The 144,179-nt window shown below is 37.5% G+C and overlaps 3 protein-coding genes across 7 annotated transcripts; 2 read left to right on the top strand and 1 right to left on the bottom strand.

The window, feature by feature from the left end:
- Positions 1-50,753: 50,753 nt before the first annotated feature.
- On the top strand, positions 50,754-69,525 carry ALKAL2 (ALK and LTK ligand 2). 3 transcript variants are annotated; one of them, XM_080587334.1, is made up of 6 exons: positions 50,754-50,908; positions 51,475-51,809; positions 54,308-54,361; positions 54,470-54,550; positions 57,038-57,103; positions 65,235-69,525. In XM_080587334.1, the coding sequence occupies exons 1-5, from the start codon at positions 50,904-50,906 to the stop codon at positions 57,100-57,102; spliced, it is 540 nt and encodes a 179-aa protein (XP_080443460.1). In that variant the 5' UTR covers positions 50,754-50,903; the 3' UTR covers position 57,103; positions 65,235-69,525. The 3 variants fall into 3 exon arrangements, with proteins under 3 accessions (XP_080443460.1, XP_080443461.1, XP_080443462.1); XM_080587335.1 differs by lacking the exon at positions 50,754-50,908 and adding an exon at positions 50,920-51,121; XM_080587336.1 differs by lacking the exon at positions 50,754-50,908 and adding an exon at positions 51,137-51,290.
- On the bottom strand, positions 68,321-84,767 carry ACP1 (acid phosphatase 1). Of its 2 annotated transcripts, none has more exons than XM_080587337.1 (6): positions 84,522-84,767; positions 77,389-77,462; positions 77,164-77,277; positions 73,171-73,232; positions 70,553-70,658; positions 68,321-69,659 (listed from the first exon to the last, which is right to left on the bottom strand). In XM_080587337.1, exons 1-6 carry the CDS (start codon positions 84,562-84,564, stop codon positions 69,582-69,584), a joined length of 477 nt encoding a protein of 158 aa, XP_080443463.1. In that variant the 5' UTR covers positions 84,565-84,767; the 3' UTR covers positions 68,321-69,581. The 2 variants fall into 2 exon arrangements, with proteins under 2 accessions (XP_080443463.1, XP_080443464.1); XM_080587338.1 differs by lacking the exon at positions 77,164-77,277 and adding an exon at positions 76,995-77,108 and having other exon boundaries at positions 84,522-84,766.
- Positions 84,768-128,512, top strand: SH3YL1 (SH3 and SYLF domain containing 1). 2 transcript variants are annotated; one of them, XM_080587332.1, is made up of 10 exons: positions 84,768-84,910; positions 94,871-94,981; positions 95,971-96,084; positions 96,577-96,641; positions 99,321-99,433; positions 104,455-104,583; positions 105,525-105,687; positions 106,435-106,507; positions 107,216-107,272; positions 127,919-128,512. In XM_080587332.1, coding segments are annotated over exons 1-10 (1,026 nt in total). In that variant the 5' UTR covers positions 84,768-84,909; the 3' UTR covers positions 128,119-128,512. The 2 variants fall into 2 exon arrangements, with proteins under 2 accessions (XP_080443458.1, XP_080443459.1); XM_080587333.1 differs by having other exon boundaries at positions 84,771-84,910; positions 105,525-105,675.
- Positions 128,513-144,179: the final 15,667 nt, after the last annotated feature.

Here is a 144,179-nt window from a genome sequence, read left to right as displayed (position 1 = left end):
TGATTTTAACCTCTGTGTTAACAAAATATTTGGACTGACAAAGAAGAGGTTGTTCATTGCAAATTATGTCTTCCATGTGATTTCTCTTCCTGGTTCATCTGTAAATTGCAGAGTACTCATTCATTTTTGACCCATGAATATGAATGGAGCAATAATCCTTAAACACAACACATTTGTTCTTTCTCATTTCTTTCAGATGTGTCTAAAAGCTAGAGGAAAATCTACTTAGTTTCATTGTTTAATGTCAGAGAATGTCTAATGAAAGCTGGAACAGGACCAGACCTTCAGCCATTTTAAATTGGAAATGCAGAATCCGTTCTGAAGTTTTGGGTTATTTGTTGGTTCATATCCCTGTTGAGGATCTGAACCATAATCTCTAATTTAAATAAATGTGCTATTATCATCTGATAGTCACAGCAAAAGAGTAAGAAATTGAAAGATCATCTGCCCAAGCTTACACTGAGCCATAGTTCACACGATGTGTGATAATAGAAATGTACATGACAGCTTTCCATCAAAGAAGATTGTTTGTCCAGGTCAAAAACATAACTCTGGTTGGTTTCAGTGGTAGAAGACCATATCATAGTTGTATAAATCTAAGGCATAATGAATGTTCTTCTGTTTCTGTTTGACTTCCTAGGAGACCTTAGTTTACAGATGATTTGAAACAGATGAATCAAAAAGAAAAACAACTATACCACCAACAGTTAAAGTTTGGGAAGGACATGAGATTTTTGTCCATATGTTCTTCAGGAGGTAAGGCAAGATTATTGGACTGACCAATTAGCAAATTTGTTCTAATTGGTGTATAGCTTAAATTTTTACCATTACTTATCTTCATTTGGTAGCATTACTTCTAGTTTGAGGATTATTTTTCGTAGAATCATAGAATATAGAGTTGGAAGAGACCCACAATATTCATCAAGTCCAACCCCTTCCTCCACACAGGACCACCCAAAAATCAGACCATCTGTCTGAGAGCATTTTCCAAAATCTTCTTGAACTCCATCATGCTCGGTGCTGTGACCACTGCCCTGTTCCAATGCCTGACCACCCTCTTGGTGAAGAACCTTTTCCTCACATCCAGCCTGACCCTCCCCTGTCCCAGCTCCATGTTGTTCCTTCGGGTCCTGTCGCTGTCCCCAGAGAGCAGAGCTCAGCACCTGCCCCTTTGCTCCCCTCATGAGGAAGCTGCAAGCCACCATGAGGCCTCCCTTCAGTCTGCTCTGCTCTGGGTTGAACAATCCAACTGACCTCAGCTGCCCCTCATATGTCTTCTCCTCTAGACCATTCACCATCTTTGTAGCCCTTCTTTGGACATTAACTGTATCAAAAGCTTTACTGAAATCCAAAAAGACTATATCAACTGGCTTCCCTTGGTCAACTAAAAGGGTGACCTTGTCATACAAGGAAATTAAGTTTGTTAAGCAGGACCTTCCCCTTGTGAACCTGTGTTGGCTGTGACCTATGACCACATTGTCCTTCAGGTGTTTTTCAATAACTCATAGTATAATTTTCTCCATAATTTTGCTAGACACTGAAGTGAGGCTGACAGGTCTGTAATTACCAGGGTCTTCTTCCTTGTCCGTCTTGAAAATTGGAACAACATTTGCCAGCTTCCAGTTGACTGATACCTCTCCAGATTCCCAAGACCCTTGAAAAATAATCAAGAGAGGTCTCACGACATCAGCCAGCTCTCTGAGTACCCTGGGATGAGTCCTGTCAGGCCCCATAGACATATATGCATTCAGCTGGAGCATTAAATCCCACACAAGTTCAGGGTTGCCTGGTAATTTATGATTACAGCAGTTTTCAGTTTGTGAATAAAATTAAATAGGGTGAGGCAAGAGCAATCAAGAAAAGTTTAAAGAAATTATTTCTTTAAAAGTTCAGAATTTATACATTTTGCCATTTTGTAATGCTCAAATTCAAAGCATATTTTCCCAAAGATACATCATAAACTTTTATATAGAAATGCATTAAGAAATTATTTTCAAATCTTCAGAAAGATCCCACTCTTGAAAAATAATGGAGCTGTTCATGGAAGTTGTAGAAAGAAAAACAAGACTAACATAAATGAAATATTATGCTTGATTTTTGCCCAAAAATATGTTGAAAAACATTTTATTTAAAATATTTAAAATTAGAAAAGTCAGGAAATGCTAACAGGGTTCATAAAGTTTAATTAAGTTTTAGAAAGTCAAAGGATCTGCTTGCTAAGGAAAAGGTATTTTGCATGAAAGCTGTACAACACCAGAGTAACTCAGGTTTCAGTCCTGCACACCTGGATCTGTCAGTATTCAGCACAGGGCATAACAGACAAATCACGTCTTCATCAGTTATGTATGACTTTGGTTTATTAGAAACATAGTTTTGCGTCCATTCCAGCTGAAAACTGACAATGAAGAAGGACAAGGTCCATCAAGAGAGGAACATGTGAATGCCATCCTAGATGAGAGCTTCTCATCCATATGATCATACAAAGCTGAATCTTTTTTGAGTTAATAAAAGGGTCGTTTCTACTGGACAGCAAACAGTATCTATTCCCAGACTGCTGATAATCCCTATGAACCTGGCTACTATGCTCTTGCTCTTTTTCTGCAGGGTACTGATGTGCCACATTTCCAAGGATTTTAATTTATTTTCCTCCCTATTAAATAAGAATAGAGAACTGGTGGGAATATTAATGGGCAGACAATGGCTACAAAGCATATCTAGCATATTTGGAGTTATATCTCTTCTATCAGATCGATCCAGGACTCCTGATTAAGTGACTCAGAATGTGGATGAGACTGGAAATTTACGACACCTATCTAACAAGGAATCATCTGTACAAAACATCAACTGAAATAATTGACAGAAACATTTGTTCTTGTCACACGAACCACTTTGCATATAAGCCTGTAAATATCCTCTTTACATGTAAGTCTGTGAAAGTCTTCTTAGGCTGGGGCATGCCATCTCTTCAGCTCCTGGTGGATGATGGTTTACCAACAGATTCTGAAGCACAATTTCTACCAGGTAGACAAAACCACATTTTTTTAACTGTGTAAAGTGATTTTTTTTTAACTTTAATCCACATTTAAACACTTAAATTAAATTTAATATTTATGGCTAATAAGATTTTCTGCAGTTAGCTAATTTAATAGGATTGTAAGAATGGATTTTGTGTCCCACAACTTTAGCTGTCAGAAAGTTAGGTGCCTTTTCTAATCAAGTCAGGAGGGACTGGGACATCTCCCACATGAGGAAAGGCAGAGACAGCTAGGACTTTTCAGCCTAGAGATGAGATGGCTCAGGGGGCATATTTTTAGTGTATGCAAGTACCTGAAGCAAGGACACAAAGAAGACCAAGACAAGTTGATCTCAAGGGCGTTCAGGAACACAACCACTGGAAATTCATCCTGAATATCAGGAAACACTTTTTTACTGTGTAGGTGACAGCACTGAAACAGGTTGCCCAGAGAGTTTTTGCGAGGTCCCCACCTTGGATATCTTCAGAAGCTAACTGGACATGGTCCTGGGCAACCTGGCTGTAGGTGTTCCTGCTTCAGCAGGGGGGTTGGACCAGATGGCATCCAGAAGTCCCTTCCAACCTCAGCCATTCTGTGATTCTGTGAAGTCCTCAAGTTAATACATATACTTTGTGAAGAGAGACAGGCATCTAGAGCAGGTGATCAATCCAACCCATGTTAGGCATCGGTTTCAGTGGTCCTTGGAGGCACTGTTTTCTCTACATTGATTACACTGAGAGCATAGATGACTGGTTTAGTTTTATTGCCTGACTAAGGGGAGGTGAGACAAGCCTAACATACCTGCTTGGACATTTCCCCAAGCTCACCTGTGCCTTTAAGTGCCTAAATACCTTTGAAAATCCTCAGCTGTGGAAACCTGAAAGGACCTCTAACTTCTTGAGCTATGATAGCTAATTTTTCACTTTATTTTAACAAATTGATTGCATTTAAGAGCATTAAATTTGTAAAATAAACAGTAAGTACTGTGGTAAGCAGGACATATAAGATCAATTCTTCTAAAAGTATTAACACACTGTCTTTGTATACATTTTTTTTTTATTCCAGTTCCCATGCAAATGCAGCTTAACCTAAATCACAAATGGAGAATTATCGTCATTAAGTATTTGTCATCACTATATCAAAATTAAACAAGCCTCTAGACAAAATAAATGTCAGTAACCCACACCCACTCCACCAAACCCCACCTTGAATAAAACTATTCTGTTGAAGAACACACCATAGTATTTAAAATCAATTCGTATGGGAGAGGACTGTTAAATCTAATTGGGCTGTCATATCTTTTAGCTGTCTTAGCATTGTCTTCTTAAATGATAGAAGGCTAAATTAAAAAAAAAAAAAAAGTGTAAGTATTTTAACAGACCAGGACTTTAAGGAAGCTCTCAAATACCTAACTGTGCTGTTAAAATTATTGAAAGACAAGTACAAGCATTTCAATTTGTAATCTTGACTTTGAAGATTATTTTGATTTACTACATGAGTTAAAGCTGTAGTTTATATTGACTTGTACCTCGCTATGTACCTTTATCTCTATTTTCTATCTTACCTAAACAGATATGCAGATCTTGCATGTTAAAATTTTTGTTATTTGGTTGATTGCACAGTTCTTACCTATTTTTACAAATAACGTGTTACAGAATAAAAAATGTGGAAGCCTGGTCTAAATTTTCAAGATCAGCTAGTGATTTAGGATCTTTGAACCAGATGGGGATCAAGCAAATGACATTTTATGGAAGCAAGAGCTAGCTTTCACCTGGTGAATTGGTGAATGCTTTCTGGAAAATAACCTAAAAAATCGATACAAGAACTGAGTCATTCAAATGATGCATCATTCAAATGATGCACTAGTGAGTTCTGAAATGCAACTGAACTAACCTTTTCTGTTCTTTATTCTTATTCTGAATTGCTGTGCAGTTAAAATTTACCTTACTGATAGTGCTGACAACATCAGGATACAGGTAGAACAGCAGTAGGGTTCGTCTTTGTGTTGAAGAAACCAATAGTAAAAATTAGAGATCAGTACAGGTCCAATCCAATCTCCAAACTGACCTTAAGGATGGAATTTTTGTAAGGGCAAGAAACAAAAATGGAGCAAGGACCAGGTAGAGCAGGCAAAGTATTGTTGAAGAAAGCATTTTTTTTTTTCATTGTAGTATATGGTCAAAACAAAAAATGTTTACAAAAAGCAACTCTATTTTATTCTTTGGATTTTTTTTTCTGTATAGTTTTGAAATTGCTTTGCATAAAGAAGAATCTTCTCTATTTGATATCCCTTCCAGATTTTAAATGTAAGCAAATTAGACTAATTTTTTTTTTAAAGCACAAAAAAAAATGACATATGAAGATTAGAGAAACAAGACATTTCAACTGACAGGATACTGATTTTTCTTGGATAAATATTAAATGGAAATTTCAGGAGTTGGTTGTAATTTGCAAAGACAATATTTTTTATTTTCCCAGCATGAAAAAAAAAATATTTCCTGCCTATCACCAGGGGCAGAAAAAATTGTGGTACCATATCATCACAGAAAACATGGACAGCAGAGCTATATCAGTCCTTTGGGGCCACACAGAAAGTGCTGTACTTCTGAACACTAGATGGAATGTAAATTCATCTAACCTTGGAAGTTTTTCCCTGCTATTCTCTTAAATTGGTTTTGCAGGAGGAATGGTTGAGGGCTGTGACTCCTCCCCATTTCTAGACCCATTGAGATTTGCATCCCAAAGAAATATGCAAATAAAAATCCACGTAGATTGCATTTGTTTCCAACCCTTCAGAGATACAATTTGAGGAACAATGTTAGTTCCAGGTCTGCACTTAACATTAGACTTCTTATATTTAATCAACTAAGACAGCTAAGTTATCTAATCATCCAGCACCTTCATTCTCAGTGATGATAAGGAACAGGTGCCTTCAGTAATTCAATCCATTTTAGAACATGGATCTAAGATACAGGTGAATTACTTTCTGGAAATACCTATCATTTCTGCTCTTCATTGAGTGGAGCTCCTCATTTAAGCAGCTAAAATTAGGAGATGTAGATCTTGGCCACTCTACACCTTAAATAGTGCTACGGATATGCTTTAAAGTCCTGCTGCTAGAAAGATATATGCTACCCTACTGAACAAGTACCAGTTTTGCTGTTCCATTTGCACACATTTATATTGCTTTTCCTTGTGGTCAATAAAATCATAGTTTAAAATTGTCTTGAGTCTTCAAATTTGGTAAGTTTATGCTTTATACTGAGCATTACCAACATGTGCTACTCTGAAATCCAATACTGTCAATAAGTAACAGTAAGAGGATAGGACAAAATACTGAATAAAAGCATGCTACTTTACTGGCTGAGATAACCAGCAAGTAATCATAACAGCTTCTTTAGATAGGAATCAAAGATAATTAGTTGACAGCTATGTCTAACATGTTCATACCAAATTGTGTTGGATTGCTTTTTATAAGTTTAATGTTAGTGAAATTAGGTACATGGTTGGAAAAAAAAAGTAACTCAAAATCAGTTTTCAAGGTTTCTCCTTACAACCTCAAAACTTGATCCAAAGGGTCTTCTAAATATTTAAAAGGGAAAAAAATCACTGACTTTGAGCAAGTCTAATGAACCTACTGACTCCATAAGATTTTTCATGATTCTCTGGTCTGTTCTGATTTATATCTATTTTTATCTAGTCATAGCAGCTTATAGATTATGATAATTGGGCAAGTGGTGAGAACACATTTAATTTACAGTATCATTTCTGATAAAGAACCTCATCAAAAATAAACCTCTAAATGTGGGCAAGTGACATTTTGTCAGTTGTTTAATCAGACTGTGTCAAATAATTCGAAGTTGAAACAAGAAAGTTTTTCACTAATATCTTCTGCAGCCTACTACAAATAATAATCAATAACAATATTTGCAGTTCTGAACAAACTGTGCAGATGACTCAAATTTGTTTAAGCATTTTAACAATTTTGCAGCTGGACTGAAAAAAAATAATCTTTGCTTAACTTCTTCATTATCAGGATGGATAATTGTTGAGTGTGGTGATCCTTTAAAATCAGTCAGCAATGCTTGAAATCTTGACTCTCCAACTTTTTCTACAATTCTAACTTGCTAGGGTTCCTAACTGTAGCTGGGAACTACCCCAACCACATAACCACATAACTTGTAAACTTTTTTTTTTTTCTGAAAGCAATGGGAAAGATTGTTTTCTTTCCTTCATTTTATATCTACTCTTTTAAAATTACTGAGGCAAACAATTCAAAAAAGGACCTTTTCTAGATGTATTCTTTGTTAACTTGTTAACAAAGCATTAACGAGTTAGTTTCCTTTAAACTGCTTGCTTTCAGAGTCCAAGAATCAAAAGCAGCTATGATTCCCTGCTACATTTTCTTGCATATCTGTAGCTAGCAGATTTTCCTGAATTTGCATGTTTGCTTTACCTAAAGATTTTTAAGCAGGTAATTCACTCAAATTGTAGTCCAGATTTGATTTACCTCAGGTGTTAATATTGTTGTCTGCTAAATTTGGAGAACTTTCTATTAAGAGATTTCTGTTCCTTATGTAGATATTTAGAGATGAAAATCAAGTCACTCTTTCACCTTTTCTTTGTGCGAGTGTTTTGCTGTCCCATTGCAGCATAGGTCAGAAACAATTGAACAAGGTTTACATTAGTTAACATGAGATTATTCTTCCGCCGTGTCAGCTGATTTTGCTGTACAGACATCTGTTTTGTAGACTTACATTGTCCATGACTTTTTCCAAATCTCTTGTTGACAACACAATATGAGAGTCACTGTAAGATTTTAGAGGAAATGAGCATTTTACTTTCTATCCTAAAATTATGAAATTTAGGGCCACAAAACCAATTTCTGTAAATACACATTTTACTTTCAGAGTTTCCTTTTTCATTGTTCCATTTACAAAATCATTTTTCATGCTCAGAACTCCTCACCCCTCACCCCCCCCCCCCCCCCAAACACACACATACACACAGTTTTGGGTCTAAGTTTGATCCAACAGTTAACCAAAATCAGTTGAAAAATTAAGCTCATCTTTAAAGATTTTTAGGCCAAAAATAAAAGCGAACATATATTTACAGTATGATACTAAGTTACAGCTTTGATTATGAGTACAGAAGCAATTCATTTAACCTAACAACCCATGTCTAAAAAGTTAGATGTCTAACAGTCATTTTTTTATAAGTAATGGAGTATAAGAGGCATCTTCACAAAATGATTCATAGCATCATAAAATAGGTGTCCAAGATGAGTTAGTTACCTGAGTCACCCTATGTAAGTATGTCCTCTCCACTGACGATAATAATTACCCTAGATTTAGAAGGATAGATCTTAGGTATTTCAGGAGTGATTCAAGTGTCTATACAGAGATTGAAATTATTATCTGAGGTATCCTCATGGAGCCAACAGAGGTGACACAGAAGTTAAGACACCCACATCCTTTTCCAGCAGCATATGGAAACCAGAGTATACTCCTATTAACATAGCACCAGATGTTTAGGCAACTGAATTTTAGTCCTTCATTGAGGTGAGGTGAAGTTAACATTATTACATGATATGTTACATATGATTAGGTAGTGTTATTTTTATAGGTTTTATCTAGCTATTTTAAAATTTTCTCAAATCAGAATTCTGAATGATACATCAACGTATTTTCTAGTGTGCATTGAAACATTGCAACATTTCAAATATTTATCTTCTACCAGCAAACGTAGACTACAGAAATGAACATATGGTTCAATAAATGGCTTACTCATACCATACTCATAATGATGGTATTCTTCTTAAAAAAATAAGGTATATAATAATAACATTAAAGAGTTTCAAAGTTCAAGTAAAACATTTACTTAACTGTTAGAGGGTCAGTGAAGTTTTCTGCACAAATGGACTGAATTTTGAAAATTGTCCATTGGTAAAAATAGTTAATGTATATATATAATATTAATATCACACAATATAATAATATGACAATATATTAATTGACAATATATTAATATGCAACATTAAGTATATGAAATATATCCATATACTTTGTTATTAATATCATATCGTAATAATATTAAATGTGACACTTATCTGTAATATTTGGAATTGCACTTCATTTTCTTTTTTTGTGCATTTAATATTATATATTTATATAATTGCAAATGTAATTTATATGCAAATATATATTTAAACATATATTTAATAATCACAGTTGTGATTTGTGTAGGATATATTTCAAGATGACCATTCTGATGCTTCTGGACCAAAGTATTAAGGTAGTTTCCTCCATGTTATATTTTGAAATTTCAGTCTTTTCTTAAAACATATTTTCCAGTGAGCTTGATATGCTGTCTTCCTCTGCTTCAAGTTTCAAAGCCAATTAAAAACAAACAAACAAACAAAAAAAAACATTCATTAGGTTTTGTCTTACTGATGTATTCAAAAGGCCAAGGTAAGTGATGGGATGGACGTTGCCTATAGATGGTTTCTTCAAATCACCCTCTAGATAAACTAAATGAAGTTTCTCTTCTGAGTCTTTCTTTCTTCATAATGTACATTATAGTAGTCATGTTAAGGGAAACTATCTTTCAAGTTAGCTCTTGTGAATACCTAGTTTTAGACCTACATTATCATTCATTGTTTATGCTACCATTTTTTACCTTGTGAATTTTCTTTTTCTAGTGTGGTTCTTCTTTGCTCCTAGTGAAAGATAGAGCTCATAAAATACTTATCTTTCAGCTTGGTTTTCTGTCAAATTCTTTTCCAAGTCCTGAAATATATAAATCCACAGAGGTTGTCACATTTCTAGTACATCAAAACAACAGCTTAGAACTGTTGAAGTTTTCAATGGAATTCACTCTCAGCATGATTCTTTCCATCACTACTGAGATGGTAATAACATAGAAAAAAAAATGTAAGTACATAAGTAAACAAATTTAATATATATATCACAAATCATCTAATAAAATATTCAATCACAGTGGCATTCATATACTTCCTAAATCAAACATTTGTGTGAGGTTTTAATCTTCCATGTCAACATACTGTTAGCACCCAAGAATTACTTTCCTTTGTACAGTTTGACCTGAAGTCAAAAAAATGGGAAATCTCAAAGGTGCTCAAAGAAACATGACTCCTGACTTTCTGGGAGAGTAAATTGACAAGATGCATAAAGACCATGAGCATAGAAGGTGTATTTAGATGCAGGTTGGTGTGCCAAACCAACCATCGAGTCTGGAAGTGCAAAGGAATGCAAATTAGAGTAGCTTTATTACGTGGATGAGAGTGAGGGCATATTTCCTCAAGCTTAGTGCTACACAAATGTAGTTGTCCTTTATCTGCTGTGTTGTGCTCTGCAGATTTGCCAGTCTCTGAGTCTCTGCAACACATGCTAGTTCAATTTAAGACATGTATATTCAAACATTAGAATCTCAAAGCTCTGCTTTATCTAGCCGATAGCTAATCTCTTGAGGCATGTACATTTTTTTAATCAACTCCTCTTGGATTACATGTCTGGAGCAGTGAAGCAAGAACTGAAATAAATCATCTTATGGTTCAGTTAAATTGTCTAATCACTGGGATAATGGATCAATTTTTCCTTTTCCTCCTTTTCTGGTCAATAAATACTAATTATATAATACCAAGTAGAAAAGCTTGGCATTTCCTCCTCTAACACTCCTGCCAACAAGAAGGAACTTAACTGGCCATGTTTCTGTCTCTTCCCACACAGGGAAGACCTGCTCTGGTTTAGGCACTTGAATCCAGGAGGGGAATGAAAAACAACACTAACTCAGTATTATTGCTCAAAGTCAGATTGAGTTAATATAACTTGATGGGTCAGAGTAAATCTATTGCGCTTTACATCCAGGAGTACCCAAACGTGTGTGCATAACTAGCCTGTCTCAAATGTGATTAAAGTGTATTAGAAACTTAATAAAACTTAAGATACATTGAAACTTAAGATAATACAATTGTCATGCAATAATGATGGATTAAGAATATGTACATGGCAGGGCACAGCAGATCAGTTGACAAAGCAGGTCTTCATTGTTGATTCTCTTCACCTCATACCTCATCTTGATGGAATTCAGTTCAGAATTAAGACACTTCAAATGCAAGTCTCTACAGATGGATGACTGTAGGTGTGCTGTTTCTTAAACTTTCATTATTGTCAATGGGCTGTCGTTCAACATAGTCAATAGAACTAAAAGAGTGATTCAGCTCACCATAAAATAAATAACTGGTCATGTAATCTGGAACTGAGTTGTTGAATACCATTACTAATTAACAAGAGGTGAACCACCCACACGAGGTAATTATTTGTACTGTCTGACTACAGGAAGAGTATAGACTAACAGATCAGCCCAGAAGTGTAATTCTTGTACGCCTGGAAGTAGGTGAGATCAATCTAAATGATTTTATTGCAAGCTTTTATCTTTGTCTCCCTCTCATACTCATTCTGTGGCCACTATTTCTGCAAATTTCTCTAATATATTGTGAATTCTCTGCTAACATTTCAATCATTAACAATGATTGAAAAAAGAACACATGGGGACTTACCCTGATTAAGTTTTTCTGAAGTTTCTGTAGACATTTTACAGGAAGATAAAGATAAATAGGTCTTGGTTTCTCATTGGAGAAATAGTCAGAATAAGCGCTGTTATCCTAAAGACTGTATTTTTGGTTACTCATGACAGTAAGACAAGGAGGGGAAAAAAAAAAAAAAAAAAAGCAAAATGACTGGTAATAATGAATCACAGCTGAGAAGGGGAATGCACCAAATCATCCTCTTGGCTGTATTGATTACAGTGTACAGACAGCTCAATCTCTGATGTAATGGGAAGTACTGTCCATGGCACTTCCCCAAGGACTAAGGGGCTTTATGTTATTATATGAATGTCTTCTAAATGAGGATGAGGATTAATTTTCAGAACTCTGAAACAAAAGCTAAAAATAAGTTTTGTTCTCTCACTCTGTGGGATTTATTACATAATAACTCCCACCACTTTCTTCTCCAAATTGCAGCAAATTGGTCCTGATTTTTTGACAGTTGCCGTTATCTCATGCAACCCCCAGATTAACTCTTATTTTATTTTGTATTGTTTTCTAAATTAAAATAGCAAATTATACAAACTCAAGTCCCCCCAAAGTGCTCTGTTGAAAAATGTACCATGAGAGTTGGGAAAAATATGAACTCTTGCTCCTTTTCTTAAATTCTGACATAGAGACCTGAAGTCAATAGATTTTGTTTTCAAGGGATATAACATTGTGTTTTTACTGTTGAAAAGTGAATGATTAATTTAAATACGGTACAGCTTTAGGTCTAGCCAAATATTAGCAAGCATAAATCATTTCCACTGAGAAATTATGAGTGTCCTCAACATCCTCAGCAAAGATAGTGTTCAAATATATGTATACCATGTATAGCAACTTCATGCTCACGTTCACAATCTCCATCTCCTGTCTTCCTCTATCTTCTTAATTTTTATATAATTCAGGGGGATTTGATTTAATATGATCTGTAGAGATCACTGATTCTCCTAGCAAAATGCTTCAAGCAGTACCTTTTTTTTTTCCTTTTTCTTTGTTTTGTTGGCTAAGCACTACTAAAATCTGATTTATCCATTCAAAAGTAGGCTGTTAAATTTTAGATTCATACTTAATATTGTCAATGAAAGATATTTTTATGCTTGCATACATAAAGATCAATGGAAACAAAACCAAAACAAAGTTACATCTGTATGCAAAAGGAGAGAACTACCAAAATTAAACATTTATTTCAGTTCAATTCATTGTGTTATTCAGAAATTTGATCATGTTTCTTTAGACAGAAACAAGAAGTTTTTGCTCTTTGTTTAACGTTTTTGGTATGTGTCTGGTTAGAGAGACTGATAGAGGAGCCTTACACACAGTACATTAGATATGCAGAGTAGTTGGCATTTTGGTAGATACAGATAGTGTTAAAATAAGATACCAACAAAGCTACATTACCCTGAATCTTTCATGAATAGCATGTGAGATTTCTCTTTTGGTATTACAGTAGATACAGTTCAAATTCATTCAACAAGCAATGAGAGACTGATGTTTCTATGACCCCACAGGAATCATGATAAAGTTACAGAATTGTGTATGGAATTACATATTTATCTTATGAAAGCATTCCTTTAAGACAGAAGTTTTATCTTCATGGGTATCTTCCTGTTTAAGGAGACTCACAAACTAAAATGAGTGGTCTTTGGAGAACAGATCAAGACCACACTATGCAATCCCACATGGACTTCTGGTCATGCATGAGCTACTTCATGACTGACAGGCTTTTCTTTCTTCATGTATTATGCATATAAAAGATCATGTAGGGTGACTTCAAACAATAGATAAAATTAATTCAGAAGTTAGAAATTACATATCTATGATTTTCTGTATGTATGGCACTGTCATGAGACCAGGCTAAACCATGTTTTGCTTGGGCACGGAATTTACATTCACATTAAAAAAATCTATCATATTAAAAGTGTACAAATAAGAAAATATATTAAAATCATGCACTGGAAAACATCCAAGAGGTATCATTTAAACTTTTAAATAGTGCCTGTACTGCCAATATGCATATATATCATACAGGACAGATAGAAAGCAACACTTTTGTCCAACAAGTGTTTAAAAATCTTCTAACACAATCCACCTTGAAATCTAGCACTGTAGACAACACATACTTGCAGCAGCTTGCAACTTTCTCCCCACATTGCAAGGAAGCTGCCCCTTCTATAAACTTTCTTAAAGACAGATACAGTAAAGAAAGGGATTTTACAGGGATGAGTTTAGATTAATTTCACCTTCACTTGAATGTCATAGCAATCACATGCTGCTAGTTAGGAACTTTCTCTTCTGAATCTGAATAAGGGCACCCTGGGAGAACAGACTCAGCTAAGTATCTCTACCCTGCTACAAATGATCATGCTACTGCAGTATATTGGCCTTGCCTATTCACTCATATAGGTTTTTCAGTGTTTTAGCTACAATTATCTTTCACCCTCAAATTCCTGAAAGCTCTATTTTCAGTCCTTGATCTAAGAAGTAGGCAACAGTTTTAATAATTCTTCTAAACTTCTGTTTACTATTCAGGTCTTGCACTTCAGAAACCCCCCAACTAAGAAAACAAGAGACAAATGTTTTAAATTTCTCAAGAAAATAACTTCCACATGGACTGTGTTGTAGTTCTTTCTGCCAGTTATTTCAGCTAACCCACAATATTAACCTTCATAGAAATGAAATATTTCAACTTCCAGTGCCAGATTGTCCTGACCATAGGACTTGTAAGAGAATGAGCTAAGCCTGTAGGAGAGAAAGGGGAAAGAACAAGCATATGACCAGACTGTTTTGGAACTACAGATTCAGTCATCATGCTGTTGGATATGTAGAAGTTAAAGGGACTCCTGAGATATGGCAGTAGCAGATAAAATGTGAGATAGAGGCGAGAACACACAACAGTAACAGTAGGGGTAGTCAAAGGATGGAGGGTGACCAAGCAAACACCACATGCCAGAACTTTTCCAGATGTTTTGGTGGATGAAAAGCTTGACACAAGCCAGCAGTGTGTGCCTGCAGCCCAGAAGGCCAACTGTATCCTGGGCTACATCAATAGAGGCATGGCCAGCAGGTCGAGGGAGGTGATGTTTGCCCTTGTTAGGCCCCACTTGGAGTGCTGCATTCAGGTCTAGGGCCTCCAGCACAAGAAAGATGTGTTAGAGTGTGTCCAGAGGAGGACCAAAAAGATGATCAGACGCTGGATATAGTGGATGGCATCCCCGCCTGTGGCAGGAGGGGGTTGGAACTAAGTGATATTTAAGGTCCCTGCCAACCCAAGCCATTCTGTGATTCTGCGGTTTATGATTCTAAGATATGACTCACCAAAGAGTCTCGTATTCCCAGCTTGTCCCATCATCTTTCAAACTGTATCTGAACAACACTGTGAATATCAAAAATCATTCCTATTAGGGCATCCCCAGACTGCTTACTGGCATAACAGCTTCAAAGGCCACCACTATATACAGGCCAGTGTCTCTGGGTCCAGACAACCTGACAGTATCTAGTTTCATTCCAACCTTAGTCCAACCATTTTGATGTCAAGCTACCTTATCAGGAGGAACACCTAACACTCTGTCCCCCAGAGTGTTATCCCCATGTGTATGTCTTTCCCTTTACATGGTTATACATGGCTCTTGCTGTTGATACATCTTGCTGTCTGAATATCAGTACCAGGCATCAGAAACATTCTCTGGAATCAGGTGCCAAATTAGAAAGGCAGGAAAAGATCTGTCCTAAATTAAAACACTACACTTGTCTGGACTGTGCAGAAACACATACAACATAGCTGGCATGTGTGACTGCCTACCTAGGGAGATGTTCATTTGGTTTTGATGAAAAGGATTTCAAAAGATCATGAAGTAAACATTAATTATATTGAATTAGGGACTGCTTACTTATGAACAGAACTAAGAAATTGTAATACATGTTTTTATTGTAGAAGTTCTACTGGAAAGAGGTATGTTCAAAGTTTTGTCCACAATTCATCTAAGATAAATTAATACAATATCTGTTATTTAATCAAATTAAACATCACCAGTAAAACCAGGCATACTGGCAAAAATGACTGTATACACCTACAACACATCTTCACCAGCTCCTACACGTGAAAATAGAAATATGTGGGCAGCATTACATAATTAATTCTGTAGTTACTGCTCAGATTTCAGTAGTAATCTATAAAGATTTATGAACAGTAGCTGACCATCTTGTGCAGTAATGAACAATAACGTGCATTTCCTTTTCTATGAACCTCATAAACCTGTGAAATCTTTATGTATATCATCAGTTTGATAGATTGAGATTTGGCTAGAGAATCATTGTCTCCACAGAATCATTGTCTCAAGAATGGTGATGTTCTGTCAGCAGGACACACCATTTACATTTAATACCTTAAGATAAACAAGAGTCATTGTCCTGCCCTTATCTAGTGAGCCAGTAGATATCAATGTGGAAGGCTATGAAGTTGGAAGGATATTATTTCTCCTTTGCAAATCCATGACGAATATCCCAATCACCTTTCTGACCATCATATGTTTGGAAATGTTTCCGGGAGGGTTTTCTGCATCCCCTTCTGAGGTACTGAAGTGAGGCTGACTGTCCTGTAATTCTGCAGATCCTCCCTCTTGCCCTTCTTGAAGATGGGGATGACATTTGCTTTTCTCCAGTCCCAGTCACCACATCCTTTTAAAGATAGTTGAAGATGGCTTCACAAGGACACCAGCTAGCTCCCTCAGCATGCATGCCACATCCTGTCAGGTCCTGTGAAATTGTACTTGTCCAATTTTTCAGATGTTCATTAACCTGATCCTTCACAGGTGTGTCTTCTTGTCCTGAGGGGCCTGAAAATGCTGAAGAGCAGTCATATCATTGAAGACCAATCAGAAAAAATAATTGTGTACCTTGGCTCATCAACCATGTCCTTTGCCATGAGAGCCCTGCCCCATTCATCAGTGGCCCATACCTTCCCTAGCCTTTGTTTTGCTTTCGATATACCCTTAGAAGCCCTTCTTGTTGCCCTTCAGGTCCCCTACCAAATTCAACTCCAGATTAGTTTTTCTAACCCCATTCTTGCATGCTTCAGTGATGTTACTGTATTCTGTCTGGGTGATCTGTCCCTTCTCCCACTTCCTTCATGCCTCTCTTTTATGTTTGAGTTTACTGGGGAGTTCCTTGTGCATCCATGCAGGCCTCTGGCCACCTTTGCTTCTCTTCCCATTTGCCATTACTGACCATTCTTGAGCTTGGAAGACAAGACCTTTAAAAGTCAACCGGATCTCCAAGACCATGTTCTATGGTATTCTTCCAGGGAGAAGCCTGAGCAGGCCAAAGGCTGCTGTCCTGGAGTCCTGCACTGTGAGTCCTGCTTTTTTCCTTTCTCCCTCCTTTCAGGAACCTAATCTTCACCATCTCATGGTCATTGTCACTGAGCTTCACATTCCCCACCAATTCTTCTTAGTTTGTAAGAATCAGGTCCAGTAGATTGGACCTCTCCTTTTGGACTCTTTAGTCTCTTCTGGAAGAATGTTGTCATCAGTGCACTCCAGAAATCTTCTGTGTTGCTTCTGCTCAGCTGTGTTGCTCTCGCAACAGATACTGGGGTGATTAAAGTCCCTCACGAGGTACAGTGCCTGTGAACGTGAAGCTTCCTTCAGTTGTATGAAGAAGACCTCATACACTTTTTCTCCCAGATAAAGTGATCTGTAGCAGCTTAGTTCTTGTTGTGTTTCAAGTATGTAACATAAAGGCTATATTACATTAATTGATTTTTTTTTTCTGAGATAGCATTCTGCATCAAGTAACCATGAAGAAGTTAAGTTCTAAATATTCACTGGAACTACAATTCACTTTTAACACCTAATCACAGGTACAGAGGTGGTTTGAAGATTTTACTACAACTGTGCTGTTCGTTTAAAGGTTAATACTGAGAAAATTCTTGAAGTTTGAGTTTGAATCATAATCACCTGTGCAAAACTGCAATTTTGACAACATAGAATTTCTACCCTGACATTTTTATGGAAGCTTTAATTTAGTGCTGGGGACAAATTTGGAAAAAAAAAAATTGCTAATATTTTCAGTGGTGCCCAGTGACAGGACAAGAGGCAATGGGCATGAACTGGAACACAAGAAGTTCCATCTGAACAGCAGGCAGCACTTCTGTGCTGTGCAGGTGACAGAAAGCTGGCACAGGATGTCCAGAGTTTCTGTGGAGTCTCCTCCTTGGAGATCTTCAAAAGCCACCTGGACATGGTCCTGGACAACCTGCTCTGGGTGGTCCTGCTTGAGCAGGGGGCTGTACCAGATGCCTCCAGAGGTCCTGCCAACCTCAGCCACTCTGTTTGTTCAGTCATTCTGTGAAATATCTCCTCAATGGTATTCATATGATTGCTTTAGCAGCTATCATATTGGAAGAGCTACTATAGCCAGGTTTCAAGACTTTAGAACTCCTTTGAACTCTAGAAATAAATGGGATATTTTTGTATGTATTAATAGGTCCCAGAAAATTACAGAATGCTAACAAATGCCAGAACATTTTTTCTTTAGCATCTCCTTTTCTAGGAAGAAACTTTTCAATGGTTGGTTCAGATGCTGTCATTTTCAACAACATACAAAACAGTTTAATGTAATTATATTTTTGTTGTGACAGGAAATTTTAGCTTGGGCAAATAATGGGCCTTTTAATTTCATCACATGGAAAAACAAATTAATATCTAACTTATGCAAAGAGTTTTGATAAGTAACTATGGTTGAGTTCTTTGAATGAATTTTAGGTGCTTATTTTCACTGAAATAGTCTGTTAGCTGAATAGCTTTGATCATGTGGTCTTCGTGACACCATTTTTAATTGCCTAATTTTGCAGATCATAAAAGAATGCAGAGATCAAATGAAAAATCCTTTGTAGTTAAATAAATAAATAAATAAATAAAAGTTTGAATATCAACATTGGCAAAAACAAGATATTTAATTAATTCAGAAAATTATTTATTAAAAAAAAAAGAGTTCAGGAAAAACATTTTAGTTCACAGAATGTCATTAATGAAATTGTTTTGAATCATTATTAGTTAAAATAGCCTTGTTCAGTATTTCCACATTACAAATTAAGATACACTGGCTTTGGTTCCCAGTGGGTATTCTTTTACTCTGCCATTTTGATCTCTAGGCTATCATTGTTTGGCCACACAAGGCTTCTGCTACTCACGTTTTTATACAGGGAAGCACTGATAAAATGAAATATATTTCTGAACGTCATAATTAATCAGAAACTGCCATGGAAAATTCCAGATACCTCTGCAATTACAATAAATACCAGTTGTTGTACTGTTATGAGACCAGAAAAGCTTATGAAAGGGCTAGTTTTTCACACAAGCCTCCAGTGAAACGTATTCTTGTAGTTTTCCAATTCTCAAATATTTGTTCATACCTTTCAGATTATTTTTTGTTGTTGTTCATTATCCTGGGTTATAGAAATAAAATTTGTCTATCATTGCTTGACCCTGAAGTTTCATACTAAAGGTTTTTAAATGATGAATAACATATAAAATAAACAAATATATATATTTTTTTATATATACATATAATTCCACCATTGTAAGCCCATGAGTTTGTTCATTCATGAATTAGTCATTTATGATTGAAGAGCAACATGATTTTAAAACTGAAAGGCACATGTGGAGGAAAACTCACTGTATAAAAAAAATTCAAATCGCCTGGTGTTCATTTGTCATTTTTTCCCTAATACTACCTGCTAAGTAGATAAAAATCACTCTGGATCAAGCACAAATCACACTCTTCCTGAAATCAGTAATGTCTTTTCTACCTCCTGAAATTAGCTTTACTTCTCCTGTTCTCAAACCAAGCTGATCTCTCTTCTAGTACAGTTTAAATAACTTTTTCCAATCTCATTCCCTGCCCTTTATGTATCATATAGCACACTGCCATCAGAAAGAGATCTCAGTATCCAGACACTAGATGCCACCTGCCATTGAAACCCCAGACATCTGCCCTTTGCATTATTGTAATTATGTATGATGTCCTTTGACTATTTGAGGTTATAATTCCTAGAGATTTATTTCAAAATTATTATTAATAGTAATAATAATAATAATAAAGCTCTGATGTGTTTGAATAGGCAGAATAACTAGTCACTATACACCTCTGTTACAATATTCCTCAGATCTGTTTTGTAGTCCATGACAGAGCCTGGAAAGGCTGATCTCTTAGTTCAGTTACTATGCTACCATCATCACTACCTCTCCACTGCTACACTTACCACCCTTCTCTGTCCACCTTTTGCAGCAAACTCATCTGTTTTCATGTCTTGAAGAACCTGGGGGTCTAGACAAAGTTCTTAGCATGACAGGGAAAGGAAACTGGTGTTTCCTTCCCATTTTCTCAATTTCACTCTTTTTAAATTTGATCATGCCACAGGTTGCAGCATGGTTATGTGATTGTTCACCCAGGTACATTGAACAGATGTCTCTCACCATACATTTTCAGTTCTTAATTAAAACTCAAACACCAAATGTATTGGAATGCTTACAGTGCCTCAAATTCTTACATAACTTATTACCAATGAGGATTAGCTTACCCGGCCAGCTACCTTCACTTGCTAGCAGATGCTGGCAGAACACTTTTTCCCTGGGGAAGTTTCTCTCCATCTGCAGTTCTAAATAGCTTTGGGCTCCTTTTTTTGATTTGTTTGTCAACAAAGATCAAAATTAAAATAAAAAAAAATTGTTCAAGGTTTCAAGCTTGTATCATTGTAGGCAAAAGAGGAAGTTATTAAGACTCCCTCCTCCAAGCAGGACAAAATCATTGGGCAATAGAAATGTGCGCACATATCCTTACTGTCTCTCATACTGTAGGTTCTTTATTATTGTCCAGTGAGTGACCTTTAATGAACAAATCTGTACTGGGTCAGGCTAAGATGAGGTTAACTTTCTTCACAGCAGCACATCTGGTGCTGTACTTTACATTTATGGATGAAACATTGCTCGCAGGGTGTCAAGGCTTTCTCTTCCTCTAAGTAATTTGGAGGTTAAAACAACAAGCTGGAAGGGGACACAACCAGGACCAATGACACAAACTGGCCAAAAAGATATTCTATGCCATATGAGGTCAGCATGCTCAGCAGTACAAGCTATGGGGGAAAAAAAGAAGGAAGGGGGGTTATTTGGAGGTAGGGCATTTGCCAAGTAACCATTAGACATGATGGAGCTTTGCTTTCCTGGAAATGGCTAATTTGCCTGCTGAAGGGAAGTAGTGAATGAATTCATTATTTTGCTTTGATTTCACATCTATCTTTTGCTTTACCTATTAAGCTGCCTTTACCTCTATACTGCCTTTTTCTGTGTGGGTGATGGAGCACTGGTACAGGTTGCCCAGAGAGGCTGAGGGGTTTCCCTCTCTGGAGTTATTCAAAAGCCACCTGGACATGGTCCTTGGCAAGTGGCTCCAGGTGTCCCTGCTTGAGCAGGGGTTGGACCAAATGCCTTCAAAGGTCCCTTCCAATCTCAACTATTCTGCAGTTCTGTGATTCTGTGATCCCAGCCCACAAGTTTTCTCACTTTTACCCTTCCAATTCTCTTCCCCACCCTGTTGAGAGGGAGGGAGTGAATAGACATGTTGTGCTTAGCTGCATTCTGGGGCTAACCCACAACAAACCTTTAGCTTGGACACTCTTATGTCAGGCTCCTATGTAACACATCGATGACTCTTGTCCCTTCCTTACTTTCAGTCTTCTTGAAGGACAAACACCAGCATCATGTGTTCTGTGTTGGACTCTGAGCTAGGGTTACATGTTAAGTGTGGAATTTTCCTATTGTGGAGCACAAGACAGCCATCTCCAGCAGATTGATCAGGTAGTCAAGATAGGACAAGTAAGAAAATTACTGGGAAACTGTTGTTCCTTATACCTTTTACCTCCCTGCCACTTTCTCATTTAGTGGCATTATAGGATTATGAATTTCATGATGAGCTCTTTTTTTTTTTTTTTTTCTTTCCTTCCAGATAAACATCAAGGTAAATTTACAGTTCTGGCATCAGCTATAACATTTAAATGTATATACTACAATATATTATACATTGTATATACTTAATAATTATACATTGTATATAATATATTATACATGTATAATATATTATACATTGTAACGGTGATCACAGATTCTGTGTTTATAACATTTTATCTGAAAGTTAATACAATTGAACAGATTGAAAATATATTGTGCCCTTCACTGTCTGATTTCTACAATAAAATGATACATTAACCAAGCTACATACTGTTTTTTTGCACTGTTTCTGCACGGTTTTATATTTTCTGTATCATTGTCAGCTAAGCAGCCTTTACAGTGTCATTATTTACGCTCGTGCAATATCTTCAGTGGCAGCACCTGAGAGCAGATGTCAGGCAGGATAAATCTAGCCTCGTTACAAAAGCCACTAGTCTATGATACACATATAAAAGAAGCTGTTCTTAGGAAGGCTGTCAGGTCCTTGCCCTTCTGGAGTCTGAAAACCATGTGGCGCCCAGTGGAGTCAATGGAAAGCTTTTCATTAACTTCAGTGAGCTTTGGATTAGTACTTCAAGTTTCTGTAGTAGCCCTGATCAGCCACTGTACAAATATTAATAAGATGAGTTGAACAATGCCCTTAGAAGCTAAAAAGACAGAAGATATTTTTTCATCCGTTCATTTATGATAAGGGTGAAGGGCCATGATGGAGGAATGTAAAGAGATACCACACAGTGTCTCAGGATGGGAAATGAAAATGCTCATTAAACTCTTTAAAAATCCAGAGGGATTTAGATGGGTGAGTTTCTATTGGCTCCCTAATAATTCCTCTCAAGGATAAATCCATAAGAGGAATTAGAGAGGAGATAATGGCTGAGGTTGATATATATTTGCTGAAACTTCTTTCCTGTCTGTCAGAACCATGCCTATAGGCTTTTAAGCATTTCATTGCCACTCCTTAAGTGGAAAACCACCAATGAATACTTAAAAGTAGCTTGAATATCAATCACAGATGATCACTTTAAAGTCTAAAATAAAATTATTTTCTTGCAATGCTAACACATTTCCACAGCAAATTATGGATAGCAAAGAAGAAAATGGGTTCAAAAAGTAGTTGGACATCTTTTTTTTTGGGGGGGGGGGGGGGGGAAGAAAGGTCTGCCTAGCAGTATTATAAATAATGGTGTGGATAAATAATGAAGTTTCTGTCACACACAGTCCTGAGATGAAATACTTATGAAGCATCGGTCTGTACCTTTTCACTTTTAATACTATTTCCTAAGCGCCCACTATTAACTACTAGCATAGATAGTGTCTTAGGTAAGCTAGTTGTTGGGTTTTCAGTGTGACCTCAGAACTGTCTGCTAGTCTAGGTACTAGGCCAGATAGCTCATTTGGATTGTGATTGTCAGGTAGGGAGAGACAAAATAAGGAAAGTAGAACTGAGACATATAAAAACATGAACAAATCAGTTGCATATTGGATTAAGGTGTTTTATATGGACATACACAGTACATGTTACTCATGTGCAAAAGAAAAAAAATACAGGAAAAAAATAACTAAAATAATAAAACTTAACCAGAATCTACATTAGGTTTAAGGTAAATAGTCTCACACGTCTATATTTGGTAAGGTTTTATCCATCATGTTGTCATTTTCCAAGATATATGTTTTGGATAATATAGATTGTATGTATCTTGGAGGAATTACAAATTGCCATGTCCCTCCTCCCATGAGAAAAGCCTGGAACACAAGATAATATTTTCTGTCAAAAAAAATATAAAAATGTCATGGCAGTTATTAACTTTGTGAACCCTCAAATCATTTCCTAGTACAAAAAGAAAGAACACTTGAGAAAATACAAAAACATTCAGAATATTATTATAACATAAAGTACTGTTGATACAAAAATACTTCATGTTTGTTTGTCTGGACACTCTAAAATATTTTTTCCAATAAATTGTATATTTTACAGTATACTATACAAACAGTAAGCAATTGGAAAAATCTCTTTTAAATTTTTGAGTAGGTGAAATCATACATTGCATTTCTGAACATGATATGATCAAGAAATCTTAATTTAACACAAGAATGACTGGGTGAAATTTACGTCCTGCCTTTATTACATTTAATATCAGAACGGATTGATTCTAGCATCCTTTTTTTGCTCTAACATCTATTGATTGATTAAATTTCACATTTTAGCTTTGGATGGAATACGATAGATTTCACAGATGAAAATGAATTGGAAATTTAAACATGTGGAGTCTGGCGTAACCTACTGAAAATCAGTAAAGCTGCATGAGGAATTTAAGAGCACTATTTTAGTTCCAAGTAGTCCCTTGATTCCTTGACAACTTATCAGCAATGAAATTCCTACTAAAGGGAAAACTCTCACTTCAGTGCAGCCAGAATCCCACTGTATCTGTTGCATTTAGTTGTGCAATTGTCCATGTATTTCCTTGTTTGCAAAATGGTCCTACTTCTCTTGTGTTCCCCTGCTGTGTCTGCTATGTGGGAAATTTTATTTCGATCTGCATCTTGCAAAAAAAACTAGAGTTGAATTCATCTTCAAGACAAGAAGTTGGATTGACCTTCGCTGGCTGCTAGATGCCCACCCAGCTGCTCTCTCACTCCTCTCCTCAACAGAATGGCATGAGAAAATAGGATGGAAAAGTTCATGGGTCAAGATAAGAACAGGGAGTTACTTACCAATTACCATTATAGGCAACACAGACTTGATCTGGGGAAAAGCTTTATTTACTGACAATTTAAAATAGAGTAGGATGATGAGAAACAAAGACAAAAACTAAAATACCTTCCTCCCTTTCCCCCCTTTTCACAGGTTCAATTTCACTACTCAGTTCAGAACGTCTCTACCTCCTACCCCCAGCCTCAAGTGGTGCAGGGGGATGGGGATTACCATCAGTTCCTAACAGCTCCTTCAGCTTTACTTACTCCAGCATGAGGTCACTCCCACAGGACACAGTCCTTCAGGATAAGCATGGTCCAGCACGGTCTCTTCACAGGCTACAGTTTCCTTCAGGGATTTCCTACTGCTTTGGTGTTGGGTCCTCCACAGGCTGCAGTGTGGATAGCTGCTCCAGCATAGTCCTCTCCATGGCCTGCAGGGAAGTACTTGCTTCATTGTGGTCTCCTCCACAGGAATCTCTCCTATGGCACCTGGAGCACTTCCTCCCATTCCTTCTTCTATGACTTTGGTGTTACCAGGGATGTTTCTCATTCTCTTGTTTTTCCCTTCTCCTCTGCCTGTGCAGTGTTTTGCCTTCTCTTAAATATATTTTCGTAGGTACCACCTGCTTTACTGCTAGGATCAGCTGTAAATATGCATTCAAGGGTTGTGTTTCTTTTAAACATCCTAATGGTTTTCTGTCACTATGGATAAAGTGTACCTACAACTCACTGGTGCCCAGAAAAGTGGGGCTCTTAAAATAAATAAATAAATACTACCATGATTTTTTAACCACACTACTTGCTCTTTGATGGGCTCTCAGATCCAGGATATTGTCAAAAAACTGTCAAGGCTTGTCCAGCCATCAGACCATTACCTCCAGTTCCTCCAATGTTGTGGCCATCATGGTCACAATAAATTTGGACTAGGAAGGCCTAGAGTGTTTCAAGCTTGACTACATGGCTCTTGGGGCAATGATCAAGAACATGGGGACCCAGGGTTTTTTTTCTTTAACCCTGCTGATGTGGAGAAGAGCACAAGGAAGAGTAGATGGATCCCATGGGTAAACAACTGTTTGCACAGCTGGTATTGGCAACAGAGATTATTGTTAGTAAAGGACATGGGTGCAGAACAAGGTAATTTCCTCTGATCTGATGCAGAGGCTTACGCTTTTACCTCCATTTGACATAAGTTTTTTTTATATCACACTGAAAAATAAAGAATGTTATGATTGCAATTTGGTATGGGCAAATCATGTCATCTAATATTTGATTAATTTTGTCTAGGGTATCATGGAGAAAATAACAACCCTATAAATGACAAATGTGTGCTCTCAACAAAGTGTTAAGCCAGAGAAAGTGATTAAATCTTTAACTCAGAAACCATCATTCAGGCAGCAGTCTTGAGAAAGACAAATTAATGAATCTTAATTCTGATTCAGTCCCATTATTTGCCTCTACTTACATAAGGTGGAGGAGACATTTGAGCACTACATGAGATTCTATACTCTTTCTTTTATTTTGTATTTTGGAGGTATAATAACAAAACTGTATAGGAAGCTTCAGCAGTGAGCTCAGAATATTCTTGTAGTGGAAATGGACTGGGTAGGAAGAACAAAAGGTCCTCCTAGAGTTAAGCTTTAGCATGCATTACATTAAGGATATGACTTAAACCTGGGGTTCTTAATTTCTTTTTCCTGGTAGAAGTGTTCAAGTCCAGGTTAGATGGGACTTTAAGCAACCTGGTCTAGTAAAAGCAGTTAGAACTAGATGATATTTAAGGTCCTTTCCAACCCAAACCATTCTGTGACTCTGTGAAGTTCAGCATGTCTTCTTTTCAAATCCATTATAACTTGGCCTCTAAACCACCCATTAAAAGAAAACACTCAATCTGATGATTCAGATATACTTTATAACATTGTCTAATCTATGATGCTGTTGCTTTAAAGAGACCTAAATGATGAAGTGGTGCTAAACTGAACAGTTGCAAACTCTTACAGTCTGATCTAGATTCTTTTGTTCTCTGTTTTTCTGAATTACTTCTCTGTGGCTATTGCAAAGGATGAGCTGTATGAGTGCTGTTAAGTAGGGCAGAAAACAGACAGAGAATAGAAAAGAACAGATGTCCTTAGAGAGATCATCCTTTCCAACTTAAAAGGACTATATCTGATATAAATGAAAGACGGTTTAAATCACAAGAGTCTTTATTCAGATTTAAACCGGAATCATAGAATCATAGAATCACAGAATATCCCGACTTGGAAGGGACCCATGAGGATCATCAAGTCCAACTCCTGGCACCGCACAGGTCTGCCCAAAAGTTTAGACCGTGTGACTAAGTGCACAGTCCAATCGCTTCTTAAATTCAGACAGGCTTGGTGCAGTGGCTACTTCACTGGGGAGCCTGTTCCAGTGTGCAACCACCCTCTCAGTGAAGAACCTCTTCCTGATGTCCAGCCTAAATTTCCCCTGCCTCAGCTTAACACCGTTCCCGTGGGTCCTATCAATGGTGATAACGGAGAATAGGTCACCTGCCTCTCCACTCCCCCTCGCGAGGAAGTTGTAGATTGCGATGAGGTCCTCCCTCAGCCTCCTCTTCTCCAGGCTGAACAGGCCCAGTGACCTCAGCCGCTCCTCATATGTCTTCCCCTCTAGGCCCTTAAATGAAACAACCCTATCCCATTTACACAGTCAAATATGTCTAGAAGTGTACACCTCTGACAAAGTTCATTCTTTAAGATAGAGCTCACATCTGTAAAAAAATAGGTTTTTCCCAGATTAGGTCTGTATTTTGAGGCAGCTCTTCTTTAATGAAGTTCATGTTTTATATAGCTCCTGGACTTCCATTCTACTTTATTTATTTATTTATTTATTTATTTGTTTATTTATTTTGACACATGCAGTCTTGGATTCCATACTTTAATGCAATATTGTACACATAGATATGATTGCTAGTACTTCCATCCTGCCTTCAATTTCCAAAACATAGTCCGAAGAAAAACTCTGGAAAGTTCAAACATGGCAGAAGCTTTTACAGTTGTGCTTTGCCTTTTATGTTACATTTCAATTTCTCTATAAATACTTTTATTTCATAACTGAAGTTATTTTAGCCTTTGACAAGTAAACTTTTCCACTGATTACTCTATCTCATTTAATAATAATAATAAAAAAATGAAAATAAATTGTTCAAATACTATTATATTCTAGTTGGAAATATGGCAGTAATAGTTGTTTATCTTCATGGGCAATATATAATAAGCCAAAATAAGCCAAATTCAATGAATATTCAATAGAGGCTCAGAGAATTATATAATGATCTGTAATTGTGAAAATAAATTAAAATACTTTCATAAGCAGGCACTTACAAACCAGTATGGAGAAACCCATTCCAACAAGATAAGAGGTCAAAATTTCTTGTCATCCATATTTGCAGTCTGACATATTCCAAAGCTGAGTAGGTCTACCCAGTCACAACAGTTTATACTTTAACTAGAACATAGTGACTTTAATTGTAATAGTTCTAATGAAGCTACATCATGATAATGTAGCCCTGTAAACGGCTGTAATGCAGCCCTATCCCTTCTCCAAACATGCTGAGTTTTCTGCAAGCAGTCGTGTCTCTAAAACCAGTAACAAAATCCTTTCTTATCAGAAATTGATTCAGAATCACAAAACCACAGAATCGCAGAATGGCTGAGGTTGGAAGAAACCTTTGGAGACCATCTGGTCCAATGCCTCTGCTCAAATAAAGCCACCCAGAGCAGGTTCTCCAGGACCACGTCCAGGTGGCTTTTGAATTTCTCAAGGAGGAGATTCCACAACCTCTCTGGGAAACCTGTGCCAGTGCTCTGTCACCCACACAGCACAGAAGTGCTGCCTGATGTTCAGAAGGAAATTCCTGTGCTCCAGTTTGTGCCCATTGCCTCTTGTCCTGTCACTGGGCACCACTGAAAAGAGCCTAGCTCCATCTTCTCTGCACCTTCCCTTCAGGTATTTATATACACTGATGAAGATTCCCCCGAGCCTTCTCTTCTCCAAGCTGCAGACTCCCAGCTCTCTCTGCCTTTACTCATAAGAAAAATGCTCCAGTACCCTAACAATCCTTGTGACCCTTTGCTGGACTCTCTCTCTTATGTCTCTTGTACTGGAGAGCCCAGAACTGGACACAGTCTTAGTAAGGTAACTTGACAAACTTCTTGCATGAGAGCTAAGCTTGGTCAAATGAATTCCCCTTAGGTATAAAAGAATAGATTATTTACAAAGTCACTGTAGTTTAGCTATATCTCTGAGCCTTTAATATAACAGACTTATGACCTTTTTATGATGAAATTTGCTTTCAAACATTATTTTCCAGAACATTTTAGCTTCAACAGCTCACAAAGAATACAGTAGACACCAGTCCCCTGTGGTGTGCCGCTAGAGCACACCAGATGGAGAAGGAAAGGCAGCATTAGAGAGTTCTCATCACTTCCCTTTGGTCCTTGAAATAAATACAAGTTAAAGGGCAGGATCTTCCCTGTTACCTTCTTTGATGGCTCTAGCTTAATTAATCGCTGTTTCATTTAAATAACAATTCAGAGATGATTTTCCACGTTATGACCCAAAATTAAGCAAAAGATTTGAGATGGGGAAAAGAGTTTTGTCAAGAGAGGAGTCATCTGGCAATATAAGATTACCCTACTATTTCTACCTGTAACCTGAAATAGCAGAGGTAATTTTTCTGGAATATTTTGGAAGCATAGATAACCAAATTGCAAATAAAAAAATCCTGAGATGTTAAATAATTTATGGTTCACACATCTCTATTTTGTCTTTTTGCTCCTGTTAAAAAGTCTAGAGACAAATAAAAGAGTTTATTTAAATAAACTGCAGCTAAAAACCATTACTAATTGCAAAATTAGTTCACATACTGTGAGGGATTTGGAGAAGCAGTCCAGATATATTCTTGCATTTTGAATTGCCAAGGGGCTTCTGCCATGCTTTTTTCATACTAAATAAAGAAAAACTCCTGTTAGCCTTATGGAGTCCTGATCCCTGTAACACATTCAACAGATGTCTTCTATTAGGAAGAAAATGCCTGTAGGGTGTAAGTACTGCCTAGTCAGACTTTAAAAATGAACATATAAGGGATGCAGATACATGTCACATTGATCTCTCCTTTTTATGATGGAACTTCAGTGAGAATTTACACATGAATAAGGGAAACAAACCTGAAAAAAAAAATCTTTCAGAAGACAATAGACATTAAAGGAAGTAAATACATCAGTAAGTAATCCTTTGCACACTTTATTTTAAATTATTTATTTATTTATTTATTTATTTATTTTTATTGTCATAGTTAGGTTAGATCCTATTAAAGTTACATGTTGCAACTAACTTCTAGGCCCCTGAAACTTAAACTCAGATCTGGTCTCTCAACAGTAGTTGCGATGCTGAACACCTCAGAAGAGGACCCAAAATAAATAACACGGAAGAGACCAGCTCAAAGCAGCTGTTAGAAAAATTATTAGGAGAAAAGCATGTCTTTGAACATCGCCATTGCCTAAATTGTCCCTAACGTGATTATTTCCATGCTGTCAAAGAGCTAAGAGGGATTTCATGTCTTTCATAGAATCATAGAATCATAAAATGGTTTTGTTTCAGAGAAATACTAAGAATGCAATCATTCCATCTTTTCTTAATTAGTGCACAAACGTGCATACACGTTGAAACACCCTCTGTGAAGCACGGGTAGACCTCACTTTGTTCTTTAGTCTGAAGGGGACCCACACAGACATGCAAACACACACCTTAGACTGACTCAAGTAGTTCACTAAGAGTTCTTTCTCAGCACAACTTCTGAAGAGATGCAAAACGCTTGGTCAACACCAGCCAAATCATCCTGTAAAATAATATTTTCACATTTATTTATTTATTTATTTATTTATTCCATGGAGTTCATGATCACTCCCTGGGCTGTATATGGTATTCAGGTCCTCTGATATTGGGAAGGAGGCTGTAGCTATGTGCTGCTATGTAGAGGGGAAGAAGGATTGGATTAGGCTTGGCTGAGCTTGGCACAAAATTGTACACACTTGCACAGGCTTTGTTTAGACAGGGGACTTTGTAAGGGCTCAGCACCAATCCCAGCCACGTGGTGGAACAGATTTGTGATCAGAGTTCTTTATGCTTCATCTATATGGATTAAGCATGTGCCAAATGGGCAAAGTTTAAGGAAAAGGAAGGCTGCTTGTTAGTTTAGCATTTAGGGAGTTAAATTCTGCCTTTCCTAAATGAAAACATACAATGATGTGAAAAAAGTTGTATACACAAAAAAAAAAAAAAAAAAAAAAGGTTTGTTGTCATGTTACTGACTGCAAAAATGATTAAAATAAAAATCGGGAGAGACATTGACTATATAGAGATAGGGCAGTTGGTGGAGATAATACAGTTTACAAGGGAAGACTATGACAATAGTTGTTGCTGTTCTTAATAGAGAGCTTTTTACATTTAGACTGCAGTAGTGTTAATAACTTCATCTCATTTGAATACAATTGAAAAAAGTATTTGTTGAAATAAATGCAGGATAAATATTCATAAGATGTATTTCTATGCTTTTGTTTCTAAAGAACTTTTAAGGCTAAGGCTTTGATAGGAAAAGGTTTATTTATTAAGTTTAACAGGGCTGTATGTTTTACTAAGTGATCTCAAAAAAAGAGACTGTACATCAGTAACAGCCGAAAAGACCCCAACTATAACTGAACCTTATCACACTCAGAGGCAAAAAGAAATAAAGAAGCACCCTTTGTGTCTTAGGAGGGCTAAAGCAAGCAAGCAAGTCAACATTTTAAGCATAAGATACATTGATAACACAAATTAAGATCTCAGAATCTAAAGCTCTAGCTCTCAATTATGCAAACGTCAATGTCGTGATTTTTCTTTTTCCAAACAGACAGATAATAAATCCAAAACAGTTTTTAATTACACAGTATAGGGAAATGAAGGAAGTATTTTAAAACTTGATATTTTTGCATAGAACAAAATATACATATATATATATACTTTACCATATAAGGTGAAAGATAATGTTTTATATTGACATTTTTTCAAGTAAAAATTTAGACTGAGTTTCTATAGAAAAAAAAAAAAAGAAAAAAAAGGAAACAGAAAAAAAAAAAAAAGAACTTGATTTTGACCACGAATCCCAAGATCGGTGTAATATTTTATTATGATAAAGGAAAAGAACATTGAGCATTTTTTAGTAAGCATACGTTCTGGGTTAGAAAATCTCCTGGATATGTTATGTCATTTAAGAACTCACTCATGAATAGAAAACACAATGAAGCATCTGTGAAAAGCCAGAAACAAAACTCTGATATGGAAAACATAATATGGTTTGAATTAAGATTGGAGTATTGATTTTTTATTCTGAAGGTGGAGAGCAGCCCTGCTGATATGGTGAATTGGTCATGCAAAGTCTATTGTTTAATGTACGTGAGAAGTTTTGGCAAAATTTATTTTGGACCATGAAATATTTTATGACAATCCTCATATTGTTATGAAAAACAGATTCATGTATTTAGTAATAAAGATATGTATATAATATAAGGATGTACATAAAAAATATCCCCTGCTTCATGCATGGCATGGTCCGTAGCTGTAGAAGACAAAAAAGATTTGGGAGGCAGTTTATCTTTGGAAAGCAGGAACTGAATTTTTCACTTCATTATGCATGATTTGAAGGCCTGAGAGGGTATGATTAGCACAGTCAAACAGGTTAGAATGAATAAAGAGAAGCACCTAACCAACAAGTCTCTTATTAAAGTTTGGTTAATATGTTATTTCAGTTTGAGGGAGCTGGGATTGTTCAGCCTGGATAAGAGGAGGCTCAGGGGCGACCTTATCGCACTCCACAGGTACATTAAAGGAGGCTGTAGCGAGGTGGGGGTTGGTCTATTCTCCCACATGCCTGGTGACAGGACGAGGGGGAATGGGCTAAAGTTATGCCAGGAGAGGTTTAGGTTGGATATTAGAAAGAACTTCTTTACTGAAAGGGTTGTTAGGCATTGGAATAGGCTGCCCAGGGAAGTGGTTGAGTCACCATCCCTGAATGTCTTTAAAAGACGTTTAGATGTAGAGCTTAGTGATATGGTTTAGTGGAGGACTTGTTAGTGTTAGGTCAGAGGTTGGACTCGGTGATCTTGGAGGTCTCTTCCAACCTAGATGATTCTGTGATCTGTGATCAGGAACTACTAGAGATGTGGGCTGTTTGTAAAAAAAAAAAAAAAAAAAAAAAATGGAAGAAGAAAAAAAGAAAAAAAAGAATATATAACCTACTTTTACCAGCAACCAATGTCCACATCAATATCAGATATTAGACTTTCCAAAACTATCCTTCATCTTCATACTGATATATTCTGATATATTCTTCATCCTGAACTATATTGTGATCAGCTTAGTTCTAGAGGTCCTGAGTTACAGTTCCTGATCTATAATACAAGCATATGTGTTGCTATAAGTAAGGATCTATAACTTAAGCCTGCCTCAGATTTACTGAAAACCCACTCACCTTTATTGATAAAATCCTACCCTAACCCTGTGATATTTGTATTTTCAGATCCACTATAAACAGATTTTTGGCATCTTCTGTTCCATTCTCTAACCAAGACACCAGTCCTTCCTCTAGCATTAAAAACAATTTTCCTCTAAATGACAGGATTTGTTTTAGTCCATACAGGATGCAGCAATTAGCTTTTGTCAGTCACTTATTAACTGTTATGCTGCCTTACAATCATTACGGTGTCCATCCTAGATTTATGAGAAGCATTTTCAAATAAAATATAAAACCATTTACCCAGGCAAATGGTGTGGGAATTAGGGTTTTTCAAATTTCAAATATTTCTCTCAGCTTTGCTTTACGGGTCCATAAACTCCTCAGCAGAGCCACTTGGCCCTGTATACCCTTCTTGGTCTAGCAACAAACTCAATTTCTTCATGTGTTTCTCTTACCTTTAACTTATTTCTATTCCTAACCCTCATTAGAACAGTAAATCCTCAATGCAACCACCATAGCTAAAGACTCAAAAGAAGTATTTTTTTTCCTAACAACATTCAATCTCATTCTGCCTCTGCAAAATACATGTTAAAAGACTTCAGTCCCTGCTGTTCTTAATATTGGTATATATAAGATAAAATTAGCTCAGACTTTACCTTTTCAATAGAGCTATGGTCCCTTTCCTTGCAGAACTAACCTTAACTTCTCATTCAGATGAAAAACAGCTACAATTCTAGTTCTACAGACCTGGCAGGAAAGATAAAGCCATTATCCCACTCTATAGTCTCTGTTATCATAATCTGTTATCATAATCCTGATTTATTTTTATTTTTTTTTTGTTCTGGTAACAGTAGTCTCATCCATAGGAAGAAGTCTCTAATGAGCATCATTTGGAGATAGTTCTGTGGCTATTTCAGCATGCTAGTATGCAGTTAAGATAAGGGAAAAGGTTGGGATTAAGCCAAAATGAGAATTTACTGCATTATATTGTCAAGGTATGCTAACTGGCAAACTGGGATTTGAGCTGGACCTGGCAAGGACTAGTACCTTACAGTTGAGTCCTGGGTTATCGTATGCTGTTAATAAGTCTGAAGGCAAAATCTGTATTGGTAATACTGTTGGGGAGATGAGATGAGGAAAAATTGGTGCAATAGCTGTATTTTGTATTATTCTTACTTCTGTTCCATCCCCCTCCCCCCAATTTTGTGATTAAGTTTAAGAATAGAAGTGATTTATTTCTTAAGGTTATTGCTGGACATGCAGAAATTGGATGAAAGTTGGGTCTGGAATACCTGTATCCTCTTTCTCCTGAACCTGAAATCAAAGTATATATCTACTTTTAACCAGAAACAAGTACAAAGTGTTTGTCCTGGTGGTTTCAACCCCCATCTTAGCTCTGCATGACTTGCAGGATGCCTGCAAAATCAAATTCTTCAGTACCTATTCTGCCAGCATTAACTGCATCACTGTTCCTAATCTTTGCTCTCAATTTGCATCTATTAGTCATAACTGCCACAGAAGAAACCATGACTCCCCCACTCCTGTTTGCACCAGCTTTTATTCCAATAACATGCGCCTTTATTCCAGTACTGTGTTATTAGCTACCCAGTCTCACTTTATAATGCTATAAAACTGGTGGGCACTAATATCCAACCTAAGGATTTAGGGAGGAATGAAATATCCTGGCCATAGCTAAGTGCCTAGGATTTTGAAAAAGGTGTGAGGTGACAGTGTAAGATAAGGTAGAAACTTAACTTCTACTGAGTTCTACAAGACCAGTAAAAGCAAAGCTTGAACCAACAGAGGTGGATATGTTCAATGAACTTATTCCCAGTTTGTAATTCACATCTATTGAATTCTCAGGATCACTGACTTATTGAAAATTATAAGCTTGCAGTTTTAGTAAAGGTTTCGCCAACCAGCATAACAGACATAAATTCAGGATGAGATGGGTGTTGTATTTGATACAGGTAAATGTTTTACAGCTGTTTCTCTAGCCACTGCAGGTACCATTCAGTATAGTAAAGATGGTTTTGGGCTGAATGTGAGTGTTCAACACAGGCAGTTTGAAAAGCTAGCTTTATTTGTAGATCTTACAAGGTCCACTGAATAGGAAAAGTATTAGGAAGATGTAGTGAGACAAAGTTTTGTGCTAAATACTGGTTGCCTGCTTATGCTTATCATTATGGTTAAAATAATATAGGATAACAGCAAGGACTCAAGAACAGTTAACTGTTACATTCTTATAACATTTCAACAGAGTGAACTATGTTTCTGCTACAGGTCCCTGTTAAGAAGTTTAACATTTGATTTCTACGCAGTACAATTTCCAAAACCTAAATCTTCTGCTGGATGCTAGAAAGAACAAAGATCAAGACAAATATCTTTACAGAAGTTAACCAGAAGTAGGCTATTGTGTTTTGAATGAAGAAGAACTAGAGCTGGATTCAGGCTCAGATTGTAAAAGAAGAGTGAAGAGTTGAATAATAAGTATGTTTCTTGAGCATAGCAATTCCTCAGGGCCTTCACAACTGCCTTCCATGAATTGTTTATTCAATATGATTGATGGTATAGGATTAACATACAACAACAACAACAAAGTCCTTTGCATTTTCTTTTTATTTTTTATTAGTTCATATATATATATATTATATTATTATATATATTATACTGTCATTTATCATGTCACTAAAGACTTTTCTTTTGACAAATGGCTGCTTCTGGGACTTGGTAGAGTGTTCTTGCAAGATATTATCGAGGAGCAGAAAAAGTGGGCTGCTCTGCAGAAGAAGGCAAGCTGGGAGGAAAGCAGATGGAGTAGTAGCTTGACTGAAAGGACAGACAGTCCCACAGTACCCAAGAGCAGAAAAAGTCTTCTGGCAGTAACTAGAATCAACCAATAGTCCAGTGATCACTGAACAAGTTCAATGCGATAAGGTAGTTCTGAGGTCAAGCAAGAAAATCAAGTCAGCATGATACACAACCAAGCACACAGCCAGACACAGGCAAACCTATGCTCAGAAAAGGACCAGGGGCAAGGGCCTGAACTGAAATTCAGCTCCTGAGCCAGCTGAGGTCTCCGTCATAGCTTCTCACAGTGATCTCACACAACTCTCTTCACAGCAATGAACCCAGATTACGTGGCTGCACTATATCAGAACTGGCCTTCACCACAGCTGGTCGAACACCTCAGAGAAAGAAAGACTGCACAGGCATTGGTGCTCTCAGGATCCTGACAACAAGGCTGGGAAACACATATCAAATGTTTTCACAATAAACTCCTACGATTAAGAGCTGATTTAACGTACAGTAAAAGGAAAGAGGCACCTTAGAAAGCAGATTAGCCTCTCAGTTCATTTCCCATGGGAGTTAGTTACCCTTACAATATTATTCCCTGTTAAAGTTGTTGTAGACCATGCAAGAGACAAGCCCCAGGTCAGCCTTCTGATACTTCAGTAAGGACATTAAAATGGTTCAACACCCACAAAAGACAATCATGGCATCAGATATACCACAGTCAATACAGAGTCTCATCTCTGTCACACTTTATAACTAATGTCTTTGAGCTATTCTATGGACTATGTAACTCGTTAATGTTGTTAGCACCCATCTTCTGCTATTCTTTTACTGTGTGCTGCAGGCTTTCTCTGTTCAGAAGCTGTGCAATCACATGTATAGAAGTGCTCAAATAAATGTATGTCCTTAGCACAAAAACATGTCTGAAAGCTTTCCAAGCAGCTGCATATCTTGCCCTAATATCCTGAAAACACTATCTTTATATCTGTTAGTGTGTCTGAGTCCTGAAAATCAGGAGACTAAAAATCATCAAGGACTTGCTAAATATAATAGATCCAGACCATGTATATTATAGCCATCCTTCACAACATGCCACAGAGTCCTACAAAGATCAACAACTTCACTAATAACTTGCTTTCTGTTAAAGAAGTAAAATATGGTATTGGTTCAGGGATGCTTGGGATTCTTGGGAGATGCTCCCACTGTTGCTGGTGGTGTGCTGCTAACCCCATGTTTCTTTCTCTGAATCTGTGTTTTCTACTGCACTGTAGAGCATGCCATGATTTCTTTCTCTGAATCTGTATTTTCTACTGGCCTCATCCTTGCTGCACACATTCTCCATCACAGGTGAACTGGCTTCGCCTACAGCCTTTGCAGGACTGTTGGTATCACTCCTTTAAGCTACTCTTGATTGCAATTTCAAAAGAAAGCTAATGTAGCAATTCTACCCAGGGAACAACAACTGCAAAGCCCTTGTTCTTCAGGTAAACAAGAAGCTTTTTCAGTTATTATAGAAGAATCATGACACACACAATGGCAGCCCACCAGTTTCAAAATCCACAAATACTTGAAAAACTGGTATGCAAGCTCTCATGCTCCTTCTTTCTGGACCTTAATTCACTGAGCTAGGAATTAACCTCCTGGGTTTATTGCAAGCATGTATCATTTTATTAGAGAAAGAAGAAAAAACAAAACAAAACAAAACAAAACAAAAGAGTTTGTTAGATTCAAAAAAGGCACATGAACTCTATTTGAAGGAGTTAACAAAATTAGTTCTTGTGAGTCATCACTGCATTGCTGGTAAAGTGAAAGTATTCAGAACAGGAAGAATAGATGTATTAGTTTTAAACTTGAACCCTGCAAAGCTCACATGACTAGGTTAAAACCAGGAACCAGCAGGCATATAATGACTTTTTATTTTATTTTCTAGCAAGTATTAATAGGTGGTTTATAAGGGTAACAGAGCTGAAGAGCATAGCCTACTCATCCACAGGATTATAATGAAGGTCAGAGATCTTAATGGTCGTGGGTCTTTGGCCTACAATAGAGATAATTCTACTTTCAATTAAGTTTTCTTTACAGAAACTGATGAAAAGTTTTGTGTTTTTTATTTTTTTTTGTCTGATGATGATTATTATTATTAATTTATTTTTTATTTAGATTTGGTAAGATCTTCAGGAATATCTGGAGTCCTGGAGACATCAAGCCAATGTTGATTTCTGAAACAGATATGATCACCACATCATACAAGAAATACAGTTGGGTTTCAGTGACTCAAAGTGGGTTATAGTGTATGTGATAGGAACTGTTAAGTAAACAGCTGGGCCTGGAGATGGGCTAGGGTTCAAGACATACAAAGAACTGGAAAAGGTGTATAATTCAAGGAAGAGTCCTTGGAAAGAAAAAAAAATAGAATATTAGTACAGAAAGAGCAGTAGAGGCATTATCAGCCTCAGACAAGGAAATAGAAAAAATAAAAAATGTGAAAAAAAAAAATCCTTGAATGTTTTTAAGTGGTGAACTTAAAGGGCCTGAATCTGCATGGACCTCCTAAGCATCTCTTTTTCAGTTCCCAGGGGGTCTCCCAAGACAACTGACCCATAGATCACGAACACATCTTGTTAATGGAGGCTACCCACTGGGGCCTATACATTGTCAGCAAATGCCAGCTGGAGGACAAATTATGTAACTTCCTTTGATGGCCACTCAGCTGCCCTCTATTCAGGTCAATCACTTTGGCAGATCTATTGCTTTGTAGGCTTGTAAGCAAAATTTAGGTGAGAGATGGGGTTGGCATTACAGTTTAGGGCAGCACTAGTGAGAAGCTAAAACCCAAGATCCAGGAAGTGGGCTGGTGCTGGTAGGAGTGAAATGTTTATGTCTGTAGGTTCCCATGCTGTCTCTAAAATGAGGGTTGTGCTGTGGTTTCCTTGCACATGGATTCCAGGTTATATCAGAGCCCCCCAAGACATGCAGGGTTAAAATGAGGACTGGGCAACCGATTTATGGAAAACTAGGGAAAAGCTGTTTCACTGACTTTGATAAAATCTAACACTGGGTGTGATATTATGATTAAGGTCATCTTATAAATGATGAATTGACTAATGCTGCAGTTGGTATCAAACTGGTTAAACTATGGATAGGTTTTAGATAAGACAACAGTTATGAAAAATAGGGACCAAAGATGTTAATTAATTCCTATACTTTATGGTATTCTCAGAGCTAGGAGAAAAAATAGAGCCAATGAAGCAGTTTGTAGTTGATTTAAAGGTAACTGAAGGCAAGAAGGCTCTAGATAGACTTAAAATGTAGCACCAATTACTGTCACAAAACTTGATTCAGATTGCAGAGCTGGACTGCAATGTGTTTTCTTTTTTTGTTTGTTTGTTTTATTTTAAATTAATATTCCTTAAGATGGGCCCTGCCTATTAAAATCAACATTCCATGTAGACCAGTATGAAGACTATGACAAGAAGACTCATAGGGAAACAGCAAAGAGGTGTGTGTATTTAATGATACATTTATCAGAAAAGAGTACTCTCAGATTCTCCAAGCATTCATTCACAAACTTCAGACACAAGAAACAATTTTGTTTGCCTTTTTTTTTTTTGCCTTGTTTTGCTGTTTTTTTTTAATAACCTTTTTTTTTCTTCCCTTTTTTTTTTTTTCCTTGTCACTCCTGAATACATTTAAACTGTCACCGTTTAGAGGATCTCACATCATGGGGTGCTGTAGATAATCTACTTGTGTTAAGAACCACTTCCTATCAACTGTCTGAAATCTAAGGTCCCCAAACCTTGTTTTGCAAGACAAAATCACACCATACTTACTACCCTACCAATGGCTCTCATGATTTCATAGACCTCTATCATGTACCCCTTTAGCACATAATTTCCTTGTTGAATAGTCTTAATCTATTTAGCTGTTTCCTGTACAGAAGCTATTTCAAGTATCTGGTCACCTCTGTTAAACTTTTTCTGAACCTTCTTCAGTTCTAGTATATCTTTCTGCAATGAGGAAGGAGGATGCAACACAGCTGCAGATCAGCACCCTCCATGGAAAAGAAAGAAGCAGTTTCCATTTTGTTCTCTGTTGTGTTTGTTTGTTTGTTTGCTTGTTTTTTAATAGTTCTTAGCACTCAAAATCAGATAGTACTAAGATGACATTTTTACCAGAACTATGTAATTCCAGGATGTCATTTCATAAGAGTAGTAATCAGCTCAGAGCTCAATCTACTCTCTGTGTAAAATTTAGATTTACTTAATTTACAATTACTTAAATTTACAATTTAGTTAATATTGGATGTATCAATACTAAGTTTCATCTTCCATTATAGTCACCACTCATTTAGTCTCATAGTGCTCTTTTTTAATTTTTCATAGTAAGGCTTTCCTGATTAGCTTGGTATCAGTAAATGCTGTCACAGTTTCCAAGGAATGTCTCATCTGTGAAATCTGAAAATTACCAAAATCTCATCTGGAAATTACCAATCATAGCTCCAATCCCTGAAGAGCTCTACTTATAGCCTTCTTGCACTGTGAAAATTGACTCCTTAGTTGAATCTCTTGTTTTCTGCATTCTAGGCCATTATTTACCTATGCAAAGACTTTGGTTCTTATTGAAATTATTTATTATTATAATTATTATTATTTTATGTAGGAGCATTTTGAGAAAATTTGTTGACAAAATCAGCTAGATTTCCCTAGCACATGTTGAATCTTCCCAAAAAAACACAACAAATTTGTAAGGCATGACTTCTCTTTACAAAACCTGTGTTAATAATACTGAAACAAAATGATAGGCAGCTAAAATCACCTGAAATATAGGAAAACTGATAACAATGGGGAAAAAAATCCATTTGTGGCACAGATAAGAGTGAGGAATTCTAATGCACTGCAAAAGAAATGAATCATAGCAATGAAACGGGCCTTTTAACTAGATATGAATTGTTAAATTATTAATAGTGTAGAAAAGGAACATTTATTCAATTAATACTTTTGCTCTGTCTTTAGAAGGAAGCCGGATAAGATACATGGATCACATAGGAATAAAGGAAAGATCTTACTTAAGTAGTAACTGAGAAAGATATTAGACAACATCAAAAACAGATAAATATCTTACAGGCTCATAAGATGTTTCCAGTAACACTTAATTGTTTGCTGAGGAAATATCTGGCCTCCTAATTTTAATTATTTTTTTTTTATTACAGTGACAATGAAACCATAGGAGACTGAAAACACCTTTTTTTTTGTCACCATTCATGGTGAGGAAATGGAGTGATATGGATTGATTAGCCTAATTCCAGTAAATTAATAGAATTAAAATAAACAGTTAAAAGATGGGATTCTACTTAATGTAATTCAAAAAAGATTTTATAAAAAATAGGCTTTGTTGAACAAGATGAGATGGACTTTTAAACAATAGATTTTCTTGACAAAAGTAACCACACAGATATCATATTGTTAAGGAGTTAAATATGTGTTACTAGTATAAGAACTCAATGGTAACCTGTAGCAAAATGATAGAATGAATTGGCACTGGAGTTTACAAATGAGATATATCAAACTGTAAATCCAAAGACAGCACTGGTGATACTGTTACTGGCATGCTATGAACTCTTTTGATTTTTCCTATCACAAAAGGACATTGGAAAAAAAATGGAAGAACCACAGAAAAGAACAAAAATATTTTAAGGGCTGTAGAGAGTGTCAAAGGAAACATTTTAATCTAAATTGGAACAAGACAGGTAATCAGGGGTTCTTGCCTTGAAAAACATGAAAATCTATTAAAATGGGCAAGTAAGCACAATAATTTATCTCTGTTGTCTTCCATTAAGCTGTGAATAATCCACTGATGTCTGAATAGCTCATTGGGGCTGGCTTCAATAAGACTCTTTTATTAAGTACATGGATACTTCATCAACTGAGAGAAGTAGGATCTTCAAGGTTTATGTGGTTCCACTGAGTTAAAAATCACTTGAGTTTGATCTTCTGTATGTATTCCTTTTGGGTAAGATAAGAAAGAATCATGCAGTTTCCCTTTCATATCAAGAAAAATGAACCTGTTTTCCACATTACCTAGACCAACTAATCAGAGTATCTATTTGCACTGGGCACGCATATGATCAATACTGGAATATTGTTTCTTTTCCGAAGTATCCTGTAGAAAACTACCAGATCCACTTGACAGTCTCGTAGGATACACTGCTGGCAGATAACTATTCTGCTGTTGCCATTTTACCTCAAATACAGACTAAGAAGAATGAAGTGAAAATGCTTATTTTTGCCATGAACATACAAACCAGACCTCTTTCTGATGTTTGTTTGTGTCCCAGTGTTTGGTAGTCAACTGCTCACCTAAAAGCAAGCTTCTGCAGAAATGTTTTACTTTTTATCAACCTCTGACAAATTGCAAACACATTTTCCTAGTAGGTCCCACAAAACAGATTGCTTCAGTCAGTCAACTGAGGATTTCAGAGACATAACAGTCAATGTCAAAATTAAGTTTCTTGGCACAGTCAAGAATTGCAGGACATCATGGAGCCAAGAACACAAAAACCTTGAGAAATCTAGTTAGATCCAAGCTTTAAAGATGTTGGAAAGCCTTTCAAGTCTTGGTTCATAAGACATTCTGTTCCAGATGTTCCTTGTGCTAGTCATTGTTCTGGGGAACTCCCAAGAGTGTTCCCATTTATGAATTAGATGGGTGCCTCATTTAATTACGGAAAAAATCATAGGATATGCCGTGATTTCCTTATTATCTTTATTATTTACTTTCCACCATCAATATATTTTTTTTTATGAGGCTGTCTTCAAACCAAAGGAAAGATGTTTTGAAATGTTTTCCAGAAAACTTTTTTTTTTGGAAAACTTTTCCAGGCAATGGAAGTTCCATCTAATGCCTAATCACAATTGCTTACTGTCAAAAGCCTTTTCCTTTGAGTATTGTCTTCTTGCTCCTCTAACAACTAGAAACCAACAAAGAAAAGGAAACAAATATCTCCATCTGAAATGACAATACTATTTTTTTTTCTCTAAAATTTTCCCTGTTTTTTTTTTTTTTTTCTTCACAAGGAATAATTGCAAAGGTCATATCTGCATTGGTCAAAACTAACCACAGAACATTCTCATTCTATGACAGCCCCTATTAGAAACATCTGACTGCATCTGCTGAAAGAACAGAAACTATCAAAGTGGTATTTCCACCAAATCTGCACTGCAGAACAAGTATAAGAAGATGGGTGTAAACATATCTATGTTCAGTACCTGACGACAGCAATAAAAGTCCACTTGCATTCCTTTCACTACAGAGGCAAATTCTTTGGCATACCAGAAAAAAATATATAGAATTTGCATACAAGAGAAATAATCTCTCAGTTGAATATTTTAATTGGAAATTAACTTTTTAAGACAAAAGATTTTTCCTTGTGGTATGTTTTTTCCTCTAAATCATTACAAAAATGTATAAAGACTTCCCCAGATGACACTGCCAACTGGAAAAGGTGAAAATGAATGCTTTCATTATCCAGGCTGAACTCCATGTAAAACCTAAATGAATAACATAAATAGTGAATCATCAGTTAGATTTTTGATGATAGTGAATAGGTAAAAATTCAGCAACATAATGCCTTTTCATAGTTATACGTGTGTAGTTTATATATATATATATATTTTTCACCTAGCTGCAATGCAAAAATAAAAACAAATTAGAGAGAAGATGGTAGAAAAGACCTGTATAATGTGATTTTTGGAATATGAAACTTTAACACCACCAATTAAAACAACACATGCAAATTGAAGATTGGTTGCACTTTGTAATGAATGTCAAATCCAAGTAAATTTTAAGCTTCTGAACCATTTCGCATTACTGCCAAATTTTTCTGTGTGACAAATTTTTACAAACCTGGTCTTTTAGCTTAGAATTAGATTAAAATGTAGAAAATTATTATAATAACGATAATACAAATACAAATCTATAGAACATTTCAAATGGTCCCAAAACAGTACTATTCTGTCAAGTGTGAAAATTTCTCCATTAAAAAATAGACGTGAAAATTTTGGAGGGAAATCAGATGAGGAAAGAGGCTGAAGAGAGCAATTGCAGTAGTAAAATATTGAGTGAATACAGTACAGCTTGTTGAAAATAATGTAATGGGAGGCAAGCTCATTTTCTGCCTTAGGAAAAAGACCGTCTTTTCAAGGTCATACAATATTATTTTTTTAATTTTTGTTTTCCCCCAGGCCACAACTAAAGATACTGGCTATTTTGGTCCATTGCCATACATGCTCTAAAAGATGTCATGCTCAAACAGACAATGTACAGAAGATGGAGGGGAAAAAAATTAGGAAAAAGAAAGATATTTTTAGATCCTTTTTAATCCTGTTTTGCAACTAAGCTGATGTCACTGTGCTTCGTCCTTATTTACATTGATTCTTTACTGCCTCCAGTGGAGGCTGTGTACAGCTGCCTGACTATACAGAACTATTTCTGAAGCAGCTTATGAGCTCCCGGATTCTGATGCTTGCTTTACTCCAGTTTAAGCCATGATGTAAAAAAGCTCCTGTAAGTTCTTCCAACTGGTAGGAGACCTGAAAGGGATGACTGGTTTGAAGCTGCCTGCATCCATCCTTGCAATACGGGCAGAACTCACGGACTGTGCCTACACTAGAAGACAAAGCCAAATACTACCAGGGAGGGCTCCTGGCACTGCAGTCCAGCTGTGTACGCTGCTGGATTGCTGTAGCGGTCCCTGACATGTGGTTGTGACAACTCTCCCTATTGATTCTGTGGTAATGTTGGAAAGTTAGGCAGTCCAGGAAGTAATAAGTAGTTTGCATAAGGCTGTCCTCTCACAGGGAATAAAGATGGGTTGTGGCCTATCCTGTGCCAGCTGGCACTGTCTTTAGCAATGGTCTTGAGCACATTATATTTACTCCTACAAATGTAGCCTGTATATGCTAGGTCCTGGACTTCCTGCAGTTTGGCTGACTCACGATGTTTTCTTTCCTTCAGAGGACAGCAGTTTCCCACACAAGAAGAGACAATATTAACTCATGGGCTAGTAGAAAATTTCAAGTGGACTTGAAGTGATTCGGCACCTAAAGTGTGCAGAAAGGCTAGGAGTCAAAATCTTAAATCTTTAGATCATTCTTTATGCTCCTGTGCTGCTGCTGAATAAACTTTATGACTTTACCTGGAAGGCAGCTTTCTTCATTATGAAGCTGGTCACGAAGAGGCTACAGTGTACATTCCTATGTACACTTCCTATGCAACCAGTGTGCATTCCTACGGGGAATCAATGATGGTTTCTGGAAGGACAGAACCACTGATTATTTTGTAGGACTGTGGTCTTAAAGAGTATGCTTGCCTACAAGCAGCCTCTAGACCATGATCTTGTTGATAGGCGTGCTCTACATCTGAACCACCAGTCACAGAGGCAGCTCAGAAATTGAGTAGCACATTTGCCTACTCATGATCCAAAAAAGGAAAAAAGGAGGAAAAAAGTACCATGGCTTTTAAAAGTTCTAGTTGTTTGTGCTTGGCATTCAGATGCTGATAATGAGTTGTATGTGAAATACCCTAGCATTGCCTAAGATGGTTTTGTTTTTCAGTGTAAATCTTTTCAGAAATGGTGCAAACACACATTGAGATAACATTCTCAAATTTCGGCTGTATTATCAAAATATGTTATCATTTATCACCAACGGCTCTACAAAACACACGTGATTCATTTGTCTGTTCAAGTTAAGATCTACTGTTGGGAATGAAGTCAGCAGCTACTCTGCCTCTAAAACTACTTTCTTACGTACACTGAAGCCATCCTCTTTCCTTTTGTACAGAGATCAGAGCAGGCCAGCAAAAGTAATGCGTTCTATCACTAATGAGACATCAACTAGGGCTTTTACTCATACTCTTAATTTGATATGGAAAGGCAGTTTCTTGCAGCTGCAGCTATATAACTCTAAGTGAACAGATAGAAGTCAACAGTGAACACACATAAAGTAGGCTTACTGCTGCACAGTAGCTATAGAATTGCCCATGGCCTAAAATATATGGTTTTGTTTGTTTGTTTGTTTTTAATGCAATTAACCTCCTGCCCTCTCTCAACAGTTTCAAAGTTAGGTATCTGGTGTATGTTAGTGTCCCGTCCCCCAATAGTCAATAGTCAATAGTCAAGAGAGGTTTGACATTCTTCTCTGGGGCACTCTGCAAACTAAAGTACCTCTGAAAAACTACATACATAATTCAGAGTGGTGGTCTCTGGACCTTGAGATTTCATGGGATACTTTGCACACAAAGAAAGGTGGCTTAAAAAGGTGAGACTATTCTCATAAGGTGAGACTATTCTCATAAGGCTTGAATTCCTCCTGATGGTTCAGTAGGATTTGCACTGATGCAGATTGTAAAACTGATTAAGATAATTTTGCAACTGTTTTAATGACTGTTGGCCAACACAGAGAGATCTTTAGCCTTGAATTTACACATAGAGAAAAGATATAGCCAGAAATCTGTTTGTGGTATTTTTTAAACTTTCTACCAAATATCAGGCTGACCCTGTCTGTAATATCACTAAAATATTTAGGAACTATGTCAAAGTTCTTCAGTTTTTGTTGCAGTGATGATTGATGGGATTTTAATCTGGTTGGTACTTGCATCAGGTAGGAAGTTGGGGAAAGCCCTTAAATACTTAATTGGCTTTAATGTCCTTAACATCTGTTGAAGTTTTTGTTCAAGTTATATATGTTCTCTGGCTGATTTTAGTTCTATAGGAATTCTTAATGCCTTGTCTTTACTCTCCCCAGCAGCCGTCACTGGGCACTGCTTCTGAGAGTTGGAGGCTCACAGTGATGACTGAGCCAGGAGGATAAATATTATTTTATCAGATGTACAATACATTATACTGAAAACACATTATGCATTTTCACAGCTTGGAGAAGAGATTTTAGAAAGTATCATCTGTTGAATGCAATGTATATATTTTTCTGTACAGATTTTAAAACTAGCTATCATACATGTAGATTCCAAAGTAATGCTTACTTGCATACTATACTGACAGAAAAATACCACAGTGACACTGGCCAGAAAGAAAATCAGCTTGCCACCTGCCTGTGTAATTATTCTTTAATCACCAGATAGGATAAAGTTTCCTCAACAAGGAATTATTAACTTTTATATGGGATAAGCAGCTTAAATTATAAGCAGTATCTGTGACTATCAAATTCTCATTTTTATAAAGGATCTGGCAAATATTTTGGAAGTCCAGTTGCCATCTCAACCAGCAGATATCTACTCAATTAACTCAACAAAAATTGCCAGCCATCTCATTCCATTATATTTATCTCTAGGAGGATAGACACATAATCTGAAGGTTAAAATGATTAAATGTTGCTTTTATTTCATGAGGAGTGAGAAGTCTGCTTTAACCCAACAGTGTAACTTCAAATTTTAAGATTATTGTAAGTAGTTTTGATGTTTAAGGAAAAAAAAATGTATTTCAAAATCTTTTTTTGAGGTTCTGAGATCAATAAAAAGTAGCAAAAGGAACTTTTTCATAATCTAGTCATCTGAATGTCCATCGGAATTTTCTTCCAAGCATATGCTGTATTGGTTATGAGCCTGATGTAGACAATCAGCTTTGCTCTGCAATCACTTCAGAAAATGTTGCACTTGCTTTTATTAAATATAAATAGGAACCTTTATGTCTGTTATAATCAGCCAAAACAAGAGCATGCTTGAAACCGTAAAGCTCTTAGCATGAAAATTTCACCAGTCTTAGATGACAGAACCGAAGGGTACACATTTTCTTGTTTTCACGTACACTGTGAAAGTAAAAAAAGTCAAGATATCTTTCCTGTACTCTCTCAGCATGCCACAATAGAGTAGACATGGTAGAAACAGTGACTAATGTGTGTTATTTAACAAAGCTAAAATTCTGCTTGGCTTTTGCTCCAAATTCCAAATGTAGTGCCTCTGTTTCGTAACCAACCAAGGGAATGTGGGAACATTATACTGGTTAGATCTATCCACCAAGTACAGCATATGATCTTTTAATTTGTGTATACTTACTTCACAGGGTCCTTATTCTGAGGATCACAATGTGTATTTTAAAGATAGAGTATTAAATAATATTGTAGATGTATACATTTATAGATTTTGATTGCAGAGTAGACAACTAAATTTACATTCTGTAAAAATAAGCCAAAAAAAAAAAATCACATCAGGTGTTTTTAAATGAAATCTATCCCCCCCCAGGACAAGCCAAAATACCGGCTGAATAACATTATGTCTATGATCTGCTCTCTCTGGTTCAGGTTGCTTTTTGAGACTTGGGTTTCATATCTCCCTCTCAACCTTCTTTCATGGAAAGCAAGCCAGTTTTTGTCCTGGCTGGGAAGGTGTGTTCATCTTTCATCTCTACCTGAAGGGATTAGAGCTTATATCTTGTAAATCCTGGAAGAACACTTTCTGCAGCAGAATGGCTGCTTAGTGTTGACAAGAGTCATGCTTCTGGGTATCCAGGGAGGAAATCCAAGATCTTTAATGGCAAACAGTGCACCTACTCACTCCAGAAGCCTCAGGAGTCAGACTGAAGGTGGGTGGAAGACTTGAGGATCAGTTTTGGCAATATATATGCAGAACAGGAGCTTGGCAGCATTTAATTGCTTAGCGTTTAGCTAGTCAGCTTAGATTGAGAAATGTACTTAACAAAATGAAACCTGGTGGAACATTCAATTATCATTGCAAATCGATCAGTGTAAATTTCACTTTACTGCACTGAAATCATGGGAACTATTACACGTATTTGTATTATTCAGTGCAAGCAGATCAAAACAGACCCTTGCCTCAGTTTCTGTATGCATAAAAAGACAGCAGACTGTTTACTTATCTACTTCCTATCTCAGTTAATATTTCCATCGTGCTTTGAGTCTGTATAAATTAATTAAAAAAAGGAATATTCCTGAGAACTGGAATGAGGTTGTCTATGATAATTTGTCCTCGGCATGTTTTTGGCCCATGCCAGACATCCCTTTCTGAGACTCATGCTGAAGTTACCTCATAAAATGGATTGATGCATAGTTTTTGATACATCCAGACTTTTCAGGAGGAAGAAAGCTACGTACACCTTATTCAGCAACTCACAAGTTGTTCCATGGCAGCTGGTCTCCGTGCCAGACCTGGCAGACATGCCTTGGTACATCTAAATTACGAGGAACAATGTGATCTAAGAGTTGTGAGCTGAATGGTGCATAGCTGCTTGGTGCATACTTGAAATGCAAGATACTTCTTACTTACGATACGGTGACCAAAAATCACACAGAAAGTGTAATTTTAAGCCGGGGAGAATCTTTCATAGAATCACAGAATGGCTTGGGTTGGAAGGGACCTCAAAGATCATCTAGTTTCAACACCACCACCACCACGACCCCACCCCCCCGCCATAGGTAGGGATGCCACCCACTAGTTCAGGTTGCCCAGGGACTTGTCCAACCTGGCTTTGAACACATCCAGGTATGGAGCATCCACAACTTCCCTGGGCAACCTGTGCCAGTGCCTCACCACCCTCTGAGTGAAGGATTTCCTCCTAACCTCTAATCTAAATTTCCCCTCTTTTAGTTTAAAGCCATTCCCCCTTGTCCTGTCAATATCCGCTTGAGCAAAGAGTCGCTCTCTATCTTTTTTACAAGCCCCCTCTAAGTACTGAAAAGCCACAATGAGGTCTCCGCAGAGCCTTCTCCAGGCTGAACACCCCCAGCTCTCTCAGCCTTTCTTCACAGGAGAGGTGCTCCAGACCCTTGGTCACCTTCGTGGCCCTCCTCTGGACCCGCTCTAACAGCCCCACATCCTTCTCGTGCTGAAGGCGTAGAGCTGGCTCTCCAAACCTTCCTTTCAGCCCTGTACCTGCCTTTTCCCAACGAAGGAGACGAAGGACTCCTTGAAGCATAACAGCAGAACACCAGCCTGCGCACTACCTGCCCAGCTTTCCACCTCGCCTGCCTCCATTAGGTGACCCCAGCACACAACCAGAGTCAATATTTGGCATGACTCGGCGTGCAAACATAACCACGCCACGCCGTGCCAATGCCAAGCGCCGAACCGCTCTCCCGAGCGCCAAGGCAGCACAGCGCCCAGCCGAAGGCAGGCTCCTGCACTCCTTTCCAAGCCGCTCTTGCTCGGTCTTGCCTCTGGGTGTCTTAAGCACGCCGCGGACGGCGGCCACGGCCGGGACACGGCGCTGGGGGGGAGCCGGGGGCGGCCGGGGGGCTCCCCCCTCACGGCGGCGGGCTCCCGCCCCGCCGTTACGGCCGTTACGAGCCCCTCAGCGCCCGGTCCCTCAGGGCGGCCCCGCTCCCGCCCCGACCCCGTCTTGGAAAGCGCTCCCTCCGCGCCGTCCAACTTTATATTTGCCTTTATTTTCCTCCCCCGGCTGCCAAGGGAGAGGTTTATACACACAATCAGAGCAAATAGAAGGAGTTCAGCCGGATCGCGTTTCACCGGCAGCCCCCTTCCGAGGGGCTTAACGGGGGGGGGGGGGGGGGGGGGGGGAGAAGGAGCGAGCAGGGAGCGGCGGTGCCACGGCGGGACGGCTCCGGCTCCTACCGGGAGCTGCCTTCCTCCCTCCTTCTCCTCCTCCTCCACCTCCTCAGCCCACCCGGCTCTCCGGGGAGCGCTTCCAGGCAGCGCCGGTAGCCCCGGGAAGCCGCCGGGGGCTGCCCCTGCCAAGAAGAGGCGACGCGCACCGCCCGGACCCTCCCGCGGCCACCTCTCCGCCGCCTTCCCGCTCGGCGGCGGCCGAAAGCAGCCGTCCCCCGTTCCCTTCTCCGCCCCAACACCGCCCCTTCCCCGCCGCCGCCGGGGCCTCAGGTTCCCGGTAAACCGGGGCCGGGGACCTGCCCGGAGGGAGCCGCGCCAGGGCCATGAATATTTCAGCGCCTCCTCAGCGCGTTTCTAATTAAAGGCTGGGGCCCGGCGCTCCCCCCCCCGCTCCCCTTTCCCCGTCTGCCCTCCTCCCGCTCACACACACACACTTGGGACCGGCTCCTTACGTCGGAGCGAGGAGAGGAGCGACCGAGCCCGGCCCGAGGGAGGGACGGGGGGGACCGGGGAGGGAGGGGAGAGGAGGGGGGGGGGGGGGCTGTGCAGCAGCGACGCTCCCGAGGTTGCCAAGTGGACTTTTATTGTTTTCCACCCACTTCCAAGTCGATACTATCTGCCGTCTCATGTCCATCCTATAGCCTATATAAGCGGCTGCGCCGGCGATGGAGTAGGTGGCGGAGGGACGGGAGGGGGGCGGGCGGGCCGGCCGCCGACAACTCGGACTGTGCTGCTGCTGCTGCTCCTGCTCCTGCTCCCACTGCTCCTGCTCCTGCTCCTGCTGCTGCTCCAGCTCCTGCTCCTGCTGCTGCTCCTGCTGCTGCTGCCCGGGGAGAGTGGCCCCCGCGGGGAAGACAGCTCGCCTTGCGGCACGGAGAGCCAGGTAACCCGGCCAGCAAGGGGCCGGCCGCCTCCCTCCTCCTCCTCCTCCTGCTCCTTCCCCCCGTCCCGGAGCGCTGGCCCGGCAGGCAAAGTTGGCACGGGACAGAGAGGGGCGCCACGCGTGGGGCAGCCCTTGTGCGGCGGAGCCCCGCGGGGTGCGCCCGGCCAGGGTGGGAGCAAGGGGAAAACTTCGGGGAAAGTTGGACACCGCTCGGTTTGTCCCGGCTCGGCGGGGCTGCTCTGCCCCAGCAGACACCGAGCAGAGCTGGCTCGATGTCCCGGCCCCCCCGTGTTTCCCATTTCACCCCCTGTGTGCCTCCCCACCTGCAACCCACCCCCGTTTTTCTCTTGCAGCGGAATAGGAAGCCTCCCCCGCCGGCAGCGGATCGTTCCTTTTCATCTGCTCGCTCACCCTTTGGGTCAGGCTGCGATGAGCGGACTGAGGTCTCCTGGGCTGCTGGGGCTGGTGCTCTTAATGCTCTCGGCGGGATATTGCAAAGAGAAGAGCGACTCCGCAGATCTGAAGGACAGGCAAAGCCTCCTAAATCTTATCATGGAGATCATTCAGGAACTGAAAAGGTACCACCTGGAGAAGGACAGTGGAGTGCAGTACTTCTCCAAACACAACTATAACTTAGACCGAAGGGAAGTGGCAGACTACGGAGGGTACCAGGATGAGCAGAGAGTTGGTAAGTCACAGCCCCTGACTTGGGACAGCTTTCTCCTTCTGTAGGGTGCCTTGGGGAATCAGACATCACATCAGGTTACTAATTTTGTATCGAGGATCCACCGCCCAAAATACCTGCAGACACTCTCTGGTATCAGAAACTGACGCAGGCGGCAAATTTTGGAATAGAAAAACTCCATTCGCATCTCAGAGCCTTTTACTGTCTGGATAATGTACTCAGCTGAAAGTCTGACTTCCTGTGTGTTGGCTTTGAACAAAATCTATTAACAAGGGAAAGGAGTGAAATGGGCTGAGATCAAAGAAATAAGGGATGAAAATGCTCTTTCTCCTGGAAGTTTACCATTTTTTAAAATGTGCCTAGTTTAAGTGTTTCTTGGAAATGACCCTAGCGGTAATTCCCCTGCAGGACTCTACTATGCCCGTGCTCTTAGAGATACCGAGAAGTCTGTCCTAGAGCTCAGCTTCATTAAAACTTTTCACCCTGCTTATTAGTGCTGCTAATAATTATTCTGGAGGGTAGCACCGTTGAAAAATACTAGGGAACTGAAATAGAGCACTCCTCTGTCACCACACGAGCTATGCATGCTCCGAGTCACTCCTTCAGTCATCATTCTACTCATCTGTAACCTCCAGTGAAAGCCCCCATGTGTTTGTAAGATGCTCGGGGCTGGATGTTCAGAGCAGTCATACCAAGCCACGCAGTGATGGATAGCTACAGCTCACTTTCACAATGTGCCTCTGTGCATCCTGCTCGAAGTTGACTTGACTTCTCCTGCTGCCATGTCTCATTTAGTGATTCCTGTCACTCCCAAACCCCTGCAGCACTGCTGCCACTCCTCTTACCCCTCCCACTGAAGGGGACTTTCTGAATACTTTCCAGCAGATGCATACTCACCTTCTTCCAATCTGGCTTTCATTCTACTAGCGTGCTATTTGTTTTGCCTTTATTGATCTCATAAAGCTCCTTTGTACCTTTACTTCAGTTATTCATGTTCAAATATCCTCATGATTTGCATTTGTTGTTGATTGTCATGAAAATGTTACTTCCCCATCCAGATGATTAACGAATATACAGAGGAAGACAATTTTGTTCCATTTAAGCTCAGCACAGTGAGAACATTTTGTTTTGTAAATGTTGAAAAGTTAAAGAGGCCAGATGAAGCAGTGAACTCTAATCCGCACAACTCTAAATTTCAGCTAGAAACATTGGCATGGTTCTTGGCCATCCGACATCAGCACATTGGTGCAAAACATCTGGCTTGTATTCATCAGTTATCTATGTAAATATAAAACCACTTCAGAGCAGAATAGTTGGTACTAGTGTCATTGACTCCTAAGCAGAATTTTACATTTTATTCTTATAATGGAGTTATTCCCAGCAACTCTGAAAAGGAACTATTGCTTAAAGTTCTTCGTCTCAGTTTTGGCATCACTTTCCCAGTGAGCCTGTCCCCTGGGAAATTTCTGAGTGAAGCATGTGTGTTTTTAATGCTCTTCGTGACATAATTAGGTCAAATACCATAAGGTCAATTTTACTTAAACTGACTAAAGTTAGAAGTAAATGAAGAATGACTTTCGAGAAGTGTCTAACCTCACAAGTGAATCAGATCTGGATGGAAATGTTCTCTGCTTTATATCTGATAAGAGGTGCCAGGGGAATGAAAAAGGCTGCTCAGGCATTTATGGTCAAATAAATAAAGCACCATGTAGTGTATCATACACAATCAGCGCTAGGCTATCAGCATAGAGTTCGTAACAGAAAGCAATCAAAGATAGCTGTAAATCAGGAAGACACAGGGAAGGGTTAGGGCTAAAATGGATTTCAGTAAACCAGTTTCATTTTGCCATCTGCTGAACACAAAACGCGAGGTGGTAAACCACAAATATAGGGAGCCAGAAGAGAGCAATTTGCTTGGGATCATTTCCTGTGAATTTTATTTACTGCCAGAGGGAGAAGAAAAAAAAAGATTCCTGTAAGTAGATCAATCCAGTTTCACGATTACAGCAGGACAGTGCTTGTACAAACATACCTCTGACAAAAGAATGGATATGGTTGCGTAAGAGAATTAGAAGACAAGGCACAAAACCAAACTTGAATGTATCTTTGGATCTTTACCAGTAGTGGGAGGAGTCATTTCCAAGCAACTGTAAACTAAAACGTTGTAAAGAAATTAAACCTAGGTAAACGTGACAATGTAATTTATAGAGAGCTAAAATCTGATTCTTAGTTATCAGACTACGTCATTAATAACTGCACACCTAAGAGACACTTCTTGTTTCATCCGCACACTGTGTTTCATGGTGCATTTTACAGTGGCTTCATATGTAAAACAAGAGCTTGCAATTTGGCCTATTGTATGCAAATGAGTTCTGACCACTGTGCATCTGTCAGGAGGTAGCAGTGATGTCTGCTGGTCAGAATTTATTCCTTTTTCTCATGCTGTGCCTGGCAAGCACAGTTCCTACAGCAGAGTGACTATGCTTTTTTCTGTCCAACAGAAATAGTTCCCAGAGATCTGAGGATGAAAGACAAGTTTTTAAAGCACTTAACAGGTATGTCTTAACTTTGTGTTGGTATCCATTATGTCGCGTACATACCATAAGCTGTACTTTTTCCTGTAAGCTGCCCTGATTCTAAGTTATTTTTTCCTTCTATTTCAGGTCCACTCTACTTTAGCCCAAAATGTAGTAAACACTTTCATCGGCTTTATCACAATACAAGGGACTGCACCATCCCAGCATGTAAGTGCCAAAACCAAAGGCTAACTTTCATAAAACAACAGAAAACTCTGAAGTAGAGTAGCTCTGTGGGATACCAGTTGTGATACAATGTTAGAGTATATTTCTTGCAGTGCAGAGTCTGTAGTGCTCTGCAGCATGTTTGCTGAAACTGCATTAGCATAACAGTGAGGGAAATGGCAACACAATATTTTCACTGCAAACAGACTGCATAGAATGACTGTAAACACTGGTTACTTATTTATGCATGTGCCTTTTTTGTTCGAAATCAAAGGTGTTTGTTCTTCATAGGAACATGTGACTTCTTTCCCAAACCTATCATACTTAACTTACAGTGCTGTAAATTCAAAATAGGATCAGAAATTCAGTTGGGGCTATTTCCTGTTCATTACGTATGGAGAACATATAATAGCTGGCACAGGTTGTCCAGAGTGGCTGTGGAGTCTCCCTCCTTGGAGATCTCCATATGACTCTAGGACATGGTCCTGGGCAGCCTGCTCTGGATGGCCCTGCTTGAGCAGGGGTTGGACCCTGGGTTAGATTGCAAATCCATATTACGTTATCTCATCAGTGCTGGCAGCACAGACTGTTGTGGTTTTTTTTTTTGTTGTTTTTTTTTAATCTGAAATCGACATTTATCACTCAGGAGATGTGATTCTAGATTCATACCAAGGTGGACCTGTTGAGTAAGAAGATGCTATTTTGGTGCAGCTTTTCAGAATGGAAGCACACTTTATTTTACTTTTCTAAGGTCAACCAGTTGGGTCAGTAGCAGAGCTGGGAATAGAAACAGGAGTTCCTGATTCCAAGTTTCAAGTATTAATAAATATTTCAGCCAAATATATTTTAAAGGCATATTTGGTAAGACCTGCAGACTCTTCATATTCATAATTCTTCATATTAGGACTACCTTGGAAAGATAAAGATTTAGAGATAATGGCTAACCAGATCACGTTCAGTTTACATGGATGGTGATGGATTTGTTAATAAGAAGTGTGTTTTAAATAAGCACATGGGCATATTACCTTTTTCATAAGGATCACATCACAAACATCATTTGACTCAGCACTAACAAGTACTTCAACCTGTGAAGATAAGTTGGCCTCTAAGTCTGAATTAGCCTTGTCCTTCTGACAGCTGACATACCCACCAGCATAATGTCTGGATAATGGAGGATAATTTGTACAAATGGCAATTATAGCATACCTATGCTGTGAGTTAACAATTGTTAACATCGCACCTCTAGGAAACCTAAGACGTAGTTACCCATTAATGGAAATAATGCCTAAAAAAATAAACATCAGCCACTGGACTGGACTGACTAGCATCTTAAAGTAACTTTCTTCTACAAACATGAAGTAAAAAACCTCCTTTAATTCTACATGCACAGTATGATGTTACTTTTTGATAATACTTTTGATGATACTTTTTGATATCCTGACTTCCGTTTAAAGTTACTGTTTATTCTATGTTGTAATTCAAAGGCAAGACAATAAAGAAATTAAAAGCATCTGTGATGCTGCCACAAGGTGGGAGGAACAAGTACAAAAGTATTTTGTTGGCATATCTTCTTAGTAGCACAGTCACCTAACAGCTACTTTAGTCTCCTGCCTGTATGTGACCAACTTTCACATAATTTGCTTTACATTGGCCATGTTGGGGGGGGCAAAAAAACCAATTTGATTGATTTTGCAGATTTGCATTGGTTCTGTTCATCATTACACAGCTCCTTATTATTAATGCATCAAAATAAATAGATAAATAAATAAGGTACCTAAAACAAGAACTACCGACAATAGACCTACTGTGGAAAAAAAAAATTACCAGTTTCAAGATGGAGCTTGATACAGTTATGAATGAATTTATATTATGTGGTTGCTAATGGGCAACATTCCTATGAATATATAGAAAACACCAACAAATGCAGGTGATGTTATTCTACACTGATATAACACAATGTATACAACATGTTTCTATCAGAGACCTTATTTGTCTAGTTTTACAATTTTTCCAGGAAGAAAAGTTAATGTAAAATATTGCAACTCCCCAATAAGTTGACATACTTGCTCACTGATGGCTGGATTTCAAAGATGGATGAGCACTACTTATTCATCCTCTAGCATGGAAATACAACACTCACATATTTAGACCCCCACATGTAAGCACATACACAGATGGGTACATGTTTATACATACATACACTTGGAATGCTTACAAGCACATTCATGCTATTTATTTATAGATATTAAGCATGCAGAAATACCATGCATACAATTATGTGTGCCTTTAGACATAGCTCTCATTACGGAGTTTTTACACACTGCTTTTCTAAGTCTAAGGAACTGACTTCTATATTGTTGCAAACTAAGATGTTCATTTAACTTAATCATGACAATAATTTGCACATCTTTATCAATTTTGATTTTTAAAAGCAAAAGTTTTTTACTTTATTAATGTCTATATTTATGCTTTTTTTTTTTTTCCTGACAGACTACAAAAGATGTGCCAGGCTTCTTACTCGGTTGGCAGTAAGCCCAATGTGCATGGAAGGATAAGGTAAGCTTTTTGATAGTAATAATGACATTATACTGCATAGCAAAGCTGTGGATTTTGTTTCATACATGAAAACTCATAATAAAAATAGTTTTTTTGGCTAAGATATTCCTCTTTCAGAGTATTTGCAGTAACTGGCTTAATCTGGCAAATAGTGGCAATAAATAAAGGCTACCCCCTACTGGAAGTCATTATATAAAAGTCCATGTGCATCAGCTGTGAATTATTCATAGAATTATACAGTTACCAGCTAGTGAATTTGTTGTTATAGAACAAAAGACAACAGCTGTAGCTTATTTTTTCAAGAGTTGACTCAGTATACAATTGTTTATATTGGTAGTGGCAGCCCTTTTATGTGTGCAGCTGTAGATCTCTGGTGTACATTTCAGTGAAAGTTAATATACATGTAGCTATACACATGACAGCTTTATACATGCAGATAGGTTGCAGGTGCTTTTATGGTACTTAAAATGTATTAGTAGCATTGACAAACTAACTTTAAGCTGTCCAGATTTCTAGGGATTTTCATTGTGTACACTATGTCTACGTACACTTCTATGTATGGGTTATTCCCTCCCTTTTTGCTTAGATGTACCTCTAATTCTTAGTACTTTGAGAATCTCAACATGTACCAAAAAAAAAAAGTTCTTCCAAACGAACTGAATTTCTAGAAAACTGACACACAAGAATACAAAAGAACTAATTTAAATTCTGTCCTCAGCCTTTACCCGAGACAGAAATGTGACCTCTGACAAAGGGATAAGTAATAACCCATACAGACATTTCAATAACAAGTGCTATCAAAGGTATTTTAACTCTGTGACAAGATACACATCTTGTGGAGAAAAAAAAAAAAAAGCATTAAGGCTTAAGCATCTTAGTTGACTTTGTAAAGCACGGAAACTGTTTTGCATGGCATTCTCACAAGCAAGCTAGTGAGATGCGATCAAGATACATGCAAAAATGGTTGGAAAATATTGAAGTTATCAGTGCTTCAGTGTCAAACTGAAAAATTGTATTGAGCATAGTCAAGCAGCTACATTATGGGTATGGTATTGGTCAATACTTTAATTTGCATGGTAGAAGTCAGTATATTTATGGATGACAGTGGTGTAGGAGAGGCAACCATGAAGGAGTACATCACTGAAATTTAAAATAATCTTGGAAATGTAGCTGAATAGTCTAAAAACAGGATAAAACATAAGGGGAAAGCAGAATTACGAAGCCATGTAGGAGTAATATATATGCAGAAATATATGGCAAGTTGTGAAATGCTAGATAGATAGTTCTGTAGAAACTGCAGGAATTATGGTAGACTCATGTTTAGTTTGTGATCCACTATGTCACACTTGAAAAAAAGACAAACTGGAATTTATAAATAGAAACATTGTTTATAAAACGTGAAATAATCACTGTTGCTGGTAGAATACAGCATTTAATTGAGGACCCCACACTTGAAGACATATGGGTGTTTCTTGGTTGCTCTGAAGAAGAGCAAAATGGATGACTAAAGAAAACACAATTTACAAGAACTAAAAGGAATTAGGATTATTTAGTCTAAAGGACAGATGAGTATGGGAAAACACAACTGAGCTACTTGACTTCATAAAAGGTGGCCACAAGCCATTCTTTTTATCCAGTGTGGATAAATAAGATTTAATTTGTTTAAATTTGCAATGCGAGGATTCCAGACGTTAGAAAAGACTTTTCTAATGGCCAGGGCAGAGATCATATATTAAATCATTAGATACCATTCAGCATTCTGACTTTATCCTAAACTCCTCAACGTACTTTTAAGTATTTTCTGCAGGACTTCCTAAAATAGACCTAGACTAGCCCAGCTTCAAGTCAAAAAGTTTCTAAGGTCCACTGACTGTTACATTACTTGTTGTCATCAACTTAAATACGCAGCCATTGAGAGGAATCTTTTATTCATACATCTTGTGTTCAGGGATGGAATCATGGAAACAACTGCAGTAAGACAAATAAAAGCTAGTAAATAAGTAAATCCTCTGATCTAACTAAGAGGAATTCCAGGATTTAACCTTTCAATTCAAAGAAAGCAAGGAATGAATTTGATAATGATATTCACCTGTGAAAGGTAGGTGAGTAGTGTATTACCAATACTAATACATCAGAGTAGGGAGATCTTTTCTCTCTTTCCTTTGAAAATTTTATCTATCATTGCACCTTATCACAAAAGCACAAACTTGTAAATATGAAGGAACAGTGACTAAAGTAGTTCTCATCTCAAGCTGGTAGTCTATTAAAAAAAAAAAATCCATCTTATTTTGCCAAAGAACTCCTTTACTCAACTAACTGGCATGTCTGAAGGTCTCCACAAGCCAAAGGTCCAAACCATTAACAGTATCAGCACTCTTAAGCAACGTTTACTAAAAGAATAGCCTTTCCTCCTACACCACATATGCCCTGAGACCCCCACTGAAGTCCCCATAAAATTAAGCATCTTTCCTACCCAAACCTTTTCCAGTGGATCCAGTGGATTTCCACAATTTTGTGTGGGTAAGACATCCACTCACACAGAGAAGTACAACGCAGGCTTCATTTGTTTTCATCTCATGGACAGTGGTAGAAAAATGTAGGTTTTTGGTTTGGTTTTGTATTTTTCACTTATCAGTCCACTTTTTCTCCACGGAGCAGATACTTATCATTGTCCAAGGTCTTTTCAAGGGGTTTTAAAGTTTTGAGCATAGTACCAATTGCACATGGCAAAACTAAATTTCAAAACCATTTCTTGCTTAAGATGGCTCTCTAGTATAAGAAGAGGTTGCTTTATTTAATAGCCTGGCAATAGCTAAACATTTGTGGTTTCTGCTATAAAGCTACAAGTTAATATCTATTCTAAAGCTCAGAGTAATTCCTGAATAGTAGAGAACAAAATTTTATTGTGATACTACAAAAGTGAATACTTCCTTGTGATTCCCCCAAAGCCTGAATTCACAAGCAGAATTTGACTGTTTATATTAATTGTAATGACACATTTAAACATCTTTTAAAATTATGACACATTTCATGTTGTTGTTTTACTCCCTCCCAACTTCTGCTGAGATTTACATAGAAATGCTGTCAAGATAAAATCTTAAGTAAGATATCACCCAGGGATTATTCATAGAGGAAAGAAAAACACCACATTTGTGCTTTTTTCTTACTTATTTGAATAGTGTTATTGCCTATGAAGTATGTTAAGTATTTAAAAATAATGGAACCATGAATATGTATTGCTTTTATTTAACAAAACTCTTGAACCTATGGTTAATTTATGCTGAAGCTAAATACACTACTAACTCAAGTTTATATGCCAAGAATAAGGAGTAGAAATTAGGCTAGAGATTTACGATGTTTTCTTCAAAATATATCTACAGATAGGGTTCAGCAAAAAATAGTTAATCTTTTTCTTTCAAAAAGATAAGAAGATTTCATTGTTCTTGGTAGTTTTTATCCTGCGTTCAGATATGGAGTCCCACTCATTTTTATACTTTAGCATTTGTTGTTGCTAACCAAGGTATATTGGATCAATCAGTGATCTGATAACATAAGTTATTGGATCAATCAGTGATCTGATATCGTAAATTAGTAGAAGAATACATTCTTAATTGTCGATGCCTACCTTTTTTGTTCCAACAGAATTAGACTTTCTATTTTGCTCAACTTTGTTGAAGGCTTATGATTGGGATGGGTTATAAGAAGAATAATTGCTGTTTGATACTTTGGCAAATTGGTAGTTTGGGCACATTTTTAAGATCCATGGACATCTGCCTATGTTTAGAGATTAATGTGGGAGGAAAAGAAGTAAAACCAAAAAAGGGCAGATTCGTTTTTGATTTGTTCTGACAATGAGTTTTGGACTATCACAGTTTAAAACACAGTTTTTAAACTCAGTGCTAAGATCAAATAAGAAAATAAGATATGAAAGCAGGAATTGGGCATCTATTATCACAGTGCATACTTAAGCCAGGTGGGGGGGGGGTAGGTGTGTTAATTACAATGTGTCTTGTGAGGCATTCACTTTCTCTCATTTATTGTACATACATATAACTAGGCTCCCTTTTCTGTCTCCTTTTTAGGGTGTAATTTCAAATTTGCTTCCCCCAAACACCTGAGCAATGCAGGGGCAATTTTACACGTTCAGACTGCATCAGTCAATCCAGAATAGCATGTCTATATTAACACAGCACTCAGTAGTCCCTTTTTCCAACAGGCAATCCAGACCATCCTTCCAGCTTGCCACTAGTGCCACCTCTAACTAGTTTTATTCTGCAACACTTCTCCTTCCTCTGCTCAACACAACTATCCCAGTCTGTCCTCCATACTATTTGTTCTCTCCTTCAGACTCATTTTTCTCCAACTTCCCTAACAGCTCCTATACTTCTTGCTTTCTTTGTCCCTCCCCATGCAGGTACACCCAACAACCATCGTGTTGTCCAAAACGAAGGTTAATGAATGTCAGGAACAAGATTCCTGAGTATTCCCCTAAAGTTCCCACTGAACATCTTGTATAGTTGCTGTTACAAACAGTGATCCAACTGGAAATCTAGCCTCCCTGGCACCATTTGTCACAATCACGTTGGCTTCAGTCAGATTTTACTATTTTTGTTTGAAAGCCACAGGTGCTACTGTTGGGACCTCCCTTTTCCATCAGTAGGCGTTTGCTACAGACCAGTAGTGATCTCACAACATATTCTTAAAACCTCCTGGTACAATAAGGATCTAACTATACATAAATACTTGTGTGCAAGTATACTTTTTTTTTTGAGTTTCTGCAGTTATTTCAAATGAAGATAAAACTAGTGATACAATTTTAAACTAATAAATAGATGCCTAGTGCAAGTAGTAGGAGTCTCAGACTAAGGTGAGGAAGGGAGCTTTAATACAAGAAGTACGTGAAAAATCTACGTTACTTCTTCCCCAGAGGAAAACAACAACAACAACAAACACGTAACTAGCAATATTTAAAATAAAACAATAGAATCAATGTTTCTTGTTTAATAAGGCCATGATAGGGCAAGAATAAATACATATACATATGAAGGTCAAAGATTCTCTATAAAATTCCTAATAAGCTAAAGCATACTGATAACTGAAGTGTCATTTGAAAAATCTGTGTAAACTTTTTAAGATGTGTTAACCATACTAGTAATGTACGTTAAGAAAACTGAAAGGACAATATAAATTTGGAAATTTTAAATATAAAAGGAGAAAACTGAAATATCACACAAAACATCCCATTCCCATAATCCACATTCTATATTAACTATTTCAAACAATCTTTAACCCAATATATTGTTTGGACTCCTACTTAAGTTTTACTTCAAATGTTTTCTAATTGAAAGCCTTTAATTGCTTTCTCTTAATTTCTTATTCAGACTAAGACCAAGTGCACTCAAGAAATGTCAGACATTTTAATTTCTTAAAAGAAGCGAACATGGGATTAAGATGTGGGTTCTGCGTGTTACCAAGTGAAAGCAGACCCTTTTTTTCTAGAAAGCATACGTTGATCCATCGTATACAACTTCCCACGACATACTCAGTCATGTCGGCTTGGTGACACGAAATAGTTCCCAAGGTAACTCAGTTAAGACTTTATCAGAACCACTGTTCTGAATTAAACAGCAAGCGTACGTGGTTACTAGTGTGGTGTAATTCAGCTTTGTAATAGGCAGTTCAGAGTTTTAGCTACTAGGGGAACTTCTGTGGCTAGTACCAGATGTAACATTATCAGCTTTATCTTCGCTGTATAGATCTCTGAGATCTGATGCTCACATTGGAGCAGATGTCCACCTGGGCATTCACTGCTGGGAAATGAAAAGGAATTTCTGATGTTAGCATATGGAAATTCTGCTACAGAATCCTACTAGCACAGTGTTTTTAAAGTTTACATTGATATTTAAAACACTAACTTCCTCTCTTGGATAGCTTTTTCTTATAATTTATTATCATCGTGCGCAGATAATGACTAGAACCAAATTTGGAAAGCTGTAATATGTCTTTATAGTATCTTTCATTTGTGCTTTTTAAAACTGGAACAACTGTATCATTCAGATGGTTTCAGCTAACATTACTGCTTGGGTGTTTCATTTCTTTTTTTTATTATTATTATTATTTTTTTTAAGGGGGGTGGGCGGAGTGGGGGTGTTGTTTTTCCTTGCATTAACAAAGGAAAAGATATAATTTAATTAAAGAAAAAGGAGTTGTATGACTGTCTATGTTCCCAATAGATATATTGCTGTCAAGTAGTATTCAGGATCTCCACTAAGAATGCTACCTACCATCCTTCAGCTAAATTTCAGTCAATTTTCCTAGACTAATGCGTAACACAGACTATACAAAATTAAAAAAAAAAAAAAAAAAGTACAACAATAGATCAATTCATGCTCAAAACCTAGGGTCTTTTCATGGGTACTGCAAATGTCAGGGATTTAGAAAACTGCAAACTACCTGAGCACTGAGAATCTAGGACCAACGGCCTTTGATCAGGTAGCCATACAACAGCAGGTATAGATGAGACAACAAGTAAGCATACTATGCAAGTTCAACCACTGCCATTTTTTCCAACCTCAGTAAGCTGAATACTCCCCTTACTATTAGTAATGAACAAACTATTTACTAAATTTTCTGTTTAACTTGTCAGTTGTACCACACTGTAATCAGACTAAAAGCATGTTAATTTGTTTTTAAACATCACTTTTCAGCTTCAATAAAGCACAGTATGGGTACACATACAGAAAATAAGCTAGATAAAAATGTAAGACAGAAAAATTGTATCAGTTTCCCCTCTAAGGCGAGGACATAAAAGTTTGTGCTATCTCCAAAGCCAGAAAAAAGGTAAATTATATTAAGCTTGTCTGTAACATTATTACATTTCCTAATAGTTTTTAAAACATTGCAAAATTAAATATATGTTTAAATAATACTAACAAGTACTTCTGTATGCATCGATAGCTTGATTTCCAATGGGTTATGTCAAGTCTGACTTTGCATTCAAATGATTCTATTACAAATTATACTTAAGCAGTAGAAAATGTAGAGAAACTCAAAATATCAGAGAATTCACAGGATCATGGCAGAGAGATACATATGTTCAGACACATGGTATGAAAGTTTTTAACTATTAAAAATGACATAAGAAGCACTTTAATCCGCTGCTTTTTTCCATCTTCCACATGGATTTCTGACAACCATGAGGAACATTTATTCTGCATTTTTTCATTCAATAAAGGCATTAACAGGTTGTCTCAGAAACACACAAAGCTGTGTAGACACCACTTGCAGCACTTGATGGTCACCAGTCTAGAAAATGCAGCTGTGGAGAATGTCAACATACTCAAAAGTTACTGGAGAGAGGGGGGATTTCTAGATATGTACACAAAGAGATGGTTGTATTACATTTTCTAAGCTGGCTTAAAAGTGTGGGGGAGAAGTGTTGCAGTAAATTTCACTGCTCGATTTGTGAATGAACCTTTCTAGACTAGACAATATGTGTACATAAGCAGTGTAGAAACCTGTCATTTTGTATCAGTGATTTGGATACCAGTGTTACAGAAGTGGCTGTACTTTAATTCCAAGAACCTGTTCAGGGAAGAGCTATTAGAACTGGCAGCAAATTGATCCGTTTCGGCTTCTACTCAGTTTGTGTGGCCTCACTGTTTGCAGGTCCCAAGGACAGCGACAGGTCTTTCAAACCTTAACTGATTTATATTACTGGACATTGTACCAACAGCCTCCTGATATCAAGACACTAAGACAGAAACTTATGATCTGTTAATACTATACTTGATGTTTATTCACTTTTTGACCTCACTGTTATACTCACAGGTACACGCTAAACTTACCTACAAGCACATTTTGAGTAAGCAGAACTGTAGTATCCAAATCTCTCCAGTCTACCTAAAATGAACCAACACAAAAACAAGAATGACTTCCAAAGCTTCATCCTTGAGGAACAAAACAGTAATTTAGTATAGCTACATGCACTATTAGATCTTTATGAAGTCATTACTAAATTTGACATTTTTATTTACTTACTATTTTCAGTATGCTAAATATATTCTTAAACACTTGTATGTGAGTATAAAAATGATGAAAGGCAATTTTCTTCTTTCTTTTAATCCACCAGATATTATTACCATGAAAAGAAAAACCAAGAACCAAGAGAAGTGCCTTGGAAACCAACAGGGAAATAGAACTTACTACCTTTATAACATATTCCATTGTGAACAAGAGATTTATTTTTGCAGATTGACAGACTACTTCCCATAATTCTTTTAACATGCATTTTGTAGGTTGTCAACAGTTGGCAGATTGACATTCCCTTTACAGTAGCGTAACTGCCAGTAGTACATAATGCTCAATACTTAAAAAACACACTAAAACTGATGTGTAATGCTGCCAAAAATTACGTAAACACAAATATTTCACCAAGAAAATTGATGTTCTATTGCTTAATTCTACAATTTTAAGGAGTGTTTGTTTGTATATCTAGAACTACTAAAGATCTGCTCCACAGTAGTTGTGGTCACTTGATATCCTTCATGCTTATGCAATTTTTTAAAAGTTTGGTTAAAACAGACTTGCATTGGGGTCACATTGTACCCTAGGAGTACAAATTGCATGACAAACAGAAATGTAATTCAAAGTAGACATATTTTTTGGGACAGTGGAGCATGGATTTTGTACACAAAACACAAGCTGCCATTAATTTACTTTATATAATAAATGTATAAAACATTCCAGCTAACGTGCAATATGTAAATACTGTAAATAACAGGCATAAGTAATAAAGTGTTTGGTATTAAGATGTCCTCAGTTTGCTTTCTGTTCACTGAACCCAGAATTTGAAAAACAGATGGCATTTTCAGGTAGCTACGGTCATTTATCCACACAAGCGACTTTCCAATGAAAGTATGCTAGCGTAAGAAAGGTACACCCACCTTGGAGAAGTCCTGTAATTTGGACATACTCTACGGACTTGGTAGGACGGCCATATCTGTGTGTTCCAGTCTCATGAAATGCCCGGCCCACAAGGTTGCCCCAATTCCAGACAGAATTCTAAATTTGAATCTTTTTTTTTTTTTTAATGACAAATGGTTGTTTCAAAATAAATAAATCAATAAACCTGCAATCTATTCACAATACTGCAAAGAAATTATTATAACAAATGTGCCCAGTATTTTAGTATCAACTTTTGAGGAGTCAGTGAACACTCACTCAAGAAGACTTGTTAACATTTCTCTTTCTTCCCTCAATCTGATATTAAGTCCAGTTGTCATAATAAAATGGCTCAAACAGGAAGAAAACCATTAAGCACAATTTGTAAACACACCTCAGAAAGTTTTATCTTAATACTGGCATTTAGCTTCAATTTTATCCTCAATTAAATCTTCAAAATGTAAGCACAACACTCAATACCCTGTTCCCTCCCCAAGAAGTTAGCAGACTTCTTGAAATTCACACTTAAGAGCCTTCAGCATCTAGCTCTTTAGAACAAAAAAAAGATAAAACATTGGCAGAGAAGTACAAGACCCCATCCTAGAACATAGCTGTATTTACCAAGGGAGAAGTATGTAGTTCTAATTTGATTTCAGTCATCACTAAATGCCAAAGTTTCATTTCTCACTGGAATACGTGTATACTGAAAACATGCAGTTAAGAACGTACTGCTACAGGCTTCACTTAGCAGCTCACCTGCAGTAAACGTGTCAGTGGAACTCTGTGCCTTCCTGTAGCCCCACTGACTGACATCAGATCAGAACATACTACTTAATAAGGGAGTTTAAATAAGTGTGATTATTTCAGTGCGTAGTAAGACACCAGAAATCTGGTTCAGTTAAAATTTTCTAGAAAAAAATGTATTGTAAAAGGAAAACAGTAATTTATTTAATGGCTTAATAAATGAATATAAACAAGTTATTTCCATGGAAGGGTTTTTTTTTTCGTGATTTAGCTGAAGTCGGCAGGTTTTGACAGAAGATACAAACTTCAGTATAGCAAATTTTACTTATTTAGTCTAGGTGTAGGCTTACTGCCTTAACTGAAACAATCCAGGGGCTTAGTCATTTGTAGAATTAATACAAAAATATGTACCACACGTTCACTGTTGCTCTTGGAAGCAAAATAATGGTACTATGCAACTGTCTTTCTTGAAGGCAATTCCTGTTCTATATTCTCATATTCTACAAATTTCTGTGCAATATCATGTTGCTCTCCTCCACTTCCTCCAAAAGAAACCCACCACAGATAAAATAAATAAATAAATCAGCTTTTGCCCTCCCAGTGGAGCTGGTGAATTATTTAGCTGATAGATTACTTGCTGAAAACATAACTTGGGTCAAGTCTGATACTTTACAATCAGAAGTGAATTTAACACAAATAGTTTTGACTTTGTATCACTTTAGATGAATTTTCCTAAGCCTAGCAAAGGTAAACAACTGTACCCTTTTATCTCCTTTCTGTTATCCCAGCAGCCCAAAGATACAGAGTTAAATCTTAACTTCAATATGTAGGAAACGTACAGGTTCTACTTCTAGTCAGCCATGAATGGGAAAGCACAAACCATCATGTTCTCAATCATCTGAGTTAGTTTACTTTCACTGGAATATTTCAAATGATCTTTCTGGCAAGAATAACATTAGATTATGCCTAAATACTTCCACTTCTGAGGCTAGTGCATAAAACCACATTTGAGGTGGTTTGTCCCTAACTGCTCATCATTTTCCCTCATTTATTTCATTAAAGCATTCATAAAAGAAATGGAAAAACATTTTACGTATATTATTTTTTGTCCCTGTAGTGAAACAGCTCTTAACTTGCAAATTCCTAAATTGTTCACCAAAAATCACAACCATTGGTAACCCAATAATACACCAGATCCTGGTTTCTGTATTCCATCTACCACTTGCCTTTTTGTAAGCAGGTTCTTACGTTTTGTGTCCAACTGAAAGCTTAGCACAAAACAGAAACCTCATTAACACAAATACTTCCCAGCTGTTTTACAGCAAGAGTCCCAGGAAATGCAATTCAAAAATTCCCATTTTGAAGGCTGCAGTATGTGCACAGTGACACCAGGATTCCTCCTTCCCCAAGAGTAACACGGTCCTCTATGCAAATCCCTCTCCCAGAAGGAAAGGAGGTGACAAGTCCAGAGGCTATTCTATTACTTTGGAAGGCAGATGTAAGAATAACCACAACGCAACTAAATAAATAACAAAGTAAATTTTACAGATACAGTTTTATAGAGTATGTGGTAATGCTAATTCATACCAATATTAGGATTATTCTGAACAGGAAAACTATCATATGAGTCACATTACTGATCTCAGTACATTTCTCAGTTATGTTTCTGCCTATGGCAGAGACTGAATGTGATATTCAAACAGGCATGGATTTTTACAATGTATTCCATTTTTGTCTAAGAGCAGAACTTTCTATTTACTGGCTTTCATATATCTTCATACTACATATTATATTACATACAAGTGGTCTGTCTTCAGGTTGAACTATACTCTTTGGGAACACTTTTGACAGGCCATCCATTCTCCTGGGTAAATCTGAAAATACGGTCTGCCACTCATATAGGATCTGGGAATATAGCAGGGATTTGAGTAGTTTACTACTACGAGATACAAAATGTACACTTGATGTTTAGGCTTTTAAGCTGACATGTTTTGTCCTGAAAGTAAATGTTAACGTTGTATGTACTTATATCAGTGTACTAGGAATTGGCCCCAAGACGATAGGAAGATGAACCAGAGAAGTCCTATTAACATCAGTGACTATTTCTGAACTGATTTCATCTTAATTAGTACGAAGATCTATTAGCACAAAATGATTGCTTCTTTGATAACTGAGCATTTAAAACTATATAACAAGCCATTTTTACAGGATCCTGATAATGGATTTTACTTGCTTGAGCTTTGAAATAATGCTAAGAGTCTATAAACAGTCAAAACCATGCCTGTCTTGTGGCAGGCAGTTCTCTTTGACCACCAAGCTCCATATGAAACAGCTTCATTCCAAAAGTTGTCTAGGGATACTAGGATGACATGCCTAAGTTAACATACATCAACTATCATTTCACAGTCTCCTGTTGTAAGTTCGTTTAAATTAACTAATGTCACAATAAGAAGACCTAATTTTAGTTTGTATAGCACAGAAAGAAGCAAGACATTATTTTTTACAGTGCTTCTGAGAAAGCACTGGAAGGGTTTACAGATAAATTTATTCTGAACAAGTACTTTGTTATTACATTAATGTGTGAGGAAATGGTTGATCATCTAATCCAACTTTAAAACTTCCTATGTTTTTCTAATTAGATGACAGAAAAACTACAATAAAAAATTAAACTGAAAAAGTTTTCAACCTACTGAGGAGGCATAATTTTACAATTTAAATACATCAATCAAGTAAACCTTACATATTTCAGGAGAAGCTAATTATTTTATTCTAGAAATAAAATGATGAAGCATTAATGAGGCTTCTCCAAAAATGCTTTACAGCATCTAACGCACTGCTCGTAAACAGTTTCAAAGTCCTTTTCATTCCCCTAGAAAAAAAAAAACAGAGGAAAAAGTATGTTAGTATACTAATACCATCTCAAACCAAAAAAAGTTTGCAAGCCGGTTTTTTGTTGTCAGTAATGACAAATAACTGGCATTAGGAAACAATAAGAACAGTACAAATACATGGTAATAGTTGTAGCACGTTTCCTCCCTAATTTGAACTACCAGTGTCTCAGGAATTTCCAGAGCTGAACACTCTTTTTACTCAGGAGCTCTGGATGAACTTTCCAACTTTCCTTCATGTGTTTTTTTTTCCATTCAGTTTTGAAGCCCTTATAAGCCTTTTTTTTTTTTCCTTTACATTCACAGTATCCTGTCATGTTGAGTGTCACAGTTAAACAAAGCACCTTGTGGAAACAAATACCCCTTTTTGTCCTGAACGTGTCTCCTACAAACCCAGCTGATGTTCTCTACTTCTTGTGTAATGAATAGCAATTCCTTATTGGTACCTTCTTCCATGATACCAATGTCTTACAGAACCCCACTACATCTTCCTCCACTTCTCTGTCCTAAACTGAAGGATCCTAATCTAATTAATTGCTCTTGGCTAATATTATTCAACATCTCTGACCACCCCCCCCCATGTCTTTGTCTCTGTTTTTCCTAATTATATTCTCTTTGCAAGGAGACTGACCATGGAAGGCTTCACTTAATATTCAAAATACAGGTGCATTATGAACTTAAATAATTTCTATAAGAATAAAGATGGTTTCCTTTTGTATTCCAGTAGTTTATATTGGTTTGTTAATTCTTTAAAAAAAAAAAAACTGGCTTTGCATATTATCAGATTAAACGTTATAAGAAAACTATGGGGTCTGGCAAGGTTATGTACTATACATACAGGGTTTTTAATTAAGCTAACCAGAGAATTTCTTACATAGTATGGATCTTCAATAATAAGTTGTTTCTGTGGATCATATGTCCCAAGTAGTTCAATTTTGGCCTTGCAGTCTTTAACCTGGTTGCTTTTCCTTTTCAGATCTCTGGAAAAAAAAAAAAAAAAAAGTAAATCCTATCAATTTCTCTTCAGAATTTGTTGGTATCAGTATTAGATGTTCATGTTTCTAGAGAACACAGGAAAATAATATCTTTCTGGACTCAGTCAATTCTGTAGACTTTCTATGCTGCTCCTTTTTTTTTTTTTTTTTAAATTGAGTATCAGGGGCATATATAAATTTAATTCAGAGTATAAGAAAACAGGCACTCAAGGCTTAACAGAACGTTTTAGCAGTATATTTATCACCTTCTTCCTCAAATAATTCATTTAGTATTTTCAATGTCCACCCTTAGCTCACATTATGTAACAATAATGAAGATTATCTACATATTGTCCTGGTTTCCACATATTTTTTCAAAAATATTTCCACAAATATTCCACATATTTTTTTCCAAAATATTTCCACATATTTTTTCAAAATTATGAGGAAGCTTCCTTCATGGATTAAAAAAATATTCTTAATTGGTATGTTGCAAGATCTCTTGATGCTGCCTCTAACTCCTGTGAAGTCCTTCTACACCGAGTTAGCAGAGAACAGTAAATTCATGAGATGTCTTCCCTTTGACATAACATTTTAGCAATCATCACATCTTTTACGTTGCCTCCCATTGACAGAGCATATTTTTTTTGAAACAGTATTTTCCCCATATACTTACAAATGGCCATCCATCATCCCAAAGGCAGTTAAAACGCACCTCTCATCACCTTCAGATTAAAAGATGCTAAGTACTATGATTCTGACAAACAGCTGAAACATTACGTTCTTTTAACTTATCTATATATCTGCATACAAAATCGTCATTTTACTTACCCAGTGTTGAAAAAGTTTAAAGTAGTTTGCAATTGGTCATAAGAATTAATTCTCTGCAGAATATTCTTTCAAATAGTTAAGTACTGAGCAGGGCTTTTGAAAGCACAGACTGTATTTCTAAATTTTATATTATGGACAAGATGCAAGCATCAAGTATAACATTCCCTTTAATAGAATGCAAAGTACACTACAACTGACAGTACTTTTTATAGTGCACAGGAAAAAAAATGTACATAGTCATAAGCATAATCAGTTTCAAGAAACTAACTTCTGATGTATTAATTCTAATTAATGAAAAAATTAATTTCTTAACGTTTAGAAAGACAAAATAGCAGTGAGACTACAATACTGCTTTTCCATAAATAAAAGCCAGGACTCTATCAAGAAAGAAGTTATTGCTTGAATTTACAGATTTAAAAAAAATAAAAGGCAGCCCTGTGAATGTTGACAACATTTTCAGAGGACAAGAAGGATGTCTGAAGACTGCCATCCTATACATATACCCAATTACAATAATTTTCTTCAAGTCTTTTGGCATAGCACCTAATGAACAGGAGGGGGCCAAATGGCTCTGGTACTACAGAAAAAGGGATGTCCTGGATCTCCCTTTTCCGATATGACAGGCGCTCACTCCACCAGCACCTGGAACCAGCTACAAATATGTATTCCCAGGACAATGGCTGAATTGGGTTCACGTTTAAGATGAAACTTAGAAGTGCGGCAGTAGCAAAATCCCTAAGTCTGTTATAGTTGTTATGTTTTGTCTGCTTTACAGCTCATATATAAATGAAAACTTACTTTGGTATTAACGATTTAAGAATTTGAATAAAACTATAGTAAGCCTAGTCACCTCTTTGCCTGACACACTGCAATCAAGCCAAGTTTTAGTGCACGGCATCCATGAATAAAGGGCATAACAGAGGTCACTCAAAACATTCTGTAAAATTCAATACTTCCTTCAGATAAGAGGTTCTGGTTCTTAAAGTGTTTACATGTTACTAATAGGGTTTTCTTTCTTTGTTTTATTAGGTTACAGGTTATAGTCTTTACAAACACTTACACTTGTAGATTACTAAAACTCTCCCCCTTAATCCTAATCATAAATACGTACGTAATTAAGTAGAAATTTTGCTAATGACATCCAAATTATCTAGGCATCTACTTCACCTAATCTTTCTTAAGCTCAAATCATCTCAAAGATGCACTTAATTAAAACCATGGGAAACAGCAGCAAACAACAAGATTTCCCCCAGCTAATGACTTAAATTATTACTGAGCTCACTACTTCCATTAAAATAAAAAGAGCGGGGGGAAGGGAGGAACACATATTTAATCCCTTGCAGGTTTTCGGTGTCTTTTAGATCCTATGTAATCAGAAAAACAGATCACTTGGATCAAAAGACAGTGCGTCCTCGTTCTTAACTGCACAGGCATCAGCTACACTTGTGTAACACAAAGCATACTAAACTTCCTTTTCCTTAATCTTGACTGGCATGTATCACACTAATTAAACACTCAATTTTAGCTCATTAAACTTACAAGAAATGAAGAATCCCTCTATTACAATATCATTCACACACACAAACCCTCAAAAACAAGACTTGTAAAACATGACGTCTTCAAAGTGACTTGTGAGCTAGCGCTACAAGCAATCCAAATTAATTTGTTCCATTTATTCATACATTACCTTAAATTGCTTTCATCCATGCAAAGTATATAATCGAAGGTCTGGAAATCATCTTTAGTAATCTAGAATTAAAAACATATGTTTTAGCATACAAACTATGATTATAAGAAAAGGGAAAAAGTATTTTCAAGTTTTGTAGTTCTGATTTATTAAAAAAGACACATAAGGAGGAAAACTGCACATCCTTCATCAACTTGTACAAAAATTTAAGACATTTTAAATATACTTTGCCATGATTATTTATCCATTTCTACAAGTTTTCCTACACGAAAGTAAGGTAGCTATTTTATTAATACTTCCATAATCAGGAAGAATAAATGGAATGAAATCTATAATGAGTTCACATTAAAGACTGCATTTCACGTATAGTCCTAGGTGTAGTACTGTAACAAAAAACTTTGAAGGTTTCTTCAGTACAGGTTTTTCTGGCAGGTGTCTCTGGGAAGAATGGGCTAGAGAAATGAGTAAGCAAGAGAACTGACATATTATCCTATACGATATTAACTTGTAAAAAATATTTACATATTTGAAAAAAACAGCAGAGAAAGCACCTACTTATGTGTTAACAGCAAATAAATACTGCTGCATAATAGGGCATAAGAAAAGACTTGCAGAAATTATCACTAGACTAGGCCATAAATGAAACATTTCACACCAAGAAAACTGAAGGGGGGCAAAAGGGAGGAGCGTTTGAAAAGAAAGGGTTAATGGTGAAAACTAATGCAGACTTGTTTATTACCACAGTAAAAATATTTGCTGTATTCATGCTGTGCCTTTGACCTAAGAAAATATTTTTACAGTAGAAATAGCTCTGTTTTCCTGGCAACTCTAACAGAATCTCTACAAGCTTCTTCTGGTTGCTCTACACAGCTAAACACTGCCCCTGTGAAAATAAGTTGGCATAGATTTATTTGTAGTGCAGACACAGGCAAAAATTACAAAAAAAAAAGATCAAAGGTAAAACACACCTGCCACACTTCCCCATCTTTGTATACTTTGACAACATGACAGTTACTACTCTATGAATCAGCACTAACACAGATCCAAATGCAGCCCTAATAACAGGATTACTACTGGTTAGCTTGTGCTCTTCCAGAGATATCAGATACAAAAAGCATAATTCAGTAAACACTGATGAACTAAAGATATTCCTCAAAACTACAGAAAACTGGTATTTCTGGGGAAGGACCTAAAGAGGCAGTAAAAATGAACATGAATTTTTGAGAAGTAGTGGCAAGCTGAAGCAGTCAACTACACAGAAGAAGTAATTTTACGTTCAAAAAAAATACATGTAACCATTATTAAAGACCATCAACAGAGAAACACATAATCATTCCAATTTGTCTGTTAAGCATTTGCCTTTATTTTCAGAAGGGTAATCTCCTTTTCTCTGCCTTAAAAAGAAAAAAAAAAGAAAAAAAAGAGAGAGAGAGAGAGAGATGCAGTAGTCTTCAAATTTATCCAACTGTGAAACAATGTTTAATACAACCTTCCTCTAATCTCAGTTTCACAATTAAGGCAAATGCTCGATATGAGTCATACTGAAATCAATTTTGACCTCAGCATGAATGGAAGTGAAACTGATTAATTCATATCTCTTTTGTGCACGAAGACTACGAGCTTAGAGAATTTCAATGGGTGCATAAACAGACAGCAACGTACCATCAACTAAAATGTTAACATTTTATATATACGTATATATATTTATACTTCATTTTTCATTTAAAGTTCGCTTGAACAATCACTATAATGAACATCACCTATGTAGGATGTAACCAGTTTAACATTCTATCTTATATAAATCGCTCTTTTGGTAGCTACTGGATTAAAAGAAGAGATACAATCCATAATTATGATAATTATGCACAAAATTACATGAAGGAAAGTGCTTTTCACTGGATAAGTTTTCCACAGGAATGAAGAAGATAACTGTACGAGGTAGTCATCTTATGACAGTATTTGGATATGAGAGAAGAAAAATCCCTCCTTTCTATTTCTGCAGCTCCTAGGTTAAATCTTTCTCAATCTGTTCTGAAGCAACAAAATCATACACAAATTTCTACCCTTGAGTTTGTCTCTACAAGCAAAACAGATACACTTCTGCTTGTACTAACCTGACCATTCTGCAAAGCCATACTTTACGCTGTTGAGTCCCTCTCTTTCCGGAGGTACTACAAAACCATGTCAGCTCTACCCATTTTGGAGTATCAGCAGAGACTATTTGACAGAAGTTTGAAAAAAATACTGGAGTTACATAGTTAACATCAGTGCAAAACAAACAGTTAACTTGCAGTTCAGGGACTCAATTTTTGTATTTTTACTTTTTAATAAAAGGAGCTGGTTGTGCTGGGATGTTTTTACACAAATTTTCATCCTGTTAGTCTTTCTATTTATTGTCTCATTCTTTTTAATTTTCCTTCCTTGCATATTTAACATTTCAGGCTCTTCTACTTCAGAAATCTTTTCATTTGCCAGCCATATAAACAAATATCTTCATTAAGGTGTTTTCATTCCCTCTCCTCCGAGTTCTTTCAAGGCAAGAGGATCAGATGTTTTTGGATGCTTTGCTGTGCCTTAACTGCCCACAGACCGCTCTAGTAATACCTAAGAACAGTTCTCAAGTTTCCAAGTCTCATCTTTTAAGAATACAAACATGTTGCACTACTGTGACTGAAACACTGAGTGATTAGTTTGAGTACCATTTAGCTTGCATAATGATAAACAATGCTGTTTGTAAGCACTAATAAACAACAAATCCAGAACCAGGAAAAGATCACATCATCAGGCCTTTCCTACTAATTATTCTAATAGCAAAACATTAAAAATCTGGAATGGTATTATGCTCAGTCCTGTTTGCATTATTACATAACAAAGATTAGCATCAGCAAAGGTCAGCAGAGAGCAATTGACTAATTGAGGGAATTTATTTTAAAAAGTTAAAGAACTAACCATGCAGTCCTTGAAAGTGAAGAAAGTAAATATGACCTCAGGAAGGTCTGGTAAAATTCAGAAGGGATCAGAAATGAAAGACAATAACAAGACTACTTGATCGTTTTGTCAGTAGATGAAGTAGTCACACAAACTCAAGCTAAGTAAAGGTGAAGCCCTAAAGGAATATCTTGTATCCAGAGAACAGTTAACTCAAGTAAGTTATGTGCATTTATTTGAGTGTCTGAATGATTTAAATAGATGCAGGCACATTTATTTTCCATCTCTCTGGAGTGCCACACAGAACTAAACTTTTTGTTAATGAAAACTGAGATGAGCTTTGGTAAAACAGAGGATTTCACTATGGAAAAAACTTGTCTTTGACTTAAGAACGTTTCAAGAGTATGTTTTCCTCTGAAGTCACCACCAACTGTACTATTTATCCTGGGTTTGAGTGCCTTAGTAAAAAGATATTCACGCAAGAGCAGAATCTTTTTATGATGGGTGAACAGGTATTCTGCTTCTTTTTGGACCTGCTAAAATTCAATTCCTTGCTGAAAGAAGCATCACAGATTACTAGACTCAGTCCACTTATTAATAATATTCAAAAAACGTTTCGTAAAAATGCCCATCATACTAAACACCTGAATGTAGGATTTTTCTTTAATGGAAAAACTGCTCCAACATTTCATAGTTATAGCTCCAATGAAACTTAACAAGAAATTCACTAACCTCAACTGCAAGAGTTAGGCCACTTGGGAGCCCTTTAAGAAACTGCACATTGTATTTACTGTTCGATGCTTAACCATGCACTGGTCAAATGACTTCTGTGATGGAATGGTTAGCACTAAAGAAAGCATGGGTATGAACAAGAAAGAAAATATACTCTCTTCTACCTGCCGTGCTTTATGTGCTGTCTCAATGCCATGATTTCTTAGACAGCTTAAAGCCCTTGCATCTGGGGATCGCCCCACGTTCCAGTCTGAAACGGCAGCACTGTCTGTCATCCACTGTAAGAACAAAACAAATACATATACATATTTAAAGAAAATTAAAGTACAGTACCTGCCTGGCAATATGATTCATGGTAATGCCATGTTTCTTCATGCAAGTCTGTCCTCGATAGTCAGGAGGGTTTCCTATTTCATAGGTAGATGTTGCTGCACTGTCTATCCTCCACTACAGAAAAACAAATTTACATTTTTATGTTTCCTTTCACACTGCTTATACTTGTACTAACTGGCTACAAGACAATTATTTCAAAGGCAAGAACAGGAATAAACAGCTTACCTTATTTTCAACTTTTTCATCAGTTACAAGTTTTCTAAAAACTGCTTCAGCTATTGGAGAGCGACAAATGTTTCCTATAGAAACAGGAGATCAAAGTAGAATTTTAGATGATTAAAAACAAAACAAAAAAATCAATAATTGTGTGGATTTGTCAGCACAGATCAGATGAAAGATTTTTATTTACTTGGGTAGAATGTGGATTGCTTATGTTATTGTAACTCAGATTCTGCAGGAGTGGAAACATAATATCCATCAGTCTCTTGAAACACATTATTATATGAAAACATACAACTTGTTAAAATGAATAGGACGAGTATTGTGTAAGCACATTTCTCTTTTCTCCCCCTTCACAGAGGTTCTGTGATCACAGAAGACAAAAGGCAGGCAAAATTACAAAATTTAAATGATAGCAAATCACACTCTTCCATACTGGCAAATTTCAACTAATGCATTACTGGAGAATCTATAAATATTTGCCTCAAATATTTACATTACTACCCACCTGTTAACAGAAACCTTTTGGACAATTCCAAAATACAACTACCACCAGGATGGAACCAAATTAGTGAACTGAACGTGTAGCAGAAATCCTCCTGACCACTGAAGTGAAGTCACTTCAGGTCAAAGTGAATCCTCAACAAGAGCAGCTTCCAAATTCTAATTCCACTCCCACTCCCCACCCCCAAAAGACAAATCAATCAAACAAGCTCTGAACACACTTCAGGAAAAGAAATATTCCAGTGTTGTTTTGTTTTTGTTTTTTCTTTTTGTCCAAAATATGGAGGATTAGTAATGAACGGTAACTTATGGCAAAGCTGAAGTACTGTCAATCAACCAATGAACAGTTAAGGTACCTGTATTTATTACAGAAATACAAACTCAGTCTTGCCTTCCAACGGCCACCAATTACACCAGCGAGTTGATCTGACCTTATTTTCAGAAAAAACCTATTTCAACAATGAAGTAGCGCTCAATAAAAAAAAAAAAAAAATAGGTCCTAAGTATTTCTGCTCCACTGCTGAAGCTGTATGTAACTGGGTTTACCATTTAATGTAGACCTCTCAAGCCTGCATGCAAAAATACTCTTCGAAGAAAGAAAAACATCTCAACAAATAAATATATAAAAATATTCAACTGTTACTTGAACTTCCTATCTTTTGATCCTTTCATACGAGAAACTAGATGCATATTTAGAGTTGATATATTATCCACATCCATAATAAATCATACAAACTTCCCCTTTCCATCAAAGAATATGATAGTCCATATGACTCCATTCATAGCTGACTTTTGAGCAGGTAACTATGAAATATCACAAATGGTAGCACTCAATTCTATACCTTAAACAAAAAATCAATCACAAACATCACTGTTCTGTTACTGATTAAATTCTTTCCAAATTTCAAAGAGTAAAAAAATGAAATGCCCACAAAGAGAACTAAACTGCTGACACCAAGAGACTTACAGATCAAGCACTCAACAAAATATCAAGGTGGATATTTCACTACTAAAGAGGAAGAAGCTGCTATGACCTGGGCATTAAAGAACTTGCTGTCAATCATGCCAACTATTAAAAAAAGTAGGTGGGGAGTAAAACTACAAAGTTTTAGAGTACACCAAAACGAATGAATTAATTAAATGAATTTTAATGGCAAATCTTTTTCCAGGGGAAAACAAACTATTTCCTTTACTTGAACTAGCTTATTCCAAGCAAGGAAACTACACTGGTCTTGAAAGAAAAATAAAACAGTTAAAATTTGTTTGCATTTATAAAGTGAGAAAAGAGATTAATATTTATTATAAAAATGATAAAGAATGTGGTAAGTAAAAAAAATTTCACTTAATTTAATTGAATGAGTTAAGCATTAAACTATAACTTTAAGAGGAATGGAACATGGCAACATCCAGCTTAAGACAGAAAAGAACCTTTGTAGTCAATGAGTCCAATCCTCTGATACAGCGGGCATATACGGTACCACATCTCTTATAAACACATTAGTCTCTCTTTTAAAAGCATCATCTATCTTAAAAGGCTGCTCCAGAAACTCATTTCCTGCAGTAGCCAGAACCTTTCCAATCCCCACTTAATATTTATACTTGGAAGTCAATGCTCATTTGATCTTGGTTAACATCACTCTGTAGCTTAAAAACCTTTCTTCCCTTCAGCAGATACAGAGCTCTTGTCAAGCACAGTTGTGCTAATCTAAACAAACCGAGCTCCTGGCCTCCTTTTGAAATTAATTTACCCTTATCTAATTGCTCCTGTTAAGCCAACTTTAAATAAATAAATTCAATAATTTTGAATTTCCAAATACTGGCAAATAAAACCAATGATATTCCAAGATTCTTTTTTTTTTTAGACGATTAGGCTTACAAAAGACAAAAAAAAAAAAAAAAGTCCCAAAATATTTACTTAGTTCTTTTGAAAACAACCTAAGACAACTTCTATGATCACATCTGCTTCCTTCACGAGTATCAAATTTGTGGTCATAGTCCCCACTTCTAATTTGCCCATTCCCTCTTTTTCTCCATTGCTTCCAACAGATTACCTTTAAGTCTTCTTTCCAAACTATTACATTCTGCTCCCATTACACCACCTGTTGAGGATATTCAGTTCTTCCTGTATGTTATTTTTCCTTTGTACAAATTATAACGTGTAACTGTGCATGATCAGTAAATTTCATTACTATGCTTAATATTTCAGTAATTTCCAGAGTTTCAAAATGACACTTTTGAAATAAAACCTTCACAGATTTTTCTGTTTAACCTTCTCCTTTACCTGATTTGAATCACCTTCTGACTTGTTCCAAATCATTTTCACTCTTCTATAATATGCTCACTACTTAAAATAAATGTCTGAATATCTTTGATCATACCACATCAGATATAATCACAAATGGCAACACAAACATTGATTAAATATATAATTACCATACTTCTAGCAATGCCTAGGAACTGCAGTTACATAATTTATTAAATACTTGTAACTTAATTTGTAATTTAAAAATTTATGTCTTCATGACAACACATTCCAGGTATTACCAGAGGTATTTATTAACACTACTGCAGAATCACTGTCACCATTCAAGTGTCTTCATGGGGACTATGGACAGAATCTCAAACTGACTTAACAGCTCTCTTCTCCCTATATTCTGCAATATTATTTTCATCCTAACAAATTATTTTTATCTGTGCTACTCCTTGTGACATTATAGCTCATCCCATCTTTGACGTTAAGCCTTATTGTGACAGATGCAAACCGCAATTCTTATTTTCCAGTCATCGCCCCTTTCCCACAGGATAATTTCTATCCCATTTATATTCAGTTTTGCATCCCACTGCTGTCTCTTCAGTCTTTACTGAGGTTCTTTGCACATGCACCATATTTCCTAAGCTATAGTTTGACTGTCATAATTGTGGAACAAAGGGAAAAGATTCACAAAGATTCAAAGGAGGATTACCTTCCTCCTTGGATTCAAAACATATTTTCCTTAAATGTTATCTACTGCTTCCTTAGCGTCAATTTTATCATTCTCCTCCTCCTCTGGTATTCCTTTTTCCTTCACTGATCAGTCTCCTTCTAACTGATCTAATCATGCTTTTTTATGTATAAGATAATGGTACTGAAGTTCTCTGAATCTCTGTCTTCTCCTTTCATTTTTTAAATTTCAATCTCATCAGGTAGTTAGTACCCAAGGTACCCAGAAAGAGCCTTACCATTTAAATAAATCCTATAAACATCAAACATAATGATTCATGGGTTAAAGACAAACTTCATTTACAGAATCAGTACTGGAACCATTTGTTGACTACTTTTGCAAATTCATGCTTTCTCACTCATTTCCCAGGGACAAGAAGACTTCTACTGCCTATTATCCAAACCAACGTTCAATTTTGAGTTCTTATTCCAGTCCATGATTTAATCTTTCATCTATTCTTGTACAGACATAGAAGTGTCACTTCTCCCATCATGAATGACAACTTGACTGCATTTCAAGCTCAGGCCCATTGCTCATCTCTACAAACTGCCGATCTTACAATCTACTCTCTCAATCTGTTTTGTATCTTCATTGTTCCTTATTCAGCTCTCTAACTCTTTCACATTCTTTGTCTTCCCCAAATGTGAACAGATGCTCTTCTCTTCTGTTACAAACAGCAGATGGAATAACAAAGGAAGAAGTTTTACTAGCTTTCATCCTCCCACATTTAAAAACCCACTTTCAACTCCATGTGTACTCAGTTCATCTAAGCCACTATCATACTACTTCCTAATGTAATTTGCATCATCCAGTAACTTACCATCAGGCGTCCCTCAGCAGCAAGTGTTTAAAACTTCCCTACTCTGTGCCATTATGTACTCAAATCCCTGTCTGAACTTGATCATGGTTCCCAGTCGTGTCACTCTATCTTCTCTGCAGTCAAGCCTATCTGCAGCCACTACTGGGTTGCTATGCTTTTCACAACAAGCTAAAAGCTCCCCAGAACGAATAAGTTCTCAAAACATAAGCACCTACTCGCAACAATCTGACTCCTAACATTTTTAAGCATACACCATAATCTTATTTTCCTATTCTAAGATGCCTTTAAGACCACGCTTTCAACTCTCCAGTTCTCCTGTAACACTCTGAAACAGATCAAACAAGACACTGTATTCAAACAGCTATCTTACCGCAGAAGTAAGGTATTGTCCTTACTTCTATCTAACATTTTCTTCTTTATCCAAAACTTGCATTAGTTCTTTTTGTCAGCTCACCAAGAACCCTCATGAAAGCAGCTGTTTAGGACCACTTTGATGGCTTACCAAAGCTACTGCTTTCTCACTGGCTATATTTAAAAGTATATATTGGTTTGTGACAACTGAATCAGGAAACTCAAATCTTTTTGTGGGAAGTGTCATTTCCTCATACCCAATAAATTCATTGTCACTTCAGAAAAGATGTTATGCAATTTCTGATGGCAGCATTCATACTCAGTGATACGCAACAAACACCAGCTTCTTTTTTTTGTCAACCTTTGGACACTCCCAAAATCACTTTGCTAAACCATTTGTCTAGTAACTACTCCTCCATTCATGGAGACCAGCTTCTGGTCTAAGATGCCCATACAGCTTGTTATGTTATAGTGGATAAGTCACATAACTTATACTTATACTTATACTTATCTGAACTCAGATAACTTATATAACATGGCATCATATTAAGTTCATTTCTAGAGCTCAATCATTAATTAGATGAGCTACGTAAGTGTAAAAAGAGAAAACTGCTTTCTGGTCCACCTCCAATTTTAATTCTTTGCCTTAAATGAAAAAAATATATATATTTCCAGGTGCCTTTTCATATTCTGTAATTAAATATGCTGCTGGATTCTCCATCTATTTCTTAGTGATGAAGAACTCTTATCATTAATGTAATTATGCACATTAACTAGATTATATTTTGTTGTGTAATATCTGCTTATCTCATTACAAACAAAAGAATAGAGTAAATGGATATTTTAATAACAGGTTTCTTTCAAAATAATGTAGAAAGAAAATATAATTTTTCATGAAGGCTTGTACTTTTGGGGATTTGCTCTTGCTGAATGTGGGAGAACATCTGAATTAATACGCTTCATTAATTAGCAAAGAATACTACAGGTAAAGGCAGTTCAAGACACCTACTTAATAGACTTTTCAGCAATAACCATAGATTATTCTAATCAAAAGTTGGGGGTGGGGGGCAACTATTAAGACATAATCATTGCTTTTCAAGACTAATTACAAAATGTTAAGCAAACTTTTTGGAGTAAAGAAGTCACAAGTTGCCTTCTAATCTTAACTGAAATACCTATTTGACCGCAAAAAAGAAGAGCTTTTCGTGTCTATTAACTTGTATGTCACATGCCACATAGCACTAGGTTGTATTTTTTATAACCGTGTAGCACAAAAGAGGAAATTTCAAAGATATTTGCAACATTTATTTTCAAAATTTCAATTTGTAAACATCAGCCCTTTTTGATTTGTTCATCCTTTCCTCAAATTCAGTATCATAGATCACTCTACACCTAAATTATCTTCTGTTAATGATGGCTGCTCAGAGTCCCAACTGGATTGTCTCAACTTATTACAGTGCAAATCACCATCACGGACTTACAAACCTGGAGATACATAGGAATTGTTTTATAAAGATTGCCACTGCCTATAGAACATACTGTTGGAGATTGCATGTTAATAAGATGTTTTTATACAGAGATATTTGTGTAGGCCACTGGCTCCCAAACATACACCAACTGATAATTCCTTATCTAAAGGATGTTTTTCCTTAAGTTACTACTACAGCTAGCTGTTACAGTAAGGTAAATATGGGAACGTATTTCACTAAACTAAACTCGTTTTGCTATTTGACTAATCTCAATTTCTCTTATTACAACAGAAAAGCACTTAGTAAAAAATGAAAAATAATAATAAAAAAAGTATTAGCCAATAGCTTTGTAATGAAACTGGCAAAATGCCAAAGATTCACAGGGATCAAGTTTGAGCATATAAGTAAGATTATAAAAGCTAGGTGGCAGACAATATTAAAAGCCCTGCTAGATCAGAGCTGAGAGCCATCTAGCCTGTTATCTTTGAGGGGAAGCAGATGTTTTGGGAAAATATGTACACAGAAAGGTGCACGGCCGTGTAGTCCACACTGTCGGGTTGGCAATTTGTGGTTGTGAAGAAGCAGAAGATTGCTATGCTCATTAGGAATCAACTGTCTTGAGCTTCAGGAAAGCGTCCAAACCCCTTCTGATCCCTTCACGGTTGTTTTCCATGACTTCTCATGAAATGCGATTCAGACCCTAAAAACGTGTCATATGCTTTTATTTTCTTTTAACCTGCTGCCTGCCTCTCCATTTAGGCAGCTCTTCAGAACAACAAAAAAGAAAAGAAAACTTTATTATTTTCACTCCTTTTCACGATGCACAGAACTGCACAGACCGAAGTCCACCCCCACCAAGCTCCTTTTACCTCAGGCCCCATCGTGTCTCCGCGGCTTCACGTCGACCCTACCGCCGACTTCGGTCACCCCTGCCCCTGACCCCTGTCTCTGATCCCTGTCCCCGATCCCAGCCCCGGGTCCCCGATCCCATCCGCAGCCGCCCGCCCCGCTCACCCAGGCACACGAACAGCACGGACTTCACCTCCCCCGCCGCCATCTTCTCCGCTCGGGAGGAGGAAGGAGGCGGGCGGGGGGGGGGGGGGGGCCCTCGCTAGCTGTCGCGCCGCCTCGCTTTACGACAACAGCCGGCTGCGGTTTTTGCCTGATTTGAGAGAAAACAGAGGGAAAAACCTAAAAAAAAATGCCAAACTGTGAAAACAAAAAACACGCAGCGAGGCGCGCTGGGGAGGGCACGGCCCGCCCGCGCGGGGGCGGCAGGCTGGCGGTGGGCGGCCTCCCCGGCCCCGCCCGCCTCACCTGGGGCAGGTGAGCGGCTCCGTGGGGCCGCCCTAGCAGCGGCGCTGAGGAGAGCGGCGGCGCTGAGGCGTCCCGGGCGGGCAGGAGTGAGTATCCCGGGGGGTCCCGGTGTCAGGGGGCTGCTGCCAGTGTGGTTGGTCTGACAGCCCTGGCGGTGGTGGCTTCTCCCTGCAGCCCCCTCGGAGAGGGGTTTGGGAAGCGCCTGGTGCGGTGTTGTTCCAGCTGGGCTGGTGGTGGAGCACAAAAGCATGGCTGAAACGCCTCCAGTCCTATGAGGAGCGGCTGAGGGAACTGGGGTTGTTTAGTCTGGGGAAGAGGAAGCTCAGGGGAGACCTTAGTGCTCTCTACAACTGCCTGAAAGGAAGGTGTGGGGAGCTGGGAGTCAGCCTCTTCTCATAGATGACCAGCAATAGGACTAGAGGGAATGGCCTCAAGTTGTGCCAGGGGAGGTTCAGGTTGGAAATGAGGAGACATTTCTTCTCAGAAAGAGCAGTCAGGCATTGGGACGGGTTGCCCAGGGAAGTGGTTGAGTCACCGTCCCTGGGGGTGTTCAAGGAAATGTTGGACCTGGTGCTTAGGGACATGGTTTAATGGGTGACATTGGTAGTAGGGGGGATGGTTGGACCAGATGGTCTTGGAGGTCTTTTACAGACTCAATGATTCTGTGATTCCTGTAAGGGGCCTTGGGGCCACAGGGGTTGTGGTATGGCCTCGGGTGTGTCCTCGTTGAGGAGAGCCAGCCATGTAATTCTTCTGTTTCAGTTGTCTTAAGTCTTTATTCATGCTTTCCATTGCGTGAGGTGTCCGGAGGTGTCAAAATTGGAAAAGAGATGCCTCCCTCCTACCTTTCTGTGTGTTCGTGGGTTGGGGAAATGTGGGACAGTATATAGAAGCGAGCACTTGAGACTTGATGATCTCTGTAGGTCCCTTCCAACTGAGCTATTCCAAAAACAATTCTGGATTTCATGTAAAACCCAGTGTATGAATACACACTGAGTGTGTAACACGTAGGTGTGCCTAGCTCTGAAGTGAGGCTCTGCATTCCCAGCCCTCAGCAGCGGGACAGTCATGGTCTCCACCTGGTCCAGTCAATGCTAACTTCAGACCTTTGAAGTGAACTGGAATGAAGTTCCCTGTTCTTTGGCTTGTATCAGTGTTCTTCACCACTAGGAGTTACTATCTCTGACGTGAGCTTTCTATACTTAGCTTTTTAACACATCCTTTACATTGTTTTTAAAGAGCCTGTCATGCCAGGGTGCTATGAAGCGTAAGCTTTGTCACTCAGCTGGATAAAAACGCTACTATAAGCAAGACAATGCAGGAGCTTAGCTAAGCTAGGGCTCTTTGAATTCTTCAGTAATACATGTCAAGCACTTGTCATGTTGTTTTGTGTTAGTTTTTTTTAAAGCCATTCTTTATTCCTTGTTTCTTGTGTGATTATGGTAGAAACTATTCATATTCATTGTGGGAATTAATAACTTGTTATTGATAGGAGTGCCTAGGGATATGTATGGAAAGAGGAAATGAGGGACAGAATGATGCCCATAGTTTTACTGATAGAAGCACCTTCTGCAAGAAGTAGCAGGAGTCTGTATTTTGTTAAGGTGCCCAAATATATTTGTTTCTCATAGGTTACTACTGTAGCATGTGGGATTATTGGGCACATGGGAGTTGGAGTCTGCCACGTTTTTGTTCTCTGTGTGTCTTTCCCCAGTTAGAAGAACAGGATGAGTTTTAGGGTTTTATTCTTAAAAGCCCAGCTTTGTTTTAGTTAAATCTTTGTTGCATACTTGTTTATCTCCTTGGATTGCCTGGAAGCTTATTCTTAGTGATTAAAATAGAGTTAGCAAGCCAAAGCTGGGATTCAGGTATGAGGGTAAGGGGGAAATTCCAATCAAAATTTAACATGGCCGAGTCTTGTATTTACATACTGAGTCTTGTATTTAACATGAGAGACAGGCAGAACTGAATTCGTAGCTCTGGTTTAGCATTGGTCATGCAACTTATTTTGCTTGGTGGGCAGCACCACAACCCCTTTGGTACTGACTGTTTACACATCAAACAAATTACAATCAGTGTATGTGAAGACTTGCCAGCAGGGCTTCAGCTAGACAGTTTCCTAAGGCTTGGGTGGCATGGTGGTTAGGTGTGGTGGTGTGTTTTGCACATAAGCCTGCAATTCTTGTACTACAAATTCTTGGAAGAGTTCTCTTTTCAGCCTCAGATAGCCTCCAAGGTAGCTGTCTTTGGAGCTTGTTGTAGAGCATCCCAGCGCTGTTTTCTGACTGTCTTTGTACAAACAGAATGCCAATCATTTCTTTGTCATCTGAAAGCTGCTGCTTATCATGTCCTGGTCTGCTTTAGCCTCAATTGAGGGTGACAGAATTATTTTACTTATGTATTGCTGACAACTAAATTCATGTTATTTTAACACTTTAGGTGGAATACAGTTCTTCTTCTGGTCTTTCTCAACACCTGATCCTTGTGGAAATTCTCCCGTTAAAGGCTTGACTTGGTGTTGCAATGCTCATACAGTGTCTTCAGCCATAGTGGCTAGAATTGATGTTTCTTTGTTGGTGCTAAATTTGAGCAAATATTATGTGTTCAGTGACTTTACAAAGGGTGTCTTGTGTACCAACTTGAGTTGGAACAGGTATTGGCAGATAATTTATTAGCCTAACATCAATCATAAACAATAATATCGGGATATACTACTTTGGACCTGGGTGAGTTATAGAAGACAGTCTGCATAAACTGTACTATGTAGGTGCTGTGCATTTTCTTCATATTTCAGTGACTTACCTGTTTGGGTGGCATTGTCTCATATTTCATGTCTAAGCATTTAGCCTGCTAAAACCATGTTGTAAAACACACACTCTCTAGTAGTTTTAGTCTTCTCCTGAGATGAAAGATCATCCTTGTTGTAATAGACCTAGTTGTGAAGACACATTTGTCATACTGACTTGTGATTTTTTTGCCTTCGTTTTCCCTCTTATTTTTTTATCTGCTTGCCTTAATCCAATATTTGAAACAATTCAATCTTTGTTTTCTTTTAAAAATGGTACTTTTTTTGTGATCATTGTGCATCTCAGAAGTAAAAACTTGAAGTCTGATGTAACCAGTCATCTTTGTTCTGGTTATCCACTTTGAGTACCACTCTGAATACTACCTGGCAGCTCACAAAGCTTTTGTATTGATTATATTTACTGTTAATAGCTTATTCAAATGTAGCGAGAGCTGTGTTCCTTGCGAGAGAATAATGTGTTTAGTTTGCCGGTAGGTATTTTGATTTCTTCCCCATACCACTTTCATATATCCTTTCTCCTAGTGCCAAGCCTACAACTCAGTTGTAAAACTCTGAACTTAGGATTTTTGCGTTCTTGCCATTGCTAAATGTTATGGGGATTTCTGAAGATTTCTAGCTACGGGCGTTCTTCTGCTCTACCTCCCATGGGGTTGAAGAGATGTCTTAAGTGCTTTTCAGAACAAATCACCTGATTCACCTGTGCCTCAGGCTGTTAGTGACTATTCATGTATCACAGTTCCTTAGAAACAAGGAGGCATCGCCTCATTGAAGCATCTTGCATATACAAAGTAAACACATTTTTCTTTAAAGCATCTTGTCCAGCTATGTCACTATCATAATAACCATATATAATCCGTCTCACATCACAAAGTTTATCCTCCTAGGAAATGAGAGGGTATTAGGGATGCTCCAAACTGACTTTGGTACCAAAACTGCTGGTAACCAAACTCATCAAATGTTTTTGATAATGTGGGTGGCTGTGTGTTATAGGTGTATTGGTTTGATCTTTTTTTTGTTTTGTTTGGTTTGGTTTGTTTTTTTTGCTTGTTTTCACATTTCTTGACTCTTCTCAAGGAAATAGTTAATTCAAAGTTGAATGGAGGACTGATAACCCACTAAGTGGTACACTTCATGTTTGGATTACTGAAGTCCTTTCCTCTTGAAGAAAAGAAATAAAAATACCCACATGGTGAAACTGTGGGTATGATTTTTTTCTGTGTGCATGCTTTTTTAACATTAGCAAAGAGGAGATTTCATGGGGGGGGGGGGTGGGGAAGAAAAAGAGTTCCTGTGCTCTAGGAGTGCAAATGTAACTGATAGCCAAGCCTGGAAAGGCAGATGGTCAGAGATACCTGCTGGTGCTGACAAAAAACCTTGTATTCTTTTGGGCACTATACATGATGATACTAACATAGCTAGCATATAAATACTTTTATCACATTTCATACCATTTTATTTATTCAGCTCGCCTGTGCAGAAGCTAAGCTTATTGTTGGATGTGTTCTTGTATACAATTACTGCATTTCGAATAAATCTTGCCTTGCTTTCAGAAAGGTCATTGGCTAATGTCTTGTTTCATATCAAGGGGGAAAGAGTAGTTTCATTAAACACGTAGTACAAAACCCCCTAGGGTTGCGAAGGCACACATTGGCCTTCCAGTCTTAGCACAGCTCTGCAAGGCCGTGTGGTTCCTGCCGATGTACTGGTACCCTGCCCTACTCTTACTGTCTCTGACACAGCACTGAATGCTCACACCAAGATTCCTGAGGAACAGAGCTGCATGAAAATGGGTAAGACTTCAGGAATCCAAGTTGTAAGGAGCGTGGAACAAGTGCGTGAGATTAGTAAAGAGTCCTCACTGTGCAGAGGGCCTGTTTTCTACTTTTCAGCTTTGTTTCCATCACCTTACATGATGTCTTCTGTCTCCTTTACTGTTCTCCAAATGCCTCTGACAGAATTATACAGCATACACAGTTAGCGTGAACCTTGCTGTCAGTGGCTGCTACTTTCTCATTCCCTCGGTCACTTTCTCAGATTCCTTCTGCCGCACCAGTAGTGCCTCTCGGAAGGATGATGCAAGTCCTGAAGCGTTCCTCTTTCATGTGCCTTGGATTCTCACAAGGAAACAACCTCTGCCTCTTGCTGTTGGCTCCAAAACCAGGAGTCTGGAGCTCAGGCTCTGACAGCTGGAGCCTGGTGGGTCCCAACTGAAGGTGGTAGTTGTTGCCTTTATTTTATTTCATGCTTTTTCTCCAGGTTGTTTTTCAGCTTCTATCATCATCTCCTTGGACTCTGCAAATCTTTTCTTGATTCTTGATCTGGGCTTCTTTGCTGTGTGCCATTGGCTTTCAGTACTGAAAGCAGTAAGTGGAGGGAGACTGACAGAGATCCATTTAATAGTCTGCCAAATACTACGTGCTTCTTGGCCACTGCTCTAAATCCACCTCACTTTTTCTTGGGTTAGACAAAATGCTTACAGTGCATGTCTTGCACATTGTTGTGTTACCAGATGAATCCCAAGGCTGGAGCTGGCGACCATGGTACCACAATGTTACATGTTCGTGAAACCAAAACGACATTCATCTCCCTAATTGTAATGCTGAGTTGAAATCTCTTGTTTAGGCTCTTCTCCAACACTGCTCTGTCTTGCTTTTCAGGTTTCTCATTCCCCTACAATGTCTGCCTTAAACCTTTCTTGACTTGTCATGTTTATGAATGCTCTTAATCATTCTTTGTTCATACTTGCTGTTTGGGGCTGATGCTACTGCTCTAACCATGGGCATTTTGCAAATCAGCTGTATTTTAATTTATTCTTGTGCTGTTTCTGAACTTTTCAGTGAAGTGAGAGTAAAGACAAAATTACTGCATGAGACTTGTGCCATTACTTTTAATTGTTCTTGTGACCAAAAAGAAAAAATTACTTCTTTCAAAATACTTCAAAGCTCATACGTACATGGACAACTTGGGTATGAAATCTGCATGCTAGGTTTTGTCTATACTTATCGTCAGTCTCCTTTGAAACTAATTCTTGATGTTCGGGTTCTTATAATGCCACCGAGCTTTATTTCATCTGTTCATATTCAGCAGAATTTTGATTATATCAGAATTAGTTCTAGCTTTTAAGTAAAAAGGCTTTATTTATTCTTTATTACACCTTGCTCAGATAATTTCACCAAATGTTCAGCCAACACATTATTACTGTTAGTCAGAATGTAAATTAGAGGCTGACGCACTTGCCTCATCAGCTTACAAATTAAGCAGTTAATCAATTTTGGTGTGATATTCCCCTATGGGGCTTTGTGTTGCTGACTCACATATGCTCAATATCTTCTCCCTTCAACAACAAGCAGCAGTGTAAATGAAGCTTGCTCCCAGTTGAGCATTTGCTGGTCACGGCATTCCAAATCCGTCACTCAGTGTATCCTCCTGATAGACATTATTGCCTCATTGCTTCTCGTTACCTCTTTCCTGAGCACTGGTTGAATACAAAACAGACAATTACATATGCATACTTAAAAGCTAATAGTGAAGACAGTGGTACAGGATTATTCCTTACGTTACTGGAGGGATAAACTGAACGTGGAGCTTCTGCTTGCTCCTAAATATTTCATACAGTGTTTGTATTAAAGAGCAGATATTTCTATAACTTCCGTAGTTCAGCAAATTACGGTGATGTTTATGTAGGTTTTAAGAAAAGACTCTTTCTGTTCAAATCATAACGTAACCTTGAGGAGGACAGCTTAATATGTGAACTGAAATTTAAACTGTTTTTCATGTCACAGAAATCCCCGTTATGGTTTTGACTGTTTATTAAATTAAATATTGACAGCAGTTAAAATAACGAAAAATCAAGATTTTTGCTCCTAACCTTCCATATAGTCTTGAGTCATATCATTTCTATTGTATTTTAGGGCAAGCACAAATCTTTTGTAGTGCAAACTTCCATGTACTTTTTCTAAACTAGTAAATAACTAGCTTTGGATTGTCCTTGACATATTTGTGACTTTTTTTCCACTTTTTTTAATGGCAAATGCTTAATTTTCTTTGGCTTTGGACAAATTTTCGTGAAACTGATACATTTGTAATTTGACAGTAAGAGTAAAGCATCATCCACGCTATATACCTAGCCAAGAAAAGCTGTGTTTGTAGGTTAGTTATTGTGAGTTTCCTTATTTAATATTGAATTCTGTCAACACAATCTTGAGTGTGGCATTGCCTGAGAGGGAGAGCCAGTTCTCCCTCTTCCTTCAGCGATAAAAGATCAGATTTCTTTGACTATGGCATTGCAGCCTGGTGCAAGCAATCTTATAAAAATGGGAGTCCAGCCAGGCTTCACCAAGCATGATATTATCCATAATTAAGGATAGGGTGTGAGTTTGTGGATTGGTTGGTTCTGATTTGTTGTTTAAAAAGCAAATATTTTTTCGCCATTTCCTTGAGACCCCCTGTAGGCATCCTGCCAGTTCCTTAGTATCTGCATAATGTTATGGAAGTAAGTAAAGGAACAGTGATGGTTCTGGTGGGTTTTGAGGATGGGAATTAAGCCAGTGTATGGCTGGCTGAGGAATCTCTCTCCATCTCCTCTATTCCCTGGCAATAGAGGAACCCCGCAACATGTGGCAACAAAATACCCCTTTAGAGAAACAGGAGTAGAAATTCACAATTTTCGGTTTGCTCAAGTAATGCTATTTTTCAGTCCAAAGCTTGCATCTGGAAGTAAAATGTTTAGAATCACACCGGAGTAGTGCAAATAGATAAAACACCAGGAGTCATGGAGTCAGCCTAGGTATCTTGTAAAACATTCAAAGTAAACGTTGGAAATAGTTGCTTTGATGTCCTCCCTCCTGACCCAAAGATGTGATCACAATAAAATTTTGAAACTGATTCTTTATTTGGAGTTGAAGAGACAGTGAGGTGGTAGCAGTATTACTTTTGCTGGCTCATGAAGTTCAGCTTTAAATTGTCTTCGCTTAAACTGTAACGCTTGTGTGCATGTAAACATGCACACGCTTTTTCTGGTAACCATAAGGCCTTTCTGAAGCAATTCCGAATCCGAAAATGCATGTGGAAAAGGTGGTGTTTTTTTTAACTTGTCTCTTGTTTGTGGACTTTTAGATATGAAAACTTTTTTTTTTTTTTGGTCAGTAGGCAGACATGGGGAGGAGATTTACAAGAGAGGTTTCTCTGCTAATATGCTTGAAACGGCCTTTTTTTTCCCTGTTTGTAACTAAGGAGAAGCAGATTGGAGATGTTCCTCCAACATCTGAGGTTGGCCAAGGAGAAGCTAGGTGGAGGGAGGAGGAAATGCATGTAAAGATAAAGAACAGTAAAGGAAGCACAGAGGTATATTTTATTTCTCTATAATCTAGAAGCTAATGCTTGGTTTTGCTCCGTAATGTTTTTCACCTCCAATTATCGGTGCGCACACCTGTTATTTTCATAAAATCTTGATGACTTTGCTAAGAGTTCGGCATGGCCAGACATGCAACTGTCCCTTTTACCAGAGCTAAAATAAAGCATGTCTTCCATTTAATTCATTTTTCTTTAATCTTACTGAACCATACCATGAAGTGTGTATCTGGGGAAGATTGCATAAGTGACCCTTCCCAAAATCAAGACCTCTCGACTTGCAAAACACAGTAAGTGAAAGCCTACATACAGAAGCATTCACCTGATTAGGCAATGGCATGCACTGTGTTGCAATGTTACTTATGAATTATAAGTTATAGCAAGCTGAAAGTGTTATTCATGCCTTCTTGGGAAGACTGGTGTTGCAATACATTTGTCGTGATTGACATTTTGTATGCTTTCTACATACAAAATCAAAAATATTATTTCTTTCTTACAACATGCTGGTAACGTTTTCCCTCTGACCTTGAAAATATGATGTTAAGTACGAACAACAGAAGTAATGGAAACGTTTCCTCTTAGCTAGTTTGTTCATCTACCAAAAGCAATTAGCCTTTAATGTTTCTCTTGCGCTGCGCTGTCCTCTCTTGCTGTGGTCCATGCAGCCAGTTTCCAGCCAGGTGAACCAAGGAAGAGACGCCTTCTGAACTCCTGCAAGCCAGCTTTCAATTTTAGGGCAGTAACAGCCTGGGAAAACTGCTTGTGCCAACAGTTTTTCTGAAAGTCGTGAGCTCTTAGAGTTTTACCTTCTCCTATCTCCACACTTGGAGACTTGGCCATCATCTGAATTTCTGAACACAAACAGAAGGGATCGGGAGGCAGAGTTAGCATGTCTTCCATTGGTTATCACAGCCCAATGTACTCTTGCATTCCATACATCTTTCCTTATTTTCTCAGAGATCAATATTTTTGCATTACCTTGTGATGACTTCTGTCACTTCAAACTCTCCAATGTTGCATTTTTACCAAAGCCAAGCATTGCTACAATCTTTCACGGGGTAGTTTGGAGTCTCAGCTGTCAAAATCTATCTTGCTCTGGGAGTGTCCTTTCTTGACTGCAGAACATACTAGAGGAATATACTTCACTTTGAAAAGTAGATGTGTAACTCCAATTCTGGTCAGAAGAGTCAGGAGAGAAACTCTGCTAACTTGCCGCTAGGTACATCACTTAGTCTGAGCTGACTTGCTCCTCGAGCTTCATTGACTTCCTCTCAAAATATATTTAGCCTTTACCTTCGTGGCTTTGGATGGGAAGGTTGCCCAGAGTGAGGAGGTAAATGAATGTTCAGGGAACACTAATTACAAAAACTAGGCCACTTCTGACTGCAAGTTACTTCTCTATGCACGCAGTCTCTTCTATGCTTTTTCAAATTGAAAAACAGTGGGGCTCTTACTGCAATACTGTGACTAATCATTTTCAGAGACAGAGCATGATGCCATGTGGACCTTTGGTCTGACAATGTGTATGTGTACTATTGGGACAATTTGTTGCTGATAAACTTGCAATTGGTGGGTGTTATGTCCAGACAGGAAAACAAGATTTTAAGTGAAAGTTTTGAGGGTTTTTAGTAGATGTAAGAATCAGGACTGACTTTGTGTGTGTGTGTGTGTGTATGTATATATATGTGTGTGTGTGTATATATATATATCTGCTTTAAGGCCTCTTTTTTGCAGTTTTATGGGTGAAATGTTGCTATTCATACATAAAATGATATTTATAATGTTGCATAATATTAATTATTCTGCTCAGTAGTCACTTTTCCCATAGTTATACTGATTTATTTTTGTTATCCCAAACTGATCGTAGATATACTTCTTTCATGTTTTACAGTGAATAATCCTATACCTTCCAACTTGAAGTCAGAAGCTAAAAAAGCAGCTAAAATATTGCGAGAATTTACAGAAATAACTTCCAGAAATGGACCTGATAAAATCATACCTCGTGAGTAAAGAAACACATTTTGATTCAACTAAAACCTCTAATTCTCACCTGTGTTGATTTCAATCTCTTTTTACCAATGCCCTCTGTTTTCAGTGACCTTAACTTGGAAAAGAATGAAGAACTGGGCCATTAAAACTTCTGTGAAAATATTTTGGAAGTAAAGGGGTTCAGTTTGCTGGGTTCTAGACAGATACTGCTTATTGAGAAAAATGTTTTGCATGTTTATAGCCATAGGGTATCCACAGAGGAAGGCTTCTTTGTGGGGTGGAGTGTCCTGCGTTCACCCTGTGAATGTCTGTTCGTAAGGAGAACCTTGAACATTAGCAGTAGTTTTTGAATATCTGTGTTTATCAGAATTACCTAGATGAAAAGAAGTTGAAGGAAAGAACAGGGTACATTTCTCCTTTGATACAGATTAAGCACCTTTATTTGTTGCTGTCCTCTTTATTTCTGCCATGGTTATTCTGTTTCTTCTAGTGTCTTCCTTCACCAGGAGTTGCTAATTGTGGCTTTGAATTTATAACTACTATGTTCCAGGAGGCCCGTAATAAGGCTTGCAGGATGATGACATTTTATTTGACACAAACGCTGTCTAATGATATAAGCTGATTAGGCTGCTGTGTATCACCGATTTAAATTCAGACCTCACTCCTCCAAAAATCTGTAGAGACGTTAGTTGTCAACTATCCACTGCCTCGTTATCTTGCCAAGGGTACTCACAGACAGTGTTCATGGCAATAAGCGAGCTAATTCTGCGTGAGCTAACCGGGATAGCTGAGGCAGTTGTGGCAGTGCAGAGATCAACGCAGTGCTACCTGTGTGGTTGACTGAGGAGAGGTGGTGTCATCATTGTTAGTTCAGTTTTCTTGCAGTTTTCTTTGAGTTCTTGCTTTTACTATTTGACTGTTATATGATCACAACTGTTAAAAGTAAAGTTTCCTTTTTCCCTTTCTTTGAACTTCACTTAATAAATGATTTTCCTTTTTCAGCCCATGTAATAGCTAAAGCCAAAGGCCTTGCAGTTTTGTCTGTTATCAAAGCTGGATTTTTGGTGACTGCTCGAGGTGGAAGTGGAATTGTATTAGCTCGTCTTCCTAATGGCTGTAAGTTGTTATTTTAATTCTCCCATGAAGTACAAAAGGAAAAACTTTTTCTAACTTTTATATATATATATAAATATTGTTTTTCTTCATTATTTCGTTCTGTAACGTAAAACAAGCTAGTAGCTGACAACATCTGGCTGGAAAGCTGTTTTCAGAATTCTGTACCTATTTTTGGCCAGACATAAATGCTCTCAGTATCTTTGTATCAAAGTATGAAATGTAAAAGCATAGTATAAAATTAATTTTAAAAATGAATTATGTCCAGTAATGGACGACTGTATGATAAATTTGTAACATAGATATTTGTTTAAATGAGGATTTCTATTTCTTTCATTCCTACCAGTGGAATAAACCAGTGTGATTGCATTCTAGTATGTATGAATATAGTTTCAAGTGGAGAACTTGTTAGCATTTTTGAACTGCAATAACCATGTAAGTATTTCTTCTAATATGTAGTAAATTTCTGTACTTTTTTCTTGTTTTGCTTGACAGCCTGGTCTGCTCCTTCTGCAATAGGAATTGCTGGCCTTGGTGGTGGATTTGAAATTGGAATTGAGGTATTATTTTGCATTTGAAGCACTTATTAGTGTGGTTTTTTTTGTTGTTGTTTTTCAAGCATTTAAATGCATTGGTAAAGATCTAAATGTTGGTGAGATAGTGAAATCTAGTTTTCTGTGAAGGAGGGTGGCGGACACAATTTTAAGATTGATTTATACAAGCCAAACAAAATATGGGAGGTTGATCCTATCAATCTAATTGCATGGAGAAATTTTAAAAAATAAATAAATGAGGTGGTAGCTATTTCCTGATTTCCTTGATTTCTCACTTATAGAAGACTGAATTTTTCCCTAATGGGGAAAATTCAAGTCAGTGTTCCATTATAAGACAAATGGAATTAATTAAAAGTATACTATATTTGTTGAAGAGCACAAGGACTCCATCTAGCAATAAATGCTGAAAGGAACTGAAGGTGGTGTAAAACAGAGCCTAGCTAATGTCACTGTACTTCATGTGTTCCCTACTCAAGCTTGTGATTCGTGGGTGATACCCTTCAGTTTGGGAGCACCAAAACTAACGGTGCCTCCTCTGAAGAAATCCTACAGAAAACAAGTCAGTTTCCAGCCAGCAGAAGCACTTAAATGAGAGACTTTCAGTGTGTTCAGAGGAATCCTGTTGATCTGAGCCCTGGCTGCCCTCTGCCTCTTCTTTGTACCTATTCTTCCTCACAGCTTCTTAAATGTTGTTGCCATCTGTCCTCCTCTTTCTCACCCTGCCCTCCAGTCCCATCCTTCTATTTTCTATTTAGCCTCTGTTCACTGATTCCCAAATGAAATCAAATATGACAGTATGCTGCCAGCAAGATCTCTTGCTATGGGCATTCTCTTCTTCAGAAGAATCCATGTAAAGCTGATCGGGATGGTACACACGAGCCCCCAGTATGTCTCATGCATCCCCAGCTACCCCTCTTCTGACAACCGGTCACCTGGTACTCACATAATGAAGAACTGTTCGATATTTTGTTAGATCCTCATTGTTCACTGCATGATCTCGGGTATTATTACTCTGTACTTTTTGAAGAACACTGTGAATACGAAATTACTAATTTTTGTAAGGGTTTTTCTTTGGTTTTCATGACTGCAGGATCTGAATACATTACAAAACATTGAATTTGATGAGCCCCAGGGTTTTTTGTACATTCTCATTTTATGACAATGAAACAGACTCTTTAGATGCTTTGATAAATCAATGAAAGTTTTGCTTTAATCATCTCCATCTGGTCTTTTATGTAATGTAACCATTTACTACTGATATTTACTAAAATAATTTAAATACACGAGCTATTTCCAAGAGGACATTTTTTCTGAGCAATCTCATTTGAAATTTTAGTCACCCAGCTTACAAAATACAGTTTCCTTACTAGCATTGTTATAACATGAATTTATTTTCTTCTTCTAGAGAAGAGATGCTATTCAGAAATACCTGAGTGGCTTAGGAGCCCAGACTCCAATTTCAGCACTGTTTTAGCAATTTAAGAACTTCTACATTGTAGAAACTGGTTGAATTTTATTCCTGTAGGAGAGATTATAATTAACATAGTTGCGTTTGTGCTTATGGATGGTTTTAAACATTAAGAAGGAAATCACAGTTTTCATAAGTCATAATATTTGCATAAGGTTTTTCCAAATGAAAAAATTTGGTACCTCAGATTAAACACCAATTTTAAAATTCATGCTTTCCTTGAAGGTTTTATCACTGTAGATTCATTTAGCTTTAGCTGTGGATTCATCATCTTTATGGGTAAAAGGAGGAGGTAGCAGCATCCTGAAGGACCTCCATCCCTGGATGATTCAGAAACTACTCATGTCAGACATCTTTTGTTTGGGATGGGGTGGAGGTTACCAGGGGGCTAATAACGAAGGCCTCTTACACTGCATAATACTCGTGGACCAGAATTGTTTTGCAAATAATCTGGTATTTCCTCTTGTATTCCCTGCTGTCACTGTTTGGAATTTGGGGTAAGTTGAAAGTTTGTTCTGAACGTGACTTTCAGTCGCACCCATCTGATGGAAGATCAGGCACAGTAGTCCTTGGGTACACAGGACATCTGTTGAAAAAAGTAAGCTACAAAAATGTAATCTACTTTGTTGAACTCTGAAACAGGCTGGTACTGCTACAGTCCTGGGTTTAACGTTGAATTCACCCGTATCTATCTTGTTTTTTTAGTGCATGTAGTGTATTCACTGAGCTTTATCTTTCAAAAATACCTTATCTCTCCAGTTACATGTTTCAATAGTTCTTGAAGAGGCTGTCTACATCTCATAAATTCAAGACTTAAAAAAAAAAAAAATAGTAATTTATATATATGTGTATATAGTTATGGTTATAAAACTCCTGATGTTGTGTCAAGAAAATACGATTAAGTAAAAAAAAAAAAAAGGATTTTTAGTTTCCAAAAACTAAAATGTAAATTTTAGCATCTATTTTTGCAGAAAAATGACCAACTTGGTTATGAAAACTGTTTCAAAAGAAGTATTTGCAAGAATGGAAGTAATTATCTGATAGGATGGGAGATTCTAACTTGAATTAAAAATTTGATAAATTTAGAGCTACTTTTTAATTTGGGGAAGGAAATATCTGCAATGCTACCACGTGCTTTCCCACAAAACAGAAGATTCTTCTCCCATGAAGTTCAAACTTCTTAAAAAGCATGGTACTTCTGTTTGATGTTTTTGCAGGTTTCAGACTTAGTAATAATATTGAATCATGAGAGAGCAGTAGAAGCTTTTGCCAAGGGAGGGAACCTTACACTTGGAGGAAATCTTACTGTGGCAATTGGACCTCTGGGGAGGTGAGTAAAATCCCTTCATAATATGGGTTAGCTTTAAATATGGAAAATATTTTTTTAAAGGCTATATAAATATTTGCATGGCTTTCTCTGATATCTTTACAAAACAACCTGGGCAACCTGTATGTTGACTGGGCCATATTGTTTCGGTAGCATAATTGTAGTGTTATGACTTCTTAGTTGCTTGTTTTTTTTGTGTTTTTTTTTCCCTTTCTTGATAAAGGTATTTATTCACAGAAGGAACATGTTCTGAAATTTACTCTCATTTTTGCAAGACACTGCTTGGGTAGGCTCCTCAGTCATCCTGGTCAAAGTGAAAGAGATTGAAAAGGCCAACTGAATCTGGCAAATAACAGATGGTTACAGGAATGGTGCCTCATAAGGGGGTTTGGCTACTTAGACCATGGGACTTGCTTGAGAAACCTGGTCTGCTGGGGGCTGATGAGGTCCATCTGTCAGAGAAAGAGAAGAGCATTAGTCTCTCACCTACCGGTCATAGGCTTGCCAAGCTGGAGAGTTGCTGGAGAAGGGGAATCTCAATCCATCCTGCTCCTCCCAGTTTGATGTCAGTATCACTGATAGATGCCCAAAGCCTGGAGAAGGGTCATGGGTTAGCTGGAGAGTGCCTGAAGATCAGCACAAAGGAACTCCAGCTGTTAAGGCAGCTTCATCAGGGTCCCAATTCAAATGTCACTATTATAATGCATGTAACATGGGTCATAAACGAGAGGAGTTAGAGATGTACACACACCTGCAGGGCTATGACCTCATTGGCATTACAGAGATGTGGTGGGATGGCTCCGATGACTGTGGTGTTGGAATAGAAGGATACAAGTTCTTTAGGAAGGACAGTCAGGGGAGATGAGGAGGGGTTGTTGCCCTCTATATCAATGACCAGCTGAGTGCACGGAGCTCTGCCTGGGGGTGGATGAGGAATTGATAGAGAGCATATGGGTCAAGATTACAGGGAGGTCAGGGACAGGTGACACGATAGTGGGATTCTGCTACAAGCCACTTGGCCAGGAAGACCAAGAAGATGAGGCCCTCTATAGACAGATAGAAGCATCTTCATGTTCACAAGCCCTGGTCCTCATGGGATACTTCAACTACTCTGATATCTGTTGGAGGGACAGCACGGCAGGGCATAGGCAGTCCAGGAGGTTCCTGGAATGCATTGATGATAACACCCTTCTCCAAGTGATAGAGGAGCCAATAAGGAGAGGTGTTATGGTGGACCTCATTCTCACCAACAAGGAGGGACTGGTGGGGAATGTAAAGCTCAAGGGCAGCCTTCCTCTGCAGTGACCATGAAATGGTGCAGTTTAGGATCCTGAGGGCAGCAAGGAGGGAGCACAGCAAGCTTGCTTTGGCCTCTTCAGGAACCTGCCTGGTAGAGTTCCATGGGACAAAGCCATGGAGGGAAAAGGGCCCAAGAAACCTGGTTAATGTTCAAGGATCACCTCCTCCAAGTGCAGGAGAAATGCATCCCAACAAAGAGAAAGTCAGGTGGAAACACCAGGAGGCCTGCATGGATGAACAAGGAGATGCTGGCCAAACTCAACCAGAAAAAAAGAGGCCTACAGAGGGGGTAAGCAAGGACAGATAGCCTGGGAAGAACATTAAGAGATCATCTGACCAGCCAAGGATCAGGTTAGGAAAGACAACGCCCTTTTAGAATTAAATTTGGCCAAGGGACATCAAGGGCTACAAGAAGGGCTTCTATAGGTACATCAGAGATAAAAGGAAGAGTAGGGAAAATTGTGGGTCCTCTCAAAAAGGAAACAGGAGACCTGGTCACCCAACTGCCACAACTTCTCAAATATGATGAAATTCCCACTGACTGGAAGAGGGGAAACATAACCCCCATTTTTTAATGGGGGGAAAAAAGAAAGACCCAGGAAACTAAAGGCCAGTCAGTCTCACCTCTGTGCCTGGCAAGATCACAGAGCAGATCCTCCTGGAAACCGTGCTAAGGCACATGGAAAATGAGGAGGTGATTGATGACAGCCAACATGGCTTCACTAAGGGCAGATCTTGCCTGACAAATCTGGTGGCCTTCTATGATGGCATCACAACGTTGGTGGATAGAGGAGGAGCAACTGACATCATCTACGTGGACTTGTGCAAAGCATTTGGTATTCCTACGTGATATATATCCTTCTCTCTTAATTTGGTGAGACACAGATTTGAAGGATGGACATCTTGATGAATGAGGAGTTGGCCGGATGATTGCACTCAAGAGTTGCAGTCAACAGCTCAGTGTCCAAGTGGAAATAAGTAATGAGTGGTGTTCCTCAGGAGTCAGTATTGGGACCAGCCCTGTTTAACATCTTTGTCAGCAAAATGGACAGTGGGATCGAGCGCACCCTCAGCAAGTTTGCTGATAACACTGAGCTGTGTGGTGCGGTCGACATGCCAGAGGGAAGGGATGGCATCCTGGCTCGAGAGGCTGGCTTGTGCCTACCTCATGAGGTTCAACAAGGCCAAGTGCAAGGTCCTGCACCTGTGTTGAGGCAATCCCAAGCACAAATATAGGCTGGGCAGAGGATGGTTTGAGAGCAGCTCTGAGGTAAAGGACTTAGGGGTGTTGGTTGGTGAAAAGCTCGACATGAGCCAGCAATGTGTGCTTGCAGCCCAGAAAGCCAACCCAGACTGCATCAAAAGCAGCATGGCCAGCAGATCAAGGGGGGTGATTCTCCCCCTGTACTCTGTTCTTGTGAGACCCCACCTGGAGTACGGTGTTTAGCTCTGGGGACCCCAGCACCAGAAAGATATAGGCCTATTAGCAGGAGTCCAGAGGAGGGCCATGAGGAGGATCAGAGAGCTGGAGCACCTCTCCTACAAAGACAGGCTGAGGGAGCTGGGGTTTAGCCTGGAGAAGACTCCAGGGAAACCTTATAGCGGCCTTCCAGTACCTAGAGGGGGCCTACAGGAAAGCTGGGGAGGGATTCTTTGTCAGGGAGTGCAGTGATAGGACAAGGAGTAAAGGTTTTTAAACTAAAAGGGGAGATTTAGATTAGATGGTAGGAGGAAATTCTTCACTCAAAGGGTGGTGAGGCACTGATACAGGTTGCCCAGAGCACCTGTGGATGCCCCATCCCTGGATGTGTTCCAAGACCAGGCTGGATGGGGCTTTGAGCAACCTGGTCTAGTGGGAGGTGTCCCTGCCCATGGCAGGGGGATTGGAATTAGATGACCTTTAAGGTCCCTACCAACCTGAACCATTCTCTATGATTCTAGGCTCAATAAAGAGCACAAGTACTACAGTGCCTGAGTGAACTGTTATTTTCATTGACCTATGGGCTTTGCTACTGCAGATCTGCCTGGCAGTAAGTTTTAAAAAAAAATAGGACTACACCAAGTAATTACTTTTAAAGCTTAAGTGATTAAGCCAGCTTACTTTGAAGGATGAGATGATATAATCACAGAATAATTTAATTTGGAAGGGACCTTAGGAGATCTCTAGTACAACTTCCTGCTCAAAGCAAGGTTTGTTATGACTTCAGATCAGGTTGCTCATGCCTTTATTCCAACTGGGTCTTGAAAACCTTTGCTTAGCCTCTCTGGGAAACATACTCCACCGCTCAGCTGTTCTCATGGTGAAAAGTTTTGCCTTACAGACCGTCAAAATATTTCTTTTTTTTAATGTGCCTATTGTCTTGTCTTTCCACCATGCACCACTTGAAGAACTTGACATCATATTTGTCATTGCCTCCTCATAGATACCTGAAAGCTGATGATAGGTTCCCCCCCCACCTAAGACTTCTCCAGTCTAGTCAAGCCCAGTTGCCTCAGTTTCTTCTCTTGGAGCATGTATTTTTTTATGCCTGTTTTTACAGTGAAGGTTTTGCTGGTGTTTTGTCATCTTTTTCTGACAAAATAGAAGGGTAAGATGCTACCTGTTCCACTGATGAGACAGATACATGGATCAGGGGAAGGCAGTGCATGACATTGGTGTTGCGAGGCGTTCAGTATGCTGTCCTGCAGCATCTCTGTGTCTATGTTGGGACATTGTGTTTCAGGTGTACAGGCAGAACTGATCACCAAATAGGTGAAAAACTGGATCGTCAGGCTTGAAGAGCAGTGGCAAATGATTAATGTGATATCCAGAGGCCAGGTTCTTGTGGAAGTCCTCAAGAGGCTATTCTGGGACCTCTCCTGCTTGATAATCTTCATCAGTGACCTGGAGGAACAGCTGTAAAATAGCCTTTTTGAGTTTGTGGATTACACTTTGTAATCTTATCTTTCTGTTGAGGTCTGATAAAGCCTTACTTGATATATTTTGTGCTGGTTTGGGCACCATAAGATCAAGAAGATTGGGATATATTCAGTAGTGTTACATGTTGCAACAAATGTAATCACAGCTTTTTAAACACCATCTATGAAGAATGACTAAAGAACTGATTAAAGAAGAGACTGAGGGGCGATAATATCTTTAAATGTATAAATGGCCACAAGAAAGAGGAAAGGAACAATGCGGTCCCCTCTCCGCGTGACAGACAAGACAAAAATCAGAGAGATTATTGCTGCAAAAAAGACTTCTTTAAGGCCAAGAAAAAAAAATTAGGAAGTAGCAAATTTGTCTATTGAAAATGTGGAATCTGTGTTACTGGAAGACAACTTCAAACAAGCAGTGAGTATGAACTTTGTATATATGTTATTGTCCTGGCTTGGTAAATTTGAATAGTTTTCTGAAATTCTTGTGTTAAGGTTAGTAATTTTTCAGTCTTCTGAATGCAAGAGGAGGTCTACTATAGAGTATTCTCATGAGGCAACATTATTCTGTGCTTTGGAGGAAACCTTATCGCCCAAATTAATTACTTTGTGCTGGGTTCTGTCTGAAATGAAAACTGAAAGTGGATTTTAACTCTGACCCAGTTGAGCATATTCAGCAGAGAATGTGAGAACAGAGAAAAGTGAAACCCTTGCAGGCTTTTGGTGGGATTAAGATAAAAAGGCTATTACTGCTCATGTTGTGAAGCCATACTGAAGACTATCAAGCAATTTTTTTTTTTTCCTTCTAGAAACTTAGAAGGGGATGTTGCACTGAGAAGCTCTGCTGCTGTCTATACATACTGCAAATCTCGAGGACTATTTGCAGGTGTATCTCTGGAAGGAACCTGTTTAATTGAAAGGAAAGAAACCAATCGCAAGTAAGTTTTCTTTGAAGTTAGAGGATTCAGTGAAGGAACAGTGACACAGTGAACTGGGACGCATTCAGTTTGTTCTCACAACAAACTCTTTTTTCCATTCCATGTTTATTTTAGGGTTTCTTAAGAGGTGAGGGTGTCTTCAGTTTACCCAACAGGTATTAAAAAGATGGTGAACGTTTAAAGAGACCTTAGGTTCAAAAAGGTAGTTATAGAGATATTTACTGTATATTGAGAAATATTTCAAGTCATTTGAAACAAAAAAATAAACCCTGTTTTAGACCATCACTGAATTTGAGAAAACAGTTTGAGAAATGCTGCAGGTTTCCTTTGTACAGCCTATTACATTTGAACTACTTAAGGCACCTCCAAATGAGTGGAAATATTCAAAATGGTTTTACTGTGCTGCAGATCGTAAAATATCAACCAAATAATTCCAAGAACTAAAATACAGTAACTGAGGTGTCTGCTGTATTGTAAGTCCGTGTTTATGAGGACTTTGGTTTTGCTAATACCAGCAAAGACTACTACTAATTTTAATGACAGCATGTCAGATAATAAAATTGCAGTGCTAATGCATTATTAAACAATTTTACTGCATCATTAAGGAATCTGTTAAAACATTTTTAGAAGTGTCATGTATTTCTTCAGTTTGCTGCATGATTGGCTTTCAAATGGTCTCGTTGATACATGCTACGTGACCAGTAATGAAATATTACCAGTGAAGAACATTTTGATATAAGGTGGTAGGCAATCAAGTTTGCAGTAGCTATTTATCGTTCAGAATTTATTGCTAAGCTAGTTATGTCACTTCTAAATAGAAGATCAATAGGAGAAATCTAAGAGTAGGAGGGGAGGGGAAACGCATAAGGTGGGCTTATCTAGACACTAAAATATAGTACTGATAAAAGACCTGGCATCTGTTGTTTTTTTTTTTGCATCAGGTTTTATGGGCAGGATATACGTGCTAGTGCTATCCTGTTGGGTGATGTTCCTTCTCCTGCTCAAGCAGAAGATCTTTATGAGATTCTAGCATCCTTCACTGAAGAGTATGAGAATGAAGAGCAAAAAAATAATCCAGGAAAAACTGTAACGGTACAAGGAAGGGTTTGGGTGTCTTTCTCACGGGCTTTTTTCTCTTCCTGAACTGTTTATAGTCAGTAGTAATGGTAATATTGGTGTTCTTGTGGCATTCTTAAGATCTCTATTGGATGCTTACAAATGTAATGCATAGCAGACACTTCATAAAATCATCATAGAATCATAGAATGGTTTGGGTTGGAAGGGGTCTTAAAGATCATGTAGTTCCAGCCCCCCCTGCCATGGACAGGGACAGCTTTCTGTGTGTAACATCCATTCAAGTACACTCTTCAGTATTCCCCTGCTGGGCTCTTCTAGAGAAGTATGTTGCTGGTTTGGCTTTGCATCATCTAGAAAAGCTATATATCGTTGTTTTCAGAGCAATGTATGATCAAATCTGAGGTGATGATTAGAAAAGTTTCTTCAACCTATTTCTAATTCAGTTAATCTGTAAATAATGAGCATACCAGGTTTGATTTGGTACTCTTCTAAGTTTTCTACTTTTTCTGGCTTCTATTTAATCACACTTAAAGTAATATAATTCTCAGTATTACAGAGGATGATTTTTTGATTGATGTTACTGATGGACAATCATTTAGTTTTGTCTTTGTTAAACCCATAGTGAATTACTCTATAGTCATGTGTATGTCACTAGTTCTGTAGTGTACTTCTTGAGTTCATACATTTTCAGTGCAGCTTGACGTACCTCTAGAGTATGAAGTTAAAATCTACTTCCAGGTCTGATGCAAGTTATTTTAAAAATGTTTGTCTTAGGTAAATGACCCACCTGCTAGACCAACATCAAGACCAGAACCGCATAAACCTGCTGTTGGGCCAACACCACCAGGTTAGAAAGCATTTTGATAATGATTAATTAATCTCTTTATAAACGTAGATCATTAAGGCTAACGAAAGTTATACAATTACTGTAGTAGTAGCTGTCTGTATGAGAACATTTTTTATATATTCTCCCTTGAGCTAACACCGAGAGCATGTTGAGACAGTGCCATGAGCAACAAATGATAAAGCCTTTTTGTTTGTTTTATATTAACAAATCTTTTCTCTGACAGGTTTTTTTTATAAAAGTAGTGTTGGTTTAGTTACAGAAGTAATTATTCAAGTAAAGCATACATGTTTATTAGATATATGGAAGCCCCTTAGTACAATGACATTTCTTAGTAAAAAGTCATAGTTCTACTAGAAACTACTAGTCCTACTTCTAGAAACTTCTGGTTTCCACAAACTTAGTTTGTCTGTTAGGTTGTCGTTTCTTTGAATAGAGTTCTTACAGTTGAGTGGGGGAGACAATTTTTGAATAATAATTCATCTACCAAAATACTCACATGGAACGTAAGGCAGTATGCAGCTTCTGTTGTTAGCTTGATTTATTTCTATGGACAAGGATAGAAGGCAAGATCCTTATTTCTTTCTCCTGTACTGCTTCTTAGATAACTGCAGTCATTTTGGAACTATTGAACGCATTAGAAAAACAGCATATGAAATGTAATAACATAAGTTGGTACATCATATAACTTGCTACTTAATTTTCTTTCAGCTGAAAAGAGCTCAAACAGGCTTTATCCTGAACTTCCAACTAATTATGCCTCTGCGGGTAAGTACTAAACTTACACATGTTTTATTAATACAATGTGAATCTGAGAAATCCTAAAAGTACTTTGGAAGACGTCTTCCAACATCTGCACATTCCTTTATTATCCATGTGTTAAAATGAGATTTGGTCATATATGCTTTCTTGAAAATATTTCATAAATATGCATCTTATTTCTAGGCTTTACATTCCAACAAAAGATGAGTCTTATTTTCTTTTTCTGAGCAGCAAAAGTGTGGTTTTTTTGCTTTATTCAGTGAGCTTGAAAAATACACCCAAAGTAGCAAAACTGTTTTACGTTGCCATCTAATTGAAGTGAAGAAGTAAGAAGATATAACAAGCTTGTGTCCAAACCCTTATGCAAGGCATTTTAACTCCTGTTTTAATTAAGAATTACTTCCACAGATCATATCTGATTATGCTGACATAAACATAGATTTTCATTGCGGTTATACTCGAGTTTTTTGAGATATCTCTGCATTGTACCAAGAAGATACTACTTGTTCAGTATTCTATTCTGACTCACTTAAGCTTAAAGCAGTTTCAGTTCTAACAGTGAATCCAACTTGTAGTATTTGCAATGTAATTCTCAAGCTGTGAGGCCCATCGTCTGGAAACGTGTGATCTGTTAACTACATTTCCTGGGTGTAGGTAGGTATAATGGCCAGTGCAGGGATAAGTTTTGATACTGAGCAACAAACTTGTCTGGGTTGCAAATAATAAAGGAGATGGTTTTTTTCAGTTTTGGGGTGTGGGTGGAGGAGGGCTAAGGTTGACATTATGGCCAGAGGTTTTAGTTTTCCAGCAGTTACAAAAGTTGCAGAAAGGTTGAAGCATCATTCATCCATCTCATTAAATGAAAGAAGAGCTAGACTTGCAGATTAAATATTTTTAATTATATTTTATGTACACCTGAGTTATCTAGATAGGTAATGTAATATAACCTATTTCAAATGCAAGAAGAATGTTACATGAAAAACATGTTTTTCTAAACTGATAACGCAATGCTTGACTCAGATGCAAGTAGTGTTTTCATGTAACCGAATAACCCTTTAACTTAATGCACTTAGCTGGAAAATGAGGTGCAGAAATGCTTTAAATTTTTTCCAGATACTTAGAAATATCACAATTTTATTTAAAGAATAATATTTTGAAAAGACTTTTTGCAGTTCTGGAACAAAAAAAACCCTCATGGCTCATATTGTGATTCAGTGAAGTTTGAAGTTTTGCACCTGATAGGTAATGTGTTCCCTTTCAGGAGCATTTATGAACAAGAGAGTGGGTCTATGGCTAGAATATTATAAGACAAAATGCTATTCCTAAACTCAAGTGCTTCTCCTTGTAACAATATAATTATTTTTTTATAATTAGGAGAGAGTAATGATGTGGTTTACAGCTTTTAAGCAGTCATAGGACTTGCTTTAAAAAAAAAATCTTGAACTTGTGCTTGTATTTTCTAAGTGATTGACGTTCGGTTTTTGTGGTGGTAGTTTTTTGCTTGTTTTCAGATTTCTCTTGGACACATTGGCTTTCTTAGATTTCATAAGTACTTGAATCAAATATTATAAAATTTAATTTTCAGGAAAATGTGTGCCCTCTTCTTTGGATTTTTTGAACTGAATGAATTATCTATCTGCAGATACTGACACCTTAAGCCTATTGTGTATAAAATCATCACTCACAAACTTGATTACAGTAAAAATTTAAGGAAATCAGAGTATGAATTGTAACTAGCTTTCTTCAGCAGAAACTCTTCATTTTGAAAATATTACCAGATTGTTAGTGCACCATCAGGCATATGTTTGTATTCCTGTATACTGAAAGAAGTGTTATATTAAGCCTTCTGATGAAGAAGTAGAGGCAGAAAGAATTTTATCACAGGCAGCAAGAAATTTATCACAGTATTTTAGAGGCTAAAAAAAAATCTTCAGTGATAGTTTGAGTGATTTTTTTAACATCGTAAAAAATTCATACCTTCACATATTAATTTGTCTGCAGCTTTTCAGAGACTTTTTGTTCCCTCTTGTTCCCTTTGAGACACTTGTTCTGTAATCAAATCACCTCTTGATCTTCCTTGATCTTTGTTTTGATTGCTAAACGGACTGATGAGCTCTCTGTCCTAAGTAATTTTCTTTTTTCCTCTCAAATTTTAAATAGTGCTACAAATAGCAAATTCAGAGATGTGAGCTCACAGATATCACTATGGTTTTTGGAAGCCTAAATCCTGTTGAATTTAGACCAAGCTCTACTCCTCATAATTTATTATTTAAACCTTCTTATGTATTGCTAATCCATGTTAAAACAGTTGAGACAATATCAAGCCTTTCTGACTAGGTGGTGCCATGAAGTTATGGCAAACTCGGTTTGTGTTGACTAAATCACTGCTGCTTTTCATGGTTGCAGTTCTCCAAGAATCAGGTCTGATGCAATTCCCTGTAATTTTAGAGATGATCTCAATGTGTCTTTCAATAATCTCTGAATGACATCTGGTTGAAGAAATTTATGAAAATTTGTTTGCTGTGAGAATTCTAAGAAAGACTTTATGCCTCCTTAAGCATATTTTGTCAAAGAAATTTTAGGGTTTGTATATTTCCTTGTTTTGTTTGTATGTTATAGGGTTGTCTGTGACCAGTTACAGACTTAATTAAGCCAACAAAATTACATGAACTAAGAGTCCAAGAGATGTAAAGCTTAAACTGCTTTGCAGCTCTCTGAGTACTATATCATCATTTTTACTTGTGACCACCTTCTGTTTCATTTACCATGCTTGTGTGTTCTGCAGTTCAGTTTCCATCTGACTTACGATCCTGGTGTTTTGTGTACTTTTACCCTGTAGGATGATACTGATCAAATTCAGGGAAAAGATGAAATATATAGTGGCACTGTGACACCATTCTAGATTTCTCTGCAATAGTACCTCAAATTATGTGTACTGCTGAGCCTGGTTAAACATAGTGTAGTGAAACAATGGAGCTTTTAGTTAGAGCTTCTGAAAGAGGGCGTCACTGTGAATGTGTTTGCAACTTCACAATAGGCTTGCTTTGCTAAGTGTGTATTGAAGCATTCACTGTTTGTTTTTTTTCTGATCAGCTTCTCTTAGATTTAACAAAACTAGTATTAGCTTGGAATAACTCAAATTTAACCGGAAATCTGGCGCATAGCTATTTATATCAGTTATGCAGTTCCACATTTAGAAATCCACTGATTAAGTAAATAACATCTGACAACTGCACTACAAAAGAAATGCAAGTGGGCCTAAATCCTCTCTTGATGAGGCACCTTTGTGGTTTGTTTTTTTTTTTGTGATCTGAAAATGAAATAGTCCATAGGAACATGACTTATTTCTGTCACTGAGACTGGCTTATATTTTAGAAACATTGGCCCTGAGTCATTTTCATACGCATTAGCTTGTACACTTTAAATCTATTCAATAATGGGACTATGAGAGCTTTGAGATAAACAGAATAATATATTCCACCTGATGGAGTGCTGATAAAGGACGTCATTCTTTCAATCAAACTTCCCATATTTTTCCATGATCTCTGATGTTACGGTTCTAGCTTCCTGTTAGGTAAGGAAGTTAACTGGTTAATGAAGTTGTTTTCACATTGTGTCTTCATGTTGAAGTGGAGTAGACTTGAATGAAAGATAATGATTTAAAAAAATAACTGAAAAGTGGGTAAAATAAACTAATACACTTGGATGAAATCGGATGATGTCCATATTCCTTCAGGCACTGTGGATGTGTGCTGTGCACTTGGAAGTGGGGAAGAAAAAAGCTTTTCATTTTTCAGTACATGAATTATTCCTTTTCCAAAAAAGGCAGAAATTTGCTGTTGAATCAAGTAGAACTATTTCACATTGGAAGCAAGAACCCTCATCAGGCTGTATAATCTCTTCCTTCTATTTTATATGAAGAGGAGCTCTAATAGATTGCTCACCCTAAAATGAATAGGGAGGTTAGACTAACACATATTTGTTTCAGGAAAATTTTATGGAGTGTGATATATGAAGTCTAAGTTTTTTCATGTTTACTAAGTTAGTAGATAGACAATGTCATGAATGCTTTAACCCACTGTAAAGTACATAAAGTAACTTTTTTTTTCCTTTGAGGTTTAGCCGAGCTTGGTCTATTTTTGTGGGTTTGGTTTTGTTTCTTTTTTTTTTATGGCAAGGCTTCTGACATGTTTGTATTTAGTTACTGGAATAATAAAACATCCATCTGGTGGTCCCCACGGTATTAACTTTCTTGCTATTATGAGCTCTTTCTTAATACTAACCAAACCCAGGAAATCCCAGGAAATTGTTTTTGAGACTATTTTTATCTCTGAATCACTTTTCTAGGATCATACTATTACTCTTGTGAATGTTATAAATCAGATAATCAAGCTGCTTATGGCTTATGTTGTGGCAAACTGAGAGGAAAACATAGCATGCAGGAATTCTTCTGGTCATACTGAAATAACTTGCTGCGTATAATCAGCTAACTCAAAATACAACAAAGCATGAGAAATTGAGGTCAGACGTGTTAGGATGATATTGGGGTCTTCCTGATGTGTGCATTTGTTGGTGGAGAACTGTAATGCTAAATATGACCTAAATGAGGTGCAGGTTTTTTTCTTGGAATTTTCTTAATGGCTTGGAATAAAAATTAGGAAGTTAGAGCCAATTTGTAGGAAAATGATAGTGTAGTCTATGCTTTTTTTTTAAGCAGCATAAAGATAATTCTGATTCACAATAGTTAAAATTTGAAGTTGTTCATGTGAACATACAAATGTTAAATAGTATGAGCTAAAGTCTTTGTGTGAGGCCCTTTTAAAGCCCACAGCTTGATATTTTAGCATGTTTATGAAATATATGCTTAAAATTTTATTTCAAAGCATTAAATAGTATTTTTGTTCTGCTGTAATAGTAGGACAAAGACAGATTCAAATTGCTTTCCTATCTATTAAAAAAAAAAGCCATTGGGAGTATGGGAGTTTCTGCTCCATTAATACTAATGGAATTCAAGCAGGACTTAAGTACCTCTAGGAAGCGATTGGTACACAGGATTTCTATCCAGACTGTAGGATATTGCACTGTTTGACTGACTTGTGATAAAGGCTGATACTGATCTAAGAGATGTAAATCGTTTTATAGTTGTGGTTGGGTGGATAGGATGAAGCTTTGATCTATATTGATAGCAAGAACTAGAAACTTTTCTACGTCTGAAGACTGCATTTTTGAGAACATCCTGTCTACCACACAGTTCCCATCTGATGGGAGGCCAGTAGGACACAGGAGGAAATGCTGCATACCATTTCCTGGAAGGATACTGAACAACAGCTTCACATTAGTGTTAAGGGAAGGCTCTGGTAATAAATACTGTCCTTTCTTTGGGAATTAATTAGGATTTGCTGTGACCAAAAAAACACTTTGTACTTTTCTATAAGCAGCAAAATGAAAAGGGCAAAATTAGTATTTCCCCAAAAAGTGATGTTCGCTATTCTAGAGGGACCATGCAAGGGACCTGGGATCTTGCATCTACCTTTGCTGTGATATTTCAGTATTGCATCATGTTGATCAGTCAGCTAGGTGTTGGTGATTGAACCAAGAAGGTCATTTGTGCTTTGGGAAAAATACTCAGTTCCTGAAAAGGAAACAGGAGGCCTTGCAGAATTAAATCAAACACCAATATAGACTAACTTAGTATGGCAAATAACTGTTCTATGAATGGTATAAAAAATACTTCTCACTTTTACAAAAAGAGAAAAGAAACTTCTTACCTGAATGGTGGTAGAATAATGTAATAGCAATGAGAATATACTTACTGGGTCAAGAATAAGTCCTAGCATAGATTTCAGCAGCCCCTAAACCCGTTGACCCAACTAAACTGAACGAGGGGTTTCTGAACTTTGTAGATGTCTGCATATCATTGTTATGAAAGTAGTAGACTTCACATTAAAATAGTTAGGAGATACTCACTGGCTTTTTCTGTGGAAAGCAGTTTTTGAATCTTTCTTTTCTAATGGCTTGAAATCTTCCTGTGCTTTTCATCTAAATTTATTTTTGGAACGATTAAATCTGTTTCGTCCCATGCTTTCCTGCTCTTTAGCTAAAATATCTTTTCTGTTTTATTCCTTTGCTAATAGTAACTTCTTTCATCTGAGTTTTATTCTGTAAAGCTTTTTTTTTTTCCTCCCTTGGAAACAACCTTTCTATCCCTCATCACCCTGTTCCTCATCCAGTTTTGAACATTGGTGATGGGAATTGTCAACAGGACTTCAAACAAGGCCCTGTACAATAATATTATTCTGTATGTTTCCATATAAGATCTCTTTTTCTCATTAATTTTTTTCTAAACAGTCCAGAGAAATTTTTGTCTATGCCAGGCTGGAAAAAAAAAATAAATCAGTCAATATTCACAAAATGTTAGTGTAGAATCTGTGTAGAAATTGCCTAGAATGAAATTGGGCTTGCTGTTGGTTTTGTTTGTTTTCAGGCTGTACATTGTTTTCCAGAGTAAGGTAAAAGCTAAACTTGATATCAGGTAAACCAGTGCATGTTTCAGTAACACAGCAGCAGAACTTTTGAATCTGACAGTAGAGATTTAAGAAGCAAAATAAAGAGACATTTTGTGTTCGGGTCAAGATGTTAACTCGGCATGTGTAGTGGAAATGCAGAACATCTTGTCAACATAATAAAAGATTTCCAAATCATTCCTAAACAGTCAAACTGACCTGAATAAAACATTGTTCAGTTCTCTTTACTGTACTGTATTTTTCAGAATATGAATGCTATGCTTAGCATTGCATCTCATATTTTCCAGTATGATCTCATCCAAACCATTATTTGCATTAATGTTATCTTGAGCATAATAAAACCCTTGACATTGATATAGTTTATTTGACCATTTCAGTTTGAATGAAAATTTAAACGTTTTTTGAAAAGGCAGAAAAATAAAATCTTAAAAGTAATCAGCAAAAGTACTGTTATGGAATTGACTCTTACAAGCAGGAGGTGTTTTTTTATATCCTAAATATCAAATACATCCACAGATGCTTGACAAAAAAGGCACTCTTTAATGCAAAAGCTGAGTGTGCTGCAACAAAGATAGAAAGCGTTCCGTCAGCAGATGAAGATGATGAGCCAGCATGTTCCTCATGGAACTCAAAACTCAGAAACAGTGAAATGTGTTCCTATTCAATGAGCTTAATTTGCACAGTAACTTAAACTTTAAATATAGTCAGGTCTGCTTCAACTACCAATAAAACCATTGGTTTTGTCTGTGAGGTGTGATGCAAGCTGTTGGCATGAAAGCTTCTTTAAAATGGTCTTCTTCCAGAATATGTGGAAGAATTCAAAAATATTTGAGCATCAATCTATTTTTTTGTGTGAAATGTATAAATACATTTATATATGTATATATACACAAAGACATGTAAAAATCTTTTTTTTTTTTGCATCTGTTGCTGAATTTCTATCTATTCAGTCTCTGGAGCACCACTGTGGATAGCACACCTTGCAGGCTATATTTGTGCCTAGCATTGCTTTGTGCTCTCTTTAACATCTGATATTAAACCTCGATGAATTTTTTCAGTCACTGTTTTCTTTGTTAATGGAGAACATGGGTTATTCCCAAAATCAGCTTGAAGGCTTTGTAACCAGACAGAGTACTGAAAACCTGGATGAAGTACCTACTTTAACTACTATGCAATGTCTAATTCTGCAAGTAATTCAGAAAATAGGCTTTGCTCAGACAAGTCCCATGAAAGCAGAAGAGGGCTTAACACTTTGTTTTACCTGCTTCTCCAGGACTGGGGTGTACATTTAGTACCAAGACTTAACCAGAGAGTGCAAATCCTGGAATGATACAGAACTTTCTTGATATTATCCAAACTACCCTGAATGAACTTTATGAAATTGCCTTAAATATACACTCAAATATACACCTGCTCTCTAAAACAAAAAATCCCCACCTTCTCTGGGCAACCTGTTCCAGTGCCTCACCACCCTCTGAATGAAGAATTTCCTCCCAGTGTTTACCCTAAATCTCCCCTCTTTTAGTTTAGAACCATTCTGCCTCGTCCTGATACTGTCTGCCCATGTAAAAAAAGTCATCCTCCATCTCTTTTTATAAGTCCCCTTTAGGTACTGAAAGTCTACAATGAGGTCTCCCCAGAGCCTTCTCTTCTCCAGGCTGAACATCCCCAGCTCTCTCAGCCTTCCCTCACAGGAGAGGTGCTCCAGCCCTCTGATCCTCCTTGTGGCCCTCCTCTGGACCCACTCTAACAGCTCCACATCTTTCTTGTGCTGGGGGCCAGACCTGGATAGGATACCCAAAGTGAGGGCCTCACAAGGGCAGAGTAGAGGGAGACAATCACCTCCCTCAACCTGTTGGTCATGCCCCTGTTGATGCAACCCAGGGTACAGTTGGTCTTCTGGGGTGCAAGAATATTTTATCAAAAAGTTAGAGAAAGACAAGTATTTTTGTTACCTCAAGCTGTGGCCTCCTCCAAGCAAAAACAACAGCTAAGGCAAGGGAATATTTGTTCTGAGAGTGATTTGCTGAATATCATGTCTCCTGACCTTTGATCAGATGAGCATTATTAGAGATTAATTGGATCAATGGTGGCATATGACATACTTCAAGTATCTGCACAGAAAGACCTATGCTTATATCTGATTATAGCAGCTTAGTACCTGTAGATATAAAATGTCAAAACTTCTGTACATACTTAGACCTTCTCAACCATCTGTTCAGTGAGATCTGATTCTTGTTTTGTGCATGCTGAGGGTTTTTGAGGTGACTCTACATTTAACAAATAAATAAAAATGCTTTTAAGAAAATTAGCAGTTTAATATCTATAAGACGTGAGAGTTCACTTGTAAGATTTCTGACTTGGAACATTTAGCTCAGATCCATTTCCCGAACAAATGCTGGTTCATAATTTGTACAGAAACAACTAATCTGAAAATTTTAAGTATCTATATGTCTGCTCTGCTCTGGAGGCCCAGCTTAAAACCCTTTCTTCTCATGTTAAAGGCTGAGAGAGGTGGTAAAAGAACATGGAAAAAGAGTTGCAGTAGGTTGAAAAAGGAATCGATGGGTGTTCTGGTGCTTCAAGAACTGAAAGAATTTCTTTCATGACTTGTAGTATTTAGGATACAGGTGAGCTACTGTTTTTCTGTGTGAATGAGAGTTTCACACAGACTTTTTTGTAAGTAGGCATTAACACCTGGAATACTTTGTTGCCATAGAGGGCCTGAAAAGTTAATTTCTTCAGAAAGTTCTATTGTGTAACATAGAACAATATGCTTTTGCTTTACTCCTGTTTGCACCACCACCACCTGATGTTTCATTTTGTCTTGTGAGAAGAAAGCAATGACATCTTCCAGTTTACAGCCCTAAAGATCCTTTTTTTACTCTGCTCAACAACTTGTATTGCACTTCCTTTTACCTCTTTTCATGTATTCCTCACTTCACTTCCGTCTTGTCTTCAAAAACAGGGGAATTGTCATGTTCCAAGGATGCTGCTGCATTCAGCCTATCTTTCACTACACATGGTGGTAAAGCCAGAAAATGGACATTGCCCAATAAATACCCAGTAGTGAGTCTTAATGTTATAAGGTATTTTGTTTCTTCTCATTGTGATGTTGTAACCTAGATAATGCAGGAAGCTGACTTAGCTTTTGGGCAGCCTATCTGTGAACATGAACTCAACATCACCTATGTGGGTTTGGGCCAAAGTTGATATTACCTAAACAATAGCTGTTATGAATAGCAAAGCCTTGGACTTCAAATAACATCAAAGGATGGGCCATTATCTGCATTAAACTTCTACATCCATAAAACATGAAGTATACGCATACAGTCAATTAAACCTCAGAAGGTCTTAATCTCCAAGATGCCGCTTTGCCAGAAGTCATGTGAAGTAATATGCTCTATCAGTCAGGTTTTTATTATTGCATGTGATCATAAATAGATATTTTTGAGGGAGTGCTTTTTCAATATTCTATAACCTCACTGTTAAAATATTTTTTTGTTTACATTCTAGCAACCAAGTGAGCTTTTTTTTTTTAATAAAGGAGTCGTACAGTATATGCAAGATTTTTTTTTTGAGGGAATACTCAAAATGGTAGTCACATCAAAAGCAAACCATGCATTTTCTCCTTCCATAAAATAATACTGTTTTCTGTTCCAGTTCTCATAATTTTGATTGTTTCTTAAATTCTTGGCTAGAAAAATCAGCTGTAACAAAGGACTTTCCTTTGTTTTGTGTGTGCTCATAGTTAGTAATAAACATACAATTACATACTTCTGTAACTTTGTTTCTTTACATTCCGGAGTATCTTATGTGTTTTCAGAAGTATTCTATGCATTTTTTATTGTCATAACATAAATGAAATAGTTTCCATTGTTTTGTTTCTAGGGAGACATATCTAGAGGCATACATGCGTTCTTTGAGACAATTGAACTTGTCTAAGATTGCCCTTTAGAATATCAAAGCACATCTTTGGTTCTTTCTTTTAACATGTTAGAATATGACTAATTAAAATTTTTTTATGAAGAAAACCACTGCTATTCCACATATCTTGAATTTTTAAAAATTCAGTAGTGAGGTGGGTTATGTGACACATAAAATTAGAGGACTGAACAGCTTGCAGGAAACTGGTATGTAGGAATAAATAATGGTTCCCTCAAAATCTAGCTAAGCCTTACCTCTTTGTTACAGGTGCATTCTCTCAATTCCTTTACGCTGTTTCTTGGACTACCTCTGACACAATTCACCTAAGAACTCAAATCTCTGCAGGGCATAACTTTATGTTCATAGAATATTTTTATAGGTGCTGTTTTACATAATAGTTCAGGACTCAAATATAACGGAAACAGAGAGGGTAAGTTTAGATCTAGTAAAAGGTAGATATTTCTGCGTATGCATGATCATATATAACCAAAGCCTCAGATTTTCCTCGTGTTCTTGAAAAAGGTGCCTTACTACAGACATTTTCAGCTTCATAACTCTTTGGAAAAAAGAGCATTATATCAGACAGCGGGCAGTCCAACTACTCTGTCCATATTGGTGATCCAGCACACAATTTAGTACTTTGACTTCAACCTGGTTAACGCTGCCTTTAACTGCTTTCTAATGTAATATCAACAGGTCACTTTTAGGCCTGTTTCCTTACTCTTTGAAATAGCTGCCCTATTTAATACATGTGCTGGTATTTCTTCTTAAGGTCAGGAAAGAGATGAAGGCCCTAATTGCAAATATATCTTTCCCTTCTCTAGTTAATCTTCTGTTTGCTGGCTTCCTTTTTGTCTGTTCTGTAACCTTGGAATAGATTTCATTATTGTGTACAGAGACTCCTCTTTTTTTCAAAATCTACTAATATTAAAACAGTTTACGGAACTGATGGCTTTCATGGATTAATGATGTCAAACTAATGAGGAACATTTCTGTGTTCAAAATTGTGTTATGTTATATGGCTCTGGTTCTAGGGCGTGGAATACATCAATTCACATTCAAAATCTATAGCTCTCAACATCAAAGTTTCTTCAAACTGTCACATCCACTTTCTTTTGATTTCTCTTAGTCTTCATTTTTAGATGTGTAATTTCATTATCGTTCTTCTGTATACATTAGGCTGGATATTAGGAGAAATTTCTTTCCTGAAAGAGTTGTGCGGCATTGGAACAGGCTGCCCAGGGAAGTGGTTGAGTCACCATCCCAGGAGGTCTTCAAGAAACATGTCGATGTAGAACTTGATAACATAGTCTAGTGGTGGACTTGTCAGTATGGGGTTAAAGGTTGGACTAGATGATCTTAGAGGTCTTGATCCATTAGCTTTGTGTTGTTTATCACTTATTCTGCAGCCTTGGTTCACTGCTATGTCACTAATACTTCATTCATTCTTCTATCTCAGCTTTCTGTGGCTTCCAGTTCCTCCAGTGCTGTCCATCCCCTTCATTTTTTTCCTTTTGTCTTCTGATTTCTTCATTCATGACTTAATCTCCTCATCAAAAGATCTGTTCTGACAGTCTTCTGTGCTGATTCATCTCACTATATTTTTTTACTTTCACATTCAAAAATAAATCCATGGTCTCCACAGAATGTACTCTGTGTTCATTAAGTTCAGTCACTCTTCTGCGTAAAGAGCTCTGCTCTTACTGGTACAACAGTCAGTTACCTATGGGCATCTCTCTGTGGAGGTAAGGTGATGATGTTTACATTTGGAATCCACCTTATGTGGAACGGTAATATTCTTTTCTACATTTCAAAGAAGAATTAGGGAAAATTGAACAGGTGCAGAGAAGAATAAGTACAATGACTGGAGCAAGAAGTCACTGATATGGGGTAACTAAGTTATTTGTAATGCAATAGCCTGAAGATTTGAAAAATGTTTCTGACTGTAAAAGCATAAGGACAGTAAATGCCAAGAAAGAAAGGTTTCAGCCAAAGGCTACTGTTGACAAAAAACAAACAAACAAAAAAAAACCCCACAGATGTAAACTAGTAGTGAATTACGTGAAGCTGGACATTAAGAAAGTTGTCTTAGCCACTGGGGGAGCAGGACTCTGAAATAGCCTCTCCAAAGGGCTAATCGGGGCAAAAAGAGTGGCCGGAAAGGTGGTTTAATGTCTACTAACACACTAACCTGTCTCAGAGAATGTGCTTTGTCTAGTTCCATGCTCCTGATCTCATCTATATACAGGTTGTCTTTCATCTAATAAAGCCTATAGTTAACCATATTGTTATTTTATGTTTCTGTTTGCAGTTCCTTAGTATTGCATTTGACCCTCTTTCAAGCAGTTTCTGTTGCACCCAGCTGAAACCGTAGGCTCCAGCTGTGCTTTTAAATTAAATGTTGTAAGGAAATCTACTTGAGTACTGAAAATCTATCACTTTTTCTACTGAATGTTCAGCAGGTCCCTGGCATGATTTTGATCTGGGAAAGGCAGTGGGTGTCAAATGATTCCTTACTAGTTTTGGAAGTTACCATGTGCCAGAGGCTGTCCCCAGTAGGCAATCTGAATGAGGCTACCTTGGTTTCAAGACAGTGCAATACCATAAATGGGGCCATACTCTGACATTTGGCCTTGGTACTGCTCCATTCACTGGTGAAATATAACTCTTCCTTCCAAGTCTCTGGTGACTTCTTTGTAATCATGTATTAGACATTGTATTCTGTCCTCTCTTAACCTGATAGATGGTGATCATATGCTTTCCTTGTAACATTCATGCTCCCTAAATTCTACTGCTTGGCTAAATCTATAACTGCCTTTACGTCTATAGTTCTTGTGTGTCACTGAGAACACCTCTTTAGCACTCCTCCATTTTTCTGTTAGGATTTCCCTGCCCTTTGTCCCTTTTCATTTGCTAAAAAACATTTTCTGCAAACACCTCATAACGACCTTTGTCCCAGATCCATCTCTTTTTGCCTTATTCTGGCACTCCTTCATTAACTAATCATTAATTCAAGCTAAAAATGATGAAATAGAATATGAAACTGCCTGTTGCTGATCACTACAGAGCATGTGTGATTTTCAAGTTGAATTATTTTTTTTTAAGAACTTCTTACCTTCTAAGCAATGTGAGTCCTATAGATTGTTCTCTGGATACTGTTTCAAAGACAGTCTTTTCTTTGCATCTCCAGTTTGGGCCAGGCTTTTGTCCTGTTATGATTCAGTTGTTGCAATATTTTTCTCTGACCTTTGCAAATTCAATATTCCTTTACTCTCACCTAGATTCAGTTCTTACTTCAAAGTTAATATATTGCCCTGCCACTTTGCCTGTTTAAGTTCTTCTTTAAGTTAAATGTCTTGTAGTTCAAACAGAACTGAAAGATCTCCCTGTCAGATCCAGCTTTCATCCCGTTTTTGTGAATTTTACAGATCGAACTTAGTGGTTTGCCTACTACTTCAAGCTTAAGCCATTTCTCTGCCTACATTCAAACCTAATCGTAGCCCAGAGCTGCTGAATTCCTTAAGTAAAAATTTTAGGTCTTTGGTTCTTTGTCCTGAGTTCTAACCCTAATTCAAAAGCTGTTCCTGTCATTAGCAGTGACCCTGACATCCTCAGAATTTACTACGGGGTATTTCTTTGCATACACCCTGTGTTCCCCATTCTAAAGTAATGTGCTGGATCCAGTAGAAAATACATCTTTTCAGTCCTTGCAGTTTCCTACCCAAATTCTGTGCAAAATATAGCTTGGTATGCCTTATCAAAATATGAAGGAGCAGCAGCAGCAGTTGTCACTGTAAGAAATAAACCTATTTAAACCCCTATTAACAACGAATCACAGAATATCCCAAGTTGGAATTGACCCACAAGGATCTTCAAGTCCAACTCCTAGCTCCGCACAGGACCACCCAAAAACCAAGCCTGAGAGCATTGTCCAAACGCTTCTTGAGCTCTGGCGAGCACCAATAAACAACTATCAGAATGGAACAAAGTACTGTGTACTGATAATTCCACAAAAACAATATTAACCTAGTAAGAACTAAAGAGTCTCCAGTACCTTATTGTGCTTACTTTAATTACATCAAGTTTTTCTTCCTGAAGTTTCAAAAGCTAGAACAAACAAACCCAACTCCCCCACCACCACCTTCACATTGTTTCTCCTTGCAGGACAACCCAGCAGCACACTTCCAACTAGACAAGTTCAAAATGTATTGTTTTAATTTCATATGACCAAACTCTACATTTACTTTAAGATGTAGCTGTTCATTTTTTTGGGGGGGGTGGGGTTTATAAACTATAATCTAGTTAACTGTGCACATTCATTGGTACATGTGGAAATAGGAACTGATGCTAATTGGGTCCTGTAATCAAATTAAATTCCAACTTTAAAGCTTTGACTGTAATGCAGTAACTCATATTTAATTCAGAATTAACCATAATTAATTTGCTGATCTTACTCTATCCTTCACTTGTTTTGCAACAATCCAGATCTAGCTCTATTCATTGTGAGCGCATCAAATCCAGAAATATAATGCCTCATCTCGTTCTTGATATTGCTTGCCCACCAATTAATCTTTCTCTACCTTACTGAATTCTGATCCTAATCTTAACCTTAGCAGTAGCTCAGTCTCCCTCTCAGACCTAGGGTAAACCAATTTACTTCTGCAGAAAGAGTAACTGTCCTAGCTTCTAGGGGGACTGCTAGTGAGTTTAGCATTGCATTTTGGTTTCCTGTTCTCAGCCTAGCATTATCACCACAGTGCATACTTGTCCTCCTTACCAGATCAACAGTTAATCAAGCTCTTTAATAAAAATTATTAATTAAAACTCAGCAATGGCCGTGAGCAATTTGAACACTAATCTTCACCGTGAGAGTGGACACTTGTGCAAGAATAGTTACAGAGAAAGACTGCTCCGTTCATATAGCTGAAACCAAAACCAGGATCAAAGTGGTTTGTTAATTCACTGGTGACAGATAATTTGCTGGTAATAGGTGATCAATATCAGTGTTACAGCAAGTAAACCAAAATATTAGATAGCTGCAAAATGTTAATAAACACCTTCACTTTCTAAATGCTCTTTATAACTAACCCTTCGCATTTTTAATTGCACTTGAAGGCACGCATGCGCTTTGTGTTACGTATAATTGTAATGGCGCTTACAGGCACGCATGCATATCAAATGTGCAGTTTTCCATTCATGCACATCCAGCCTTGCAGGCAGTATAAGCTGCAAACACACACCATCTATTCTGGCAGTGCATGTTGTTCTACTTGCATGCACCTCTTGTTGGAGATGTGGGTACTCCAGCTCTGTGTGCTCTCACAACCCAATGATCCATAAGCTGGCAAGGAAGCCCCACCACAAAGCCACATGTGCATGAGGAGATGTCTTCACTACTTACACCCCGTGTTGTCACTCCTGTAGATAGGTGCAGAATGGTCACAGTGCCAGGTGGGGAGGTTGCTCGGCCTGGCCTGGGCAGAGGCGATTCCAGCAGGGTGACTTGTAGTGGTATCAAGTTGGGATTTGACTACTGCTGTTTCCAGTCCAGACTCTCTCCCCACCACTGCAAAGTTTCATGGTGCTTTTACACTTCTTCCTAAAGTGACTTCTTTGTTTCAAAAGTCTTCTTGAGGATTATGTGTTACTGTTGCATTGAGCTAATGCTTGTCTTCCTCTTTAATGTGTCCTGTTGGGAACTGATGATAGTCTTCTTTTTTAACATGGTAGTTTGCGGCAAACATCCTTCAGACAGTTTAGGGTATTTAATCTATGCACACATATACTATTCATACTTACAACTGTATCTTTGCTGGTGGTGTTGTCCAAACCATTTGCTAAAGGTGGCCATTAAAACCTATAAACTCTTCACTGTGCCTGTCACCAGTTACAGGACCAAGTAATTAACCTAGTTCTTCAGCCTATTTTATGTTTTTTCCTGAAATTTAAACTCAATACTAATCCTTTCCAAACAAAAGCCCCGTGTCCTGTGACAGATAAACAACTAAAATTTCTGTCTGTTCACTGTTAGATACAGCTCTCATCCTAAACTCATGAGCAGTAACTGAGGTTTTCAGTCCCTGTTAACACTATATATCAGTGATAATAAAACCTTTGTGATACTTGATATATTTGTTTTTCAAAGCATAGATGTTTGCATTTGTCTCAATCCCTTAATAGTTTTCCATCATTTTGTCTGTTTGTTGATTTTCTCTTATTTCTGCTGCACAAACAGGGTTCATGTGGTTGCTCAGTTTTCTAGGTGTCCATTTAACCGATGAGAATTCTGTTGGAGCTTTTCTGTAAGCTGATACTTTTTGGTGGAGCTTTTAAGTCAGTAGTATACAACTTCTGTCATGTCTAATGCTGGAGATTCATCTAACTCTACCATGTTGTGTGACAGTTCCAGTCACTTCTCCCTATTTCTTTACAAAATACAAAGAAAATAGAATTTAGTATATTGAACATATTACTCATTCAGATTGATTTGTAAATGACAGAAACTTAAGACATACATTTTAAAGGTTGTACAAAAACTTTGAGTAAAGTAGACAGGCTCTTCAGTTTCAATGAAAAATAAATCTACCTAGACTATTGCATTTTCATACGGTATGTTGCATGGCAATGGAAACAATTTTACAACCTTTCAACTTCAAAAGAAACCAGGCCCACAGCCCATTTTTCAAAGCAGAGATTTAGCGGAAAGTGCATAATAGATGGACAATCAGTAATATGATTACCACCTCAGTCATCAATACCCTTGATCAGTTGATTTGTCTGAGATGACAGCTGAGTCATAGGGCTTCTTTAACTAACTAGTATAAATGTAGCAAGTATACCTTTCCTGTAACAACTTTCGTGAGAATACTTTCACTCTGCAGTAAGTGTACTGTAATTTAGGGTAGATTTCTCTCTCATTTGCTATGGGGCTGGTACTGCAGAGCACACATGAGACAGTAGGTTCACTCTAGTTTATACCTCATCAAGTCCTTAATCCATAGCAGTGGTCAGAAGTCCTTAGCAAAAAGTTTGTATCATTATAGAATGTAAAGATGAATGAAAATGATATTGTACGTACCATGTCTGTGTATGTTAGGACAATGCATATGAATGCTGGCTCCTGCAGTAGTAGATCTTCAACCAGAATTTTTATATTTCTGTTTTGACCACTGTATTTGTAGAACTGTGCTCCGTGTATTCAGATACCATTATTAAGGACTTTCCACAATGTAATTTGTTTTTATTCCAGTATGCTTACTCATAAATCTCAATGATTTCAGTATCATATGCTGTATGTAGCACTGTAGCACCATCTTGTGTGAGCTGCAAATGTGTTTCCAATATATGCATTCAGCAATCTTCATGTGTATCTATTACATTTTCATTTAAAACTATTTAAATTTTAACAATGCATTCTAAAAATTTATTACAGTGGAATTTGAAAAAGTTTCACTTTCTATTCTGCAGAATATCACATCTATCATAATACAGTATAAGATGTATCCACCTGAGTTTATGTAAAACTGAAATGAAGAAACAAGAACATGAAACAGCTCCTCCTTATAATACATGTGGCAGTTTTCATGATGCCACCAGATACTTCTTTGTTAGAATGCTCCGTATAAGTATGAGGTATGGAATGCTGCAATCTGAAGGCAATAAATATGTATTTTATGTGGTTTATACCACCAGAATACAGAATTAATGCACAAAGTTTAGAATCTTGGTGAGAAATAAAATTATAGTAGGGAAATAGCTGCTATGGAAAATTAAGTTGGAAATGTTGTAAAACACCTGATGGTAATACAGCTGGAAAATGCTTTTAAATGATAGCATGTATCAGTTGGGGCAAGTATTTGGAAGTTGTTGTTCATAATCAGTTGTAGCACTTTGAGGTTTCAGTATGTTTGGAAAGATACACGTGCAAAGGAGCAACAGGTGGGAAGCAAAATGTATAAAACAATCCTGTTCATACGATAGAACAAACAATTGTTGGAGATATGATTGTGGTGCATCAAATACTCTCCTGCACTTCAAAGCACATTTCACATGTGCTTCTTTTGTTCCACATTTTCGTGCAATGTGTCTAGGTTCCTTTCATTTTTCTTCATACTTTTGCTGAGCCAATTTCAGTATACTCAATAGTTTGTATAAGAGGAATGATAGTCTTAATTCAAGTTTAGTCCTGGAGGTAACTACTACTTCCGTCATTGCTACGAGTCCAACATATTAAAGTGATGGTAACAGTTCTTCTGTTAAATGTAATTAAAAGAGGCTCTTGCTGTCAACTTCCCTTATTACCGCTTTCAGTCTTTTTTTTTTCTGCTATCCGTTATCTTATTTTTTCCAAGTGTATTTACATTATGCAGTAATAAATATATAGTGACTCTAATTCTCCTTGAGTGATTGTCCATTTGAACATTAATAAGAAATGCTTATAGTTAGTATGTAATATGAGAATTTGTAGCCTTCGTAGTAACTCATCAGTTATAGCCATACCTGCTGCCTGAATGCGGCATAGGGATAAACCACAGCCCATCTTTCTTTGTATATGCAAATGAGTCATGATTGTTCTCATGCCCTAGCACCTAAAGAGTACTGATCCCCAGTATCTTCTCAGTGTTCTTCAAGTAAGGAGTAAAAAGTCAAAGCATCTTATGTTTTTCCCTATGATTTCCTCCATCATAATATCTAGTTTCAAACCATACTTTCCATGTGAACACATCATATCATCCTGACTCCGTCATGCTTGAATCCTTGGTGGAAGATTATGAATTCCTGAATACTTTGTCTGTAAGAGTTTCGACTGTGAAAGTAAAAAGGATATTTAGAAAAAGCTGTCTTTTTTGGTAGAAGTAACTGGTGGAGTTAGAGACGTAATAAACACGGGCATTCTTGTCTGGTTTTGTTTTCACACCAAAAGAAATAGTGATGTGTGACTTCAAATTATGAATATAGACAGAGAGAGAGAGAGAGATGGCGTGATGAAGAAAGACGGCATTTGACTTTGTTTCAGTCGACATTCTCCTAGCCCATGGCCAAAAAAAATTGTATTAGTCTTTGATGATTGTTACAAATTGTTGTTGTGACAGGAAAGAAGCTAGTCTATGGAATGAACATATATATTGACACATTGCAAAAAATAACTATGTTTTTTATGCATGCGCTAGTCATTATCATTGTCCTCTCTGTTCGTTATTTTTTGAGAGAAGTTTGTATTTGGGCTGGGGAGGGCACAAAAAGGTTTTTCTTCTTTCGTTTGAATTGATAAAAGCAACTAAAAGAAAAATTCTGTGGATATCGCTTGTTGAGGACAGACTGACAAAGTTGTAGTGGTGCTTCTCTCACCATCCTTTCTTGCTCTGAACTTGAAATGTGTAAACCAAGAGGATCTTGGGTTTCTGTTTTTGCAACAGAATTCTGGCAGCAAACATGACTTGGAGATGAAGTCAACGCTGGAAACCTTCAATCTTTGAACATATGTGCAGCCACCATGTCCATATAACCAATACATCCTGAATTATCTGAATTAGCTACATAAAGGTCTTCATTATTTCCTCTTAACTAGTCTTCCATTGCACCTCATAGGTGTTTTTTTCACTTTTGGATGTGTTCATGTAAGAGATTTAACTGTGTACTAAATCAACATCAAACAACATGCAAGATACACTGAAATGCTAGACACTGTAAGCCCAGTGGAAAGAGAAGGGATGTGCTGTGAATATTTTGTATTTTACTATTTTATATCACAAGTACTGATTAAAAAAAATAAAGCAAAATTGCTGCTATAAGTTTCACATGTTGTGTCGAGAAACTCACAGGAAACACAGTCCAAAACCAAAACCCAAAAGTCGTTCTGTTGAGCAGTCTTTCAGTGTACTGGCACTTTCTTCAGCACACCACTTTTGTTCCTACTGTCTTCATGGAACAATATGAATCATACAGAGAAAACTGCTGATCTTTATTTTGGGCAGAGTGCTACTTTATGAACTTGGTTATGTTGATAGGCTAGATTCCAAATGTCCTGTACTAAGAATGTAGTGGAAACCAAGGGCTTTTTCATCTGGAGTTGGTACACTCAGATAAATTAGTTTGATATCTTTGTTACTGTTTTCTACTGTTATTTAAGAATATTTTATTCAAGGACTTACTGTATGTGCAATTTAGTAATTTCTCTTTTATTTAATTTCTTTCACTTCAGGTAGCTCTTCGAGCAATTCCGTAGAAGTGACAGCACTTTATTCATTTGAAGGACAACAGCCAGGTGACCTGACTTTCAAAGCTGGAGAGAAAATCAAGGTCACAACCAAAACAAGTTCACAGTTTGATTGGTGGGAAGGAAGAGCAGGAGAAAAAACTGGCATCTTTCCAGCCAATTATGTTGCCATAAGTAATGACTAAACTTGTATAGAAGAAAATGTTGAAGCTAAATATATTTAGACTAAAAAATATATTTTAACTTCTCAGAATTTATCAAAAGGCAATTCTTAATCAAGACTAATTCAACACAAAATTCAAATGCATGTAATGGCCTTAGCTTTCCCTTAAACTTATTTCTTAAATAAACATTAGGTGATGGTCAATTTATGATTAAATTTTACTTTTGGGTCAAGTTGCTGTATGGAAAGTACTCCACTTTGCATCTAATTTCAATTCTGTCATGCTATATACATTTATTTTTTAAATGAGGGAAAACTTAGAAATAATTTAAAACTAGACATGCTGAAAAATGCTAGCTTCTTTTAAATTACGATTTACGGTCTCTTAATAAAAATACTGTCAAATTTGCATCAAACTATTTGAGTTGGAGTTCTTTACTAAACACATGGTTATTTTTTCAGGTATGGCAGAAGAAATTTCCTTTACTTGGTTTTAAAAGTCACTTTAGACATTGCTGTTTTTCTTAGTAACTACTTTAGGTCTGGTCCCCAGTACAAATCAGTGCAGCTGATCTGCTATTATGATCTACCAATCTATCAGGTGCTGTTTAGCTTCAAGGCATCCCACCTGAGGGCAAGGATAAGCCTCGTATAGCAGTAGACTTATCATTAGAATATCAGTCAGTTCCAACCATTGACAAAAATTTCTGGACTTCTTTCAGACTGGGTCACACATTTTTGACAAACAAAACCAAAAACGAGACAAAAACAAAACCAAAATCAAGTGTGTTTACTACATTACAATGAAAGTCTTTCCTATACTTTGCCTGACAGAGAAGGTAAATGTGTGTGATCTGTCTTTATACTGACACCACCACTGAACATCCATATGCTTTACGGTATTTTTGTAAGAAGGTATTTTCCAAGCAGCTGAAAAGTGTTATATAAGCATAACTGCAGTGAAAGTGTTAGTATACGTTTTCTGAAGGATTGTCATAGCATCTATCAATCTCAGGTAAACCAAAAAACTAATTCTGTGTTTGTCTATTTTCATAGACTGCATATATTGCTCAGTAAGCAAAGAAACACTGAGTCATCCGATATCAAGACTCATTGAATAGAATTAATAATATCATAGACCCAGAAACTAGATATTCCACATACTCACAAAGAATCACTCTTGCATTTATTATATCCTGTTGCTGCACTTTAGTTATGCAGTACAAGCTGAAGCATCCACTAGCAGAATTGTACTATAGTACTTCATTAGTCGTTTCCGGAATGCTGGCTGCTTTTTCAGCCAGTATACTTGCCATTGTATAGGGTTGTTAAAACTGCTTAACTCATCTCAAGTGTCTGCTCCCATGAAACTGACAGAATTTATGGACTTGCACGGTAAAATCTTGTTATTGTTAACGTAAATTCAGTTTCTGGGATTGCCTTAGTTTAGGGAAAAATGAGGGTTGTCTAATCTAACTGTTCATGACAGTCTGTAGACTCTGAAGTATAGTACTGATTAATCCTAAATCCAAGGTGAAAGGGAAATATTAAATGGAAATTGTTATCTCATACTTGGAAAAATTCTTTCTTCCTCTAAATATAATACAGGAAAGAAAAATCAGTGGGTTAATCTAATGCAAGAAATGACATTAATTTTCAAAAACAAGCCTTCTTGAAGCACTACAAAACTACAGTACAAAACTACACTGCCTGATTCTATAAGGCTTTGACACAAGCCAGATCAACCTACATCAGTGGACTAAGACTTAATTCCAAAAGTGTTTTTAGTTACGGGCTTTATGGTAAAAGGCAGCGTGCACTATTTTGTAAACTAAGAGATCTGTAAAGGGCAGGTAGCTATATAGCAGGTTTTCTTCAGGAGGTCTAAAAATATATATATATTAAATTTGAAAAAGGGGTATACAGAGGGACCCAGAGACACTTGTATTTGGTAATAAAGGTTTTCCATGAAAGAAGGCTCATGTATGAGTGCCTTTGCTACAGAAAGCCTGACCCAGATCCAGAAGAAAGAAAAGATAGTGGAGGAGATGGTGCCTCTACTGCAGAGTATTAGAAGTGTTTGTAGACCAGTTATGAGGTGCATGGTAACTGGTCTTTTGTGAGGGGTTGGAAGGATAGATGTCTGTAGGCCCAAATCAGTAAGTATATTGTACTAGAAGAGGAACAATTTGTTGTGGAGCCATGGGGTATTCCCAAGGAGATACTTAATAAAAGGTACAGAGATTACAGGCAACATACTTCTGCTGTGGTGTTGAGCAGGCCGAATTGAACATCTTGCTTATTTAATCAGTTCTCTTCAGCTTATAAAGCAACGATTCTTATTGCTCAAGCGCAGTTAAACATACAACAGTAATTTCTCTATATATAACACAGGTACCTTCCATGTTCATTTTAGGTCTGTGTTCTATGTATGGCAGCCTGATTTCATGTCACTCTTGGTCTTGTGTCTCAGTACCTTTAGGAGTTTTTCTCTGGATATTATTGCAGTTGGGTTACTTACTAGTCTAGTGGGACAGTATTACAGGTGTGCTACAAAGAATCTTCCTTCTGAAATGCCTAGCTGCTGTATTTTCACTAATGCATGTACAAATATTGCTGGCAGCTTTTCAAGAAAGTTTTTACCCACTGTGGCCTTTTATAAAATATGAAATGATTTGTCTGCTAGGAGCATTTGAATTCATCTTCCTGCTATCTGTGACCTAAGGTTTACCCTTTCAGAGAGTGAGATGCTTGCATAAATGTCACAGCTTGAAGGACAAAAGAATGAAAACTCATTGTTATTTTCTCACCCTCAGCGTGAGTTTGGGTTTGCTTGGTTTCCAGAGTACTCAAAGATATTTCTCATAATACTTCAGAAGACTAAACAACTTTTTTGAAGTAAATCTGAGACTATGAAAGCCTTACCACCTATATCCATTTGTGAGGTTTTGCTGCTTACAACTGGAGAAAGATAGAGAAGTCAGTCACTCCTCTTTTAACAGAGTTTCCATAGTTCCACTAAGCAATATTTCACCCTACCCATATTTTCAAACCTAACTTTGAATTAGTTCCTAAGCTCCCTCTATCACTACTGGAAGGCTCTTCCAGAGCTCTAGGCACATTAAGATGATATGGCTTCTCCACTGTTCTGAGTTTTTTCAGTGCCTGCATGCAAGTTTTTTCTCTTGAGACTTTTTACAGTCCAATGCAAATTTCATTTTTTCCCCAATAAAAGCATGCTGAAGAACATATATTGATGGTAACAAGACTATGTCGCGTCTATCCAGCAAGAGTTCAACTCACAGGAAGATCGTAGCACATACAATCTCTTCATCAGCTTTAGGATTAAGACCCCTTTTCTTTCTCCTTTGTTTTATGTGGTTGCAATTCATACAAAAGGCTAGTTTCTTCAAATCCATCCTTTCCAGGGAATAAAATTTCAAAAGGTTTGATACCTGTTTTAGTATCAGTATTTAGCAAGATTTACATTAGCTGACTATGAAGTATTTTAGTTTTGCAAAGAGAATCTATTGAACTTCCCACACACACACTCACCCAAAAAAATATATTTGCAAAGTTTTATACAGTGTTTGTAATGGTGAAATAATAATATCTGACTGTTCCATGCATCCACAGTGTTAAGTATTTAAGCAACTTGTCTGTCAATAAATGATGTAAAGATGAAAAGTATTTGTCTTTTAGTAATGGGACAGGATAAAAAAAAATAAATTTTATCTTTAAGCCATTAAGATTAGCATAGAAAACAAAGTACTCATTTCATCCTGATACCATCCAAAGATAAAATATCAGGGTGAAAACTGAAAAATACATTTTTTTTTTCTTGCAGGCTTTTAATCAGCCTGCTGTTAAGACAGAAACTGCAAGTTACTGTTATCAAGAGATCTTTTCTTCCATTTCTATTTTAATTAAGGCATCCCCTTTAATTGAGTATTTAAAATGGTGTCTTTGATTTTAGCAATTTAAAAATATGTTTTGTAAACCTTATTCATTTATTCCTAACACATCTCCAACAGCTTACATGATTTTGTCCATTTATGTTCATTTGCAATAATTTCAAGTGCATGACAAAAAACATAATTACAATATGTTCAAACCTTACTCTTTACAATACCCATTTGCAAAAATCTGTTAATTTACTTGTAATTAAATTTTAACTTGTCATTTTAAAAACTAACAGGCAATAAGTATAACTGCAAACTTTTGATCTGACATTTTCCTCCTTTCTATTTTCCCTTTCATTTTCTGACCAGAAGATATTTTTGTTAGGCCTGGGTGTAAATTTCCACTGTAGTTGAAATCTCTAGTTCTTCAGCAATATATAAATACGTAATCCCACTCTCGGTTTTCATATTAGACCAAACATTCCGGTTTATTGAACGTTCCACAAAAACAGCTCAGACCTGTCTTTCCTAATTAACTCTTCTGTTTCACTTTCTTTCTACATGTATAAACACACATGCACGTGCATTGGGTGAATACTTTGGATACTTGTTTTGATAAGGAACAGTTCAGTTCAACTGAATGTCTTCCTTAGCGATTTTATATTCTATTTTCCTTAATTCAGTGGGAGTCAGATGGCAGGTATTCCTGCCATCAGGAATCCTGAGGAAGTTCCTCAGGATTGAGTATAGAATGATAGAATCATTAAGTTTGGAAAAGACCTCCCAGATCATCTGGTCCAACCATCCCCCTACCACCAATATCACCCACTAAACCATGTCCCTAAGCACCAGGTCCAACCTTTCCTTGAACATCCCCAGGGACGGTGACACCACCACTTCCCTGGGCAACCCGTTCCAATGCCTAACTACCATTTCTGAGAAGAAATGTCTCCTAATTTCCAACCTAAACTTCCCCTGGCGCATTTTGTGGCCATTCCCTCTAGTCTTATCACTAGTTATCTGTGAGAAGAGGCCAACCCCTAGCTCCCCACACCTTCCTTTCAGGCAGTTGTAGAGAGCAGTAAGGTCTCCCCTGAGCCTTCTCTTCTCCAGACTGAACAACCCCAGTTCCCTCAGCTGCTCCTCACAGGACTTGTGTTCCAGGCCCTTCAGCAGCTTCGTAGCCCTTCTCTGGACACGCTCCATGGCCTCGATGTCCTTCTTGTGGTGAGGGGCCCAAAGCTGATCACAGTACTCAAGGTGCGGCCTCACCAGAGCTGAGTACAGGGGGATGATTGCTTCCCTGGTCTGGCTGGCTATGCTATTCCTGATACAAACCAGGATGCTGTTGGCCTTCTTGGCCACCTGGGCACACTGCCAGCTCGTGTTCAGGCGAGCATCAACCAACACTCCCAGATCCTTTTCCTCTGCACAGCTTTCCAGCCACTCTCCCCCAAGCCTGTAGCACTGCATGGGGTTGTTGTGGCCAAAGTGCAGGACCCAGCACTTAGCCATGTTGAACCGCATCCCGTTGGCCTCTGACCATCAACCCAACCTGTCCAGGGCCCTCTGCAGGGCCTTTCTACCCTCCAGCAGATCGACACTTCCCCCCAACTTGGTGTCAACTGCAAACTTACTGAGGGTGTACTCGATTCCCTCATCCAAGTGATCAGTAAAGATATTAAAGAGGATGGGCCCCAACACCGACCCCTAGGGAACACCATTGGTGATCAGTCGCCAGCTGGATTTCACTCTGTTCACCACCACTTTCTGGGCCCAGCCGTCCAGCCAGTTTTAACCCATCAGAGAGTGTACAAGTCCAAGCCATGGGCTGCGAGCTTCTCCAGGAGAATACAGGTATCTCATTGATTAATAGCTGAGTTTATCCTTTAAAAGCTCGATGATTTCCTGCAATACTTCTAATTGTGCTTGTAAAGCTTTTGAAACCAGATTTTTACAAATTGTGTCAAGCTTCATGGTCTTAGAAACATACTGCATACATTTCTACCAATTCTATAAACTGTTTATGTCTATAAGATCATAAAGAGGAGACAAAATGATCATACATATGTAGCTTCTGCAGTAGATCTGTAAAAGTATTGTCGGATCTAAAGGAAACTGAGGTACAGATTCTTACATTGATTTATTGCAGGTACTTGGATGCAAAGAACTTTTGAAATGTAGACCTTTCTTCAGTGTTTGCTAGATACAGACACAACAGCCTGCGTATAAGCATCTATTTCAAAAAAAAAAAAAACTTGCTCAGAACATTTTGAAATCAAATTTGGTTGTTTCAAGAATCTAAATTTATCTAACACTTCAGTCTAAAAGTTCATGGGAAACCATTTGTAAGTTTTTAATTGGTTCTTGCTCTGAATTGAATTAGAAATACTGCAAAGAAAACTTCTTGGTCTTTTCCCATGCCACAACTACTGTAAGAAAATAAATATAAAGAAACAGCAAGCTGCAGTCTTTGGAAAAGGTTTTAGTTCATTTCATCCAAAAGATGAATACTTCCCTAAATGTGAGGAGTGTACAAACTAGTGCATGCTAACTGTAATACTGAATCCAAGAGCCTTTCTGTATATACAATCCATCCTGTAATTCTTTACCTAAGACTTATTTTTACAGTAGAAATAAAAACTCCTCTAACTGCAGATTTCAGAGGAATTCTGCCATCTGCCTCACTAAGCTGAGTCTTGTGATCTGCCTGTATACAAATTTACAGTTAGTACTGGCTTTGCTTTTATCTTCAATGATTTTTGAATCTTTCACCTGGCAAAATTCACCTTCCATCTAACCTTATGGAAAAGACTCCTTGCACACTTATGCATGTTTCTAGCTTTCAGTTTGAGAAATTGTTTTATATAAAAGTCCATATGAAAGGTATAGAAAGAATGTCAGGCAAGTGGCTAGATATGCTAAACATAGCTGTCTACCACATGGAAGATTTACATACCCAAAGAACCAATTGCTTGATTGTTGAATGAAAGGAGGGCATTGTCTGTAATTTTAATGTCTGAAGGTCAGTTTAAGTATATATACAATTACCAAATACAATACAATACCAAAATTTTAAATATATAAATATATACACCAAATACCAAATACAATTAGTTCCATTCACAAAGGTAATACCCATAGTTAAAATAATTTTATTGACTATAAAATTTTGAAGTAAAGAGTTGCTTCTCCTCACTTCTTCTTTTCCACCTGTGCATTCTTCTGCAGTTTTGTACTACTCCTGTGCTATTCATGGCCTTTTAACACCTGACTTGCTGAATGCTAGAGGACTTACGTTTGCCGATGTCCAGGACAATTAAGCCTAGACTTCATGTGGCTTCTCTGTAAACATCAGTAACGCTAAATAGTTAATCACCTGAAGGGAAAGAAAAAAAAAATGAAAAAATCAGGTGTATGGTCTTATAACAAGTGTTATTAGAATTCTGAGTTCCTGAATATGCTGTTTTCACAATATTTGAAGTGACTTCTGCTTCCATTCATTTTTATTTTATTTTCCAAATGCAAATGCTAGTCATATAATTTTCTTGAACGGTTTTAAATCATTTTAGACTATTTTTTATGTAATCTATTGTAACTTATTTCTCACAATAAATTTAGATGGTGCTATTGAGGGAAATAAATAAAGTACCTGGATGCAAAGCTATTCTCACAAATTGACAGTTCCAGCTCTTTGGAAGACATTTTTGGATAATAAAGTATCAAATCACTTAACCAGGTGCCATTCTGTAAGATTTTATTAAATGCAGAAATTTGGGCCACAATGAACAGCTGTGATGTCTGTTAAAACACTGGCTTTAATTTGAAGTATACATTCTGTGGTGGTCATTATTTTGTGGAAACTAGATCTGCCCATTACCTTTTAAAACCTGTCTCAGGCTGTTACTTGCTCTCAGCTCTTTACTGCGTCTCTTGTACTTTCATGTTCCCAATTTCCTTCTTTCATATTTGATGTCAAAATTAAGGCCACAGCTAAGCCAGAAATTCAAAACACCAGTTTCTTTTTCTAATTTGTTTCTTGTCAGCCATCAGATTCTTACAAATGCGAACCAGGACAAGCTGCTTTAAGATTTCACAGCCCAAATTGTATTTGATGTGTTTTGGATCACTTCTTTAGCATATCTGATTTCATGCTTTTCAGGCTAACCCCTTGTTTCCTTGTGGTAATGCTGAAAATACTTGAACCTGTTCCAGCTGATTTGAAATCAGTGGTAGCTTTGAACTAGTCTTTAAACATTAAATTATGGCACATCTACTGAAAATCTGTTACCTCTCTGACTTTACTGGGAGCCAGGCTGCTGCTCAAATTACAGTGTAATATGGAGATTATTGATGTATTTATATGCTTCTGAGAACCATCCAATCAATATTTTCTCCATCTCTGTCACACTCTCAAGCCTGTGTCTTAATTTAGCTTTCCATTAGCTCATATAGGATACCTATTTTGCGTCAGTCTATGCTAATTATTTTTTATGTTAACATCTCTGTCTTCTTCTGGTTAGTTAATTCTGTCATTTGAAAAGCCATCCCATACTTCTCACAGGTTTGAAGCCAATTAAAACTGAAAATCTGAAGCAGCCCTAACCTTTGCAGATTCCTCTGCAGGTTTCCGGCATCTTTTCCTATAGATACCTTGGAGTATGGTCATGAATATGACAGCTGAAGGAGGCAGACTCTCTTTATAAAGATTTCTAATCACAATTTCTCTTTAGAGCGTGTCAGAATAATTTTCTAAATAAAAAGTAAAATCCTAGAGTAATTTCCTTGTTTTGCCTTCTCATTGCTTGTAATGTTACCTTAGCTTAAGTTAGAGTCCATCATAACGTCAAGAATTTTCCTGTTACAACAAGGCTTTTTCTACTGATACAAAGAGGTCCCCTTCTGTGGAGAAGTGCTCATTGCCTCATTGCTGATAAATGTTACAAAGAAATGTGTAAGGGAAAGGTATTCAGCACCAACCAACTGATCATCCATAGAGCATCTCTATTTTGGAAAATGAACATATATTTGTACCAACTATTTTCAGGTACCTGTAGATTTAGAAGACTTTCCTAGTTAGATTTTTGTTTTTCAAAGCAGTCAGTCGAGAGATGTAGGTTACATGAAATGCCTTCTACAGTGCTTTCTGGAGTCTGTAGTAGAGCAGATTGACATGTTCCTCGAAACTGTCATCCTTATGCCATTTTGCTGACAAATCTGCAGGATCATCTCCATACATGAAAATTCTTGTCTTACATTTCAGTAGTAAGTATGATTTTTTCTCCATGACCTACTAAATTAAGCAAGGAGACACAACTCCAAATCCTATTAGCTAGAGTTTCCAAACTGGAATGCGAACTGAATCTATGGATCATTGCCACTGTGAATGAAGAATGGAAAATCTAAGAAAGGGAAAGATATATAATTAACAACAACATCAGTTCATATCTACTTCAGAAATGGGGATTAATATAGGATATTAATCTTTGTTGCTGTTTTTGACAGATATAAGCTATCTGCTTAGTTCATCGTTGCCTTTTTTGGTACTAAGACAAGTCCTGGATAAATATATATATAAATGTCTCTCCCTATTCAGAGAATTGTGTCCAAACCTTTCTTTTAGATTAATAGAATACCCTTCAGGTTTGTCTTCTGATAGTTTAGAAATATCGTTGGTAAATCTAAGAAATAGAAAATAATGAGCTGAAAAGTGAACTACCTGAACTGAAGAAATAAAAACCTTATGAAAAGAAGTTGTGTCTTAAAACTGTTCAAATCGTAGATTGTTAAATGGATCATCTTAGTCTAGGTCTCTTAATTTAACAATGTTGTTGATGATATCTAACAACAATGTGCATACTAAGCCTAAGGAACTCAGGTAGCCTGGAATATCTTTGTTTTACATGTTATAATGTTAAAAAGCTATATTTGTATTTCTCTCCTGAGGGTGATGTCAGAATAAAAAGCCAGAATGATATTCACTTGCATTTTTAAAATGCCAGATTTTTAAACATGAAGAGTCTTCTGTTAACAATTGGGCTCTAAAATCCAAATGAACAAAATGTTTAACATGAAACTCAGCAGTTTCACATTAATAGATCCTGGCTGACAGTATGAAACTTGGACATTATTGATTACAGTTCCAATGAGATGTACTAACTTTAATACAGTGTACTAGCAACATGTGCAGGCAAGCCAGATGCAAAACTGAAACATTATCTAAACAGAGTTGATTTCAAATGTTTCAAATGTAAATAACCCACTGGGTGGTCCTTGAGACTGTCAGCAGTCATTACTTTCTGCAGCATAAACAGGGCTGTCAACTAGGATTTCTGTCACGAAGATAAAAAGTCATTCTTCCCTAGTAAAGCCTAGGCTGTTGTTTTTAACTCAATTCATGCACCTCCATGATAGATGAAGAGTTCCTTTCTGGATTTTACTAAAAGTATTTTCTAAGCTGCTGTGAAGAAAACAGAGTAGATGTCAGAACAATGTAGACTGGGAGATAAGTAAAGGTTAATAGAAATAGCAGAGGAACAAGTCTTAAAATTCTGCATATTTTGGAATGCGTTATGGAATATAAAAATTGCAAATATGGAATATACATTATGGAATGCATAATTTCCATATATATGTTGTGTTTATTTTTTGAAGTTTTCTTCAGGTAGCAAAAGTTTAAGAAAGAAAATAGGTAATAACAGATAAGAAACCTATACCCTTGGATGAAAAAAATCACTGTACTTTTGAGCCTACTCTTTGAATTAAAAATACGAACAGTATCAGTTTAAGTGATCTAAAGTATTAGTTGATCGTAGGGATTTTTGGAATGGCTTTAAATCCTCTAATCTGATTCAGATTTTTCAGAGGATTATTATTACAGTGCCTGCCTCTGCTTAGTTCAGTGGCAGCTGAGTAATTAAAACGTCTTTAAAAATCTGGTGTGTTGTCTCTAATAACAAAATTGTTTATATAGCACTATCTTCTGTATTAACAGTCACATCTTTTTTTTTATCCTCTGAAATCTACAGGACCATTGACATTGGCTTCCATGGAAACATGGCTTTGCACAGTGGAACACAACAAAGTTTATTTCTGAAGTTGTTAAAGATTTCCAATTGATTTCCCAAAAGTAAATAAAATTTATAGATTCTCTTCAAGACCTCTTTCAGATTTCCTCCTGAAAATGGATTATTAAGTGTCTATATCTCCCTTCTGCAATTGTCCCGTGTAGTGCTCAAAAACAAGAGAACTTCATGCTCTAGTAAACTGCAAAGATGTGTTCTTCCTATGCAAGTATTTTCCTTATGCCTAAAGAACTGAATACAGATTTGACATTCCATGAAAAAGTAATCCTTTTTAGCCTGTATTTATGCTTGCTTACATGGTGCAATGAAAGACAATAAGAGTCTTATCAACTGAAAACATTAACAATGTGGCTAATCCCTCCTGGTGCATTGACTCCTAAATTGGTATTGTGTCCCTTAGTAGTTTTTGACTGAGGAAGAAAGGGAATTCTTCCTCTGGAGTGTGACCTTAAACCTGAACATCTGAGGAAACTATTGTACTTTTTAATGTGATAATGAAAATAGTGGAAAGCATTTGTCAGGGCTCCAGGGTAAGTCTGCTCTCTCATCCTTTTGTAATTGGGAATATCGTCACAGTTCCTTTAATCTTAAACTGGTCCCGTGGTTGTGCTTTTTTGTTTCCAGTTGGAAAGACATCTAACTAAGCTCTATTTGACACTGCAAAAAATATCCCTTCATCTAAGAACCTATGACCAGTGATGCACAGTTAGCTTTCTTCAAAGTCTCTTATTCAGTAAGAGGTAAATGCAGAGAAAGTTTTAAAAAGCAAGAAAACTTTAATCATCTCTTTTATTCTTTATTTGAATGTTCTGTAAATTCTGTGTAGCATTGTTTTTGTGCTTGTCAGATTGCCTACATACCTCTTTTCTTTTTCCTTCCCCACCCTCCTCTTTCAATATGCTCCCCATATCATCTCAATCAGCCACGAGATATTCACTTCACCTTTCTTTCCCCAAAATATTTTATATGGTCCTTTTGACCCTTGTGTTTCTGTCTTGGAAAAATACCTGTACAATACGACTGGCATCCTGAAACAGCATTTTCTTATTTAAATTGAGCACTGGTACTTTGTCTTAAGTTTTCTATAGCAGGTTATCGTATTTTGTGCCGTTATCTTTTTCTTGCTACAAAAACTTTCAATTTGCATAACTGTATAAAATAATTCTTTCTATAGCCCTGTATAAAATAATTCTTTCTATAGCCCAGTACATTCTAGTGCTGAAAGGAATTCAATGGCCAAGTCTGAATGAGATCAATAAATTAGAGATGCCTAAGACAGTGCAGTGTCATTTATTGCATATTTTTATTTTTGTGTCAAAATTAACTTTAGTTCTAATGTCAATATATTTTAAATGGATCCTTAGTTCAGCAGATTACATCAGCACATTCTCTGAGGGCAAGGAAGCTGTAAGTATCCCATACAAGTTTCAGTAGGTACCAAAAAAAAAAACAAAAAAAAAAACAGCCTTTAGTGAAGTGAGATGAAATCTTCCCAAATATCACTCAAATAATGGCCAAACTTAACTGAGAAGAATCTATTGCAAGACTTTGTACCAGAACAAGAAGACCTTAAGGAAGTATTGCACACATTGCAGTGGACATTGAAGGACTGCAATGGTATCTATGCTTTGTGAAACAAGTGAATATATGTTAGTGAAATGCCTATAAAATTCCCCTATTTATGTGGGAAAGGTGAATATATTAATTAATGTTTATTCGTATCTAGTTTTTCCAGGTTGTGATTTTCAGTTTAACGGCTATACAATTATAAAATCAGCGTACTATAAACATTTACATTAACCATCCACAGATTTTTTCCTTACATCACATCTTTACTTGAGCTCTGTCCCAAAGTTACAGCTATGTGCATACTATGCACAGACCTAAATAGCTAAAATGATGGAAGCAAGGGGCTCATCCTTGCATAAATACAAAGTGTTTAGAGGCCATTGTCCCACTTTCTGTGTCCTGAAAGGGGAATGTGCTCATTTCTTGGTGTGTGTTCTTTTCTGATTCTTTGAATCAGATCTGTCATTTTTGGTTTTTACATAATTTTTCAACAGACTGAAATTTTCCATGAACTACTCCCTTTCACAAGAATTGCCCGTTTTTAAAACTACTTAAAATAGAATGTGTTTAGATTTACTTTTTTTTTTTCAAAAATGTGAAAAAAAGGTTGAAGGATAATTTCAATAAAAACAGGGGAAAATAAAATTTTCTTTATTCAGAGGGTGGTGAGGCACTGGCACAGGCTGCCCAGAGAAACTGTGGATGCCCCATCCCTGGAGGTGTTCAAGGCCAGGTTGGATGGGGCTTTGAGCAACCTGGTCTGGTGGGAGGTGTCCCTGCCCATGGCAGGTGGTTGGAACTAGGTGATTTTTAAGGTCCTTTCCAACCCAAATCATTCAGTGTTTCTATGATTCTATGATTCTTCAAGTGTATATCAAATGTTCCAGCTCCCTGAGACTTCTTTTACAGTTCTCAGTTCAACAACATTTTATAGCTTAACTTCCCATCTATAAATTAACTCTGTTATCCTTGTCATTCAGTAATTTTCTTACATATTGCTTTTAGATTTGCGTTTATGCATTTCATGGACATTCAGAGCAAAGAAACATAAATAATCGTATAGAAAGGGATTGAAATCCCTGCAACAGAATGAGTATGTCATGAAATCTGTAAATGTGCTCTTTATAATTACACACCTTTCACTCTTTTTTTGTTCACCTGGCATTATTATTTCAGTACAGTACAGAAGCCCAGTAATTGTCTATAGTCAAGAAAATTCTAACTTTCTCCTATGCACTACTGTTCTGATGTGTCTGTCTTGAATGTTAATGAAAAATACACTGAAGTAAGCTGAAACTGTGATTGCTGAGAAAGAAGATTTTTTTCAAATCCCATTCTTCAGTATCTTTATTATAAATATTCTTTGACTTTATTAAATTAGTGCCAGAATTCTTTACTGCATAAGGAGGTAATAAAGTGGAAGGACTGGACAAGCTAAGGGTATATTCTATGTAGCAGTTTTTATTAGTGCCTCTGTGTGTGTGTGCATCTATATGTAGTAAGTGTTGAGGAGATAATGCTGGACTGAACCTCTTTCATTGGATTATATTGAGTCTTGCCCTTTCAATCATTATTATATTATTAGATGATGTTTATTTTCATAACCGTGCTTTCACTAAATCTGTAATAAATAAATAAATACATAAATTATAAAATAAAATAAAATAAAGAGCCTGCTTTGAAGTTCAGGATTACATTGTGCTGGGAATAGTACTTAGAAATTGGCTGAAATACAACAGAAGAGAGAAGGGGCTGAGCATGGGAATTCTAAGGCTGAGAGAATCAAAAGCCATAGATACTGTGAAGATCTGGTCTTGTGACCTTTAATAACATAGCTTCTCTTCCCTTGCACTCCACAAGCATGATTTACTTGCATGAATAAGATTTAAAGGATCAAAACTCTAACTTGATGCTGTTGGACATCTTGGCATCATTTGGTTTTGTCTACTGTAAGATCTAATTTTGCTTTGATTCTAAAGAGAAAAATTAGAAAACCAAAATCCCTACATAGTCACTGGAGAGAGGTAAGTGCTTCCAGGGAGGGCCACTTTGATAGTGTTAGTAAAATGGCTAAAGAAGACAAGGTAGATAATGTACTTGTTAAATATAACCATGCCATGGGGTTCTTGCCAGAGACTTGGGTGCATGTTAAAATTAGTCAAAGAAAGATAAACTCATGGTGGAGATCTTGCTAGTTTCATTTGGAATGTTAATAGCCCAAATTAAACATTGTAGAGTACTCCAAATACCAGAGCAATGAAAAAGTTTACAGCAATGATATCAACATTTGGAATATCCGTATTTTTTTCAATCTGTTCATTTCCCATGACTTTCAAAATACTTGCACATTGCCAAGTATAACACAGGGTGCAGATATGATTTAGGCTTGATTTTAATTTGAGCGCCTGGGTATAATTCCTTCACTGATGTTACCCCACGAATCCAAAACAGAACCAAAACAATATTGCTTTCAATTATAAAAAAGTGTATATGCCCGTAGATGAAACAAACTTCCAGGTTACTGTACACAGCAAGAAGGCCAAAGACTGAATTTGTACAGAAAAATTGTCCCTTTAAGAATAGTGATTTGGTAACATCAACATAGAAAGTTGTAACCCCTGTTAAACTTGCATCTTCTTTGGGCAAATGGTAGGTAAGTTTGTTCTCAAAGACTGCCAACCTGTCCTTTTCGTCTACTGAATTCAGGTTTTATATGCAGCATTCACATCAGAGATAGTGGTACGAGATGAAGTGTAATCTCTTTAAGATCAAATAACACCTTTTTCATAAACAGAAGTGATCAAGAACCAGAAAGCCAAGACTGAGAAAATGGCAAAGCATCAAGGAGAGAGAAAAGTCTGGGAATTTGTGTCCAGTTCATGAATCTGCCATTTGTCAGATACAATCCCTTGTTTCAGCCAACCTTGCTACTCAGTCTTCCCCAAAAGCAATGTTAGGAACATGCTGTTTTTCAAACACTTCAAGGACTAATACATGAAAGAAATTGAGTGTAGGCACATTTAAAATATAGAAGTCTCTTTCTACAACACTCTTCTGTAGACACTCTTCTACATTCTCTGTGTTAGTAACTTGGTAGTAATGGTCAACTTGATACTTGAGTGCATTGCGTTTACAGGTGGTTCTGTGCTAGTAACTTCTTTAGGGCAGAGGACAGTAACACAATGAGCTCCTTGTAGTCTCCATGGTGTTGACAAAAGCAAAAACAAATGAGTCTATTCTAAGTTGTCCTCTGCAGTCGGGTTATGGAAGTAACTTTGACACTGAACTTCAAAACTGCGAGGACATCTACTGAAAGTGGTACAGGAGTACCACTCTTACTGCTGCACTAACTGAGCATGTACTGGCAGACCTAAATTTCACAGGAAGTTAATTTCAAAGTTACAAAAGTTGTTATCTTACTATGCACCCACAGAATAACTGATACTCTATCCTAGAGAAGACTTGCCATCTTGGGTAAACCCCAGCTGTCCATCACTCCAAAAGCAACCCTTTGGCCCCTTTATATT

This window comes from Anser brachyrhynchus, assembly GCF_964034855.1.
Source record: "Anser brachyrhynchus genome assembly, chromosome: 3".
Taxonomy (NCBI): Eukaryota; Metazoa; Chordata; class Aves; order Anseriformes; family Anatidae; genus Anser; species Anser brachyrhynchus.
The sequence above is the reverse complement of the archived record's forward strand: the minus strand, read 5'-3'. Positions and strand labels throughout refer to the sequence as shown.

Excerpts from the sequence above, each read along its gene's own strand:
- ACP1 (XM_080587337.1), bottom strand. The coding sequence starts at position 84,564 with ATGGCGGCGGGGGAGGTGAAGTCCGTGCTGTTCGTGTGCCTGG. Across the intron at positions 73,233-77,163 it reads TGAATCATATTGCCAGGCAG|ATTACTAAAGATGATTTCCA; the intron begins GTACTGTACTTT and ends TTTTAATTCTAG. Across the intron at positions 69,660-70,552 it reads TTATTGAAGATCCATACTAT|GGGAATGAAAAGGACTTTGA; the intron begins GTAAGAAATTCT and ends TTTTTTTTCTAG.
- ALKAL2 (XM_080587334.1), top strand. Across the intron at positions 54,362-54,469 it reads GTTTTTAAAGCACTTAACAG|GTCCACTCTACTTTAGCCCA; the intron begins GTATGTCTTAAC and ends CTTCTATTTCAG. Across the intron at positions 54,551-57,037 it reads GGACTGCACCATCCCAGCAT|ACTACAAAAGATGTGCCAGG; the intron begins GTAAGTGCCAAA and ends TTTTCCTGACAG.
- SH3YL1 (XM_080587332.1), top strand. Across the intron at positions 94,982-95,970 it reads ACCTGATAAAATCATACCTC|CCCATGTAATAGCTAAAGCC; the intron begins GTGAGTAAAGAA and ends TTCCTTTTTCAG. Across the intron at positions 99,434-104,454 it reads GCAATTGGACCTCTGGGGAG|AAACTTAGAAGGGGATGTTG; the intron begins GTGAGTAAAATC and ends TTTTCCTTCTAG.